The 129174-nt window shown below is 36.4% G+C and overlaps 5 protein-coding genes and 1 non-coding gene across 7 annotated transcripts in view; 4 read left to right on the forward strand and 2 right to left on the reverse strand.

The window, feature by feature from the left end:
* LOC6050541 (Golgi reassembly-stacking protein 2) overlaps positions 1–1161 on the reverse strand; it is a 2436-nt gene extending 1275 nt beyond the window's left edge. Inside the window, exons 1-2 of the mRNA XM_038264256.1 lie at positions 947–1161; positions 1–872 (exon numbers count right to left, since the gene is read on the reverse strand). The exon at positions 1–872 is cut by the window's left edge and continues 83 nt beyond it. Of these exons, the coding sequence (XP_038120184.1) occupies positions 1–872; positions 947–1009 (935 nt within the window). The 5' untranslated portion in view covers positions 1010–1161. The remainder of the gene's footprint in view (positions 873–946) is intronic.
* A 4562-nt stretch (positions 1162–5723) lies between these two features.
* Positions 5724–46113, forward strand: LOC6047306 (protein starmaker). Its single transcript, XM_038260336.1, has 5 exons — positions 5724–6365; positions 33961–34383; positions 39782–40504; positions 45062–45229; positions 45414–46113. Exons 1-5 carry the CDS (start codon positions 6321–6323, stop codon positions 45480–45482), a joined length of 1428 nt encoding a protein of 475 aa, XP_038116264.1. The 5' UTR covers positions 5724–6320; the 3' UTR covers positions 45483–46113.
* Positions 46114–50636: 4523 nt separating this feature from the next.
* Trnastop-uca lies at positions 50637–50723 on the forward strand. The gene has a single exon. It is a non-coding gene; the product is annotated as a tRNA-Sec (tRNA).
* A 171-nt stretch (positions 50724–50894) lies between these two features.
* Positions 50895–73043, reverse strand: LOC6047303 (translocation protein SEC63 homolog). The gene is made up of 7 exons (XM_001864349.2): positions 72593–73043; positions 63578–64516; positions 63090–63510; positions 62761–63022; positions 51960–52120; positions 51819–51903; positions 50895–51760 (listed from the first exon to the last, which is right to left on the reverse strand). The coding sequence occupies exons 1-7, from the start codon at positions 72714–72716 to the stop codon at positions 51413–51415; spliced, it is 2340 nt and encodes a 779-aa protein (XP_001864384.2). The 5' UTR covers positions 72717–73043; the 3' UTR covers positions 50895–51412.
* LOC119769571 lies at positions 64541–65396 on the forward strand. Of its 2 annotated transcripts, none has more exons than XM_038262515.1 (2): positions 64541–65186; positions 65251–65396. In XM_038262515.1, the coding sequence occupies exons 1-2, from the start codon at positions 64579–64581 to the stop codon at positions 65369–65371; spliced, it is 729 nt and encodes a 242-aa protein (XP_038118443.1). In that variant the 5' UTR covers positions 64541–64578; the 3' UTR covers positions 65372–65396. The 2 variants fall into 2 exon arrangements, with proteins under 2 accessions (XP_038118443.1, XP_038118444.1); XM_038262516.1 differs by having other exon boundaries at positions 64541–65190; positions 65251–65351.
* A 22126-nt stretch (positions 73044–95169) lies between the features above and the next one.
* LOC6047304 (trithorax group protein osa) lies at positions 95170–113216 on the forward strand. Its single transcript, XM_038264803.1, has 2 exons — positions 95170–95486; positions 106710–113216. Exons 1-2 carry the CDS (start codon positions 95484–95486, stop codon positions 111030–111032), a joined length of 4326 nt encoding a protein of 1441 aa, XP_038120731.1. The 5' UTR covers positions 95170–95483; the 3' UTR covers positions 111033–113216.
* Positions 113217–129174: the final 15958 nt, after the last annotated feature.

Below are 129174 nucleotides of genomic sequence, written 5' to 3' on the forward strand. Positions count from 1 at the left end.
GCGACCGCGCCACTGTTGTTGTTGACCTGATCCGTGCCGGTGCTCAAGCTGGCAAATTGTCCGGCCAGTGCCGTCGTGTCTGCCTGCGAAACGGTCAACAGATCCGTGTGCGCCGTGGCCGTCGTCGAGGCGAACGTGTTGGCCAACGGGGGGACCATCGGAATGAAGGGCATCTGCCTTTGGGCGGCGTTCGCGTTCGGATCTCCGCTTTGAGGGGATGAAGCTGGCATCGCGGCGGACGTCGGGACCGGCTGCAACGGTTGACTGAGAGCGGTCGCGGTAGGCTTACCGTCGGGCGCGGATCCCGCCGAAGGAAGCACTCGGATTGGTATCCGATGCAGATAACCGTAACCGATTCCGCAGCCAAGACTTCCCTCGCCACCCCACTTGGAGTTTGCAGTGATCGTGACCTCTCGGCAAGAATCAAGATCGATGTTATAAACATACATCTTCAACGGTCGTCCCTCATGGGACTCGATCAACGTGAACAGGTCCTCACTCTCGTGCAGGATCGAATCCGCTCCAATAATATAATCCGTAAACGGAATCAAACCGGCTTCTTCGGCAGGCGACGACGGATGCACCTCCAGAATGTGCCAAACGTTCTCGTTGGCTCCCTCAAACGAGCAAAACCGGATCGACACTCCCAACAATCCCTGACCACCCCATGTCGTACTTGGACTTATATTAACCACCCGAATGTTCTGCGTTTTGCTGCTGAAAACCGTCATCTGAATTTCCTTGTCAATGTTAGCCTTCAACAGCTCCTTCAGCGTATCATTATCCTGATCCAGTCGAGTATTCCCAATCGCCAGGATGAAATCGAAAAACGCCTCCAGTCCAGCCTTCTGCCCCGGAGAATTATCCTGCACCTAAAACCAAGAAAAAAAAACGTAAATAAAAACGCGACACGTCATCTGTCAAGAGAGCAACCTCGGAACCTTACCCGCAGTACGTGATAACCCTCGGTTCCTCCGCCGGGTACACTAATCGAGTGTGACAAACCCATCTCGTCGTAACAGCGCACTTCCCCCTCGTACCAGATGTACCACTTTTGCTTCGAAACACGACCTATTTGCTGGAAATTTGCGGCCCGTAAATTTTCTTCCACTGCAGTTCTTGCGGGGCGACGATTTGATGAAGATGAGCAGCAGCGCGGTGCCGCTGGGAAGAGATTTTTCCCCTTTTATTGACGTGTGAAACGTCAAAACTTGCTGATGATGAAGGAGCCTTATCGACCAAATTTGAAACTTTGTCAAACAAGATTTTGAACTCCGACAGCGAAAAAAAGTTAACATCACGCTCATAACCTTTCGGAAGTCGCGTGTTTTGGCGTTTCATCCAAGTGTCCTTACAAAGTGGGTACAAAGTACACGTATTCCACTGCTGCTCAAATTTCGGCTCGGGCCATCACTCGTCTCGTGGCGCAGGGGTAGCGGCTTCGGCTGCCGATCCCGATGATGCTATGAGACGCGGGTTCGATTCCCGCCTTATCCACTGAGCTTCTATCGGATGGTGAAGTAAAACGTCGGTCCCGGTTTCTCCTGTCTCGTCAGAGGCGCTGGAGCAGAAATCCCACGTTAGAGGAAGGCCATGCCCCGGGGGGCGTAGTGCCAATAGTTTCGTTTTTCATCACAACCGGTGAAAGTTTCGAATCCAGATTCGATTGCTTACACCGAGAATCAGCATTACACTTTTTCAGTTCACTTTTACACGCTTGTATGGAATTTTTCAGTTCTGAGAATTTGGTAATTCGATTTTATTTGTATTTTTTAATTCGGCTGAAACTTTTTCATCATTAGTTTGTCTATATAATTTTCTATACAAATTGAGCAGCAAAATTTCATATGAAAATTAAAAAATCTATATCTCTTGAAGGAATTTTTTGATCGATTTGGTGTCTTCGGCAAAGTTGTACACAGCAAATTTTCGGTTGCAATTTCAGTAAAATAATTAACTGAATGCGATTCAATAATCATCAGATTTACATTTGTGAAATTTTCTGACTTCCCGTTAAAACTTTGTTGATAATGTTCGAATAAAAATTAATTTCAACAAAGTTCATTGACACTATTAAAAAAAATCAAGTAACTGCTCCTTTTTGTAACATCAAACTATAATGGATATCAGATGGATATCGTCAATGTTTTGCAAACCAATGCATTGCAGTGATTGCAAAACAACTGGACTGGTGTAAAATGTTATTAAAACACTATGTTCATCCAAATTTTGAAACCATGGCTTGTAACTTAAATTTTTACTTTTGTTTTTTTTTTAAATTTTAAAAAGACGTTTATGTACAAACCGATTTTTTCACCAGTTTTAACGTTCTATAGCGATCTAACACAAACGTTGCCTTTGCCCTCGTGGAAAATTTTCATACAAAACAAATCTTTTTTGTATGGAGCGTGGATAATCGTTGACCCCCACGTGGTTTCACATCAAATTTTTTTGCTGAAATTCAGTAAGGTTTTACTGAATTTCAGTAAACGATTCAGTAATTTGAATTTTATTGAATTCTCAGCTATGAGACGCGGGTTCGATTCCCGCCTTATCCACTGAGCTTCTATCGGATGGTGAAGTAAAACGTCGGTCCCGGTTTCTCCTGTCTCGTCAGAGGCGCTGGAGCAGAAATCCCACGTTAGAGGAAGGCCATGCCCCGGGGGGCGTAGTGCCAATAGTTTCGTTTCGTGAATTCTCAGTTAACTGATATTTGTCACTGTGACAGATGATTTACAGAAATTTCAGTAAAATGGTTGTCAAAACAACTGAAATTTCAGCAAAAGAAACGTCAAAATATTTTGCTGAAAATTCAGTAATTTTCTTGTGGCAGTTTGACAAATCATTTGCTGAAGATTCAGCAATCATTGCTGGTTTTTCAGTTATCAAAATTTTATTTTGGTTGTCATTAAAATACTGTTATTTATTCATTTATTTCATCAATCGTCCAAACCTGAAAAACAGGTGGTTAGCATCGAGGCATTTGTTATTAACAATTTTCTTACCTTTGTTTCTAAAGATCACAATACACATTTGAAAGAGGATTTTCTCTCGGCAGCATCCAAACAATAAGTCAGAAGTGACGTTTCAGTTTGACAGATAGCCAGTTACTGATTTTTCAGTAATGTTTTTGTTTATTACCGAATTTCAGTAAATGTGATGATTACTGAATCGCATTCAGTTAATTATTTTACTGAAATTGCAACCGAAAATTTGCTGTGTATGGATGGTCCCCAGTCACAGATGCTTAATTTTGCCTAAGGAATCAAGCCAGGGAGTGTCCCTGACCCTGAAAGGTATTCATGAGGGCTATTCACAAAAAAAAAAAAATAGATTTTGCCGCTATGTTAGGTTTTTTTTCTAAGTTAGGGGTTTTTTGGAAAAAAATATGCTTGAAAAATCGTGTTTTCCGGCTATTATTTTTTCCCTATTAATCCACAACAAAACTAACACTTTCCGCCGATAACACTTCGCGAAGATACCAAATCGATCAGATAATTCATTCAACAGATACAGATTGTTTCCTGCCATTCCTTCATTAAGTAGGTTTAATCTGCAATAAATTGGCCATAGAGCTTCATGACGTTTCGCGTACGCACACTAGCGCACCATTTGGTTTTGCTGGCTGACAAATTTTAACCTCACTTTATTTTCGTGTACGTACACGCAATACATACGCAAGTAGAATGCTCTATTTCCGCCAATAACATGAAAAATTACTGTGAATAGGGGAAATATACTCATTTTAACCCTATTAAGCGATCGTGTTTGAATGATACTGGATTGCTGGATAATCTGGAGCTATCTGAAGTGTTCCTTAAAATTTACTAAAACCAAGTACACAAACAGTAATGCAACTTTTTGTGAAGATTTCTATTTATTTTGATTTTTACTAACAGTTAATTCCCTTCTCTCTGGTTAATTATTCCATTACTTCTAAATACAAGCATTTATAAAAAATAATTTCCAAGTGTATTCTAATCTGGCGAGAATGCACAGGGTCACGCCCATTTTTTCAATTTTCAGCTTTGTTCCTTTTTCTTCCAGGGCGATTTTGGATCTGCTTTATGCCATCACGAAAAGTGGCATTTATAGAGAAAGTTTCCTGGCATCACAGGCTCACTCCAACTGGCGCTGATGCCAGATTACGTTTCAGAATTCGGACTGATTTGACTGGGTGGTGGTGTTGGTGGCCACCCTATGTTCTGTATTTGCCTTTGCCTCTCGCTCGGTTTTCTTTAGCCTTGCCTCTAATGTTGGCAGGTCAGAACTTTGACATTCAATTAAAGCTAATTACAAGCATTTTTAATTGAAATCGAGTGATAAATAGCTCAATGAGAAGTGAGCAAGCAAGTTTCTATCAAAAGTTTTGCAAAAATAGTTGTTTAAATAGTGAAAATCAGCAAATTGGATGGAGTTAGGAGCGAGTGCTTAACCTGCCAAACATACGAGAATTTCCCCTATAAACGTCAAGTGACTCGGCGCGTTTGTTTTTTATAGTGCTTGCGAATTAATTAGATGTTTCGGGATTATTTTTCAAGTGAGTGACAAACAGAACAATGTTGCCGGTAGTTAGAAGTAATTTCATATCTTAAGCGCGTTAAAAACGTTACCGCAGGTGAAAAGATATTGATGGCGACTTTCGTTAAGCAGTTAAGCTCTCATCTTGCGTGTGGATGTGTGTAAAGAAAATGATGAGAAATGGTTTCGCAAAATAGAAATTATGATCAAAACTACATTCAATTCGATCTTTTAACCAGTAAATGGCATAATTTTTGCTGGTAAGTTTATAGCCTAAATAATATTTTGGGAGCTTTAATCGAGCATCAAACTCTTCATATGGCGAAGATAGGTGTTTGATTAGAAAGGGTATATTTCCCCTACAAAGAGACGAGTAACTGTTGTTCCTTTTAATTTCGCTATATATTTTTATATCTTGACAGATACGTATTTTCTCTACCATTTGCAGACGAGGTTTATGGATGTCCCCGAGACCCGGTTTCAACAAAAATGTATGCATTACACTTGAGTGCGCATAACTTTTTGTAGGGTCTTTTAAAAAACGTTATTTAATCCACCTTTAAGGCTAGTATGTAGATCGGAAGGAAAGGGGTCAAGAAAACAGCGATTTCTTGGGGCTTTTCTTCACCCTCTCTGACTTGCTTGCGCTGCCGCTGCTGCCCATTTGATTTTTTTCTTGACCGATTTCTTCCAAAGTGCTTACCTTACATTAGGTGGTTGGTGCCTTCCTCTCATTTATAGAGTGATTCCAATGAGGATTCCAACCCCCCTAAAGTGTCCACATGGTTTATGGATCGCCCCTGACGTGATCGCAGCACCAAAGAGGTCCTAATAAATATAAGTGATGTGTTAAAAAAACAGACTACCTACAGACTTTTTTGTCAAGCTTTTATATACACCGCCGTTGGGAAATAGATTGAGGTTATGTAAATTCAGAGCATTTTTTAAACTGCTGGTAATTTTAGATAGATAAGTCAGATCTTGAAAATTCTTAACATTTTTTTTAATTTTCTCTTCTCTCTGCATTAACAGTGGTGCCAGAGGGCTGAATATTTTGGTTTCATAAACATGGCGGCAGTGCCAGGGGAATGATTTCTTTTTATAATTGTGTCGGAGTTCCCGCCTTACCCCACTGTTCAAAGTTCAAAACAAGCAAAACGTCTTGCACTCAAGTCTGTGCCCGTTTAGATCACATTCACGTGAAACGTCAAAGTGCCGAAAGAAAAATCACCGACCGCATCAGCAGCCTCGCACCGTTTTTAGTCAGTCCCGTCTCGTCAGCGCAAAGCCAGAGTTTAGTAGCAGCTTAGTCAGCCAGTTTAAGCGGAGGAGAGAGATAGAGGGTGTGCGGTTCCATCTCACGCGTGTGTGTCTGTGTGTGAAAATTAATTTAGAGGAAAAAAAGAGGAAAGTTTAGTGCCGCCTTTATTTGGAATTAAATCAGCAAGAGCGGGGGGAAAGCTGCTGCCAACAAGGAGGTGAAAGAAGTTTCGCGATTTTCCGAGGGTTTCTTTCAAAGGGTGGTGGCTCCACAGATTCCGATTATCGCGCTGCCAAAGTCCGTGAACCGTGAAACCGGGGAAGAACGTCAAGAGAAAGGAGTGAAAGATATCGCGTTTTTTTTTTTGCTGCTACTTATTTCGTTCAGCTCGCCGAAATTCGAGAGGAGCTGAGCTGAGTTGAGTGGGGGAAAAGGAACCAGCAGGAATAAAAAGAAGCCGAAAGTTCAAGAGAAGGAGGAAAAGGAATCCACAGAACCAGAACCACCAGCAGCAGCAACCCGAAGAGCAGCCGTCAAAATGGTCATCAAAGTTTACATCAGCGGAATGTCCGGAAGTAAGGAGGTAGGAGAATCGTTCCCGGGGAGAATGGGAGGGAAAAGCAGACACCAAAACGCAACGAATTACAGTTATCTCGTTCGTTAGCTTACTAAATATGGCAACGGAGACCGGTCCCTTTCGTCCAAAACCGACCAGCCAAGCTGGAATCGACTCTCTTCAAATATCACCAAAAGCAAAAAAATGGCAAATCAAACCAACCCATCCGTCTTCTCGGTCTCTCTTTCCGGATGATGTCATATCGCGCGCATCAAACGTCGCTCGTTGTCGTCCGCCGCCGGGGTCACACACAAGTGGCCGCTGGCGTTGCGGTTGGGGGTGGCGGCGTGCGCGCGGTCAGACGGAAAATAGTTCTATTTTTGAGACACACACTTTGCAATCAAAAACGAGCGAGAGATTCTCTTGGCTTGGTGTGATTATTCCGGCGCTTGTTTGCGGGGAGGAGCAGATTGCAAACGCCGATAAGCGAACCGTTTTTTTTCGGGGGGAGCGAGATAACGGATTGGAGCAATGAATTGAGTTGGGCGGAAGTTTAAGTAATATTTGTGTTTGGAGATTCATGAGCAAGCAAAAACAGGGTGCGGTCGGGATTTATTGCAAACATTGAATCGGGTACAAGCGTTTAGTAGTCGGTTCTCCAGGTTTGGATCACGAAGCAGAAAGAAGAGTTTGAAGTTTGTTGCAGGAAGGAAAAATAACATTTGCTAATTGGATGATTCATACATGCTTTTATGTTCAGTTTGATCAATGGAAGCAATCGTAAAAGTGTTTAAGTTTTGTTTAGATCTTTTGAAACATATTTAAAGGTTGATTTTTCGGCCGGAAATGTACCTCAAGTATTGGCAGCTGCCAAAATGACAGGATATGTTTTAGGAACGACATTTTTCCAGCAAAGTTTTTTTTTTAAGATGTCCTGTACACACCACTTCAAACAGATTTCGGTTCTTTGAGGAGACACATTCTGGATAATAACATATTCTGGGATTGTTATATTGTTATTATGAATTCGAGTTAGTAGAATATTATGATTTATAGCATAGCAATTTTTTCCTCTAAATTTATAATCAAACCAGGCCAAACGATTCACGCCAATCTAAATCAGCTTAGACAGTTCTTTCCTGTCGTGATGTGATGCTGGTGTGGTTGCGATTCGAACATCTCAGATGGGCACGAGCTCCGATGATCCTCAACCACAGATTTGCAATATTTTTGTTTTCGCTTCTAAGCGTGTGTTAGTTGTCGAAAAGAACGATCTCGTTCAACGAGTTCGCACCAACACTGTGCGATCCACCCGCGCGACAAAAAATGACGACAGTCGTTATGTTTGCAGAAAAGTAAACATTTCGGGTTTTGGCAGAGGTTGAGACATCTAACGAATACACTTTCTCGAATTTTGCACCACCACCACCTCGCATTTCTCGGCGGTGTCGCGAAATTGAATGAAAAATTATCGAACAGCTTCCAACAACGACAACAGCAACAATTGCGAAAAGAAAGACAGCAAACAAGCGCATGATACGTACGAAATGCTGCACGGCGTGGAATGTGCCAAATTGCTAAATTGAAGTCAACAGCGACTAATTTCCAATGTCCGGTGTGGCGCGGTGGTTGATGCCCCTGAAGTTAAGCGAGGGATTGCATTGCCGGTCGGAATAATCCACAGATTTTTCTTCTTTTTATTCTTTAGCCTTCTCGAGCTTGATTTCCAAATTTGTATGCCCATTGGCTGTATTAGGGGAAATTCTCGTATGTTTAGCAGGTTAAGCACTCGCTCCTATTTCCATCCAATTTGCTGATTTTCGCTATTTAATCAACTAATTTTGCAAAACTTTTGAAAGAAACTTGCTTGCTCACTTCTTATTGAGCTATTTCTCACTCGATTTCAGTTGAAAACGCTTTTCAAAAAATCAAATTATTCGCTCTACAGCATTGCCTTGGCGTTCTCGATTACGAGATTCCTACTCGAAACTAGGTGTCCGAAGGCTTGATTGTTGAGGCAATTGCAAACCTCTTTTTACACCTTAGCTTCCATCCACCCCGGGATTCGAACTGACGACCTTTGGATTGTTGGTCCAACTGCCTACCAGCGACTCCACCAGGACAGGACCCAGGGAGACGACTCCTACACCTGGACTGAGCTAACGACCTAACCTTTTGAGGTTAGTCCGGGGCCAACATTTACTTCCCTTTGGATAAGGGATCATCAATAAATCACGTGGCCACTTTTTTGAAATCGGTTGACGGTTAAAAAATGAATAACACCACTGGTGTGGGTGTAAATCTGAAGTTTATGCAAAAATTGAATGTGTGTGTATTTGCCTCAAAAGGAACATCAGTCCAGACTCGATTATCCGAAGTTTCGATTATCTAGAGGTTTGTACATCAAATTCGAGTTCTGCAACCCCATTTAATTAAAATTTTAAATTTTTCAATTTTTCATCATCGCCATTTTGACCGCCATCTGGGACTTATAAATTCTAAATCACTTAAGTGTAGTTTAAGAGGTCACACTAAAGCTCAAAATCAAAAACAAGACAACGATTTTTTTTCGGATAATCGAGTCTGAACTCTGGATTGTACAGATTCACAAACATTTGATTTTTTTCTGACAGCCTGGCAGCTCTGAATGCTCTGAAAAGGTTACATCTGGACAGGGACCATCCATAAACCACGTGGACACTTTTTTGGAAATCCCAAACCCCCCTCCCCCGTCGTGGACAATTTTCATACAAAAAAACCTTTTTTTGTATGGAGCGTGGACAATCGCCAACAACACCCCCTCAAACAGAAACCGAGCAAAATTTTCACCTCGTTTCAAGCTTATTTTTGATTACTTTGTATACAATTAAGTGTTTTTTTTTGCATGCCAAGGATTGATACCTAAGAGCATGCAATGGCACTGACCTTGTTGCGTGCTCTTCGGTTGACGTCCACGTAAGGAACATCCTGGAAGGAGCGTAACTAACTACATCCGTAGTTCTGTTAGATCATCCGAATTATCTTGATCAGAACAGTATAGCTCTGGTTCCTTGCGAGTGTCCTATTTTCTTACCTCCACGTTGGCTTGGTTTTCATGATGACCTAGCTGGTGGCCTGTGGAAACGGATCGTAAACCACCGCGGGTCAGAGTCGAGACGGCTAAAAGAAAGGGGCGCGACAATGTGGGAAAGGGAAGTAATTTGTGATTGTAGACGGTATTGTTTTGATTCGCAGTATGTTGAGTCAACTGCTGTGGATGTACCTGAAACATCGCACATTGGGGTTTCTCTTCTCTTCATCTCAGCTACCACCTATCTCCTATTTTTATTTTGCTCTTCTGATTTCCAATTCTTCACGGATTCTTCTATTTAATATCCAACATTTGATTTTAATTTTACTAACTTTTGATTCTCTTATCTCTCAAAGCTTTTCCACTCCTTTCTATCAATTGATACTGCTGTAACAAACTTTGTTTTGTTTTTCCTTAAAAATATACTTTTCCTTAATGTACTAGTAATATCAAGTCTATTTATCATTCGCCTAATCTTTTTTGATTTTGTTGCGAATTTATTTATTTTAATAATTCTTTATCTGTCCTATAAATTATCATTACTATAATCTAAGCTTGTTTTGTATCTCTATTTATTAACTATTGTTTAATTTTACATCTAATACATCTAGCTTCTCATTTTTATTCTTCAAAATACGCTCATCATTCTCTTACTATTGATACTTGATTTTTATAAAATAAATTCTCTTTTACTGTCTATTGTTTTCAATCTTCACCCTTTTTCAAACAAGTGAGGTTTAAGCCCTTACTCAATTTATGGAATGGTTAAAGGATTAACACAAATATTACTATTGTATTTTTGGTAAACTTTTATAACATGCTTAGGACCAAAAATTGTAACAAAACACCGCGACTAAAGAAATAGCAACAGATAAACACGACTCAACAATAGGGAAGATTTCAGGAGAAAACAATACACAGTAAATAACAATAAGTTTTTGAATTCAAACTAAAAATAAAACAGTTTTTTGCTTAAATTAAAGTTGATAGGCACACTATAAATGGTTAGGCGCTTATACTTACATCAAACCCGTACGTAATGTACCACCCCCGGCCGAGTTAAAATGCGTAACCGGAAAAGAAGGTGTGCATGCCTGGCACGAACACTCAAAGCGTGTTATAGCGTGTTGCTCGTACTGACTCAGAGCAAGGGTGAGATGTAGGTGTAAGGGCAGTGCGTGTTCGTCGGGAACCTAGTGCATAAGATCGGTCAAGGCCCGTTCTTACACTGAAAATTGCGAATTGCGAATTTACTCAAATAGTTGAACATAACAAAACAGTAGATTTGTTTACAGTTGCTGATTAAACCACGCATGTTTATTTTTCAAAAAAAAAAAATTGTTATTGATTTATTGTTGAAAAATATCATTTCAAACATCAATTATGATGCTTCAGTTATGTACAATTAACTAAACTGTTGATGAATTATAAATTCTTACAGTTTCAACAACTTTCGTACTTTTAACATGAAACAACTTTATTTATACTCAGGATTGAAATACAGTCGACTCTCTGGTTGTCAATATCCAAGGGACCGTCGAGGAAGAGAATCATCAGCTTACAGAACTATGCAAAATGAAGACTCGATTGAAAATATTTTTTTCTGAATACCCAGCTATGGGAGAGAATCATTTCAACGTCCATCAAACAAAAACAAACTAATGTCAAACACCCTTCAAAGCTTCGTTTCGCCAAGAAAAATGTCTATGCAAGCCATGAGAAAGTGAAATTATTGACAACCGGAAGAGATTTTTAAAGCAAACAGAATCCAAGGGACCGTCGAGGAAGAGATCCTTCAAGCAAGGGAAAGTATCGAGGAATGAAGATAATTGAAGTATGTAGATTGAAGGGACTGAAGAATTCATCGATAGATGGAGAATTATTGATATCGAGAAGATCGACAGCCAGAGAGTCGACTGTATATACAATTAGGTTGATTAAAACAAGCATTTATTGTATGTTTAAGAAAAACTTTTGCTTAAATACACAGTTTTCTTCATTTTTGTAAGTTAAAATAACAGGGGTCCATTCTTGGAAAAGTTAGGATTTTCGTTGACCTATATTGGACCGCCCTAATTTTGCTCGAAATTGAGCAGTTCTTCGTTTTATTTTAGTGAAGTTCCTTAAACTTACATTATTTCGACTTACTGAAGTGAAATAATCAGTGATAAAATTATTGGATAGTTAATTCAGTCAAGAAATGGAAATGCTGTTTCGTTGTGAAAATGCTAGTGGCCATTGCTGATTTCTAGAGTAAATTTTCAATTTCAGATGTCTAACTCAAAACACTTATTTTGGCGGAAAGGACACGTCAATATCAGTCAACACTGTTTCAAATGGTGCTGAACATGCCTAATAAAAGATTTGTAGACAAAAACACGCTTTAAATTGTGATTTTATTGAATTTTTCATCAAAAAACCTTCAGAGGGTCCACTTTAGGAAAGGGGTCCACTAAAGGATAACGTACCCTACTTACACCAAAGCAAACCTTTTTGCTACAAATAGACATATGAAATGTATTAGTCACTTAGTACGAAATTCTTAATTTCGGCTTTAAACTGAAAAAAGAACGTAAGTAAATATTGCATACATTTAAATGAGGAATGAAGAAATATCAATAATGCTACTTACCAAGGTTTTATTTATTTAACTACTTTTGGCAACACACATTCATTGCATTTGATTCAATCTTAAAGCATCGTACTCCGATTCATGAAAAAAATATTTTGAGTTTAACTTACCAGTTTATTTAACAGTCCTATTTCAACAACATTTTTAAATAGTAATTATCTTCTTTTATATATTTTGTATATTTTTTTATATTTCCATTCATCTCTATATTTTATGATTGATGATTCTGAAAAAAATAATGGTTCATTAAGATTTTATCCGTCGTAAGCACGAAGCTTTTTGATGGTTAAATTTACTAATTGGAACCACAATAGATATAATATTGTTTAAAAATAAACCCATAGTTACTAAGGCTAATCAAGTATTTTCGTGCAAATGTTGGCCCGCCTCTTCCTTCCACTGCTCCTCTCTTCCCTTAAAACATTTTCATTAAGTCCCCTTGTATCAGAAGTCCTTATTGCGAATGTCCTCGTCTTGCTCCTCATAGTTTATCACCTGCAAGAAAATCATCAACAAACCTACACCCAAAACTGGGCAGCAAGGTCCGAGAGTACAATGGCCTCGAGTTGAGAGAATAGTGGTTCCATTCACGGACACAGAGAACACAGCTTGAGATGAGCGAAAGAACTATTCTCTCGAGGTTCATTTGCAAAAAAAGTTCATCCGTCAAACAAAAAACCAAAAGTGTTGACGACGGGAATCGAACCAGAGACCTTTGACATACTAACCCAATGACTTAACTGCCTCGGCCATCACAGCTTGGTGACTAAGGAGTAGTCAGATGTCGATGTATGACACTTGTTGAGATTTATTGTTTCATTCAACGAATGAACACATTTGTTATGATAAAAGCCTATTTAGGCCGTATGAGGGTTTCCAAAACCATGATAAAACCTGTAAGTTTAAAAATGTTACTAGGGGTGAGTTGGTAGCATTATTCTTTCGATTTTGGCACTCAATAAATTTTGAGGGAACGATTCTCACGACTCTGAATTTTGGGTGTACTTACCAATAGAGGAAAAAATCGGGACGTCAGAAATGAACTCAAATTTCATTTTGTAAGTGGCTTTAACAGTGTGGCCTTGTTTGACAGGTACTTTGTCCCCAGTTTTCTGTGGGAAAGAAAAGGAGGCGAATACTTTGTGAAAATCATACCTGTCAAAATTCCTAGCCTCAAAATTTTGTCGCGTGTTGGTTTTCTCCTCTTATAGAGGATACACCCAAAATTAAAGAACGAGGGGATAGTCCTCACGAAAAGAAACGTGAGGAAATTGCTATTGTGCGAGAGTATAGTCACTCTGTGGTATAGTCCTCTCGCGGAATAGTCCTCTCATTGGAATAGTTCATCCTACTGAATGGCTTATATGGACAAATGACCACCACTCAGTCACCGAACCATGGTGTCCCATACGGCAAAGGCACGGTTCAATGTGCCGAAGGTCTTGGGTTCGAGTCTCGGTACCGGTACTTTTTTTTTGATAGATGAACTTTTTTTGAAGATGAACCCATGAGTAAAGTACTCTCGGTAATTTCGGGATTTATCCTCTCAGTCCGCACACAGTATCATTTTACTACCGAATCGTGCTCTTTATTCTCTCGTATGCCGATGCCCAGTTCTGGGTGTACATAGATACAAAGAAAATATGTGCACATCAATCAATTTGAGCTTCAGGAACAAGTTGTGTATCAAAAGGATTGCTTGCAATTGCTTAGCTTTGTGCCATAATTGATTTTTGTCGTGGGCGAAAACTGGTTCCAAGGGTAAGGGCGAAATAGAGGGGTGAATAGAAAAGGGTCGATTAAAAAAATCCTGTTAAATTTCTGTTAAATTTGCTATATTGGGTTGGACAAACTTTTATATATTAAATCCCAACAATAAATTGTGCAATAATTTCAAAACTGGCTCTGGCCATTTGTTTAAATTTGTTTAGTAATTTCAAGCTATCAATTGTAGATGCAATCAAGAAAGTTAACAACTCTTCTTCTGGTGTCGTGTCCCAACTCCCAATCAATAATTTCAACCTCGTAAAATGCGATTAGATAAAGACATTATCGTTGCCATATGATATATATATGTATATACGCGTAACTTACACCACGGCATGAGGCAATACGACGACCAAAAACGCGTTAACAACATCTACTTAAAATCAAATTATCAAATTTTCTGGGGGGTTTACTTTCTTCACCGGGTGTGAAGAACGAGAAAGCATGAAAGTTGAAAACAACAAAAAAATCACTCGCGTGCAAGAAAGTAGCTTCTCAGTTTAAGTGGCATTGTGTGTGTTTTTTTTTACGAAGAATGTAAGAATAGAAAAGAGAAAACAATAAACACGAGTTAGAAGAAGGAGAAGGTGGTAGTTTAGTGCGAGCAATTTACAAGTGACAAGTGAAAATGTCCCGTTTGTCACATTGCATTAGGGTTTCGCGAGATCGTTTTCAAGGACTTTCGAGAGAGGAAACTGACAGACACGGACGCCCAACAAACTGACTGTTTTGAGCGTTTGTCTTTGTGGATATGTGCAATTTTCGTTTAGATGTATTTTTGTTGGGTTAGGTTTAGTGAGATCGACTAATAAAAATTGGTTTTCTTTCATTCGGATCTCACGGTCGATATTGTTTGAAAACGGTTGATTCAACGTAAATTTGAAGGCTCATTCTACTGAATTTCCTTCGCTCCCACACACAACTGGAGCAATGAGTAACTAGTTGATTGTCAAACGAACGTCCGCGATAAGTCATTCTTTGTGTGACCAGCACATATTTCCTCTGAATCATCCACTCAGCTGCAGCTGGACAATCAACCGTCAATGCCCCGACCGACCGACCGACCGACTGAGCCGCAACCAATTTGCGATGATAATCTATTCTGCATTTTGATTGTCCGAGTTTTAATCATCAAGTGCCTTAATACAATATGGAACAATTCCTTTTTAAAATTGGTTTCGTGCGGTGCCCTACCTGGATATGAAGCTCGATAATTAGTCGTTGGCCAGTTCGTTCCGTTCTGGACCATATCTCTTTGGCGGGAATTTATGCACATGAAATTGTTTGCTACCCATTACCAACTAGAATTACACTCATAGCAAAATGAATCAAACTACCTTACCGTGAGTGTACCTAATACGGGCAAGCAATCGCAAATATGTCGTAAATTGGGTGAAGGTTTGAACTTACTGGTGTTCTCATACATGGTCAGCCACAGCCAAATGGCGCACAAAAATTTAATAAATCGCTGCGTATATACGAGCAGCGTAAACCGGTCGTCTTGGAGCAAGTTTCCTTGTTTGGACAACTTCTTGGGGCACGTCTTCAATCGTACTTTGAGCGAGTGAATTGCTGAACGTGCCAACAAAAACATTCAGGATAGTGATTGTTGACAGGCCGAAGAATGAAGAGACGTTTATCATCGTTTGCCATTATTTGAAGAAAAAACAAAATATCTGGTATTTAAATTACACATTTTTGCATTCATAGGAGTAGAATGGCCCGCCTAAGTAAAATGCATCAAAAACCAAAGTTAAACATACAAAAATATTAATTAAGTGCAGTAGGCTTAAGCTTTGGGATGTTTCCTTCAATGCTTTATGCTTTGTTGATGAAAAAATGGACAGAATGGACTGCATTAGAAAACAAGCCATTTCGTCTAACGGACGTATTAGACTACGACAAACAAACAGACTTTTTGACAGTTTTTTTTATTTTTTTTTATTTATTACTTTTGGCATACTTTTGGCTTTGTTTGCGAGTTTGGCAGACTGTCAAAAACATAAAAGTGCGAGTTTGTTTGTTTGCCATAGTCTAATAGCTCCTTAATACAACATTGAAGGGTGACAAGAAATGACCTTTCTAACATAGTTAGACCACTTTATAAAAAAGTCACTTACCAAAGCAAACATTTTTGAAAATAGTGTTGAAATAAGACAATATTTTTACTAATAAGCATGAAAATAAGTAAAAAATCACTAATGTTGCATTAAACGTGTTTTGTGAAGCTACCATGAGTGGAATAATCCATTTAATTCAAATTTAATGAATTTGATTGTTTTTATAAGGCAAGAAATGGCTGGCCCTTTCTGTCCCAAAATGGATTTTAATGTAACACTTCCACCACCAAGCTGCTAAATGATTATTGAAGGTTCCATTCATGTTTGTTCACCTTGAGAATTATTCCCGGTAACATTCTAAGAACCTCAAAATGAACAGAATGTGTGTGGTTATGTACAGAAATTTTCATTTTTGCTCATAATTCGAATATAAAAATGGTAGAACTTCTTACATTTATAACATCGTGCGTTTTTTTAAAATAGAGCAATTCTCTACGAAATCGGTCTGTTTTTTTTTGAATTTTAATTTTTGTGTTTTTTAAACCGATTGAAACTATTTTGGTTTTGGTCGATTTGGTGGCTTTGGCAAAGTTGTAGGTTTGGATAAGGACAACACTGAAAAAAAGTGATACACGGTACATTTTTTGGTGATTTTTAATTTTACTTTTCGTCACTAAAACTTGATTTGCAAAAAAACATTTTTTTTTATATGTTTTAGGGGACATGAAACGCCAACTTTTCAGAAATTTCAAGAAAAACAAAAGAAAATTGATGTTTTCCAAGTCTCACTCAAACAACCCACCATTTTCTAATGTCGATATATCAGCAACGAATGGTCCAATTTTCAATGTTAATACATGAAACATTCGTGAAATTTTCCGATCTTTTTTGTTTATTTTTTTTTTTAATCAAGACTAGAGGGTGACGATCCTCAAGATTTCCAATTTCCCGGGAATCGAGAGTTGAATTTGGATATTTCCCGGGAATTCCCGGGACCCGGGAGTGTTTTTAACTATGCCAATAGTGCCAATAATGTATAAAGAAAAGTTATAAATATGTTTCTTTTCAATGAATTCAGTTACGATTTATTCATACTTATTCTATGAAACGATAATTAGTAGCCTCATTATTTTTGGAAACTAGGTCTGATCTACCTTTTAATTTTTTCCTGAATCTGCAAATACAACTTATTATTAGATTTTTGTGAAGTAAAAAAAATAGCTAATATAATTTCCCAATATCGGGATTTTTGCAATTTGATAAATAGCGTCTCAAAACAACAATTCCAGAGTTTTTTTAAAGGACCAATAAACTGTTGTCTTTCATATGTTTATAGCACCTAATAAAAAAAACTCTAGATTTTAAAATTAATTTTTTTTAAGGTCAACTAAAAATATTCATTGACATGGTGTCGATCCAAATCCCAAAATAAAATTCCCTGACTTTTCCCTGACCTCTCCAGACCACCATTTTTTGTTTATTTTCTATTTTTTTCTAACATATTGTTTGGAGCATTTTTATGGTTTCATGCATTTTCCTTTTTGATTATTGCAAATTGAAGATATTGAAAAAAATCAATAACTTTTTTATTTTATTTTTTAACGCTGGATTCTGCAAAAAACTTATTTTTTTAAAATTTGGTAAATCATTTTTTTCCAATCGAACATCCAAAATGAGCAACCATAAAATTGTCGTATGTTTATTATCAGGTGATGCCATTTTAAATATTGCCCTTTACAAAAAATCTAGAGTTTTTTTTAATGGGTCCTATAACCATATGAAACACAAAAGCTTACAGGACCTTTAAAAAACTCTAGAAATAATTAATAATTACAATTGTTGCAAATTTCAAATTGCGATTAGTGAGTTTCACTTCATTTCCTAAAGAAAATTTAAAGTTAAAAATTTTCAAAAAAATTATTGCCTTTTGTGGAATTTTCAAACGAATTAGGCCGATGCCATTTTGATTGTGTTTTTATTAAAAAAAACTAAAGGTTTTGAAGACAAAAACTTAAAAAAATATGTAATTTTGTAGAACCTTAAGAAAGATTAAAACAAAACTGAAAAACTAAGAAAAATATACAATTAAATGTAGATTTTTCAAGTACATGCTTACGGTTTTAAAAAGATCTAGGTCTTTTTCAACAATGATTGTATTTAAAGTAAACGGTTTTCTGGATATTTGAAGAAAACATCTTCTTAAATAATTTTACAAAAAAAATATTTTAGCTATAAAATTAAAAAAAAATGGTTTCTACCTTGACCAGAGCCTACAGACGATCATTCACACGATTAATACATTTTATAAAAATAAAAACAAAATACAACCTGCTCGAACTTTTCAAAACGTCATTGTTAATCAATCTTAGATATTTGGGTGATTTGGAATAGATTCCAAATTTAAGCTCGATCTGACCACGGGAACTCCGCCTTGTAACCCCTTGAATGTTGTTTGGGGAAAATATGTGAAATGTAGTTGTACAATCCCTATGAAATCTCGGATGCTGGAAACAACTTTTCCGAAGAGACCATATTTTATAAATTCTTGAACTCTCAAATTCCTTTATTCAGAATTGTTACGGAGAAATCGAAAAAAAAGCCGCGCAATCCCAAAACTCAATCCGCACAAAATCCGCGTCATTTAAAGAAAAATAATTTTGTGACAAACATGATACAAAAGAGTTTCATAATAAATTCAATTTTGTAATCTCAGAACGAAGAATCTTGAAACGCTGAAAATGTATTTTTGCTAGGATTAGGTTAACTAGAGGAAAAAGCCAAAACAAACTTTTTGGCAAAAAAAAAAATAAAAAATTTCAACATTTAGAAATTTAGATCTAAAAACTCAATGAAATCTTAATAAAATTTAAAAATTGTAATAAATTCTCGATAAGAGGTTTTAAATTTAAGATACAGTTCATGCTCGATGATCTTACCAAAGCGTCATTTATAAAAATTTAAGTATTTAAGAATTTAAGAATTTAAGAATTTAAGAATTTAAGAATTTAAGAATTTAAGAATTTAAGAATTTAAGAATTTAAGAATTTAAGAATTTAAGAATTTAAGAATTTAAGAATTTAAGAATTTAAGAATTTAAGAATTTAAGAATTTAAGAATTTAAGAATTTAAGAATTTAAGAATTTAAGAATTTAAGAATTTAAGAATTTAAGAATTTAAGAATTTAAGAATTTAAGAATTTAAGAATTTAAGAATTTAAGAATTTAAGAATTTAAGAATTTAAGAATTTAAGAATTTAAGAATTTAAGAATTTAAGAATTTAAGAATTTAAGAATTTAAGAATTTAAGAATTTAAGAATTTAAGAATTTAAGAATTTAAGAATTTAAGAATTTAAGAATTTAAGAATTTAAGAATTTAAGAATTTAAGAATTTAAGAATTTAAGAATTTAAGAATTTAAGAATTTAAGAATTTAAGAATTTAAGAATTTAAGAATTTAAGAATTTAAGAATTTAAGAATTTAAGAATTTAAGAATTTAAGAATTTAAGAATTTAAGAATTTAAGGGGTTACATACATGTAGAAAATCACAAAATTTCATATTACAAAAAATTTATTAAATCCACTTAAAAGATGATTTTCAATCACTCCTGAAAGTTTCATGAAGATATTTCATGATTTAACTGAGTTAGAGCCGATTTAGGCTCAGAATTTTGCCATGCGCATAGCCAACTGTCTAACTTTCTGAGCGTTTTTCTCTGAACACCAAGTTGATTTACGGGTGCCACGATATCTCGAGATGGGACGGACCAAATTGGCTGAAATTTTGGGTGAAGACTCTCAAGACATATCTCGTGAGACCGGCTCCATGGCTTAATGGTTACGGCTTCTGCCTCACAAGCAGAAGGTTCAGGGATCAAATTCCGGTCGGTACCTTTGAAATTTGGAATCAGGAATTTGAACTTTGAATATGAACAAAAACGAAAATGAATCAGGTGGGATTCGAACTCACATCTTTGGATTGGTGGTCTGGAACGCTAAGCAGTCAGCCATCAGCAGGTTTACACTCAAGCAGTGAATTGATCCGTAGTGTTGTTGAAACATGTTATCTTCTCATATTAAATACGCGCTGATCCCTGATTTGCCTGAGGGGATTGGAAGTCTAAATATAGATCGAGTTTCCTTCAGATGCTTGCTTCTATGTTTAGGCGGGGCCGAACAATGCCCAGCGACCTCGGAATTGGACCGCAAGGAGCTCTGTCATTCTGAAACGGGTCGTTGGAAGCAGCGCGAGGGCTATCACCACCTAATACCCGGGGCTGAGATAAGCTGTATCAGCATTCGGCATATACAAAGTCTGATACAAACTATACTTTCCCATAATTTCGCTACCGATTAGCGGGTATTGGATTGGACCACACACACACACACACAGACTCTCAAGACATATCTCGTGTGCATGACGAAGCCCGATTTTGAAATTTAGAATTATCAAAAAATACAAAAATCAAAAACTGGCGATTTTTTATATGTAAAACAGAAATTATTTTTATCTTTTTTAAAAATAAACACCTTTGAAAATCGACCTTCGTCATGCACACGGAACCGGTTTAACGAGTCTTCACCAAAATTTTGAGCCGATTTGGTCGAAGCAATGTTGAGATATCGTGGCACCCGTTTTTTGAAACTGCTAACTTCAAATAGCTATATCTCGGCAACGGTACAACCAAATGGCTTCAAATTTGTTTTGTTAGTAGATGAAAATGTATATTTTAATGCCCTGAAAACAGATTTTGAAAAAAGTTTAAGTGTGTGCTCAAACCAACCTCTGAAATTTAAGCCGATTTACATGTATGTGAATTTAAGAATTCAAAAATAATATTTTTTTTTTGTTCTCTTGATTGTTTTTATTTTATTTTTGATTTTTGAATATTGATATCTTTGATTTTAGTTTTCAGATTTTGTTTAGTTTATATATTTTTTGTTACATCCAAATGTCTGTATCTTCAGGAAAAGTTTGAAATATGATTAAGATTCACAAGATTAAAAATGAATGTATCCAGTATAAAAGAACAATAAATAAGGGTTAAAAACATTACTCAAAACTTTAAAGAAATTAAATATTCAGAGTCAGTAGGTTTAAAAATGAGTTGAGTGTAGTCCGTAACAACCCTGTTTTGCCATAATTTTTTGTATTATTTCTTTAATTCTTGAATTTAACTCTTAAATTTTTAATTCCATTTCACCATCACTATTTTGCTTACATTTTAGATTACACCAAATAAGACTACTTTGGATCATTTTTAAATCATAGTTCAGTTTAATTTTGAGAAAAATAAAAATTTAGATAACGAATACTAAAGTGAAATTATGGAAAATTTTCCAGCCTTACCATTTTTTTAGAATTTTAGAATAAGAATTTAAAAAATTAAGAAATCAACAATTTCAAATATCAGAATTTCAAAATTTTAAAAATTTAGAATCTTCATGCTTAAGAATTTTAGAATTTTTAACTTTTTATTTTTTATAGCATTCAATTTATCTGACAAAATGTATGATTTTCTCTATGGTCCCGATATGCTAAGCAAATTACCAATTTTAGAACAAATCTCTGAGAATGGTGGGGCAACTGCCTCATATTGTCCCACCATGTGTGCGCTAGTAATTTGTAATTTTCAGTTGAACGGAAATCCAAAATATTTGATTTTTAAACCTTAACATATTGCAAACAAGCTACGCGCTTTTCATCGTGACCCTTTTCTTAAGCATTTTTTATATGGAGTTCTGCGTTTCTTCCGGACTGATCAATATAAAAAAATAAATATTATCAATGTTGCAAAGTTTGGCCTGGAAGACAATCAAATACATCATCAAGGGCGAATTTTCAAAAAGAAATTAAATTTTGTAGTAATATTTTTAAGATCATCGAAATTCCCTGACCCAGATTAAAATTCCCTGACTTTCCCTGACTTTTCCAGGTCAAATAAAATTCCCTGACAATTCCAGGTTTTCCCTGACTTTTCCAGAAATCGACACCATGATTGAAGAAATAGTAATCAGGAAACCCCGAATGTGCACATTTGGTGAACCTTAACTTTACAAAGATTGCCAAAGTTTTTTTCTTCCAAAATATAATTTAATATTGGGGTTGAAGCGAAACACAAAATGAATTATTGATATGAAAGAAGGCGAAATTAAATTAATAAGAATTAAAAAAAAACTAGATTATAAGGATTGCTATGCTTGAAAGAGGATATGGAAATTATACTGATCTTGAAAAGGCTTTTCCCTCCTAGAAATAATAAATAAAAAAAAAATATTTAAAAAACATTAGACTTCCTTCCTGGAGTCTAACTGCTAAATATGCTTTAAGGAAAAGTTATTGGAATTTTTGATAAGTTTCTTCTTTCTGAATAAGAAGATAAGAGAAGCATTAATGCCAATATTGGTTCATTCGAACTTGAACATCTTATATTTAACATTCAATGTTCTAAACAATTTCAAATTTCCAAATGTTTTTTTCTGGTTAGCTTCAATTTGCTTCGATATTTATATAATTAAAATTTCCCGGGAGTCTCGACCAAATATCCCGGGAATCGAGAGGTCCAAAAATGGTCGATTTCCCGTGAATTCCCGCTCGTCACCCTCTAATCAAGACCAACATTTCAAAAGGACCAAACATTCAATATTATGCCCTTTTGAAATGTTAGTCTTGATTTAAAATTTTCAAAAAAAATTTTTTCGAAAAGATCGGAAAATTTCACGAATGTTTCATATTTTAACATTGAAAATCGGATCATTAGTTGCTGAGATATCGACATTAGAAAATGGTGGTGGGTTGTTTGGGTGAGACTTAGAAAACATCAATTTTCCTGTTTTAAAACATTTGCATGGCAATATCTCAGCAACTAAGAGTCGTATCAACAAAGTTCAAAAAAGCAAAATATAGAGAATTTTCTCAGCTTTTCAAAAAAAAAAATTCATGAGGGGAGGGGGGGGGGGGCAAACATGTGCACTTATTAAAAAAAATGAAAAAGTGCGACTATTTTCAAAAAAGTCACCTAAAAATTGATTTAACTTGAAAACGGCGATTCAAAAAATCATAGATCGGTCCAAGATTTTTTGCCCATTTTGGAAATTTCTGAAAAGTTGTCATTTTATGTCTTTTAAAACATATAAAAAATAAAAAAAAAAATAAAAATAGTTTTTTTTTCAAATTAAGTTTTAGTGACAAAATAAAAAAACCACGAATTTTTTTTTACTGGTATCATTTTTTCCAGTGTAGTCCGTATCCATACCTACAACTTTGCTGAAGACACCAAATCGATCAAAAAAATCCTTCAAAAGATACAGACTTTTGAATTTCCATACATCATTTTTGTATGGACAGCTGCCAAATTTGTATGGAAAATAATGTGGACAAACTAATGATGCAAAATGGCTTCTTTAGCATACGCATACCGAAGGCACCAAAAAAGTTTCAGCCAGATTAAAAAATACAAAATAATTGAATCACCGAAATCTGAGAGAATTGCTCAATAAGAAAATAGGGAAGCGACGTGACACAAAATTTTGCAAAATTTTACCATACATGAACATCACTCGAATCCTGTTTTCTCAAAATTCAAAGGTTCGAGATAGACAAGTTCTGTCTTTATAAATCAATAGAGCGTCAAAAATCGATACCATTCTTTAGTAAGAAAGGCAAAAACTATGTAAACAAAATTCGGATACTCGAGTCTGTACTGTAGACATTTGAGTGCTGCCACCAATGAGAAATACTATCATTTATTTATTATTATTTTTCATATATTTCCACAGTAACATAACTGTAATATTTCATTTATATTGTGATACTTCTTGTTACTAAAAATAACAGAACAAATGCGTTCTCACATTACTCGGAATAACGACAACTTTTAATGGTGCATCAACCCAAATATCAACAATATTTAAGCACAAGCAAAGTTTCACTGACCATTTTGATATGTTTCAACATATTTCTCCTTCATTCTGCGGGTTTGGTTTACTTACGCGTTGGAATTATTGTCTTTTTTTCCTTTTTCTTTTTTCAATTGAGTGATAAATTTCACTGCACTATGCCACACTTGCTAATTTTCGTCAATTGACTCTCAGACAAGTGTAATTTCTTCCTCCAACACTGACAGTTATTTTTTTTTGCCAGAGTAGCAGATAATTACGCTAAAACAGCAATAAATTTCACAACATTTTCTGGTGGTACATGTTTTTGGCAGAAATTATCGGAACTAGCAGAACTAAATTTCTAGTTGTGTTTTCACGCAACTGCTGGTTTGGCCTAAACAGCGTTCTAACCGTTTACAATGTGAACACTGAACACCGTAACCAGTGTCAATTTTTTAAAGGTCCTATAAGCTATTGTGTTTTATATCTCGGTTGAGTTTTCAAAAGGCCGTAAGAGCCACTGTGACCTCTGACAATAATTTTCGTTTTTCTCGAAATTGAAACAAAATTTCATTTATTTCAAGTATGGGGCACTTGAAGGACGTGTAGATAAACAATCTCGAGCATTTTTGATATTGGTTTTTCGTAAGAAGGTCGAATACCGATGCAAAAAGGACTTTGTTTACCAATGGCTCTTACGGCTTTTTGAAAACTCACCCGAGATATCTAGAGTTTTTTTTTAATAGGTCCTATAAAAATATAAAAGATAATAGCTTATAGGTTCTTTAAAAAAACTCTAGATATGTTTATATGACCTACTCAAAAAAAAGTCTAGATATGTACGAACTGCAACAGTTAATCTGGTAGGTACCTAAAATTGCCTCCTTTTTATACGTTCCCATCATCCTTCACCGGTGATCCCCAAGATCTTTGCCAAGGTCAATGCGGCGAAATGTGCCCCATTCATTCGTCTGTCGTGTGGCCATTCTGGCTGATGCCTGCGGTGAGACCATATGTTTTTTTATTTCTACTACAACCCAACACACCTGAGCTGTACGCGGTTTTTGTAGTCGTCGTATAGTATAGTTTCTCACACTCATCGTGTGAGTAGGTGAGAAAGCATTACTTGCTCTCACACACTAACGATCGTGAGAAAAAGCTACAAGGAAGAAACGGGGTGGGAGGGAGAGTTTAGATTTGTTTATTCTTGCACCCTCCCACCTGTAGCTTGGTTTACTTCTTGTTCTTCTTCTTCTTTCACGTATTTGAAACATTTTTGGCAAATGATTCGACGTGAACCGAAAATTTAGTTTATTGCAGTTTGGGTTCGTTTACATTTTCCCACCTTCGGCCGGTGAGTGATGACATGGGGCGTAATTTAGGTTGGGAGTTTTTTCCCCATGATTTGTTTTGCTTTTAGGACAAACCGTTTAAGGCTCTGCTACACACATGTTTAAATAAAAGTTAATTTTAATATTTACAATAAAAATGTTAGAGAAATAAAATTATTTTTAATTGGCTTTTGTTATTTGTTTTAACATTTTTAAGTTGAAATCTTTTATTAATTTTCTTTTTTTTTGTAAATTTTTGGTTTTTCCATGTCATTTAAAAAATAAATAATTTTTTTTTATCACGACCATCTGTATTGATACAATTTGATTGTTTTTAATTGAAGCTTATTTCAGCGATTCGATACACGAGGTCGATGTACTCGCGCTCGTTCTCAGCCTCAGTTCAAACGTTTTTTTTTGATAATCTCAAGCAAATTTACCCACTTTTCACTCTCTTGTTGTTGTTGTTGTTGTTACTGCGCTTGTACAATTCATTGCCACCCTTTGCCGCTCTCTTTTCAAGAAAATCAGTGAAATTGCAAACGGAATTCCTCTCGTCGTTGTCGTCGTCGTCTTCGAGTTTTATTTATACGATTGTTTTGATTGTCTCTATTTTGGCCATTTTGGCATAAATAAAACGTGTGTGTATTTGTGTAAGCGCGAGGACGCTTGTGTTATAGTTACTGCATTACTTGAAAAGTCAATCTTTTTTAAGTTTTATCTACATCGTTCTTTTGAATATACTGTTTTAATTTAGAATTTAAATAATTTATATTTTTATTTTTATTTTTGCTTTCTGTAAAAAAAAATACAGTCCCTTAGTAGCAACGATGCGAGCATCTTCCAACAGTTTACGTACACACATGTAAACACCAGCACCACGATACATTGTAAATTACAATGAATTGTTGGCTTGTTTATAAATAAATTGTACCGCAGTCGTGCCAGTCTTCGTCGCATGCGTTTTTTGTGAATCTGTATCTTTTTCTTTTACTGTTTTTTTTTTCTGCGGAGGATTTGCGTCAAGCAATTAGTGGACCATTCCTGTCTAATGTATGACGGTGTGTGTTGTGTGTGAGTTTCGTGAAGAAAACGTATGTGGAAAATGATGAATCGAGACAAGTAGATTATGGCTTTGGAATTTCGGTGCGTACCTTTTTGAATCAGGGGTTCTGCGAAATGTTATTGTTTTGCTCGTGACGTAACTTTTTTCTTACGTCAAATGTGGAATCAAGATTTTTTTTTGGTAAAATTATAGACAAAAAAAAATATATTTAATCAAGAAGAGATACAAATTGTGAATTAAGAATTGCTCTTATTGCTGTCGCTTACAAAATATGAGTTAAAATTTTAAGCGTTTTTCCTCATTTTTCAAGAATTCCTAAACTGTTTGTTAGGGCTAAATGTTGAAATTGTTTCAAATTACCTATTTATAAGTGAACTTTTGTGCACAAGAAGCAGTGGATTCGCGCGATAGGCTTTTGTTTACTTTTTTTCGCGGGTCAATGGCCGACATGAGTCAATCGAGAGCAGCGTGGCCACGTTGTTGCTTTGCATGTTTAATCGTGATTTCTGGCGTCCATCTTATTATTTCCCTGGATCATCAGTCGATTGCGAGCAGCGGGTCGCTTGTTTGATTTGCATGTTTCGTAGTGATTTTGAGTTTTTTTGTTGTTCTTTTTATAGAGTTTTCATTAAAATGAGCCAAATTTGTTCGAGACAAGCGTATCGCTTGATTAAGTCCTCCCTATATCCTCGTTGGTCGGAAGGCACGCCGACGAATATGTTTTAGGGTTTATGATATTCAGGGTTGTTACGGATGGCGCGGATTTGGCGCGGATTAGCTGGCTAATTTAGCTTAGGCGCGGATTTCGCGCGAATGTGAAGTTTGATTAGTAAAATAATTGAGAGAGATAGAATTACTTTCAAGTTAAAAAGAAAAGTATTACCAGGAATCAGGGTAATTGTTTTTGAATTTGCGCTTTGATTTCTTAGAAAATGTTACTGAAACAAAATTGAATTTTCTTCCGAAAATGTTTGTTTGTAATCTTATTAAGAGAATACGTCGAAATAATCTTCATGAAGATATTTTTTTAATGTATTGTTGAGGATTTCTTAAAGAAATTTATGGCTACACTCAAATAATTTTTGAACATCTGCTTACCGGCTTTAATATTTTTAATATCTTTTGAGTTTTGAGTAATGTTCTTTTTAACCTTATTTATTGTTTATTTTATAAAGGATCCATTAAAATTTTAATCTTTTGAATCATATTTCAAACTTTTCTCGATGTTTTACATTAGGATGTAACAAAAATGATTATTGGGGCTTTTTTTCGGCGGCCGTACTGTGCTCAAATCACAATTATGAGCTTAATTAGACGTAACTGATGCTGGCTCTTTGCCTTTGAATTTTAGTAAAATTTACCCCGCAGAAAGATTTTTTTTATCTAAATTTCAGCATTCTAAAAAAAATAAAAAATCAAAACATTCAAAAATGAAAGCAACAATATTCAAAACTCGAAGTTTCAGAAATTAAAACATTTTTTTAGATTTTAAAAATTTAAAGAGTCAAAATTTTAAAATTCTAAAAATTGAAAACTAAATACAACCAAGAGCATAACAAATTATACATTCTCAAATGCTCAAATGCTTAAATTCTTGAATTCTTAAATTCTCAAATTTTCAATTCTTAAATTAGAAGATCCCTAAATTTCAAAATTCTTTTTTTCTTAAATTCTTCACCTTTTGAAAAAAGAACTACAAAATTCTTAAATGATATTATTTTTGTCACCATCATAGATTACAGAAAAACTGATAAAATTGGAGTACTTTCGGTGACATATTTTAAATTCGAGAAATTTTGAGAAGAAAACAATACAAATTTCGTGTTTCGATTTTTGTGAGTGGCGAAAATCATAAAGTACGAACTCCCTTTAAAATTTCAAATCCCTAGATTTATGAATTTATCAAGATTTTCAAACTTATAAATCTTATGATTTTTTTTCAATTGTTTTAATTTTAGAATTTAAATTTTATTTGATTTTTTTATATCCAAATTTCTTAATGTTTTAATTTCTATTTAGAATTCCATTTTTTGCCAAAATGATTGTTATGGCTTCTCCCTCTAGTTCACTTCATCCTAGTAAAAAAAATGTCCATAAAATTTTCGGTTTTTCAAGATTCTGCGTTCTGAGATTCGACCTCATGCGGCTATTTTTATTATTGAATACAACTTAATTTTGTGTTTTTTGAAAAAAAAAAAAAATAAACTCTCTTGTATGTTGTCGCGAAATTACTTTTGTTATTTTATATGGCGCGGATTTCGCGCGGATTGGATTTTAGGACGGCGCGGATTTGGCGCGGATTTTTTTCGACTTCTCCGTAACAACCCTGATATTGCACAAATCGTTTTAATAAATGAAGTCCTTTCTACACCATCGCTGAACAGAATTTAAGCCAACGAATAATTTCTGGACACTCGCGATCGAATCATGAGATATTTACAAAAAAGTGTCCACGTGGTGTATGGATGGTTCCTTTACCGCAGACACTCAATCGAACGGAAAATGCCTTGTCCATTTTGAATTACTAGGCCGCAAAATTGTACGGAAAACTAATGATACCAAATGGCTCCTTTTTACGTAGGGAATGTATGGACAAAGTTTCATTCCAATAAAAAAAAACTAGACTGAAAATCTCAGAAAAAATAGCAAAATTCATAAAATTAAAAAAAAAACTAATGTATTTTTCCAGAGCAACTTTTGGGTAAAAAGCAAATTATTCATACTGAAAATTTATCACTGCAAATATTTTAAAAATATCGAATAATGTCTTAAAATGAGTCAAGACATAAACTTTGAACTTCTAATAATAACGAATTGAAAATGATTTAATATATATTTTTTACATTTATTAAATTTTGTGTGTGCTTAAAATCATTTTAAAATATTTGAATCAGGGGCATTGCGCCCACCTGTTCAACCTGTTCATAGGACAGGAGATCATTTTGATTTCTTTCTGAAGAAAGAATTAAAATATGTTCATCAAAATAGTTGAACGAACACGCCAACTCTTCTTGGAATCATGGAACAGCCAAGCGCATTCGTATCATAGAGCGTCAATGAAAATTCTACCAAGCAGCCGCCAACCTGTCCGAATTTCTCCATGCACGAGTTCCCATACAACGCATCCAAAAATACACAGTAAGTCGTAATTGGAAGACGCAACTTTTGGTACCCAGACATGTTTAGGTCATCGCTGAATTTTTCAAGTTATCGCAGTTTTAGTGAAAACAGTTGATTTTTAGCCGTTTTCGTCGTTTTTCTGTTTTTGCGCGCGGCACGTCGAAAAACCCAGTTTTTATGTTAAAAAAAATCATATCTCCAAAACGTGTTAATGGATATTCGCAATTTTTTTATATGTTATGTAAAATATTACAAGGAATCGGGGAAAAATATTTTCAGACATGGGCTCTTTGGTCCCGAGACCTTGAAATCGGCAAATGAAATTTTCATAGGACCTTTCAAAATATTCAGCTAGTTTTTTCGGACCTCAAGATATTTTTCCCTAAAAGCCCAACTAATAACCTTTCTTTTGAATTGTGGCGCTCCATAATTGGTTCAGCCGTTCCGGAGATATGAATATGAATCGACGAAAAACGTATTTTTGGACCACCCTATTTTGGATAGGACCACCCCAATCGACAAACAAAAAAAAACGGGTCTAATTATTTGGGCCAAAAACCTCCACTCCAAATTTGAGCCAAATCGGAGCACTTTTGATTTGGAGACTTCCTGTTTGACGTGGAATGGCTGATATACTTCTTTTATACCCCTTATATACTTTCAAGTATATAAGCCAATTTCACGGAATCTTTTTCAGGGGGGTAGTATTTTTTTAGAAATAGCAAGAAAACTGTCATATACATATGAAAGTGTGGAACATCCCCGTTCATTTGCGGGGCGAACGAAAATCTTTGGTCGGGAAAAATCAAAGTTATCCTCATTTGAAGTTTTTGAACTTTTTTCCTATGAGGCCAAATTTCGTCTATTTCAATTTAGTATTGTTATAAGTCTACATGGGCATGATTTATGGTTCAGATCATATGATTTCTTAAGGGAAATGATGCAAGGAACATTTTTCCTGAAGCACGCAAAGTGATTGAAAATAAGGGAAAAAAGTTATAAAGGTTGTATTGAAAATTTGGGAGATTTTCTGATAAAATTGCACACCCCTTTCCCAAAAACCACAATGTTTTTGATATTCAGATCATTATTTCGATGAATTCTTTTTTGAGAAATGTTTCTGGACCCATTGAGTATATAAATCACTACAGAAAAGTGTAATTGGTTGGGTTTAAGCTCAACTGTATGTCACAGTTATGAATTTTGGATTTCAACCGAATCAACATATTTTTGTGTGTTTTGGTTATAAAATGTACCGTTTACATTAAATTTTCACTTTTTTTTGTGAGTACATGGTCCACATGATATGTTTTGTATCTAATTGAGACATGCAGTGTAAATACAATCACAGAGTTTCTATTTCTATGCCTTTTGTTAATTTGTATTTCCATTTGGGCTATATTATTTGTATTGAAACTACAGAGTTGAACTTGCAATTATTGCTAATAACATAAATATTGCGTAAAAATCATTAAAAAGTTTAAATGTATGTAAATCTATTAATTTAATCTCAAGCTAAACATACTAAACAAGTCTGGCATCTAAATTTGAAACAACGAACAATACAACAATTAAATTGTTTTACTAAAAAACACACAAATAATTGATCACAGTGGCAGTGCGTGGCCGAATGGTTACGCTGTCCGCTTTGTAAGCGGATGATCCTGGGTTCGATTCCCATCTGCTCCAACCTTCCATCGGATGAGGAAGTAAAACGTCGGTCCCGGCCTTGGTTGTTGTTAGGCCGTTAAGTTATTCCAGGTGTAGGAGTCGTCTCCATGCTATAAGTACAAACAACACACCAAACCAAGCCTACTCCGGTGGAATCGCTGGCGGCGGTTGGACTCGCAATCCAAAGGTCGTCAGTTCAAACACTGGGGTAGAAGGTTCCTTGGAGTAAAAGAGGTTTGGGTGCTCTCCCCATTCAAGCTTTCGGACTCCTAGGTTCGAGCAGAAACTTGCAATAGAGACCACAAAAGACCTGGGGTCGTTAATGTGGATGGTTTGATTTGATTTTGATTTACAATATTATCACCTGCCCTCAAAATAAGTACGAGATCTCTTGTGAGGTTTAATAAGACTAATACAAATGTGAAAATCTAATGGAAACGGTACATTTTATAACAAAAACAAACAAAAATATGTTGATTCGGTTGAAATCCAAAATTCATAAAAGTGACTTATAGTTGAGCATAAACCCAACCAATTACACTTTTCTGTAGTGATTTAAATACTCAGTGGGCCCAGAAACATTTCTCAAAAAAGAATTAATCAAAATAATGATCTGAATATCAAAAAACATTGCGGTTTTTGGGAAAGAGGTGTGCAATTTTATCAGAAAATCTCCCAAATTTCCAACAAAACCTTTATAACTTTTTTCCCTTATTTTCAATCACTTTGCGTGCTTCAGGAAAAATGTTCCTTGCATCATTTCCCTTAAGAAATCATATGATCTGAACCATAAATCATGCCCATGTAGACTTATAACAATACTAAATTGAAATAGACGAAATTTGGCCTCATAGGAAAAAAGTTCAAAAACTTCAAATGAGGATAACTTTGATTTTTCCCGACCAAAGATTTTCGTTCGCCCCGCAAATGAACGGGGATGTTCCACACTTTCATATGTATATGACAGTTTTCTTGTTATTTCTAAAAAAATACTACCCCCCTGAAAAAGACGCAGTGATTTCTTTTCATCGCATTGCTAATAACTCATCAGGATCAACTCGGATCTTCTTGCACCCTTCGACAAAGTTGTGGGAAATTAAATTTCCTAGAAGAATCTTACACTTGGGCAATTTTGGGCAATACATGCGTCACCTGTTGCCAAAATCATGAAGCGACCCTTAAACTTTAACCGATTTGGCTCAAAATTGGCTAGGTTACATTTTATTGCCTTAAGAATCGAGCCAAGGAAGTACTCTTTCGATTTTCCAAAATTTTGAACCCTGTTGAACATTCTTATAATAATTACAATTCTGAATGCTCTTCATCTTTGTTGTATTTTTCGTTTTATTATTAACTGATCATATTTCTGGAGCAACATTTGTAAAGGGCGCATAAGCATTTTGACAGCCAGCACTATTTTGCAAATTCCGAACCAATAGGTTACTATTTAATAAAACGCGCAGTGTTAAACGGTACCTAGGAAGGCCAGCTATTGTTTAACATTTCGAGTTTGGTGAAAAAGTTGCCTGTTGGCCCGGAATTTGCAAAATAGTTTCAGCTGTAAAAATGCTTATCCGCCCTTTTTTCGTATTGCTCCAGATTTTTTTTATTATTGCTTGAAATTGTGTTACATTTTTGAATTGAATCGAATACATTCGGGTAAAAAGGGAAAAAGGGCAGCTCCGATTCTTGGTCGAATGGTCGCCGCCGCAATTGAAGCATTTGGCTTCGATGTTCTCGTTGATTGTGTTGCAAGCTTGAGTTTTGTGCTCACCTCCGCAGGTAGCACAATGACTCTTGATGAAACAGTTCCTTCCACCATGTCCAAACTGCAAACAGTTCGAACACTGTGTCACGTCACGGTGCACTGGACGATAACGTTCCCAAGTCACGATGATGTTGAAAATTGCCCGAACTGCCTTCAGCTCAGACGGCGTTGTCGATCCTTTCTCGAGATGAACCAGGTACAGTTGATCACGATACTTGGTATCCTTGTTGTGTCTCGTAATCTTGAAGACTTCGATCACGTTCAACTTCAGAGATTTGAGCTCTTCTTTCAAAAAACTCTCACATCCATGTCGTACAGGCCTCGGAGGACCTGTTTCATGGGGCGTTTACCTGGATCGTCATGGCTGTAGTATTCAATCTTTGTGTTGTTCAGGAAATCCCGAACGTAGTTGTAATCCTTTCTGGTAGGTAGCAGAATTTTGAGTCCATCAGCACACAAGCGAATGGAAGCTCGTAAAGCACCAGATTTGATAAACCCGGTCAGCCACTTTCGCACCGAATCCGATGACGATGTTTTCACAAAAATGGGTGGCAACTTTTCCCGTCGTTCAACTTCTTTTTTCTCGCTCACGTCCACAGGGAGGGTAGCGAACTGGTTTCCAGACCAATTTTGAGCATCCTTGCTCAAACTGCCTGGCTTTGCAGGTAGCGCTTTGGCATTCTTTAGCTTCTTCAAATCTGCCGATCCTGTTGGTGAGGGCTTTCAGAAGTCTCAATTTAAGAAATTGTTCGTTTGAATCTGCCATGCTAATTGTTAATTGGTTCGAATTGAAGAAAATTCTTTGTTAACAGAATCTGTCCAGAAAAGTCAAACAGAGAGATCACCTCTGAACATAAACACCGTTCCGTTCATTCACATGTCCATCTATATTTCTACATTAGACACAAACTCAGCCGTCGTCGTCGCCGTTGAATAGTAAAAAAGCCGAGAAAGACATTATTCCCCCAGCACTTTCAAGTTCAAAGTCAAACCGACCGCACCCACGACACACACACACACACACGGTTCAATGTCGTTCTGGGTTGCGTTGTTGGCTCTCATGGGAGGAAATAAATAGCTACTGACAAGGATCTTTCCGCGGAACAATGTCGTAAATTTTGGCGGAATAATTTTAGCTCAAGATGGGACGAATTCATCACTTTGAGGTCGTTCATTTCTCGCAGATAAATTTGATTCAAATTGTCTTTAACAGAAAAAAATGATTAATGATGGGAATTTCTCATGTTTTTCCTTTCAGGTGAAAAAGCGCCAGCAGCGGGTCTCGATGATCCTCGACAGCAAACACATCCCGTACACCATCATCGACATCACGGAGCCGGGCCAGGAGGGCGAGAAGGACTTTATGCAGAAGAACTCGGAGCACAACGGCAGCACGATCAGCGATCCGACCCCGCGGCATCCGCTGCCCCCGCAGCTGTTCAACGACGCCGACTACTGCGGCGACTACGACGACTTTGATCTGGCCAACGAGATCGACAACCTGGAAGTGTTCCTGAAGCTGGAGGCACCCAAACCGGCCGTCAGCGACGAGGTGAGCCCAGCGGATGAGCAGCAGAAAAATGGCCAGAACGAGCCGGAAGACGGCGGTGACCAGGTGACGGCGACGGAGGAGGACGATGACGAGAACAAAGAAAACAAGACTGAAGAGGGAGCGAATGAGGTTTGAGTTGTTGCCTAGTTCCGAGTTTTTCCCCCGTGTTTTTTTCTTTCTTCTTCTTCTTCTTGCTGGCAATTTTCAGTTGAGTTTTGTTTTTCGTTTTTCCTTGGTTCGAGTTTCTCTCGCTCGCTCTCGTTCTCAAATTCGCGCAGCTTGGGAACAGATCAGCGCGCGCGCGCCCGTCTCCGTCGTCAGAAAGTCGTGTTGTAACTTTAGTAGGATATACTTTGGCACTAATCCGTTAACAGAGATGCAAGCATGTGAGATTTGCATTGTAGAAAGTCAACAAACAGACATCACTACTATTATTACTATTGCTAAATACTAAAACGATTATCTTTATTCGCTCTAATATGCTTAGTTTGTAATACTGATTTTGATTTGTTAACTTAAAAATCAAACGAGAATGTACTAACTGCTAAAACGTTTCCAGTCTAAAGGAAAGGTAGAAATGGTTTTGAAACAATTCAAATGTACGCCAAGATTTCCTTAAATAAAATTGCTTAAAAACAAAAAACACCAGGTCATAGTTGTAGCGCACCATATTAACCTCCTTATTCGACTTTTTTTTAAATTTTAGATGCAAACATAATACACACAACCACAACAAACATTAGACCTTGACTTGGTTTATTTAAGAGTCAAGAAGTTCCAGAGAGGTCCGTTCTTCCGTGCGAATATTTCAGTGCAATCCAAAATATCAAAAACAGTGCAAGTGATCCAAACGGTATCTAAACAAGAAAAGCAAATGTTTTAAGTTCTAGTTTTCTAGCCTAATATCATAAAGTTTGCAGCTCTTTCAAAAGCATTTTTTTTGTGCAAATTTCAGTCAGCAAAAAAAAATAAATAAATTTTACTGAATGTTGAAAAAATACATTTTCATTAGAAATGTTAAACAGAACTGGTCAAAATTGTATCTTTCTAACCTCTTGGCTAGGGCTTGCGAACATTTGACATTTTTAATTAATGGTGACAGAGCTCTCAACCTGACTTTGACATTCTGTTTTCGTTTGTTGTCACGCGAGCAAATGAGCGCAACGCAGTCACTCACACAGTCATTTGACTCTCACCACCTCTCCATTTCGACTGAATTCCGATTGCCTTCCCCATGACTGCATTCAACTGATTGCTGTCACCACGCCGTGTCTCACAAGCAAGAAAGAGAAAAAGCAAGTACCTTCGTGTGGCGCCGCTGCTTGAGTGTCTAGCTCGGCATTCGTTCGTCTCAACTTCGTGTGCGTTCACTGACGTTATCGTCAGCATGACAGGACGCGGCCAGTCAGCATTCAACGTTCGAGTAGGTGATGAAATTTGGCATTACACATTTTGTCAAACTGTTGTTTGTAAGCAAAAGTTTCACAAAAAAATCTCGTTTTTCTATCAAAAATAACTAAAATGTTGTTACAATAATCAAACTTGGATGAAAGCGTTTCATTCGCAGTGTAATTTGTAACTTTTGTAACAATACAAGTTGAATTTTTGGAAAATAATTTTCAGTTTACATCTACATAGTAAAAATGTATGGTAATACTACATCTGGGAGTGGGTAGATTGAACTTGATAGAGAGTGTTGGTAGAGTGTTAAAAATACCTAAAGAAGTAGTATTCAACAATGTTTTTGATCAAATCGTAAAACGGACTGTATTCTTAATGATTCTTTGGACAATTTAAATCCACACCTACGTGGTTGGTGCCTTCCTCACTCCTAACCAAATATATATAGATCTCACAAAAGATCCGGAATTAACTTTCATCTAGATTATAAACATTTTGAAAACAAGGTTTTGGGTATGAAACCAATTGATCTAGTTTAAAAAAATACTGAGTTGCCAGATCTTTGATTTTCTAGACTTGTTTGGCAGGTTTTTGATTACCTATCCAACGATAGACCGGAAGGGGGATCCGGACATACTTTTCGTACAGATAATTGAGATCCGGCTTCAAAAAAGTAAATAAATATCAAATAAGTAGTCTTTTACATCAGACAGACAGACAGACATTTGTTCAGTTTTCGATTCTGATTCGATATGTATACGTGAAGCTTCATGAGAAAATTTCATTTTTAGAGGAGGATTATAGCCTTACCTTTGTTAGGTAGGTCATAATAATACTTAAAAGATTTTTTCATAAATATAGCAGCGTTATTGCCATCAATAAATTTGTTATTTTAAGGAAAAAATTCTATTATTGTACAAAATTGGAACTTCTTTTCAACATAAGCTAAAATTGATATGGATTTTATTAATAGGGGAACTACACTTTTTTTCAGCCTATTTCTATTATCGGCCTATCAGCAATTTGATCATGAATTACAGCTTTCATAAAGTGTTTTTGACTGTTCCAAAGTAATAAATAGCTCAAATAAGAGTGAGCAAGCAACTCTCCATTGATGATACATCTGAAAATGTTGATTTAATAGCGGAAAAGCGGAAAACTGATGAGAATTGGTCGAACGGCTTAGAGTGATTAAAATGGGTATATTTCCCCTAGTTGATGATTTGAAACAATTCATAGTAGTAGTTTATGCAACAAGTTGCAAAAAGAAGATTTTTTCAGCACGTGTCGTACATTTATGGATAAATACAAAAAGTGCTGAAAAAATCAAGGTTTGCAACGAGTTCCATACAACATTTTTTGCATTTCTGAAAACATCTATTGAGTGAAATTATAAGTCGAATGTTCATGTATTTTGTCAATAAATCGTTTAAATCAAAAAAATGTTGAAAGTATTACTTTTCAGCATTTGTTTTGAAATGTGTTTCTATTTGATTCTGTTATTTTTAGTAGATAAAAGTAGGCTGTTTCGTCACGCGAGAATGACAGGAAAGGTAGGAAGTTTCAAGACGGAATTGCAAAAATAATTTTTAAACAATTCCTAACGGTTGAATAAAGTTTGTAAAATAAGATGAAATTCTATCAATGTAGCCCCGATTCATGGCCAAGTAACATTTTAGGCTTTATCAAAGCTGTCACAACCGCTATAAAACCTATCAGCCAAAACCAACATTTAAACCGCTTAGTCGTAACAAACTCCCCAGAACCTTGATAAACCCCACTTAAAACCCAAAAGGACCTCCGCAAAAGGTTGTTACGGCCTATTTATAAGACCTACATAGGCGTTCAAGGCTTTACAACTGAATCCTAACAACATCCTCAAAGCCTTGATAAAACCTAGTCAGGAGTTATGGAAAAATGACATTTCATACGTCTTCAAACGTCTTATGCCAAAAAGGTTTTATTTTGGCAAAAATAAGTCTTCGTCTTGCCAAATGAAATTATGGAGATGGTTGTCAAAAATGGCGATGATAAATAATAGATATTAGAGGTAATCCAAACAATTTGAAAGCTTATTTCTCGCAATTGATGGCTCAAATTCAGCTGCGGTTAAAATTTTATTGATTAATGTAGGGGAGATAGAGCCAAAAAAATCAACTCGCTTCATCAAAAATCAATATTTTGTAATCATAGTGTTGAATGTTAAAAAATATTTGATTGCAATTCTTTGAAAAAACTGTTCAAAATATTTTTAAACATCTATCGATATATTAGTCATACCAGAAATTCAGCATAAATGTGTGTTTTCATCAAATTTAAATCAAATTTTTCAGTTCTCTATTTTTTTTCAATCAAGATGGCGGTCAATCATATTCAATCAGAGCACGCGTTTAGCGCCATATTTATGCACTGCTATTTGGCCGCGATAAATGCTCTTTTAGGAGCTTATGACAGCTACAACACCCTAGGTTTTAACAAAGCATGCGATAAACCCGTTTGGCATGGCATTGCCATCTGGTTTTCAAGCCTCTTTTAAAACTTTCATAAAACCTTATTGAAAGCCAGTCGGCTTTGATTTCCACCCGGTTTTATGTCCGAGGCATAAAACCCTGTTAGAACCTATTAATTAGCTCTTGCTTGTTGGTTGCGGTGAATGTCCAAATAAAACTATTAAGCAATCAAGATGCTACAATAAAACCACAATAAAACTTGGTCGGGCTATTTGGTTTAAAAATGTTACTTGGGGGTAATATTACACCATCAAATTTTACACTTTCCAGAGTCACGTTATTTTTTACTGTGTAGTTCGAATTTACAAATTTTCAACATTCTACCTTGCAAAATTTCTATAAATGCCTTAAAAATGCCGATTTCTTTTAGTACAGCGTTGCCTGATCCTCGGAAAGCTTTTCATAACTGTCTATGAAATCTTTATAGAACTCTTCCTAAGTTGTGAAACCTTATGTAAGTGTTGCCAGATTTCAAAGCTCAATTTCTCATCAGCAATATCATAAAAAACGGTTGGACAAAACAGTTAAATTATTACCAATTTTCCGTATTTATGACTGAAGAACAGTGTCCCGGGATCAGGGATAACTTGTATCATAATACAAGTTAGATACAAACTATACTCTATCATAACTTCACTGCCGGCCTCATCAGATCACTCATTAGAAGAGATTGTACTCTCCTGTACAATAATTTTGAATTTTATTGATAAAATTTTGTTTAAATAACTTTTTTTGATTAAATTTGTGTTAATTCTGAAAAAAAAAAATACAATAATTATTAGTGTTGTAGACATTTGTTTGGATCACTTCCTCAAAAAGCACGGACGAAATTACGCATAATTTATCCAATATTTACCGCTTTCTTCCTTGTATGACAAATATATTATCAGTAACCACGTGCAGAAATATATTATAACGATTACCTAAATATAGTTCCGCAAACCTACGTTATTGCCTTCCATCTATTGACTAGTTTCTAGCGTTAGAACTGACAATGCTATTCGCTTGCAAAAATTAAATTTCAAAAATTCAACAACACTTATCAAGCAAAGATCTTTGGCGAAGAATAGAAGTATATTTCAAGAAATTCAAGAAAAAAAACAAAGACACGTTACAACAGTTGCATAAGCAAGAGCGCAAAAAAAAACAAGCAACAAGTTCACAGAAGAGATCAAATCGACGAGCATTTCAGAGCAAACGAAATAAAAAAACACATACACACACTCACACACACAAACAATCTAACGATAGTGTTGCTAGCTGTTAAGAATATTTACATTTATTGTCGAGAAAATAAAAAAAGTCATGAAATAAAGGCACACCGCGGCGGTTCGTCACCGCCGGCAGTTTAAAAAGAAACCTACAAAATCTAACGCTTAATCGCGGAGTTTTACTTTAATCGTGTGATGTCGTATTTTCACTAACAAAACTACATTGTCGTTGTGAAATAATCCCTCTCTTATTACATTTTTGTAGAATAGTATTAATCATTTCGATTTGATTTTCATTCCATTGATTCGACACATCCATCACCACAACAACAACCACAAAAAAAAAACCGAACAAAATTGGTCTTTTCACAATTGGCAAACAAACAAACGATAAACACAAATCAGACTACTGTCGACGAAACAATCGTGGAAGCAACAGTTGATGAAGAGAAGGTTGAACAATCGGTTGCGTCGTCAGTCGATGCTGGTCAGCAAGATCGGACGGAAGATGTCGCTATGGAAGACGAAACCGATCAGAATCCGACGGTGCCAGCAGAGCTGGAAGGTCAAGCAGTGGATCAAGCCAGTTGCGATCCAAATCCGGATGGGGACATTGCTGATGAAGTTCCTCCCAAAGATACTGTTGAAGAGGTAGAATTGAACGGGCCAGACAGTGAAGACTCACAACAGAAACTCGAGCAAACTGCTGAAATAGCTGAAGAACCTCTGGAAAAGATCGATGAAGATCAAGATGAAAGTTCCCAGCAAAAACGTGAGGAACCTCTTGAAAAAGACGAAGAATCTGTGGAAAAGATCGAGGAAGATCACCATGATGAGGACAGCGAAGAAGTTGTCTCCGCAGAGCGAACTGACGAAGATGAGGCAGAAAAATTGGAAGGAGCGAAAGATCCGCCTGAAGAATCTAGCCCACAGGAAGATATTGTAGACCACGAGATAGAAGAGGCTAGTGAGGACTCGGAAAGTGGTGACGATGACGACGAGGAGATCAACTCGATCAAGGAAGTCCTCAAAGATGATGCCGATCAGGTCGTGGTTGACGAAGAGGATGGACTGGTAGAGGAGATGCTGGAACGGGGTCCGGGATCGGAAGATGCGGTTGAGGAGAAGGTTTGACCAGTGCTGTTGGATGTTGTTCTATACTCTCTCTATCTCGGTGGTGTATCGTTTCCGTTTGTTGGTTTGGTTGATCGGTGGGTTTTATAACTTGATGATTAAAACCGAAACCCATTTTTTTTTTTTTTTTTTTTTTTTTTTTGGGTGCTGAATAGTGGTTCTCGATAATTTTTTTTTTCTGCAAGAAATTTTTTTATGGATTTTGGAACCTGGAGTTAAAGTCAAGAAATCTTAAGAAAGTTGAAGGAGCGATCGTCATTTTTTTTTATAATTATGAATGCAAGTTGTTTATGGAGTCGATGCGGTTTTATCTATCATGAAGCTGCTTTTATTATTTGATTCCGTTTGAAAACTTACCCCAGTTTTTCGTCACCCGTAAAGTAGAAAAAGATCCTCTAACCAATCGAAACTTGATTAAAAACGTTACTTAATCCACCTTAAGGTGGTTGGTGCCTTCCTCGCATTCATGCTGTATTTTAGGTGGTATTTACAAATTAATTTAAGAGTTTTTTTTTTAATTTTTTTGATTTGTTTTTTTTTTTAATTATTGATTTTCTTGAACAGCAATTTTCAATTCTTTTTTTACCAACTCTTCAAAATAAAGGTGAAAAGTCTCATGAGTTATATATTTCAGTAAAAAGTTCGTGTAAATCTTTGTCGAGACAAAATGATGCAGCAACATAATTAATACAGATTTTTTCCAGAAGAGACGCAGACACTGCTTAAGCGATGTGGCAACCGGGCGATACGCATGCAAGGTGATGTGGCTGCCAATCCCCCGCGTGGTCAAAAAGTCAAAAAAGCAAAAAGCAAAAGCCGGCCTTTGAGGTTATGCAAAAATCACCCTTTTTGTAGCTACAAAAAAACTTTTTCTTTGCATAACTTTAAAAGTACTTCACTAAACAGAATAAAATTTAATAGGGTGTAAGGGGACCCCAAAACGAACAGAATAAGGCGGATCCGGGCAAAAACGGTACAGCCAGTTCTGAGATAATCGTGTGGAAAAAAAATCATGTCTACACACATCCCCACAGTCATTTGTTCAGAATAGAGGTGGGCAAAAAAAGAGCGAACCGCTCAAAGAGCCTAGATTTAAGTTTGGATGCAAATCAATTACCCGAATGTTTAGGTCCGAGAAGAAATTTTGACATAGAGACCATAAAGACCTATGGTTTTCAAGGGCATCTTCTCGTTTTGAGTTTTAAGTTTTTTTATCAAATAATTTATAAAAGTCCAATGTGAAATAACTTATAAAATCACGCGATTCTTTAAAAAAACCCTTTTCATCCAAATTTTGAAAAAGAGCGAACTAGCCGTTCAAAAGAGCGGCTCTTTTTAATGAGCGAACGAAAATGAGCGGCTCCTAAAAAAGAGCGGTTTTGCCCACCTCTAGTTCAGATTTTGATTCTGAGTCGATAGGTATACGTGAAGGTATATCTAGGAGTCGTATTTAAGAAGTTCATTTTTCGAGTGATTTTATAGCCTTGCCTCAGTGAGGTGAGGAAGGCAAAAACTCACACACAATTTTCCTGAAAAAAATTTCTAAAGCTAGACAAAATAAAACACATAAGGAGCTTTTTTCTATTACGTAACCCCCCCCCCCCCCCCACCCCAGGGTTTGACCCATCACTAGGCTAAAGCTAAATTCCAAATTTGAGCTCATTCTGACCACGGGAACCCCTCCCTCCAATCGCTTGAAGTTTGTATGGGAAAAATCGTCAAAATGTATGGAGAATAGCAACTTTTGTTACCTGTGGAAGGCGCCATAATTATCCGATTCTCACCATTTCTCAGAACCTTCATTAAATTTAGAACAACTTTCCCGAAGACACCATATTTTTAGGTTTCTTTCCCGCGAAGTTATTAGCGCCCAAAACTGACCATTTTTGCGCGGCCAGCTGTAAGGGGCTACCTAACAACGATGTTTATTTCCAATTCGTACACGCACGTGCTCTCTCTCAGGCGTGTTGTAGGTAAACAGACAGGCAGGCAGGAGAGCAAGAATGAGAGAGTTTGAACCTGAAAGAGAGCACGTGCGTGTACGAATTGGAAATAAACATCGTTGTTAGGTAGCCCCTTACAGCTGGCCGCACAAAAATGGTCAGTTTTGGGCGCTAATAACTTCGCGGGAAAGAAACCTAAAAATATGGTGTCTTCGGGAAAGTTGTTCTAAATTTAATGAAGGTTCTACATCTGAGAAATGGTGAGAATCGGATAATTATGGCGCCTTCCACAAGGAAAAAAGTAAAACAGTTGCTTTTCTCCATTCATTTTGACGATTTTTCCCATACCAACTTTAAGCGATTGGAGGGAGGGGTTCCCGTGGTCAGAATGAGCTCAAATTTGGAATTTAGCCTAGTGATGGGTCAAACTTTGATTTCAGGGGGTAGCCCCAAAAAAGTCCGGATTTGGACCACCCTAGTGCTTATATGAAAATGTTTCGTTAGGAAACAGAACTTTTCGAATCGAACGACAAAAGACAATACACTCAACCCCCGGTGGTTGGTCACTTTTTCGTTTGACGAACTGTCATTTTTTACACGGCGCTCACGCACACTATCAAAACAAAGGTTAGGTAGTGTGTGTGAACTCCGTGTAAAAGGGGTGTCAAACTAAAAAGTGACCCCGTTTGTTTGACAACAGTTGGTGTCAAACCATCGGGGTTTGAGTGTAGACGGGGCTGAATGTTATAATTATACACTCGAACCCCGATGGTTTGACACCAACTGTTGTCAAACAAACGGGGTCACTTAGAAAATTTAATAATTCAAAATCATGAAAAAAATCCAACCATTGAAAACATTTCAATATTTAAAAAGTCAACAATGAAGCCCTTCTATTCAAATTGTTTTTGCTTTTTTTTTTCTGCAATGTATTTCTTATGGGAGAACTGTCATTTCTATCACTTCGTTTTAACATTAAAACTTTGTATATTAAAAAATTCAACAATTGCAAAAAAAATTAACTGGAGCACCGGATTCGAGAGTTAGAAACGACAGTTCTCCCATGAGAAATAAATGGTAGAAAAAAGCAAAAACTGGAAGTTGAACATCATCAGGGGAATAAGGCACTTATTGGGGACCATCCGCAAACCACGTGGACACTTTTTTGGAAATTCCGAGGGTCGTTAAAATGGATTGCTTTGCTTTTCTTACTACTGAGAAATCTCGATCGTGTGTCGATTACGATCGAAATATTCCAATCCAGTGCACGATACACGCCTGTGGGTCCGTTGACGAAACCGCAAGGTTTAAGAGGGCCACATTATAAGGTGTTATGTTGATTCCGTTTTGTTTCCGCATCTTTTCTGAACGTCCCCGATAAGAACGTTGTGGACAATCAGCAAAAACTAAAAATCGTTTAAATCAAAAAAAAATTGAAAAGTGTTACTTTTTGAAACAAGTGCTGAAAAGTTCAACTTTTCAGCACCCATTTGAGTGCTGAAAAGTAGAACTTTTCAGCATTTATTTTGAAAAGTGTTGCTATTCGATTCTGTTATTTTTGGTACAGAAAAGTAGGCTATTTCGTCGTTCAAGAATGACAGGAAAAGTAAACAGTTTCACGACGGAATTGCAAAAACTACTATTAAAGTTTTTGTCTCCCCGCTAAAATTTTTGTTTTCGTCAAATCTTACATTTTTTTGAAAACTAATTATTGAAAACAACTGTACTATTGTGAAATGCATTTTAAAACACTTTTTCCATGCAAATGTTGCCACTATGGCTTGTTATTTCAATATTTATATTTTTCTATTTTTTGCCCACTGAATGTGAATCTGCCCTCAGGATTGAGCCAATTCGTCAATATCGATTTTGGTCATATTTTGGGTTTCTATAGAAAATAACCTCAAAATCCAATAGACATCCAAAATATTACCAACAATCATTTTTCTGAGAAAAAAGTGTCTATGATTTTCGGCGAATTTTTGAAACGGTGATGAAAAGTCACTTTGATGACCAGATATTAAAAATAATAATATGTTTAAAATTCACTACCAACCAAACCAACATCCAGCATGTCGTCGTGAATTATTGTTTTAGAAATGAAGAATATATTTTTTTATTGATCTCTACCTACAATCTATACTTAATTAAACTCACTCTTGCATCAAATGGATTTGATATTCACCCACTCTTCAATGGATCTCTTTAATATGCCTCACTCAACGTTGTTTTCGTCGTCGTCGGTGCTATCTCCAAGTTGTACTTATCTTATCACAATTTTTTACTCTTCGCTAATTCACTCCACTGCCATCAAACTTTACTCTCGTTTCACTTCTTCATCTTTTTTCGACTGACAAAATTTCTTACCACTGCCGATAAAAGTACTTTGCTTTCTCGTTGTTTTCATTTCTCTTAAAACAAAAAAAAACAGGAAGACTGTTTGTTCCTCTTCTCGCGTGCTTTTGATACTAATCTCAGAACGCGCAAGCCGGCTATTACATAATTGTGTGTGATTTAAGTTATGCCATGAACAACAAAAAAAAACAGAAAAGAAAATTTAAACCGGCTGGGGCCACAATTTGACACTCAATTATTCAAAATTTCAAAGGCAAATTTTAGTACCACCGATGCTGACGAGGAAAGCGAAGATGCCGAACAGCGCGAACTTCTAGAAGCGGCCGCGGCCATGGGCAAACGGGAAGACGAGACCGAAGAAACGGCCGTTGGTGGTGCCCAGGCGGAGGAGGAGGAGGACGTGGAAATTGCCGAACAGGAGGTCAGCAGCAGATGTGTCGATGTGTAGAATTGTAGCTGCAAAAGAGGGCTGTTTTAAGGCATGCTTTTAGGGAACATTGCTTTTTTTTGTAACGGATTTAAGGTCGGCGTGCGCCGCCATGCTGTTGTCGCCATGTTGGATTTTTTTTTGTTATCGTAACGGTGTTCGTGCTTTGTACTTGCAGGACGACGTTTCCGGCAAACTGGTGGACACGGATGACCCCATGCTGGCCGAACAGGAGCAGGAGGAGTAAATCTGGTTGTGCCACAATCGACGAATCGAACCAATCCCTCCTTCATCGTTCATTAGACAAAATCCTAACCTTACTCAACCTAACCTCAAAGAATTTAAACCAAAAAGAAAAACTTCGCGCGTCTTTTGAATATAATTTTGTCTCAGAAATCTATCAAACTGTATACTAATCACGTGGTCCTTACATCCATCTAGTTTTGTACTTTTCAAAGAGTTAAGAATTGCATCATTTTAGGGTACGTCTAAGTTAATCACAAGAAATAAAATTTAAAAAAACAAGCATTATTAAGACCCTCTGGCTGGCGACACGAAAGAGACGACTCAAAACAACTTAAGGAAATATTTGGCTGAATTGTGCAACAAGAGAGCACACAAACACACGTTTTAGGTTAAGAAAAACTCCTCGGCTCTGAAGAGAAACAAATAAAAGTGCTATTTGCTCGTTGGTGCGAAGGAGGAATTAGTTATTGCCTGAAGTCTAGAAGAGAGAAAGGGATAAGAATTCATCGCCACGCGTACCTTGGATAGGAAAGTTAATACTTTTATTTTCTGTTGGAAGCCAGGTTTAAATGCACTCCTTAATTAATGCAAAAATGTTGTAACGAATCAATAAAGATCGAGATTTGAAGAGGGTTAACTTTTTTTTATTGTGGGTTTGAAAGAATGCATCGGTTTAGTAAAAAATCATAGTTTAAAAATAAAACAAAACTTTCAACCCCTCACAGAGGTCTTGAAGTTTTGTATGGAGAAAAAGCCAGATTTTGACCATTTTCTTTCAATCCGTCTTGGGGTTCCCTAAGTCCCTATTGAAAATTATGAAGATTAGTAAAGTAAGTCAAAAGCCATGCTAAAAACACAATTTTCACTGATGCCTGAATGCATTTTCAGGTGTTCTCGGATGTACTGCAATTATTAATATTGACAAGAAAAGTGCTTGGGGCGTAATCTTTACAGACTTTCCAGCATGCTTATATGACTGGCTACGTTTGTGTTAGATTAGATAAGATCAGATAAGGTTTAGGGGTCGTTATAGAACAATAAAGCTGGTGAAAAAAATCGGTTTGTACAAAAACGTCTTTTTCAAATTAAAAAAAAATAATAAAGGTAAACATTTAAGTTACAAGCAATGGTTTTAAAATTTGGATGAACAAAGTGTTTTAAACTGCATTTTACACCAGTTCAGGTGTTTTGCAACCATTGGTTTGCAAAACATTGACGATATCCATTATAGTTTGATGTTACAAAAAGGAGCAGTTACTTGATTGTTTTTGAATAGTGTCAATGAACTTTTTTGAAATTAATTTTGATTCGAATATTTTAACGTAGTTTTAGCGGAGTTCAGAAAATTTCACAAATGTTTAATTTTAACATTAAAAATTTGCTGAGATATTTGGCACCATTGTTGGAGTTGGTGGGTATAGAATTTCTAAAAAAGTTTCCACGTGGTAGATCAGGGGTGCTCAAAGTTTTTGGAGGCCGGGCCAAATTTGAAGCTCAAATGAGCTTGCGGGCCAAATTTACAAAAAAAAGGTAATTAAAAAAAATTAATAACGTTATTTTAATTCAAAATATTTAATTTCTGTATAAAAAACTGCCAATTCAAAATAATAAAAACCACGAAAAAACGGTTTTCTATCGGTATTGTTGATTTTATTGTTATTTGATTTTATTTGCACTCGAAAATGACATTTGAGAAGGGCGTAAGTTATTTAGATATTTTTGCATTCTGTAATTTAAAAATGACTGTATCTCAAAGGCGTTGCATTGTACCAAAAAGTGGTCAAAAACAAACTTGTAAGAAATTTGACGGGCTTTCTGAAAAAAATACACTGAAAGAAAAATACACGCCACTTCTATGAGATTTTCAACTTTTATGTTTAAAAGATAAATTTTAAGGTGAAGTCACGTTTTTTTCGCCTAAAATTTTACAAAAAGACTCACGAAAAATGCAGGATGGTATGACTCACCTTAAAAAAAAAATACAAACATCATTTACTAAAACTATTTTTTTAAGTTGTTTAAACGTCAAAATTTTCGAAAACCGATACCGATTTTTCAGTCTCGAAGTCTCCATATTGACCATTGTCCTAAGTCCAATCCTTGTGAAGATACAGCGGTTTTAAAAATAAAAATGTTGAAAAATAGCTTTTTTGGTGGTTTTTGGCATTTTCTATATGACAGACTTGATTTTTCAGTCTCGAAAATATTTTTACCGGAAAGTTCGTCCAATTTCCCATAAGACTTTTCAGCTTTTCAATTTGACTCGATTTAATATTTACGTAAGATGATTTTCTTTCCAGATTTCTACCACACTGAAAAAAATATTCTGTTTTCATTTATGAGCAATGTAATTAAGCTTATATATGTAAGCCCATGCATCCAATTGAAAAGCTGTCAAAGGCAAACAAATGCATATTTAATTTATTTCAGCTGATTGCACTTAAATTTCATTTTTTTGAAGTTTTTTGAAAATTTACAAACTTGATCCTCCGATTTTCACAATTAGTTGGTAGTCAATCAGATTCGTTATCTTACTGTAATGAGTTCGAATCCCGAAGGAAATGCAATGTAAGTTTGAGGGTCAGTCCATAAATGGTTTATTATGACTTACAAATTGATTAAGAAAACGTATTTTTGCACTATTACAGAATTCTATCTAAGTCAAACTTGAACGATTTTTTTAAAATATTTCTAAAAATGTTTGATGAAAGTTTTGACTTTCACTCACATTGAAACGTGTGAAATTAATTTAATTATATTTTTTTTTGAACAAATTATTTGTATCCTTTTTGGCTGATTTTAGCGTGACGTACTTTATGGATGAAGCCTAAGGTAGGAAAAGTGTGGTTCATTCTGCCCCTAAGTGGATTTTAATTTAACACTTCCACCACCAAGCCTCTAAATGATTTAAAGGTTCCGTTGTTGTTTGATTACCTTCCTCGTACCTCCTGGTAACATTGTAAACAAACTTTTTCAAATAATCTAACTTTTGAGAAAGCTTATTTGAGGTGAAGCCGTTGATCATTTTCGAAGAAAATTGATATTGATCATCACTATAAAATATTCTGTATTAAATTCAATTTAACAAATTTCAGCACCAAAATGAATCAGCATGTGCCGGTTGTTGCCTTCTTAAAGCCACTGAATGAATTTTTGATCTTAATCAATTGTGCTTCAAAATTTATAAAAATTTGTGGCACAGTCATTGAAGTCCTAGTTGGTAATCATTAGGGTGACAATAAAAAAAATCGACATCAGAGATACCCTCTGACTCGATTCCTTATGCAAAAATAAGTATCTGTGCCAATTTTGAGCCAAATCGGTTAAGGCTAAGGGGTCGCTTTTCATCGTTGAAGTTTATATGGGGAAAATCACGATTATGTATGGGGAAAAACATCGTTTCAGTAATGTTCTGCTAGGTGACGCAGGTCTCGCCCGAAATTGTCCAAGTGTGAGATTCTTGTAGGAAATTTAATTCCCTACAACTTTGTCCAAATAATTACCAAAAATCACCAAAAATCAGGATCAACTCGGATCGTCTTGCACCCTTCTACAAAGTTGTAAGTAATAAAATTTCCTCCAAGAATCTCATACTTGGACAATTTTGGGCGAGACCTGCGCCACCTGCTGCGAAAATCCTGAAGCGATATTTTTCCCCATACATTTTTGCGATTTTCCCCATACAAAAGGAATCAGCATGTGTAGGGCACTATTCTAAACAACTTGTTGAAAGAATTTTATCAAAATATTGAAAGCGACGCAAAATTTATATCTTTGAACGTAAAATCATGACAATGATGGAAGTCTTCACGTTTGAGAACCTCGGAATAAACAACATATGCGTGGTTTTGTCAATAAATTTACATATTTGCTTATAGTTCGAAAAATACAACGAATTCAATCGTCGTTTTCGGTGTGGTGATGTTATTTGGCGTCTTTTATAAGACCCTTACCTTTTAGTTGGTCTAAATCCATTCTAAAGCTCAAATCCAAGGGTGGCCCATTCTGCCCCCCTGCCCCTAAATCCTGCATTTGCAAGCTTAAACAATCATTATCTCAAGAGATTTCAATTCGCCCAACATTCGAAAAATGTAAAATCAAACGGAACACGATGGTGAAGTTTAATTTAAATTCTAATCGCATGTATATAGAGAAAATTGCGCGTAAATTTTTCAATTGCGCAGAATGCATCTAAGTTTGATTCCAATCGAAAATCTGATGACGCCATTCAATTCAGTGTCCAATTTCCTTAAAAAATATTTGTCTTGTTTTGCTCTATATTTATTTGTTTCCGAGATATAGCAATTTGAAAAAGAGGTTTTTTGATAAAATGACGAAAAAACACCCAAAAATAAGGGTTGGTTCAAAATCGGGATTCTTACATGTTTTGGTAGAATCAATGGCTCCACCAAATTTGAGCTTGATCAGAAAAAGTAGATTTCGATTTCGTACTTTTTTTACAGTTGAGGCGAAATTACCCATATAATTACGAAATTACGATCGAAATATTTCGATCGAGTGCAATAATCACCACGATTATGCTATTTAGCAAAATCAAAATTCTTTAAAAAATGCTACGTCATTTGTGGATGACGCCTCCGGAGAATTTCACTGTTGTAAACAATCTATACTGAAATGTTGTTTTTTGTCATGATTTCAACTTTTTAATAACGTACATGGCTCTCCCCTATACAACTCCAAGTGCGCCTTTTGCTAGGCAACCAGATGTCACTGAACAAGAATGGTATGCACCAAACGCTCGGAAAAGTCGATAAAATATTTTTTATTATTATTATGAATTTCTCGGAATTGCGTCTTTTGCACCTTAAACAACTCAGATGAATGAATTATATGGCAAAAGCTGTTTTTAAAAAAATTTAATACTGCAAAACACGAAACCTTACAAATGTTTTAATTAGCGCAATAGCAGATCATAAGTTGCAAAAAACAATACCGTATCGCTAAACAACCAATTGACCAATCACCACCGACACCACCCTGCCCGCGCAAAAACAATCAATAGAAATGTCTAAAAATAACCTTACCGTGTGCAACATTGCATGCAAGTCGCCACCTCATCACACCGCTCATCCATCGCTAGAACCATTTCGTCACTCGCTCACTATATATACGGGTGCGCCCGCATCTCGTCACTGCCCAGTTGAGCCTCGGTGGTCCGGGGTGCAGGCTTCAAACCTGTAGTCGATTAGCGTCGAAGTGGTTCGATTCCACCTTCTGGGCGACCGTTTGGGGGTTTTTAGTCGTCGTTGATCCTAGCCGCTAGACAATATGGGAATTTTGATGTTCACTTCTCTTGACAGTTTGTGATTGAGAGCAGCTGTTGGAGAAGATTCTCCCCCAACACCTTTTTGTGGTTACAGGGAGTTTCGAAGCAGGTATTCTGCGTTCTATGTTACAATTGTTTTTGTCCTTTTTATTTTCCTAGAATTTTAGTTACCCACAAAAGTGCTTCTTTATATTGCAGGAACGGCAATAAAAATAAACATTTAGTGAAAATGATTTTCAAGCAGTCACATGCATCTACATCACAACTTCTGGTTGTTAATTCTGTAAGAGCTGATCTATTTCATAAAGTGTTGGCGTAGTTTCGTGTGTAGGTGATTGTGTGTTTTTTTTCTGTATCACTGTTTGACTGATTTTGTTGTTGAAATTATGAGTTGCAGAGAACACTAAATAACCATTATGTATAATTAAACTATTTGTGTTGTGTTACCCACTAGCAATCTTTAAAGGTAGATTCTCCAAATGATCTAATGTTTCCCAATAAAAAGAAAGGAAAAATGCTTCAAGAACCTTCAACTGAAGTTTCCGGTTAGCTAGCGGGAACAAAAAAAAAAAAAAGAATAAATTCTCGTCCATTCGCACAATCAACACGCACGCACAAACATAAAGAAACCCATCTCTTTCCCCTTAGTTATCGTCCCCCTCGGCGTCGGACGAGTCCGTAGTGAAGTCACTCTCGTTGATCTCCCGATCCTCGTGGTCCGACTCGGACTCGCTGATGTTCCACTGGGGGTGGGCCGTCGGCACCGCGCACGCCTCCTTCACGTCCAGCTTCAGGTCCACCTGCTGGTCCATTCCGAAGTAGGAGTCCGACCGCAGACACACCGTGAACACGTACACGCCCGGCCACTTGGGCGCGGTGAACTTGAGCTGGACCTCCTCGCGGTGCACCAGGTTCGTGACGTGGTACGGCGCCGTCAGCAGCGTGTGCGACTTCCGGTCGCAGATGTACGTCCACCAGTACTCGTACTTTTCCTGTTTGGGTGGTTCAAAATTAAGCTTAAATCATTCGCACAAGTGAGCTGGCACCTACCTCCGGGAACAGCGGACAGTGCACCGGGTGGGACACCTTCGATTTGCCTTCGAGCTTTTCGCGCTTGTTGATCTTTTGTTGGAATCTAAATAAAATAACCAAAATTAGCCACTAGAAAGATTGTAAGAGCGAGCGACCTACTTTTCCCACTCGACGTCGTCGTCCTCGACCGAGGACTTTTTGCCCTCGTCGGAGCTGCCGTCGTTGTTGTTGTCGTTGCCGTCACTCTCGGCGCCGCTGTTGTCGCCGTCGTAGTCTTCCTTGCTGCGGGACGCCGATGCAGACTTGTCGCCGGATTTGGACTGCGGAAGAGGGAAGGAGAAAGATAGGAGTGTAGTAGGAGTCGTCTCCCTGGAGTTGGTACCGACAAAAAAGCTTAGCTCAACTTTGCACACATGCGTCACCAAGTGGTGACTTGGGGAACTAGCCTTCCCTTTATAAACACGAGTCATTCTCAAGGTTGGCTTCAGTCGGTGGTCTACCACCGAAGCGGAAGGAGCACATGCGCCACCAGATGGTGGCTTGGCTTCTCTATTTCTGAACTGGTTGAAATAAAATTTCTTCGTCAGTTTGGTTATGCCTGTTAGTACCAGTGCATTTTTTTTTACATAAAATCTTGATTTTTTTTATTTATTTTTGTTTATTCCTTCAAAAAGCACTCCAAATTCTGAGTTGTATCGTTGAGTTTACAATTTTGGTGGATTTGTTGGAAACATTTCATCGCGCAAATTTAATGGTTACATGCCAAACTGACGTTTGGCGAAAAAGTGTCAATGCCGACAAACTTTTCACCGACATGACATGTAAAAGTTTATCGATTAAACATGTCAAAACAACTTATCAAAATTGTAAAGGAGCTATTACACTACGGCAAACAAACTCGCACTTTTTACGACAGTTTACCAGTTTGCCTGCGATGTTTGTTTGCCTGGATTTGTTTGTACAAACGTCAGCCTGCATACATTTTGCCTTGTTTGCGAGTTTGCCGCAAACAAGTTTGCGAGTTTGGCAAACTGTCAAACACGTAAAAGTGCGAGTTTGTTTGTTTGCGGCAGTGTAATGGCTCATGTTTTTCAAAATGGCCAAAAATGAACAATATTTAGAGAAAAAAACACATTTTTGATTCAAAAAATTTAAAATGGTTTTTAATTAAAAGAGCAATTCCAGCTCAAATCAGGAATTTTTCTGATACTTTTGTACCCGACCCTCTCCGATTTCAATGAAACTTTGTAGACATGTTATCCTAGGCCTATATAAGCCATTTTTGTGCATATGGAGCAAATAGTACTCGAGAATAACATTTGAGAAGGGCGTAAGGTATTTAAATATTTTTGTATTCTGTAATTTAAAAATTACTGTATCTCGAAGCCGTTGCGTCGTATCAAAAAGTGGTCAAAGACAAACTTGTAGGAAATTGGACAGGCTTTCTGAAAAAAATACACTGAAACAAAAATACACGCCACATCTATGAGATTTTTGATTTTTAAGTCTAAAACTTAAATTTGAAGGTGATGTCATGATTTTTTTTTTCGTTCAAAATTTTTGAGGAAATAGCCTAAAATGTTACTAAAAGACTGACGAAAAATGCAGGATGGTATGTCTCTCCTAAAAAAATACAAAAATTATTTACTAAAACTGTTTTTTTGAAAAGTGGTCTAAACGTCAAAATTTTTAAAAAACCGGTAGTGGGAATCGATTCTCCAGATAATTTTACATAAAAGTCTCCGTATTGACCATTGTCCTATGTCCAATCCTTGGGAAGATACAGCGGTTTTAAAAATAAAAATGTTGAAAAAACGGGATTTTTGGTGGTTTTTGGCATTTTCTATATGATAGACTTGGTTTTTCAGTCTCGTAAATATTTTTACCGGAAAGCTCGTCCAATTTCCCATAAGTTTGCCTTTGACAGCTTTTTGATTTATATCGTTTTTATATTTACGTAATCAAATTTACTGTCCTGGTTTCTACCACACTGAAAAAAAAATTCTATTTTCAGTTATAAGCAATGTAATTAAGCAGTGTATTTTTTTAGTAAATTTTAGTCTAAAAATGGAAGAAACCTTTCAAATACATTCTAATCTGATGTATCTAAGTGATAACAGTTCAATTGTTAGCAAATTAACATGTTTTTTCATGCATTGATCCTCTTGCCCCAACGAGTTGTTAGTCTTGCCCCACTAGTTGAGTAAAACGTACGGAAAATCAAAATTTTTAAAATCATTTTTTTACATAAAAAACAGGATTTTTTTAAAACTTGCTCTGACAAAGTCTTAGTCAAGACCTAGAATAAGATTATTATAATAAAATCCGACAGATTTTTTAACTTTTTAATGGGTCATAACGAGCATTTCCTTAGCTTGTTACACTTGCCCCACTTTCCCCTAATTTTTAAATTGCAAAATACTAAAATATTTAAATACCTTACGCCCTTCTCAAATGTTATTCTCGAGTACTATTGGCTCCATATACACAAAAATGACTTATATAGGCCTAGGATAACATGTCTACAAAGTTTCATTAAAATCGGAGAGGGTCGGGTACAAAAGTACCAGGAAAAATCCTGATTTGAGCTGGAATTGCTCAAAAGCGAAAACAATATCAAGTCACTAATGTTCTATTAATTGCAAACAAATTTTACATCACAATTCTCTACGAAATCAACCGATTTTGCCCATTTTATTTATCCTTATTGTTTATTTCGCATAAATTATTTTAGAGCCTTTTCTATGACCAAAAAATATATATAATTTTTAAAGCTGCCCATACAAAATGGTACGAAAATATTTGAAAATCTGTAGTTTTTGATAGAATTTTTTGATCAATGTGTCTTCGGCAAAGATGTATACGGATTTTTTTTGCCATTTTTAAATTAATTATTTTTTTTTCAGGAAGAAAGAAAGAGAGAAAAGATTCTCGCGAGAGCGTGAGAATTCTAACAATTGGATTCGATTTCAATAATTTGTTTGAGATATTAAAGATATTTAAAACTAGAAATTTTAATAAATCTTGTCTTTTCACCTTTTTTATACATCCTACTACTCAAATTTGGTCCAAATGCCACCTACTTATGTGTAAAAAAATCTGAAGATTTCAGCCATATTGGTGTGCCATAATATTTTGATTTTCCATAATATTTTTAACAGTAATTTGGTTAAAAAACAGTAATATTTATAAACCACTCAAAAACGCTTGCGCTCCAACTTAGTGTCTATGAAAGAAAAATAGGAAATTTTCCGCTCTTTCGAATAAAAATGGTAAAAATGAAATCAAAGGGTGCATTCAGCCTGTTTTTCTAAGAAATATTGATTTTTGACTGTTTTTTGCTTGAAAATGGAAGTATAGGTTTCAAATTGTAGGAAGTTCCTACAATTTGAATGTCACTGTAAATAAGCAAACTGAGTTTACATAAGTTGTTGTTTACAGTTATAGTAACGATCCTGCAAGTTTCATTAAGATCGGAAATGGTCCGGCACAAAATCGTATTTTTGTTGGTTGGTTTATCTTTAGTCTCAAAATTATGTATAAGCTGAGAGTGTTCCATTTTCATAAAAATTGCTAAACTTTATGTTCTAATAACATAAAAAATATCACAATTTATGTTACACCCAAAAAAATATTGCTGTAATGACAAAAGTAACTTTCTCTTGAATTAAAATGTGGCTAAAATTTGCTAAACTAAAAGTTTTTTTTCTTGTTTACAAAACTAAAACTTTTACTGCTGAAGTTTTTAAAAATCTCACTACCGCCTGATTTTAAAGTGTTACCTTTTAACACGACTGGATAATTTCTTTCATTTTGTGGTTCTCGTATAACCGTGTTCCTAAGTCCCAAATGTAAACAAACTGTTTGGTAGTTCCGGTGTTGATTCCACGACGCGAAATCGAACGCGACCGCAGCCAGAACACGGACAAGGATAACTTCGTGAACCAAAGCGGCAGCAGCGGAACGCCTTCGAAGGTGGCTGGTGCCGGTGCAGGACGAGGGGAAAGTTGGTTTTTGAAAAGGACAAGGCTAGCTTCCTACAGAACTTGCAGCTGTTTTACAACAGGAATGAATTAGAGTCCGTGTCCGTGGAAGCTTGCTATCTTGGATTACTTCCAGAACTTGGAATAAGATCTGATGAACCTGATCAACGACTGGAATTTCGAAGAAGTCATCGGTGCAAGGGCCTCATCAGCCTCAAGTACGTACCGGATGGGCTTCCATAACCGGAAACAACCTGTTCAGGCGCTTCACTTCCCACCCGGAAAACGTCGGCTTCCCTTCCCGAATCAACAGCCAATGGCCAGCTCCTCCAAGCCTGTCTTGATGGAAGGCCGGAAACGAGATCACCCTGTTCTTTACATCGTTGTCGCGCTCCAAAATGAAGGCCGCTATGTTGCTGCCCAACGAAACGTCCATCCGTAACCTGCTCAGCCTGGGGTCTTCGGACGTGACGTACCGTAAGAATCGGTACAGCTTGGACGCGGAAGTTAGCCAACCATAAGATGCGTTGAATACAAAAAAGAATCGAAATCATACTGTTTAAATATAACAATATTAAAATAAAATCCATCACATTTTTCGAAAATTATCACTGTAATGTTAAATATTATTTATTCTTGCCATGAAAAGTTTCTTCTTATATTAAAAGTAAAAAACTTTTACTGATACAATGATTTTGTTCCAGAAATGCCTGGTAGTGTCAACAACTTTCCAACTTTTGAATTATAAAGTTTCAACTTTCTACGAATATTCAGCAACATAACTACTTTTAAAATTTGAAATTTATCTAGGTACTTACAACTTTATACCGAGTTGCCAGATCATTTTTGACAAAGAACTTTGTCCTAAAGGCTCTATTCTGGTGAGGTGTCAATCCAGAAAAACGAAAAATGTCGCGCGTTACGAAAATGTTGCATGCTTGGTACTGGGGAAGGGGTCTGCAACGCATCAAGGCACTGTTGCGTGGAATTTTCCACACAGTTGCAACAAAAAGCGAATGATGAGGTTTGGGATAACAGGCACAAAGAGGCGGGGCATCCGTCACCATTCTGAGCCAATATAACCCCGCTCGATCAGCCCAGGGAAATCATTCTATTGCTGGACGCCGAGGAGTAAACTACAACCTGGACCTGGAAGCAGATGGCCTGGAGGCCCAGAAGCAGTTGGCCCAGAAGCAGCTGGCCTGGAGCTAGGAGCAGACCAAGCAGAGGCAGGCCAGCCGGGGTTATTGAGAGCCACCGGAATATTCTGGCCACAAGACCCGGAGTGGCCAGATCCCTCAGGGGTGTTCCGATGGAAGGCCATACGAGCCTGGGCAATATGGGTATCAAACTTCTAGGATTGATGAAAATGGCCATTTTGACAGTATTGGCCACATCCTGGAGTGGCCGGTGCCCTCAGGGAGGTTCTCCCGGGATTAAATTTGCCGAAACATACGATTTTGGGAAATATGGGTACCATAACTCATGGTTTTCAATACTGCATGGTGTCGATTTCTGGAAAAGTCAGGGAAAACCTGGAATTGTCAGGGAATTTTATTTGACCTGGAAAAGTCAGGGAAAGTCAGGGAATTTTAAGCTGGGTCAGGGAATTTCGATGATCTTAAAAATATTACTACAAAATTTCATTTCTTTTTAAAAATTCGCCCTTGATGATGTATTTGAATGTCATCCAGGCCAAACTTTACAACAGTGATAATATTAAATTTTTATATTGGTCAGTCCGGAAGGAACGGTGAACTCCATATGAAAATACTTAAGAAAAGGGTCATGATGAAAACGCGTAGCTTGTTTGCAATATGTTTAGGTTTAAAAATCAAATAATTTGTATTTGATTTGAATTTCCGTTCAACTGAATATTACAAATTATCAACAAATTACTAGCGCACACAGGGTGGGACAATATGAGGCAGTTGCCCCACCATCCTCAGAGATTTGTTCTAAAATTGGTTGTTTGCTTAGCATAAAGGGACCGTAGAGAAAATCATACATTTTGTCAGAAAAATTTAATGATTTAAAAAGTCAAAAGTTAAAAAATTCGAAGATTTGAAAATAAAAAAATAAAAATTAAAATTCTAAATCATAAAGATTTTAAAATTTTGAAATTCTGATATTTTGGAATTGTTGATTTCTTAATTTTTGAATTCTTATTCTTAAATTCTAAAAAAAATATAAGGTTAGAAAATTTTCCAAAATTACGTTAGTATTCGTTATCTAAATTTTTATTTTTCTCAAAATTAACCTGAACTATGATTTTAAAATGATCCAAAGTAGTCTAATTTTGTGTAATCTAAAATGTAAGCAAAAAAGTGATGGTGAAATGGAATTAAAAATTAAAGAAATAAATTCAAGAATTAAAGAAATAAAACAAAAATTTATGGAAAAATAGGGTTGTTACGGACTACACTCAACGCATTTAAAAACATACTGACTCTGAATATTTAATTTTTTTAAGTTTTGAGTAATGTTTTTTACCCTTATTTATTGTTCTTTTATACTGGATACATTCAATTTTAATCTTGGGAATCTTAATCATATTTCAAACTTTTCCTAAAGATACAGACATTTGGAAGCAACAAAAATTATTATTGGGCATGTTCCAGTGGGTTTACTGTGCTTCTATCCCAAATATGAGCTTGATTGGACGTAACAGAAGCTTCCCACTTCTGAATTTTAGATGGGATTCAACCAGTAGATTTTTTTTTATATGAACATTCTTGAAGAAAAATAAAAAAAAAAATCAAAACATTCAAAAATTAAATCACCAACATTCAAAATTAGATTATTCAGAAATTAGGAAATACAATAAGGGAAAATATTATTAAAGCCCCAAAAAAATAAATTCATATAAAAAAAAATAATGATCCGAAATTTTTTAATATTTTTAAAAAATCTGAAAACAAAAATCAAAGGTATCAATATTCAAATATAAAAAATAAAATTAAAAACAATCAAGAGAACAAAAAAAATGTTAAATTCTGAAATTCTGAAATTCTTAAATTCTGAAATTCTGAAATTCTGAAATTCTGAAATTCTGAAATTCTGAAATTCTGAAATTCTGAAATTCTGAAATTCTGAAATTCTGAAATTCTGAAATTCTGAAATTCTGAAATTCTGAAATTCTGAAATTCTGAAATTCTGAAATTCTGAAATTCTGAAATTCTGAAATTCTGAAATTCTGAAATTCTGAAATTCTGAAATTCTGAAATTCTGAAATTCTGAAATTCTGAAATTCTGAAATTCTGAAATTCTGAAATTCTGAAATTCTGAAATTCTGAAATTCTGAAATTCTGAAATTCTTAAATTCTTAAATTCTTAAATTCTTAAATTCTTAAATTCTTAAATTCTTAAATTCTTAAATTCTTAAATTCTTAAATTCTTAAATTCTTAAATTCTTAAATTCTTAAATTCTTAAATTCTTAAATTCTTAAATTCTTAAATTCTTAAATTCTTAAATTCTTAAATTCTTAAATTCTTAAATTCTTAAATTCTTAAATTCTTAAATTCTTAAATTCTTAAATTCTTAAATTCTAAATTCTTAAATTCTTAAATTCTTAAATTCTGAAATTCTTAAATTCTTAAATTCTTAAATTCTTAAATTCTTAAATTCTTAAATTCTTAAATTCTTAAATTCTTAAATTCTTAAATTCTTAAATTCTTAAATTCTTAAATTCTTAAATTCTTAAATTCTTAAATTCTTAAATTCTTAAATTCTTAAATTCTTAAATTCTTAAATTCTTAAATTCTTAAATTCTTAAATTCTTAAATTCTTAAATTCTTAAATTCTTAAATTCTTAAATTCTTAAATTCTTAAATTCTTAAATTCTTAAATTCTTAAATTCTTAAATTCTTAAATTCTTAAATTCTTAAATTCTTAAATTCTTAAATTCTTAAATTCTTAAATTCTTAAATTCTTAAATTCTTAAATTCTTAAATTCTTAAATTTTTAAATTCTTAAATTCTTAAATTCTTAAATTCTTAAATTCTTAAATTCTTAAATTCTTAAATTCTTAAATTCTTAAATTCTTTAATTCTTTAATTCTTAAATTCTTAAATTCTTAAATTCTTAAATTCTTAAATTCTTAAATTCTTAAATTCTTAAATTCTTAAATTCTTAAATTCTTAAATTCTTAAATTCTTAAATTCTTAAATTCTTAAATTCTTAATTCTTAAATTCTTAAATTCTTAAATTCTTAAATTCTTAAATTCTTAAATTCTTAAATTCTTAAATTCTTAAATTCTTAAATTCTTAAATTCTTAAATTCTTAAATTCTTAAATTCTTAAATTCTTAAATTCTTAAATTCTTAAATTCTTAAATTCTTAAATTCTTAAATTCTTAAATTCTTAAATTCTTAAATTCTTAAATTCTTAAATTCTTAAATTCTTAAATTCTTAAATTCTTAAATTCTTAAATTCTTAAATTCTTAAATTCTGAAATTCTGAAATTCGGAAATTCTGAAATTCTTAAATTCTAATATTCTTATATTCTTATATTCTTATATTCTTATATTCTTATATTCTTATATTCTTATATTCTTATATTCTTATATTCTTATATTCTTATATTCTTATATTCTTATATTCTTATATTCTTATATTCTTATATTCTTATATTCTTATATTCTTATATTCTTATATTCTTATATTCTTATATTCTTATATTCTTATATTCTTATATTCTTATATTCTTATATTCTTATATTCTTATATTCTTATATTCTTATATTCTTATATTCTTATATTCTTATATTCTTATATTCTTATATTCTTATATTCTTATATTCTTATATTCTTATATTCTTATATTCTTATATTCTTATATTCTTATATTCTTATATTCTTATATTCTTAAATTCTTAAATTCTGTCATTTTTGTTACCATCTTAGATTGCAGAAAACCTGATAAAATTTGAAGTGTTTTTAGATTTTTTTTCGGTTAAAGAAATTTTGAGAAGAAGATGTAGGAAAATTTGCTTCGATTTTTCTAAGTGACGCTTTGGTAAGATCAAAGAGTATGTATTCTCTCTGGTAAGATCATCGAGTATGAACTGTATCTTAAATTTAAAACCTCAAACATCGAGAATTTATTACAATTTTTAAATTTTATTATTTTTTTATTAAGATTTCACATTTCTAAATGTTGAAATTTTTGTTTTTTTTTAGCAAAAATACATTTTCAGCGTTTCAAGATTTTGTGTTCTGAGATTTCAAAATTGAATTTGTATGTTTGTCGCAAAATTATTTTTCTTAAAATAACGTGGATTTTGCGCGGATTGGGTTTTGGGATGGCGCGGATTTTTTTCGATTTCTTCGTAACAATTCTGAGTAAAGGAATTTGAGAGTTCAAGAATTTATAAAATATGGTCTCCCCGTAAATTTGTCAGCATCAGAGATTTCATAGGGATTGTACAACTACATTTCACATATTTTCCCCAAACAACATTCAAGGGGTTACAAGGAGGAGTTCCTGTGGTCAGATCGAGCTTAAATTTGGAATCTATTCCAAAACACCCAATTATCTAAGTTTGATAAATAATGACTATTTGAAAAGCTCGAGCAGGTTGTATTTTGTTTATATTTTTATAAAATGTATTGATCGTGTGAATGATCGTCTCTAGGCTCTAGTCAAAGTATAAACCATTTTTTTTTAATTTTATAGCAAAAATATTTTTTTTGTAAAATTATTTTAGAAGATGTTTTCTTCAAATATCCAGAAAACCGTTTACTTTAAATACATTGATTGTTGAAACATACCTAGATCTTTTTTAAAACCGTAAACATGTACTTGAAATTTTTTCATTTAGTTGTATATTTTTCTTAGTTTTTCAATTTTGTTTTAAACTTTCTTAAGGTTCTACAAAATTACATATTTTTTCAAGTTTTTGTCTCCAAAACCTTTAGTTTTTTAATAAAAAACGCAATCAAAAATGGCATTGGCCTAATTCGTTTGAAAATTCCGCAAAATGTCAACAATTTTAAAATTAAACATGACTTCTTACTTAAATTCAAATTTTCAATTGTTTTTTTTTTTTGAAAACTTTTAACTTGACATTTTCTTTAGGAAGTGAAGTGAAATTAACTAATCGCAATTTGAAATTTGCAACAATTGTAATTATTAATTATTTCTAGAGTTTTTTTAAAGGTCCTGTAAGCTATTGTGTTTCATATGTTTATAGGACCCACACAAAAAAAAATTGTAGATTTTTTGGTAGAAGGCAACATTTAAAATTGCATCACCAGATAAAAAACATATGACAATTTTATGGTTGCACATTTTGGATGTTCGTTTAGAAAAAAATGATTGACAAAATAAAAAAAAAAGTTGTTAGGTTTTTGCAGAATCCGTCGTTAAAAAAATAAAATAAAAAAGTCTTTATTTTTCTCTATATCTTAAATTTGCAATATTCAAAAAGGAAAATGCATGAAATCATAAAAACGCTCCAAACAATATGTTAGTATAGAAAACAAAAAAATTGGTGGTCTGGAGGGGTCAGGGAAAAGTCAGGGAATTTTATTTTGGGATTTGGATCGACACCATGTACTGGCCATTTCGAAAAAGGTGGCCACAATCTGGAGAGGCCGCTACCTCACGATTGTTTAAATTAGGGGACAAACATCGAACCATGCGTTTTTGATATGGATCATAAAGAGAAATTGAGCGAATATATAAATCCAATTATGTTTTGATTTTATCTGACGCATAATTCAATAAAAAGGCTTTATTTTAAAAGCTTTTCTGCTAAGTTCTTTGTTTTATTGGTCATGTGTAACATGTGTAATTCTTGCCATTGGAGCGGGTTTAGGAAGCCCAAATCTTTCATACCATGATGAAACTGAAACGTTTGCTTGTTAATTTCTAAAATGTCAAGTTGTGTAATAAATACTTTAACTTAAATTTGGAACAAACATGGTAAACGTTTTTTTGAAATACATATTTATCAATTAAATAAAAACTTACCTTTTCCGCCTTGTTCGCCGCCGCCGCCGCAGCGGCCTCTTTCTGTTGCGCTTGAACCGCGGCAGCGGCCGCCGCCGCCGCTTGCTTCTGCTGTTTGCTCTTGTTGGCACCGCCCTTGCTCTTGCTTTTGTGGCCACCCTTGCCTCCCTTCGGCTTCCAGACTGGCTCTTTCACCTTGGCTTCCTCCTTGTCGCCGCCTTCCGCCGTGGCCTCACCAGCAGCACCCTCTTCCTTCTCATCGCCAGCTTCCTCCTTTTCTTCCCTGTTGAGTTAAGAGTAGAGTTTGAAATTCTTTGTCTAGTTTTAAGCCAAAGTCGTTGGGAACCCACGTGATGCTCTGCTTCTCCTTGGCGCTCGTGTCCCCAAACAGGTCACTCATGCTGCGCCGGACCAGCTCGACCGTGACGGTCACGATGGCGCCGGCCGTCACGACGTTCGAGTTTTCATCGTCCACGACCTCGCACTTGACGTCGAAATCGATGAGGGGCATCTTGCCGAGGACCTTCATCACGTTCTCGTACTCAAAGTCGCTGAGGCTGCGCAGAATGGCGCGCCGTTCGTCCGCCGGCAGCTGGGCAAACTGCTGCAGGTTCCGGATGGGGCGCTTCTTCGACACAAAGTACCGCAGGTGGTCCTCGCTGACGTGGGGCAGCTGGAGCAGGGCGTTTTTGTGCTCCCACAAGCCCTGGATGATCATCGGCGACAGCTTCATGCAGTTCTCGATGGTGGAGATGTGGGGGAGTTTGGCGACTGTTTGAGAAGAGAGGGGAACGGGTTATATAGAAGTAATTGGAAGAATGTGTAGTGATGGACTTACTTCGCCGTGCGTACGCCAGCATGATGAGCTGGTTGACGCAGCTGACCATCTCCTGGATCAGGTAGGGACACTTTTTCACAATAAACTGCCGGTCCTTGTCCAGGGTGTTCGGGTTCAGCGGCATCCGGCTGAGGTGAGCGTGCAGGATGGAGCGCGCCTTGATCGAGTACAGCCGGCAGAGCGGATGCTCCTTGCACTTTTCGTTCAAATGGGGCAGCTGCTTGATCAGGGCCGGCACCTCTTCGTTGTCCGATTGCCGCTCCGTGACCTGGGTGTTGTGGCGCTTGTCAAACTCCAAACTGGCCGCAAGAATCATGACGACGCGCTTCAGCTGCATGTTTGGCGTTTTGTGGAAGAAGTAAAAGTACATCTGGGTGGTGTCGAGCAGGACCTTGTCTCCGCTGTAGCGAATCGAACGGTACCACCAGGTTCCAACGACGGTGGGCAGGGCCACCATGAAAACCAGCGCGTACAGTCCGAGCACCCACACGGAGTTTTCCTTCTCGACGATCCACGAGGGCAGCGCAATTCCGAACGAGGTCGCACCCGGGCCGTCCGGATTGCCGTACTTTTCCCAGTTCTTCCGTGCCTCGTCGTCCGTTAACGCCTGGTACGCCTTGGTCAGCTTCATGAAGGCCTTCTCGTCACCGGTTTCCTTGTCCGGATGCAGAATCAGCGACAGCGTGCGGTACGCCTTCTTGATGTCCTTCTGGGAGGTTCCGAGGGGCACTCCCAGAATCTCGTACGGGTCAAAGTTGGACATCTCGTAATCGAACTGGGACACCTTGTAGGTCAGGAAGATGAGCAGTGCCCAACCGCCAATGATGGACAGCTTCACGAAGAACGCCTTCACGCCCTTGTACGGGTCGGAATGTGAGATGAGGACGCGCTTGGCCAGACATTGCTCGCACTGGCACTCGCTTTTGTACCGGTCGGGATCTGCAAAGGAAGATGAAAGAAACACGTTAGAATATTTTTCAAATTAATCATCCAAGCAGCCCATGGATTCAACTGTCAAGTTAAATTTCTATCAAATCAACATGTCCCAAAAATCCTCCACCACCGTCCAAAAACCATCCCGTCCCAAAACAGTCGCGGCCCGCCGCCGCCAGCCATCGCCAGCTCGGAAATCCACCTCGCAAGAATCGCTCCAGCTGCAGCCAGCCCACAAGTTGGGCCACATTCCGGAATACCTCCGAAAAGCGCGAAAGCTCACCGCCGAGGGTGACGACGGTCAAAACGTTTCCCGGGACAAATGCCACCACCTGGAGGAGGAAAACGCTCGCCTGAAGCAGACATGCGACGCCCAGCAGCAGCTGATTCGGTCCCTGCAGGAACGCGTTGCCCAGCTGGATGCCGTTGTGCTGGAAATCAAGCCCGAGCTGGCACGGCTCTGCGGCGAGATTGAAGCACGGGAGCGGAAAATCCAAAGCATGGAACGAACGCTGGTTGATGGGAACGCCACCAGGTTGGATCGCCTCTGTGAGGAGGTGCAAGGGTTGCGACAGCTGGTGCAACAACCGGCGGAGGTTTTCCAACACTATGGACGCCAGCTGAACGGCACCATGGACATGCTGGCACGGAGCTACTACGAGCTGCTATCGATGGTGTAGGTATTATTTTTAAACTAAAAATTGTTGCGAAAATTTCACTTAATCTTTATTCTCTCCCAGTGAAACCCGTCGAATCAATGGCCAGGACGAGTACCCGGACCGGAACTTTGACCGACAAAAGATGCGCCTGGATAAGCGGAGCAAGCACACGCAGATTCGGGTCAAGAAGTATGATGGGTAATTTGATTTTTTTTATTATGGGTGATTCTCGAAATTTTCAATAAATGTTGTAATTCGCAATTCGCAATTTCGACATAAGCTATTGTGTTTCATATGTTTATAGGACAGCAGTTCTCTGCGGAATCGATCTTTTTTCTTTAATTTTTATAATTTTTAATCTGGCTGAAACTTTTTTGGTGGGTTTGGTACGCCCAAAGAAGCCATTTTGCATCATTAGTTTGTCCATATCCATGATATGTGAAAGTTCAAAAATCTGTATCTTTTGAATGAATTTTTTGGTCGATTTGATGTCTTCGGCAAAGTTGTAGGTATGGATATGGACTACACTGAAAAAAATGATACACGGTAATTTTGTTTTGTGATTTTAAATTTTACTTTTTGTCACTTAAACTGGATTTTCAAAAAAAAAAAAACATTTTTATTTTTTTCTATTTTATGATATGTTTTAGAGGACATCAAATGCCAACTTTTCAGAAATTTCCAGAATGGGCAAAAAATCTTTGATCGAGTCATGATTTTTTGTATCAATATTTTTTTTTGAACAAAAAAAACGAAATATTGGTCGCAAAAGTTATTCAATTTCATCATTTGATGTAAAATCGATTTTGCCATCAAAAAGTACTCCAGTGAAATTTTGATAAAGTGCACCGTTTTCAAGTTATAGCCATTTTTTGGTAAATCAAGACTAACATTTAAAAAGGGCATAATTTGGCCCTTTTGAAATGTCTTGATTTAAAAAAAATGAAAATATTGTTTTCGAAAATATCGGAAAATTTTACGAATGTTTCATATTTTAACATTGTAAATCGGACCATTAGTTGCTGAGATATCGACATTAGAAAATGGTGGGTTGTTTGGGTGAAAACATCAATTTTCCTGTTTTTAAAACATTGCGTGGCAATATCTCAGCCACTAAGGGTCATTCAAAAAAGCAAAATATAGAGAGTTTAAAAAAAAATCAAAAGAGGGCAAACATGGGCACTAATTTTATTCGCAATTCGCAATTTTCAGTGTAAGAACGGGCCTTGACCGATCTTATGCACTAGGTTCCCGACGAACACGCACTGCCCTTACACCTACATCTCACCCTTGCTCTGAGTCAGTACGAGCAGCACGCTAGAACACGCTTTGAGTGTTCGTGCCAGGCATGCACACCTTCTTTTCCGGTTACGCATTTTAACTCGGCCGGGGGTGGTACATTACGTAGGGTTTGATGTAAGTATAAGCGCCTAACCATCTATAGTGTGCCTATCAACTTTCATTATAGCAAACACTGTTATATTTTTAGTTTGAATTCAAAAACTTATTGTTATTTTACTGTGTATTGTTTTCTCCTGAATTTTTTCCTAGTGTTGTGTCGTGCTTATGTTGCTATTTCTTTTGTCGCGGTGTTTTGTTACAATATTTTGGTCCTAAGCATTTTAAAAAAGTTTTTCAAAAGTACAATAGTAATATTTGTGTTAATCCTTTAATCATTCCATAAATTGAGTAAGGGCTCAAACCTCACCTGTTTGAAAAAAAGGGTGAAGATTGAAAACAATTGACAGTAAAAGAGAATTTATTTTATAAAAATCAAGTATCAATAGTAAGAGAATGATGAGCGTATTTTGAAGAATAAAAATGAGAAGCTAGATGTATTAGATGTAAAATTAGACAATAGTTAATAAATAGAGATACAAAACAAGCTTAGATTATAGTAATGATAATTTATAGGACAGATAAAGAATTATTCAAATAAATAAATTCGCAATAAAATCAAAAAAGATTAGGCGAATGATAAATAGACTTGATATTACTAGTACATTAAGGAAAAGTATATTTTAAGGAAAAAAAACAAAACAAAGTTTTTTACAGCAGTATCAATTGATAGAAAAGAGTGGATGAGCTTTGAGAGATAAGAGAATCAAAAGTTAGTAAAATTAAAATCAAATGTTGTATATTAAATAGAAGAATCAGTGAAGAATTGGGAATCAGAAGAGCAAAATAAAAATAGGAGATAGGTGGTAGCTGAGAATGAAGAGAAGAGAAACCCCGTTGTGCGATGTTTCAGGTACATCCACAGCAGTTGACTCAACATACTGCGAATCAAAACAATACCGTCTACAGTCACAAATTACTTCCTTTCCCACATTGTTGCGCCCCTTTCTTTTAGCCGTCTCGACTCTGACCCGCGGTGGTCAAAGGTTTACGATCCGTTTCCACAGGCCACCAGCTAGGTCATCATGAAAACCAAGCCAACGTGGAGGTAAGAAAATAGGACACTCGCAAGGAACCAGAGCTATACTGTTCTGATCAAGATAATTCGGATGATCTAACAGAACTACGGATGTAGTTAGTTACGCTCCTTCCAGGATGTTCCTTACGTGGACGTCAACCGAAGAGCACGCAACAAGGTCACTGCCATTGCATGCTCTTAGGTATCAATCCTTGGCCTGCAACATGGGCACTAATTTTATAAAAATGAATTACTGCGACAATTTTGAAAAAAAAAAAAATACCAAAAAAATGGCTATAACTTGAAAATGGTGCACTTTATCAAAATTTCACTGGAGTACTTTTTGATTGCAAATTCGATTGTTCATCAAAAAATTAAATTAAAAACCTTTGGCGACCAATATTTAGATTTTTTGAAAAAAAATAAATAAAAATGAATTGATTCAAAAAATCAAAACTCGGTCAAAGATTTTTTGCCCATTCCGTAAATTTCTGAAAAGTTGGCATTTGATGTCCTTTAAAACATATCAGAAAATAAAAAAAATAAAAATAGTTTTTTCTTTAAATCAAGTTTTAGTAACAAAAAGTGAAATTTAGAATCACCAAAAAAAATTTTACCCTGTGTAATTTTTTTCAGTGTAGTCCATATCCATACCTACAACTTTGCCGAAGACATCAAATCGATCAAAAAATTCCTTCAAAAGATACAGATTTTTGAATTTTCATCATCGTTTTTGTATGGACAGCTGCCAAATTTGTATGGAAAATAATATGGACAAACTAATGATGCAAAATAGCTTCTTTGGGCATACCGAAGGCACCAAAAATGTTTTAGCCGGATTAAAAAAAAAAAAAACAGAAAAAAACTCTAGAATTGTTATATTTGTAGTTTGAATTCAAAATCTAGCCGTGTTTATATGTTGCAATTTCTTATGTTACGGATTTGTTACAAATTTTTTACCTAGGCATGTTATAAAAGTTTAGTAAAAGTACAATAGTAATATTTGTGTTAATCCTTCAATCATTCCATAAATTGAGTAAGGGCTCGAACCTCACTTGTTAGAAGAAAAGGGTGAAGATTGAAAAAAATAGACAGTAAAGGAGAATATAAAATAAAAAGTAGAAGCTTGATGTAGTAGATGTAGAAATAGGCAATAGTAAATAAATAGAGATAAAAAAAAACAAGCTTAGAGTATAGTTGTGCTAACTTATAGGGCAGATAAAAAAAATATTCAAATAAATCAATAAAGTAAATCAACAAAGAATAGGCAAATGATAGACTTGATATTACTAGTACACAAGAGTGACAAGCATTGAGAGATACGCGAATCAAAAGTTAATAAAATCAAAATCAAATGGTGAACAAAAGAATCAGTGAAGAAGTACGAATCTGTAGAGCAAAATAAAAACAGGAGATAGATCAAAAAAATCAAACCATCCACATTAACGACCCCCGGGTCTTTTGTGGTCTCTATTGCAAGTTTCTGCTCGAACCTAGGAGTCCGAAGGCTTGAATGGGGAGAGCACCCAAACCTCTTTCTACTCCAAGGAACCTTCCACCCCAGTGTTTGAACTGACAACCTTCGGATTGCGAGTCCAACCGCCGCTAGCGATTCCACCGGAGTAGGCTTGGTTTGGTGTGTTGTTTGTACTTATGGCATGGAGACGACTCTTACACCTAAACGGCCTAACAACCAAGGCCGGGACCGACATTTTACTTCCTCATACGATGGAAGGTTGCAGCAGATGGGAATCGAACCCAGAATCATCCGCTTACAAAGCGGACAGCGTAACCATTCGGCCACGCACTGCCACAGGAGATAGATGGTAACTGGAAATGGGAAGGAGAGAAACCCCGTATTGCGTTGTTTAGTTACATCCACAGCAGTTGACCCAACATGCTGCGAATCAAAGCAATACCGTCTACAATCACAAATTACTACCCTTTCCCATATTGACGCGCCCCGTTTCTTCTCGCCGTCTCGACTGTGACCCTCGCTGGTCAAAGGTTTACGATCCGTTTCTACAGGCCACCAGCTAGGTTACACCTTGTCATGATGATGACTAAACCCAGCCGACGTGGAGGTTAGAAAATAGGACACTTGCAAGGAACCAGAGCTAAACTGTTTTGACCAACAGCACTACGCATGTAGTTGGGCTCCTTCCGGGATATTCCTCGCCTGGGCGTCAATCGACGAGTATCATCAGTATCTCCCACCCTTGGCCTGCATGAATAAAAAAAAATCCGTATTTTTATTTTTGTTTTTATCATCAAAATTTGAGTTCTATGAAATTTAAAAATCAAATTTAAAAAGTTGATTGCCTTTTGAATAATAAAATGCAATATTTCGATATTTCATCACCGCCATTTTGGCCACTATCTTAAATTTTAAAGTTCTAATTATCTTTAGCGTAGTCGTGCTATATTTTGATTCAAAATTCAGCATTTTTGAATATATTTGTTTTTGCTTTTTGAGTGTTTTTTTTAGTACCCCTGACTCAAGGCGGTTTCAAAAACACCCAAAAAGCAAAAACTGGAAATTTGGTTTATTGGACTCTAAAAAAAAAATCCAGATATACAGACGAAATATACGGGAGCAAATTACCCATAGGGTTAAAGTTCCCCTAATTAAATCAACAACAAAAACAGACGAAATAATACATTTTTTGAAATATTTTTGTCGAAAAATTCGTATAATTTCCAAGATATCTGCAGATGAAAATAACTGGCAAAATCATTTGCATCGATTCGATTTTTTTTTGTGAAGTTGTACCTCAAAAACTAATTGCTCGATTTTCAAATTTTCTAGGAGATTTAAGATTTTTTTCACCTCTTCAGAAAAATTGTTTTCAGTTGCGCAAAAAAAAAAAAAAAAAAACACGAAAAGGAATCGAAAATGTATACCTAAAGGCAGCTAGAACTTTGAAAGATACATTTTATCAAAAAAGTGTAAAGTTCTTTTCGATTGAATATTTGACTTTGCTTTAAAGGGACATGGGACATATGCATGACCCAATTTCACCCCTGCACTTCTCATGACAGTACCTATTTTTTCCAAAAAGTCCTAATCATAACCTACAACTTTGCCGAAGACAACAAATCGATCAGAAAATCTCTTAAGTATTTCATACATTTACATACCGTAAACCGGGGTGACTATGATAGGATTGAAATTTTTCTGCAAAATGAAGAGTACACCTTTAATACGTACGGAATAGTATGGAATCATACTGACCCTGGTAGAGAAGTGTTCAAAGTACACCGAGAAGAAGTTTTCACAAAATTTTGATGATTTCACAAAGTTAGTTCACTTTAATTAAGAAAATGTTGATAAAAAGCATTATTTTAAAAGTCAGTGTCATGATTTTCTCAATGAAAATAAGTTCGTATTGAAAAACGGAAACCATTTCGGATGCTTTGGACAATTTTCCACTAAGAGAAGATAACATTAGTTTGGAAATAATACATTGTATGTTTTTGAAATCTCCAAATTTATAGGCATTTTCAGTAGATCAAATTTCATGTGAAATGTGAAAACTTTTTATTTTTTGCTTCGAATACAGATTGATATGCAATATGAATCGATAGTTTTATAAACAAAACTAGTTTTAAAGCATTTTAGGCAAAATTCTGACGAAAAAAATACCATGAATTTTAACAATTTTTTTTAAACATAGTTAATTGCATTGATGAAAAACATTGATTTGTTTTTCTTCAAAACTGTAGCAGCGACCTAAGTAATGGAACAAAGACTTAAACATAAAATTTTAACAGTTTAAATCTGATTCTAACCAGAAAAAAACAAAAAAACGAATGTTTATAATTTGGTTTTATTTTGTTTATATTTCCACAACAATGTTTTGTTCCAAAAATAGTAAATTTAGTAAATTGCCTTACCAAAATAAATTTAAATCCTATCAATGTCACCCCGGTTTACGGTACCCATTTTGTATGACCAGCTCCCAAAATTGTATTGAGAATTGTATAGGAAAACTAATGATGCAAAATGACTTCTTTTGATATAGGGAATGCATGGACAAAGTTTCATCCAAATGAAACAAATTCAAAGAAAAGCCGATTTGCAAAATCGTATAAAAAAAAAAGATTTTCTGAAAGACATCAAATCTTGGTCAATTTCACCCAAATTGAAACTTTGAGCGTTTTATACCCTCAAACCATTTTAAATATAAGTTCGTACCGATCTTACATATATTTTAAAGGTAGATAAACACTTTTTAGATTAACAATTCAACTACGTTAATGACTGTAGTAACAATATGTCGCACGAGTTGCCCCATGTTTATACACTGTACAATTCTTACTGCATTATCAAAGATCTCGCTTGTGCAACGAACCTTTCCAGGTAATTCAACTTCGTAATGGCAACTTACAGGGAACAGAACAGCAGTTAGGTATGTGTAGGTAGACTTTCGAAGGCCCAGAACATTAAACTGTTCCGCTCTTGCAACGAGCGCAAAAAACCTCCAGCAAAAAGTGCATCATCGATCGTCGCCGCCACTGCACCAGGTCATAAACATCATTGCAAGCAAAGGGGGGTAAAGGTGTGTTTTGCTACATTTCTATTTGGGCAATATGCTATTCTAAGTTTAAGTTGAGAAGGTTCTAACTCTTCGTGACTACCCGGCTAGAACCATATTGTTGGCAGGACAATTTTGCAATTTAGACAATCTGGGACAGAAAAAAGGCTCTGCGCGTCTTCCAAGTGGAACGTCGTCGCGCCCTTTACGTTTCTTCATTCTCCGGTGGCCACTTATTCATGCTACGCAGCGCCAACATAAGCCAGACACGCACGGCAGCATAAGTCTGACGTGGTTCAAAGAAAGTAGCTGAGCTCCAAATCACAAACCCAAAAGAAATGAATGAAATGATGAGAGAGGGAAAGGTGAAAAGATAACTGTTCATTTCGCCTTCTCTTCGCCTGGTCGTGTCCCCCAACCCAACCCCTCCCGAGTGTTCCCGATGATGGGAATCAACAGGACCACCTACCTTCTTTTTTCTTGCGCGGCCAAAAGTAAACCGTGGCCGGAATCAGGATCAGCGCCAGAAAGGACAGGATAAAGTAGAAGAACGTCCCGCCACTCTCGTCGTACTGGAACTTTTGGCCTCCCATTTTGTTCTCTTTCCCGTCAAAGCTTCTTCTTCAAACCACACACACCAGGTGAGCAGCAGCCGGATATGGCCACACTAAATCGGCATCGGCAAAAAAATCCGCCTCGTTCCGTATCGCTCCCCTTCTTGTCTTCTTGGAATGTGTGTAAACTTTTGAAATTTCTCTTGCCCGAATTGCACACGCACTTTCCACACAGCGTTTGGTGCGGAATTCCGGGGACCTGTCCGTCGTCCGTGGACCAGCGAAGAAACTCTTTGGGCCGGAGAGCCCAGCCAGCAGCAGCGAATGACACGACACACACTAAAAAAAGAGAAAGAGGAGAAAAACTGCAACTTTGACACGTCGCGGCGAACGCCCGCGGGAAAGAGAGGCGAATTGACAGCTGGGAAGGGGTGCCAAAAAGAGGGGAAGTTCAGGTGTCGTTTTTAATAACTTTTTTTTATTTTTTTTATTCAAGATCTGATTTTTTTCAAGAATTGAATTGCAAATTAAAAGGATCTTTGAAAAATTCTGTGTAAAAGTCTTTCGTTTTTCTCTATGGTTTTCTCATAAAAACTCAATCTAATAAAGCTTATTTTTTTTCAAAAAAAAAAAAGAATTTATTTTTGATTTAATAATGAAAACTATAAGGCTTTCTAGGCCCAGTGAAAAAAATATAATTTAACCCAAAAATGACGAACTCCTCGTCACAGTGTCCTGATGCAAACAATGATAGAGCTGTATCTGTCACAGCCCTGTGAGGTATGTTGGCTGACATATCGGGCAGCCAGTCAAAAAAAAACAGCTAGAAGTCTCCTGACAAAAAACTTTTGCTAGAAAGAGATAGGTAACCTGATGCAACAAACGTCCAGCTGTCACGTAAACTTACTTTGAATGTGTTGGTAAATTTGTGACTAGAAAGCCTTATATCGGGACCCGTGGTGTAGGGGTAGCGCGGTTGCCTCACACCCAGTCGGCCTGGGTTCGATCCCAGAAGGTCCCGGTGGCACGCCTTCCGTTGGATGGGGAAGTAAATATTGGGCCCGGTCTAACCTAAGAGATCGTAAGCTCAGTCCAGGTGTAGGAGTCGTCTCCCTGGGTCATGTTTCGGAGTCGCTGGTAGGCAGTTGGATTCACTATCCAAAGGTCGTCATTTTGAATCCCGGGGACGATGGAAGCTTATAGGTGTAAAAAGAGGCTTGCATTTGCCTGGACAATCAAGCCTTTTCGGACACCTAATTTCCAGTAGGAATCTCGCAATCGAGAACGCCAAGGCAATGCTGAAGAGCGAATAATTTGATTTGGATTTTTTCAATTTGCACTGTTTTTATTATTCTATCAAAAATATGTGTACACTCGAACTCCGATGGTTTGACACTGTTGTCAAACAAACGGGGTCACTTTTTAGTTTGACACCCCTTTTACACGGAGTTCACACACACTACCTAACCTTTGTTTTGATAGTGTGCGTGAGCGCCGTGTAAAAAGTGACAGTTCGTCACTTTTTAGTTTGACTTTGACCATGGTCCATCGCGATGCAACCACCGGGGGTTGAGTGTATTCAAATTTGTATTTAAAGTTTTTCACAACTTCAGGAAAATAACCCAATCTGAAAGCGGCAACACGGAATCGATGAACGTTGAGAATCGACGAAATAAAGAAAAACAAAGCATAAAACGTCATGCTGCGCTCGACGAACATGCTTCTATTAGATATAGAGAAGTCTTAAAGAGAAGTGCCGTAGCTAACTGAGAGGCTTCCATTACTTGTCAAATTTTGAGTTCCCGAGCAATCCGCTCACACAGGCTCATGCAAGTGCATGACTTTGTTAAACAAAATCGTATAATGTCAATTGCACGGCAAAATGTCACCAACTGTTTTCACCATATGAGACGATTTACGATTGAAACCAAATAAACATAACAAATTCAATAAATTTGGCTAGGGTTTTACATTTTTTGCGAAAATTTGGGATGTTTTCTTGTACAAAACTAGTAACGGAATCGACGTCAAAACCTTCTAATGATACCCTATTAAACCTTGATGTTCCGTCAACGGTTCCACAATCTTGTATCTTTCATTTTGCGACAAGACTCCGCCTCACGAGTCTGCTAAGTATGAAGGTTTTGCACGGGCTGCTTGTAAAACTAGTGACCACAAGAGAAGCAAGATAACAACCGTAGAGAACTCTTAAAGAGAAGCGTCAAGGCACTCAGATCACTCAAAGGAACGCAAGGACTCGGGATAGAGAACTCTTAAAGAGAAGCGTCAAGGCACTCAGATCACTCAAAGGAACGCAAGGACTCGGGAGCATCGCATATTTTCTCTTCTTAAAAAGCAAGAAGTATTGAAATCGTAGGATTAAAATAAGCACACATTTGAACAGTTAATTTTCAGTTATTCAGTCATTTGGGCATCTGCATGGATCGAGAAGCATTTTAGGTCATAGTGGTGTGTTCGGCGTAAAAGGAAAGCACATTAATCGGATGTTACTTGGCCTACGTAGCATTTCTCGGGTTAGATTGCAATTGATCCTAAGCGGCTTTTTAATCAAAGCTTTTTGCCTTCCTCACCTCAATGAGGAAAGGCTATAAAATCACTCGAAAAATGAACTTCTTCATTCGAACTCGTAGACCCACCTTCATGTATACTGAACAAATGTCTGTGCGTGTGTATGTCTGTAAGTCCGTGCAGCGATTGTTCATTAAGTGTTTACTAAGTGCCCTCAACTAAAAAATAATGTGCCCTCAACTAAAGAACAAATGTCTGTGCGTGTGTATGTCTGTAAGTCCGTGCAGCGATTGTTCATTAAGTGTTTACTAAGTGCCCTCAACTAAAAAATAATGAAAATTAGATTTGCTATAAAGTAAAAGGTAAATTAGTGCTGGAGGAGGCTGTTAGGACCTTTTGTTAACTAATTCGAGATTTGTTCCAAACAGCTGCGATCTTGGGCCTTACACCATGCCCAGATTTTGGAAGTTTTCCCTGGCTGATGGGAACGAAAGGACGACAATCGTACCGGTTGTTATCTTGCTTCTCAACTACTTGTGGCCACTAGTTTTACAAGCAGCCCGTGCAAAACCTTCATACTTAGCAGACGCGTGAGGCGGAGTCTTGTCGCAAAATGAACGATACAAGATTGTGGAACCATTGACGGAAAATCAAGGTTCGACATTAGAAGGTTTTGACGGAATCGACGTCAAAACCTTCTAATGATACCCTATTATCATCAGAATGTTTTGACGTCGATTCCGTTACTAGTTTTGTACAAACAAACATCCCAAATTTTCGCAAAAAATGTAAAACCCTAGCCACATTTATTGAAGTTGGTATGTTTGTTTGTTTTGAATCGTAAATCATCTCATACGGTGAAAAACAGTTGGTGACATTTTGCCGTGCAATTGGCATTACACTCAACCCCCGGTGGTTGGTCACTTTTTCGTTTGACACTTTTTTAGTTTGTACCCCGTTGGTTGGTCAAAGTCAAACTAAAAAGTGACGAACTGTCACTTTTTACACGGCGCTCACGCACACTATCAAAACAAACGTTTAGTAGTGTGTGTGAACTCCGTGTAAGAAGGGTGTCAAACTAAAAAGTGACCCCGTTCGTTTGACAACAGTTGGTGTCAAACCAACGGGGTTTGAGTGTATACGATTTTGTTTAACAAAGTCATGCACTTGCCTGAGCCTGCGTGAGCGGATTGCTCGGGAACTCAAAATTTGACAAGTAATGAAAGCCTCTCAGTGAGCTACGGCACTTCTCTTTAAGAGTTCTCTAGTGCTGTTAAATATGACTATGATTTCTGGGCAATCATGCTGAGATGAAGATCTGGAATGATCGGCTAAATAGATTTGATTTGGGCTTTTCTTTGTTACTCTTTTGACTCGTAGTTTTTAGTAATTAGTAGGATTAGATGTCCACGTGGTTTATGGATGGTCTCCACTCAAAATTGGGTACTAAAGCCCTATGTAAATTTTTATGTACAACGGTAAAAAACCATTTCTGATCACTTTTTTTCATTTTAATGCGATTTTTTTTTTGACAAGACAACATTTTTTCGATGGATCAACTATGGTCCCCTTGGAACGAGCTGTCAAGTAGGAGCTTTTCTGTCAAGAAGGACCGCGAGGTTAATTTTTCAAAATTGATTTAAAAATCCATTTAAAACTCTATGTGGTCGTACAAAGGGTCATTGTACTCACAAAAATAAGCTTTATCGCTGTAAACAATAATATCAGAAATCCAAGCTTCATTTTAGGACCCAATTGACTAAAATGGGTCCCGGTTATCATGTTTTTCTAGATTAAATTTTCAATTTGTCCTATCTGCATGGGAAACCCATGAGGGACAGGTTGTTTTGAAAATTTAGTCTAGATTTAATGTATTTTAGTATAAATTTTTATGTATTTCAAATATTTCATGTATTCCATATATTTTAAATACAGTACATGTAATCGAATAACCCAAAGTTTTCCGAAAAAAATCACTTCGGTTAATTGAACTACGAAAAAAAATGTGTTCGTTGTCTTATTTTGGACCAACCCCATAAATACTCTAAAGTGATTTGGAAATTTCAAATCCGGGATGGAATATCGAGAAATAGTAGTTTATGCAACAAGTTGCGAAAACAAGTTTTGTCAGCACGAATCGTACATTTATCCAACGAGGTGGATAAATACGAAGAGTGCTGAAAAAATCAAGTTTTGCCATGAGTTGCTAACAACATTTTTTGCAATTCCGAAACACACTTTTTGAAAATTCATATGTTAAGTAAATTGACCGTTCCAAACAAGACAATATTGAATAATGTTACTTTTTGATACAAATGTTGAAAAGCCTAACTTTTAGCACCCTTTCAGCGCTGAAAAGTATGACTTTCATTTTGGATAGCAAAAATTCATTTTTCAAGGTAGGGACCATCCACAAACCACGTGGACACTTTTTTGGAAATCTCAACCCCCTCCCCCCCCCCCTTCGTGGACAATTGTCCATACAAAAAAAACTTTTTTTGTATGGAGCGTGGTTCTTCTTCAGTTTTAAGTTTTTGGTTTATATTTTTTAAGTTTTTAGTTTTTGTTGTTGTTACTAAGAGCGAGCAAATCATACCCATCTCGCATCGACATCAGCAATCTGCCAGAAATGTTCAGGGGTTGTTTGTACGTATAAAACTAGCATCTGGCCAAAATATGAGCACTCTAGGTAAACGGGAAGTGTAAATCGGGACACAAAGTTTGAATTTTCAAAAACGTCAAAAATCTTAAAAAAGCTATAACTTATGCAAAAATCAATTAAATTTCTAGTTTTTTAGTTTTTAGTTTTTAGTTTTTAATTTTTAGTTTTTAGTTTTTAGTTTTTAGTTTTTAGTTTTTAGTTTTTAGTTTTTAGTTTTTAGTTTTAGTTTTTAGTTTTTAGTTTTTAGTTTTTAGTTTTTAGTTTTTAGTTTTTAGTTTTTAGTTTTTAGTTTTTAGTTTTTAGTTTTTAGTTTTTAGTTTTTAGTTTTTAGTTTTAGTTTTTAGTTTTTAGTTTTTAGTTTTTAGTTTTTAGTTTTTGTTTTTAGTTTTTAGTTTTTAGTTTTTAGTTTTTAGTTTTTAGTTTTTGTTTTTAGTTTTTAGTTTTTAGTTTTTAGTTTTTAGTTTTTAGTTTTTAGTTTTTAGTTTTTAGTTTTTAGTTTTTAGTTTTTAGTTTTTAGTTTTTAGTTTTTGTTTTTAGTTTTTAGTTTTTAGTTTTTAGTTTTAGTTTTTGTTTTTAGTTTTTAGTTTTAGTTTTTAGTTTTTAGTTTTTAGTTTTTAGTTTTTAGTTTTTAGTTTTTAGTTTTTAGTTTTTAGTTTTTAGTTTTTAGTTTTTAGTTTTTAGTTTTTAGTTTTTAGTTTTTAGTTTTTAGTTTTTAGTTTTTAGTTTTTAGTTTTTAGTTTTTAGTTTTTAGTTTTTAGTTTTTAGTTTTTAGTTTTTAGTTTTTAGTTTTTAGTTTTTAGTTTTAGTTTTTAGTTTTTAGTTTTTAGTTTTTAGTTTTTAGTTTTTAGTTTTTAGTTTTTAGTTTTTAGTTTTTAGTTTTTAGTTTTTAGTTTTTAGTTTTTAGTTTTTAGTTTTTAGTTTTAGTTTTTAGTTTTTAGTTTTTAGTTTTAGTTTTTAGTTTTAGTTTTAGTTTTTAGTTTTTAGTTTTTAGTTTTAGTTTTTAGTTTTTAGTTTTTAGTTTTTAGTTTTTAGTTTTTAGTTTTTAGTTTTTGTTTTTAGTTTTTAGTTTTTAGTTTTTAGTTTTTAGTTTTTAGTTTTTAGTTTTTAGTTTTTAGTTTTTAGTTTTTGTTTTTAGTTTTTAGTTTTTAGTTTTTAGTTTTTAGTTTTTAGTTTTTAGTTTTTAGTTTTTAGTTTTTAGTTTTTAGTTTTTAGTTTTTAGTTTTTAGTTTTAGTTTTAGTTTTTAGTTTTTAGTTTTTAGTTTTTAGTTTTTAGTTTTTAGTTTTTAGTTTTTAGTTTTTAGTTTTTAGTTTTTAGTTTTTAGTTTTAGTTTTTAGTTTTTAGTTTTTAGTTTTTAGTTTTTAGTTTTAGTTTTTAGTTTTAGTTTTTAGTTTTTAGTTTTTAGTTTTTAGTTTTTAGTTTTTAGTTTTTAGTTTTTAGTTTTTAGTTTTTAGTTTTAGTTTTTAGTTTTTAGTTTTTAGTTTTTAGTTTTTAGTTTTTAGTTTTTAGTTTTTAGTTTTTAGTTTTTAGTTTTAGTTTTTAGTTTTTAGTTTTTAGTTTTTAGTTTTTAGTTTTTAGTTTTTAGTTTTAGTTTTTAGTTTTTAGTTTTTAGTTTTTAGTTTTTAGTTTTTAGTTTTTAGTTTTTAGTTTTTAGTTTTTAGTTTTAGTTTTTAGTTTTAGTTTTTAGTTTTTAGTTTTAGTTTTTAGTTTTAGTTTTTAGTTTTTAGTTTTTAGTTTTTAGTTTTTAGTTTTTAGTTTTTAGTTTTAGTTTTAGTTTTTAGTTTTTGTTTTTAGTTTTAGTTTTTAGTTTTTAGTTTTTAGTTTTTAGTTTTTAGTTTTTAGTTTTAGTTTTAGTTTTTAGTTTTTAGTTTTTAGTTTTTAGTTTTTAGTTTTTAGTTTTTAGTTTTTAGTTTTTAGTTTTTAGTTTTTAGTTTTTAGTTTTTAGTTTTTAGTTTTTAGTTTTTAGTTTTTAGTTTTTAGTTTTTAGTTTTTAGTTTTGCTTAAAACAAGTTTGAGAACAAAATGTTTTCAAAGCTACACTGATAGTATCGGTCAAAGATCGCACAATACTTCATAACGCACGACACCATTGATGCGCCACGTGGACCCTCGTTCGTGGGTTCTTTGTTTGTGCCTCATCGATCGGTTGGAAATCTCTAGCTTATTCACATCTTTCAGTATTATTAGTCTAACGAGTATATGACAGTTGGCCAATTTTCAAATTAAATGTGCATACGAAGGAGTTTCGCGCGCGTCCGCGTTCACTCCGTTGTTTGGCCAGTTTGGTCAAAACGCAAAAATAACTGCCAAGGAGTCAATGCACATTTCAGCGCAAGCACGGATTAAGCGGTCGATAGTCCTAAAATTAAGTGCTTCTAGTTCTTCCCAGAATAGCTATAGCGGGCAGCTTCCCCTCAATTGAGTCATTAACCGCGAAACCCGTAGTTTTAGAACCCTTATTACTTTCAATAGTGCGGTGCGAGCAGGCAAAACATACTTAAAAATCTACTCTTCTACGCGGCTGGAGTTCCTCTGAGAATGTACTTAACTTAGCAGATGAGATGAACTTTTGGGTTTGTTTTACCCGTACGTGACTAATGTCCGTCTTCGGCGTAGATTCCCATCCTTCGGGGTCACCACCAGCGATCAGCAGCACCGGGGTCTGTTATTACTGGCAGGCCGGTAATATGTGTTTATTTTCCAAAGTCTCTCTCTGCTACACTACCAAGGAATTAAGAAATCCTTACTATTTGGCTGAGCTGCATCGCCTGATGGACCAGCACGGTTCGGCTTGGCAATGACCCTTCGGACTTTGTTTCCACTGTCTCTCTTCGATCATTATGCGGTAAATATGTGTGTACCTCCTAATAGGAGGAAGCAACTAGTGGGTGGATCACCGGATGAGAGAGTTAGTTCTAGATTCGGCAATGACTTTAGTGTCTAAAATCTGCCATTTTAAGTTTACGATCAGGAGTATTTTTTTTTAAATCACAGCAGATTCCCCCTATCCTAACCTTTTGCGGTCGCAAGAAATTTGCAAACTTCAGCATGCCCAAAAGTGTCACTTCTTCCTTCCACGGTGGACACGGCGGCCGCAGCGGTTTACGACGCGAGTCACACGCCGAGGAAACCAACAGTCAACGGAGCCATGCAGAGGTGTCATCGGGTGTCATGTGTTTTGGCGCAATCAGGCGGAGCCACCATCAGAGACTTAGTGACGGTAATTTGTCTGTACAGCCAGATGGACCTCACGGAAAGGTCTCTGGGCCGTGAAAAATTGGGCTTCATTTTTGGTGCTTTTTGGGGACAGGATTGTGTTTCATATGGCATGGTTTATCTTAGCTCTGAGTAAAATATTTTCCCTAATTTTACTCAATTGTATTTCAAAAAAAAAAAAAATGTAAAGTCAGGGGTGCCCAACCTTTCAGCCTTGCGGGCCAGATCTGATTTTTCTAAAACAGTGGCGGGCCGGAACTAATATTTGATAAAAGTTGAAAAAATAAGTTTTTTTTATGATTGGGTTCTTTTAAAGTAAATAAATGGATAAAACGCTAGTTCGTTGCAAATAGGATTCATATATCTTGATTTTAAAGAATGAAAAACAAAGATAACTTTCAGAAATGTGTTTATTTGACTTATTTCAATTTTTGTTTGTTCAAAATTGTATAGTACAATTAAATACCTTGATATAATATTAAAAAAAAAACATTCTAATTTTTATGGTCGTTGCAATTTTTGTTAGTTTAATTTCCTCAACACTACAATAAAAAAAATGAGACGTAGTAAAATTTATTCAAACGAAATTTGGATTCGAATATCCTTTACAAAAAAACTTTTCGCGTTGTTGCACCAAATAAAAAAATTAAATGATTTAAAAAAACACAAATTTAAAAAAGTAAAAAAATAAATGATTTTTTTTTTACTTTTTAAAATTTGTTTTTTTATACATTTTAAATATTTTTTTTTCGGTATTCTTCGAAATTCAAAGCTTATTAAAAATACATTTTTGCTCCCTAATTGCTTGACTCATTTTGAGACATTTTTTAATATTCAGTATGAATAATTTGCATTTTAAAGCTTTTCTCAAACTGAAAAGTTGTTCTGGAAAATACATTAGTTTTTGCCAGGGCTGCGGAGTCGGGTCATATTTCAAACGACTCCGACTCCGACTCCGACTCCGGCTTTCTCAGACTAGCCGACTCCGGCTCCGGCTTTCAACAAATGGTTGGCTCCGACTCCGACTCCGACTCCGGCCTACCAACTTTAGCCGACTCCGACTCCGACTCCGACTCCAGCTTTCAACAAATGGTTGGCTCCGACTCCGACTCCGACTCCACATATTTTTAAATGTTTCAAAAGTTAGTCAACTATTATTAATTAATTATTTTTGAAACATTCATAAATAAGATTATTTAAATTAGAGGTGGGCAAAAAAAGAGCGAACCGCTCAAAGAGCCGGTTCATTGAAAAGAGCGAACGAACCGTGGCTCACAAAAAAAGAACCGCGGTTCTTTTTAAACTCCGGTCTTTTGAAAGAACCGTTTCAATACGGCATGATTTTTGTCATAAATATAATTTATTGAATTTCCAAAAAAATAGTATTAAATTTGTTTTTGAGAATTGAAAATGCAATTTCAAATATTTCAATGCTCATAAAAATTGATTCCAAAAGTAAATGAATTTCTAAGCAAAATGAAGTAAACTTTTCATTGTACAACTGAGTGCACATTAAAATAATACTGGAATACAAATTCGAGCATTTCAAAAAGCATAATTTGTCAAATATTACCAAAAATCAACTGAATATTTGAGAGATTTTGTAAAAAAATAATCATTTTGTCCGATTAAACTTTAGCGTTATAGACTTTATCGATTAAATCATAAGTTCAGTTCTTGTAGAAATATTTTTTGTGAAATTCCGTTGCACAATAAGGCAAAACGTATTTTTTCGACATAAAAAAAAGTTCATCAATACATCGATACTTTGAAAACTAATGATTGCAATACAGCTGAGATGTGTAAAATGCATTTTTAAACGCTTTTATCATTAAAATGTTTATACCATGGCTTGTTTTTTTTTATCAGAGTTGAGGGACATAAAATTCAAAAAATATTTGGTACGGCCCAATTTTTTAAAAGTCCAACGTGAAATAACTTATAAAATCACACGATTCTTGAAAATCCCATTTCATCGAAATTTTTAAAAAGAGCGAAAGAGCCGTTCAAAAGAGCGGCTCTTCTTAAAGAGCGAACGAAAATGAGCGGCTCCTAAAAAAGAGCGGTTTTGCCCACCTCTAATTTAAATATTCTCTAAGCGTCATGTTTTTTACAAGAAAAATAAGTTACAATCTCAAAACGAAAAAAAAGTGTCTAGGTTACAAGTTTTATACGTTATGGAAACGGAAATCGAAACATATCTTCAGTTTTAGAGGCATTTTGAGAAGACAGTTTTGTAAATAAATTTGGAATTATTTGCTTAACCTCAAATTTGCAAATAATGTATTAAAAGCTAATAAATGTGAATATTAAATTGTTACTTTTAAATGAATAATTAAAAAGAAGCCTGGCCTTAATGATCTATTGAACATTAAAATTCAATTTGTTCTTTTTCAGGCTGACATTTATAAGAAGCACAGTGACAGGCACCTTGTTTTTAAATGACAATTTTAAACGAAACATTTTTTTTGTTTTTTTTTTTACATTGACATCCCGCCATGGCTGAAGGAGATTATAATTGCAAATCAATGTATCTGAACAATTTCTTCGTGGAAAGGAGGTTTCTTTTCAAATATCTGTGACATAGAAAAATTTTTACCCTGGAATTTTTTAATTTATTTTAATTTTAAAAATTTATATACATTAAAAAGGAGGCGCACGTTACTTCGTGAATCTTCACCTAAAACGAAGCTTTATGAATGATCTTGCGCATCCATCAAAATATATGGGAAAACTCAAAATATTATAAATACAAATATCCGCAAGTAAAATATTTTCTAGGTCACAAGTATTTCATTTTTTTAAGGTACATTGATTTGCAATGATAATCCCCTTCCGTCATATTGGCGTGGGATATACAGTATGAGAAAATTCTTATGGGTTGATAATATTTTTTGTACTGAAGTCTTGAGATTTGTTCAGCGATAATTTACAACGATATCAAAATAGTTTACCTAAAATCAACATCAACATCAACATTCAATGATTATTTCAAATTTAGTTACAATTTCTTTTGATATTTTTTGTTAGTTTCAATTATTTTAAATGCAACACTTTGATTATCTTGTACTCAGTTATAAACAAAATGCGCATGTTGAGTTCCAAGTAAAAAATTGTTATTATCGTTGATTATTTGTCACAAAAGTCAAACTGTAATTATTATTTGTAATCTTTTTATGCACCTCGTAATTTTTTTCTCAAAAATTATTTAACTTAAAACCTCCAAGACATTCGCTATGGGGGTAATAGATGACTGTGTATGTTCTTTTTTCAGAAAGAATTGGATGAAATTTGGTCAAATTTGAATTGCAAGGGCACATAAATATAGGCATGCCGAGCTTCCGTGGCCATGAGGTTACGGGTTTCGCCTTGTAAGCGGAAGGTGATGGGTTCGATTCCTGTCTGGCTCGGCAAAGTCAGATCCCTTCAAAGAGCAAATCTGCTCACTGGGAATACTGACCGGTAGGGGATGAGTTCCGACTAACGGCGTGCTGGGTTTCCAATCCAGAGGTCGTGAGTTCGATTCTCGTACCGGGATGATGAAGTTTTTAAAAAAGGAAGCAGTCAAGAATCAATTAGATATGTCTGACTACATAACCAATTTTTTTATATATTTTTTAAATTATGATACTAAATATTTGGGTAAGAGGTTATCATTTAGTGATTATAGTGAAATAACACAATTAGAGCTTTCCAATAACAATAAAAAGCTTCAAAAACATAATGGCATCTAATAAATCTCTTTAAAAAAATGAAAAGATGGCGACGCATTGCATGCGACGTAAAAAATAATTAAAAACATAAGAAGTTCTGTAAATCAAGCTGTTGTATAGTAAATAATGAACAATAAAAAAACATATTTTTTGTTGAATTTAAGATAACTCCGACTCCGACTCCGGGTTATCAGAAATCTTCGGCTCCGACTCCAGCTCTTAAAATTTAGCCGACTCCGGCTCCGACTCCGACTCCAGGTCCCCAAAAAGACCCGACTCCACCGACTCCGGCTCCGACTCCGACTCCGACTCCGACTCCACAGCCCTGGTTTTTGCTTACATATTTATTTAAAAATAGAAAATAGATAACAACTTCAATTTGAAAAAAAAAACACAGTTAAAACTGAAAAATATTTAAATTTAGTTTCGTTTTGTACATTTTTAGACAACAATACAAGTTTTTTCATAAATTTCACAATTTTACGAAATAGACAAGTTTTCAGTTTAAAAATATCAATAAAGAAATCATAAGAATTCAATTCAAACATAAAGAATGTTGTATAAATATGTTAAAATTTGATCTCAAGCTTATTTTGTTTATTTCAGACAATCAATTTATTTATTTAATATTTCATGAACAGCCTTAAGGGCCGGTCATAGAACTATTTTGAAAAGCCATCGCGGGCCGGATGAAATGGCTTCACGGGCCGGATTCGGCCCGCGGGCCAGACGTTGGGCAGGCCTGATGTAAAGTGTTGCAATTCGGACACAAAAAAACACAAAAGGTGTAATTGTGTTAAGCTCGCAGAAGCTACCAAAGCTTTCTGATATTATTTTTTTCAATTGAATTTTCCACAGTAAATCTTAATGACAGCCTAAAATTTTGTCGTCATCCCGAGTCGAGAGTGCATCACCATCGCCATGGGTTTGTTTCGTTTCGTTGGAGGTGTTCACTGCCCACTATTTTGGGAATGTGTTTAATAGGCGATTAATATTAATTGGCGTCATCAATCATTTGCGCTTCTATGTTTCCACTCAGCTCCAACAGTGAGCGCGAGCATTATGCTGTTTCAATCGGTCGGTTAGTCGGTTGAAGTACGCATCGCGATGGATGGGAAATAAACATGGATTGAGCCATTTTGGTGACGGTAGACCTGACCTGACGGCATCAACAGCAGCCAGCGCTGACGTCTTCATTCGGTTGGGGGCAAAGTGGCGCTAATTTTTAGTGTGGAAAGACACGGCTGTACCAAAAAAAGTGTTTGGAGAATTGGGCACATAAGTGGCAGATAACAGATTGACAAACAACAAACAACAAACAACAAACAACAAACAACAAACAACAAACAACAAACAACAAACAACAAACAACAAACAACAAACAACAAACAACAAACAACAAACAACAAACAACAAACAACAAACAACAAACAACAAACAACAAACAACAAACAACAAACAACAAACAACAAACAACAAACAACAAACAACAAACAACAAACAACAAACAACAAACAACAAACAACAAACAACAAACAACAAACAACAAACAACAAACAACAAACAACAAACAACAAACAACAAACAACAAACAACAAACAACAAACAACAAACAACAAACAACAAACAACAAACAACAAACAACAAACAACAAACAACAAACAACAAACAACAAACAACAAACAACAAACAACAAACAACAAACAACAAACAACAAACAACAAACAACAAACAACAAACAACAAACAACAAACAACAAACAACAAACAACAAACAACAAACAACAAACAACAAACAACAAACAACAAACAACAAACAACAAACAACAGTACAGTAAACATTCAATAATTTAGATTTTACTGAATTCTCAGTTAACTGATATTTGTCACTTTGACAGAATTCCAGTAAATCAAATTTCAGTTGTCAAACCAACTGAAATTTCAGCAAAAGAATCGTCAAATTATTTTGCTGGAAATTCAGTAACTTTCTTGTGGCAGTTTGACAGATTCAGCAATCATTGCTGGTATTTCAGTTATCACAATTTGATTTTGGTTGTCATTAAAATACTATTATTAATTCATTTATTTCATCAATCGTCCAAACCTAAAAAACTTGTGGTTAGCATCGAGGCATTTGATTTTAACATTTTTATTATTGTGGATTTAGCTCGTAGCTGGATTTTCTGGCATCTTCTCACGGTCATTGGAAACGGTCGTGGATAGACCTAGGGGTTCCCGGTTAAAGCGGAAAAATAAAATTTTTAGAAAAATTATGGATTAAAAATTTGCTTTTTTATCACTCCTCCGACATCAGGAATAATTGTTTGAACATAGGGGAAATATGCCCATTTTAATCACTCTAAGCCGTTCGACCAATTCTCATCACTTTTGGCGTTTTCCCAAATAAAATCAACATTTTCAGATGTATCAACAATGGAGAGTTGCTTGCTCACTTTTGTTTGAGCTATTTATTGCTTTGGAACAGTCAAAAACACTTTATGAAAGCTGTAATTCATGATCAAAGTGCTGATAGGCCGATAATAGAAATAGGCTGAGAAAGGGTATAGTTCCCCTACTCGCAATTTTTTTATTCGGTCGGAAAAATATTATTTTTCTTGAAAAAACTTTCATTTTTAATCACATGATCACCCCTAATTCTGGCTCAATGACGCCATCATGTGACCGCGTGCTCCGTTTGTTTGTCAACAAAGTTGCAGCTTGATGGTGAGACGAAGTGAGGGGGGAAGAGATTTTGACATTTTTATGCCCGCATCTGGCCCGCCGCCTATTTCGTCGGTCGTTGAGTCGCCGGTCGTTTCCAGCGACCGAGTCCAGCTAGGAACTGATCGTACAATTTCTTTGTTTCTAAAGATCACAATACACAATAAAATAAAACAACACAACAACACAAGCTTGCAATTTGAAAGAGGATTTTCTCTCGACAGCATCCAAACAATGAGTCAGAAGTGACATTTCAATTTGACAGATATGCAGTTACTGATTTTTCAGTCATGTTTTGTTTATTACCGAATTTCAGCAAATGTGATGATTACTGAATCGCATTCAGTTATTTATTTTACTGAAATGACAACCCAAAAATTTGCTGTGATCATAAACTGTTTTTGAATATTCCACAGTAATAGATAAATCAAATAAAAGTGAGCAAGCAACATTCTATTGACTAGGCATCTGAAAATGTTGTTTGAAAAGCGGAAAATTGCAATAGTGATGAGAATAGGTTAAAATGCTTAGTGTGACAATAATGGGTATATTTCTCCTATATTCAAACTGTAGTCCCGCTCCTCCTTTATTCCTTGTGTATTTAAGAGCGAGTTTTTCACCAATGTGTAACAGGTCGTATCGAGGTGCTCCGATTTGGATGAAACTTTCAGCGTTTGTTTGTCAATACATGAGATGAACTCATGCCAAATATGAGCCCTCTACGACAAAGGGAAGTGGGGTAAAACGGGCTTCGAAGTTTAAGGTTCAAAAAACCTAAAAAATCTTAAAATTTCTCGCACTTCTAACTTACTTCTAACTAACGTGAAATTTTCCGAGGATTCCAAATATGACAAAATTGAGTGTCGCTATGGAGACCTACAGGGCAAAAACTAACGTTGTAAAATGTTTGTTGTAGAAAAATCGAAAAACTATGAGAAAAACTGCGATTGGCCAAAAAGATAATACCGTAGGCTAATAGTCCATATAATTACCTATTTTTTGACCTATGGAAGTATGGGTGTTGGAAGCTGTTGCAAAAAGATATTAAGGTAAAAAAAAAAAACAATTTTAACAGTAATTTGCAAAAGCTATGAGAAAAAGTCAAACCGATCCTGGACCTTTGAAATGCATCTACGAAAGTTGAAATTGATGAAGTTTTCCGGAAATGCGAGCAATTTTAAGATTTTTTAGGTTTTTTGGACCTCAAACTTCGAAGCCCGTTTTACCCCACTTTCCTTTGTCTGCTGGCTGTCCCGCTGAAAGTTTCATCCAAATCGGAGCACCTCGATACGACCTCTAGAACAAACCGAGCAGAATTTACAAATACTGCCTCTTAATATGACCCAGAAATAAAAAATCCAAAACTATTCTGTGATTACCCTATTGTGCTCCCAACAATCTTCTCATAAATATCAAAAAAGGCATATTTTTTTAATTTTCATAGGCTTCAATCGTTGAAAATGTGAAGAGTCTGTCCCGGACTATTTTCAAAATCGTAGCTAGATGACGTTGGGCTTCTCGCCTGTAAACCTGTGTCTGCGTAGGTCTCATCAGTGTTAAATTGGTTTTGAAATTATTGGAAATGATAGGTATAGAAATAAAAAAGTTTTTTAAAGTTCATTCACAACTATCTGTCAAATTTCGAAAGTTCCATAATGCTTCAAATATTTTTTCATTCGATGTTTTTAACTGTTTGGACCCCTTAAAATCAGCTCAAAAAGAAGAAGTGAGCAAAACAATGATTAAAGATAGCACAGCCTCAGGCCAAGTCGAAGCCTTCACAGTGCAGATGATCCCTCCGAAACACCAGGGGTCATTGGAACTCACCTACGCTGCTCGTCTTCGCGTGCAAAATGAGATGACCATGGGATCATCACGTGCTCATTACATTTTGACGCCACCACTCAAAAGCTGTGCCTCGCCATTAGCATAAAACTAAACTAAACTGCGACTAGTGATTTTTTTCTTCATCGTTTTTTTCCAAAAACCTTTCAGCAACAAGCAAATCTGCCGTTTTGTTTTGCCTCTACCTTTCGCTGACATAATATTGCTGGCGGTTTTTCGGATGGTTCCATATTTTTCGAATTTCGCGATCTTCTGTTGCCGATCTCTCCTCTCGGTGGAGTTTATTGGAATTGTTGGTGGTCAGGAAGCAACATCTGCGTCATAAGGTAAAGTATTGCTAAACCTAGATCTAAAACACTGTCACTTTTGGCGTACTGCTCTGAATTTAAAAGAAAAACAAATTCAAGCCTTCAGAGGAAGTCCAAAATCGATCAACCCCTGGTGAGTTACATCTGAGCAATGTGGGTCATGGACGGTCATGGCTTAGTCTAAAGTTATCGATTTGGGTGAGCAACGTTCAATTTCCAGATATCCGAAAGGAATAGAATTCACAAAATTAGACAAACTGATAAAATACATATCATTCCATTCTATTGCATCACAAAGACAGAAACAGAAAAGCAGCGGATTGTCCCACTAATCAATGCTGACGGTTTGGTGACTTGTACCTTAAGTAGCAGATCTTGGACAATTTATCGCACGCGCCGCCGCACTGACAGCTAATTATCATTTAATTACAATCGATTGATTTATCTTGCCAGCGAGCCTGCGCTTATTGCGGTGACATCAGGACCAAGGCGTTGACATCTGTATATAAGATATCGAGCCCAATGACGACGGAGATGATGCTAATAAAGTTGGCATATCACGAAATAATGCAAAAATCTCACATTGCGGATGATGCACCCTTTCACCCGCGAGTGCGCAATCGAATTGAATTGTTATATAATTGTTCGTTTTATTGAGCTATCGCTTCTGTGCGATTGGCTGCGAGCCGATTGAGAATATGAGCAAGGCTAGAAATAAATCTCTATATTTTGTATAAAGGACGATGTAAACTCATATGGTCACAGTGTGGGCTAGAAGACAAAGTCATGTTTAATTTGTTTTGTTCTTTGACCTTAAACTTGTCAGATTTTTTTATCTTGTGAAACATAAAACCCTGCACATTTTTTTTTATCAAAACAGTGGTCCACTGAATTTCAAAATTTGTTTTTGAGAAATTGTGATATTGGTGATTTTTGAAAATATTGTTAAAAAAATTAAAAAATAATTATCAGATGCAAAATAAAGTTGCAATCGAAAATGACTAATTATTTTTGATAAAATATATTTAAAGATTTGAAGGTATCGTAAACTGGGGTCAATCGGGACACATGGGGCGAATTGGGACAGCAGTTTTAACCATGTTGGAGCACAATATTTTGATTTTTCTGGTTGGTTTCGGTTAGAACAGACTCAGGTCAACAAAAAGTGTACATCCATTTCCAAATTTAAAAGCTTTAAGTGCTCCAAAAACTGATGTCCCTATTCAGACTGTAGTCCCGATTCACCCCAGATTACGGTACAGGCAGTTTTTTTTTCAAGAAAAAGTTTTTTTATTTTTTTACTTTATTTATGAAAAGCAGAAAAAATTTCCCAGATTTTCCATTTTTAACTTTGTTGATTGATCTACTTTTTTTATTGCTTTTGGTTATTTGTTTATCTCTGTGTTACCTGTGTCGATACTGAAGGGACCGTCGAGAGCGGGAGGTATCAAATTGTACAACGAAAAAAATCAAAGCATGCTATTTTCACAGGGCTGCGAAGTCGGGTCATATTTCAAACGACTCCGACTCCGACTCCGACTCCAACTCCGACTCCGACTCCGACTCCGACTCCGACTCCGACTCCGACTCCGACTCCGACTCCGACTCCGACTCCGACTCCAACTCCGACTCCGACTCCAACTCCAACTCCAACTCCAACTCCAACTCCAACTCCAACTCCAACTCCAACTCCAACTCCAACTCCAACTCCAACTCCAACTCCAACTCCAACTCCAACTCCAACTCCAACTCCAACTCCAACTCCAACTCCAACTCCAACTCCAACTCCAACTCCAACTCCAACTCCAACTCCAACTCCAACTCCAACTCCAACTCCAACTCCAACTCAAACCAACTCCAACTCCAACTCCAACTCCAACTCCAACTCCAACTCCAACTCCAACTCCAACTCCAGCTCCAACTCCAGCTCCAACTCCAACTCCAACTCCAACTCCAACTCCAACTCCAACTCCAACTCCAACTCCAACTCCAACTCCAACTCCAACTCCAACTCCAACTCCAACTCCAACTCCAACTCCAACTCCAACTCCAACTCCAACTCCAACTCCAACTCCAACTCCAACTCCAACTCCAACTCCAACTCCAACTCTGATTCCGGCTCAGGCTTTCAGCTCTAACCGACTCCAACTCCGGTCTACCAACTCTACCTTTCAACAAATGGTTGGCTCCGACTCCGACTCCACATATTTTTAAATGTTTCGAAAGTTAGTTAACTATTAACTATTAGGATTGAGCATGAGCATGAGCATGGTTGACTGCCAATGAGCTGCTACTCCGTTATTGACGGATCAGCTGAAGTTAAACAATGAATCAAAAATGATCAGTGGGAGCCAACCATCCGTTCACTGTTTAACCTCTGAAGATCCCTACTTTATTAGTCAATACCGGCGCCCTCCCAAGAAGCCTGCAGTTCAACGAAAGGGAGGAATGTTAGTCCGATAGTTGAAGTTGCAGACTCATCAAGCACATAGTTTTTCGCTACATACTTGTTGATACCGCTTGAGACCGTTGAATCCACAGCATCTCCTTCAAGCATCACGTGATTATTTTTTTTTGGTTAGTAGGATAAGGTATTGGCTTTTCGATGCCTCCCGAGCTACGACGCTATGGGGAGGACTTTCATAACAGACCCGTCGGCGAGCCTTCCGAGCAACGATGCTATGGGAAGGTCTTTCTGGTTAACACACAAAATCACACAGTTATTTTGCTCCACTATTAACTCGACGATCCAAATTGTCAGTGCGTCTTTCGATCATTATATAGAAATAGCTTTTTCACCGCAAAAAAAAAACCTTATTCGAAAAATTTAAACACAGTCCACCCGACGCCGTGCCTTCCGATCAACGATGATATAGGAAGGGCTTTGAAAATCACAAAACATCACTTTTCACTCCGAATATTTTTTACGACCACGCGCTCCCTTTGCCAATTATGCACTCACTCGAACAGCGACACAAAAGAGAGGTAAATAACACGAAAAAACAGGACTGCGCGTCCACACAGGCACCGCACTCTTAACTATTAACTATTAGGATTATTTAAAAACTCTCTTAGTAAAAAAAACAACTGAAAAAAAGTTTCTAGTTTTACAAAATTTATATGTTATTGAAACAGAAATAAAAAATCTCCAGTTTTGAAGGCATTTTCAGAAGAACAGTGTTGTAAGGTAATTTTGAATTATTTACTAAACCTCAAATTTTAATTTCATTTATTAGAAGCTAATGAACTTAAATATTGAATTATTATTTTTTGAATTAATCATTAAAAGAAAGCTGCATTGATTTAACTGATAAATTCAATTTGCTTAATTTTAGGCTGACATTAATAAGAAGCACAGTGTCTATCAAAGTCACCTTGGTTTTTATAATAACAATTTTATTAGCGAATCTATTATTTTAAAGCTCTATTGATTTTTTAAAAGAAATACATGGACATCAAGCCATGGCTGAAGAAGATTATTATGACAAATCAATGTATTTAAATAATTCTTCGTAGAAAGGACGCTTAAGGTGTCATTTTAAAATATCCGTGACTTTGAAAATATTTTAGCTAGGAATTTTTAATTTATTTTAATTTGAAATTTTTTCTTAAATCTTGAGATTTGTTCAGCGATAATTTCCAACAATATCAAAATAGTTTGTATCGTGATAATCGAACATATTCAATGATTATTTCAAAATTAGTTTAATATTTTTTGAATTTTTTTGTCAGTTTCAAATATTTTAAGCGCAACACTTTGATTTTTCGTACCGTCAACTGGGGTGAATCGGGACTACAGTCTGAATAGGGACAGCACGTTTTAGAGCACTTAAAAACTTAAAGTTTTGGAAATGAATGAATACATTTTGTTGCTCTGAATCTGGTCTAACCGAAACCATGTGGGTAATTCTCTACCAAATCACACGAAATCGGGAAAAAATAAACCAAAAATTTTGTTCAAAATGAAAAAAATACCCTTCTTGGTAAATGAAGATTCGAAAAGTCCTACATTAAATTTCACTTAAAATGACATGTTCCGAAATTTTGTACAAACGAGTAACGGAAAATGGCAGAGTTTAAAAAATATGTTGTTTTTTGATGAAAAATATGGGTTTCGGAATTTTAAGTAAACCATCAAATCGGACGTACAATTTTACATAAAAGTCTCTTTGACACAAAATTTCTATCTCATAACCGCTTCAGGCTGCATATTATTGAAAAACACCTCTTTTTTCGCATGTTCAAAAATGAAAGGGGTCGTACCGCCCCTCCGTCAAGAGAAATCAAAAAACGGATCTCGGATTCATGATCAGGGACAAAGTTTCAAGCAAATCGATGAGGGGTCGGGCAACTTTTCCCAACTCGTGTGGGTTGGTAGAGAATATCCCATTAATATTTATTTGAAAAAAAAAACACATTTTTTTCAAAAAGTCATAACTTGACCGAGCCACGTAGTTGAGAATGAAACTGCCACTGAATCCGCTTTGTAAATGCCGGCCCCGATACTCTTCAAGGGTGTTCCCCTCAGGAACTGGGAAAGATTTACTTTTTTTATAACTTGGCGGCATTTTTTCTAAAGTAACGGGTTTTGTCCCCTAAAACATAAAAATAATTCAATAATTAAAACATACGGATTTTGCGAAGTTGTTTTTTTTTGCGAAAAAAAATTAATTCAAAAATCGACCAAAAATCCGTCAAATGCGATGAAAAGTAATTTTTAAAGTTAATTGATATAAATAATCTTAAATTTATTACTCAACAGAAACTTTATAAAACTACTAATTTATGTGAGTTATTTCATTTTATTACGAAATGTTTAGCTTTGTAGCAAATTTAAATCGAATGATCCTTGCTAAAATTTCCTAAAATCTATGTTGACCTCCTCGACAACATGCTTGACACATTACTAGTTAGTGCGTGACTAAATTTACGCAACCACATTTCGTCCTTGCTTCAAGAATCAACTCTTCAGCAACCACTCCAACCATATCTCGAGAAAGGGCTTCGCCAACATTGTTTCCAATCTTCACCCACATCCAGCGTACCTGCAGTGGGTCGCATCCATCCGCCGTTTGCGAAGAGTTCGTCAAATTATGCATGTTCACTGTATTGCGAATTTAGGCGTTTGTTGACAAAAATGGCCGTTGCCAGCACGCGCGCACTCTCAAATGTTACCAACTGACATTTACGTGACCCGCGTCGCGAGACCAAAGAAATTCTTCAGATTATTCTGAAAACCTTTCAGTGACAATCTCACGACAACTCCCGAAATCAAGTTGCGCGCGTTACGCCGCGAAACTTTTCTCGAAATTTTGAAGCGCCCGCCCGCGTCCGACCACGCTCTGAGAAGCACGTGGTGGCACAGAAGATCTTCTCTCAACAGCTCGGCTCAGCTCAGCTGTAGATGCCGGGAGGATGCCCCTTCTTCTGCGGGCACCTTCTATAGTATATAAGTAACGTCGATTGATGGATCCTAAACTTCATTCGCCGTAATTGTTTGATCGAGTTGAGATCGGTCTCTCGCGAAGCTCTCTGAACGGGCTTGCGTACGTATACGCGGTAGAACAATTCTTGGGAAGTTCCTGGACATCACTTTTACTGGAGTAGAACAAGGACTTGGTGTTTTGGAAGTGTGAAGAGTGCGTTATAGTGTTACCGAGGGGTGTTACGGTGAAGATCTTGGATTATCCTCAAGTGACTAAGGACTGTTTGGAGAGGACATTGTGGTGGTGAACCCAAAGGTCGAACCAGTTGACTTGGTGGTGCTTAGTGGTGGCTTCCTTCTTGGCGTGTGAACTCCGCGGCTTGACGCGCAATGGTGAGTGCCGTTGATCCCAATTGATCTGAACTCGTGGGTCCGTGTGAAGGTGGTGAATAATGGAGATCACTTTAGCGCAAAAAAAAAAAAAAAAAACTCTCCTTCGCAAATGTGCATACGATACCGTTATTTTTTGTGACCTGCTGCAGTTATGCTGCAGAGAGCAACTCCACGTTACGTAACGATCATCGGAGACTGACTGATCTCTATGATCTATCTCTCCCAACCTGGTCACAAATGACCCGCGTGCCGCGGAAGAACTGGGGCCTGAGAAAGTCCCACCGAAGCTGTGCGTGAACGACCATGTCGGGGAGGGGACGGCTATGGCCAACCAGCTATGACGTTCCCTGGGACCCCGGAGTCGGGAAGATACCCACCAGACCCATTATGCGGTGGTGATCGTGTGTCGTGTTGTGGTGTTGCCAGAAGTTGGCCACAGATCGGCGCGGGGAGGCCTGCAAATTTTTAGCCACTTTGGAATTATGTCATCGCGCGGTTGAAGACGTCTCGGCCGTTGAGAGGTTGAGGTTTGTCGCGTCGGCGGTGGTGTCTTCTGCCGCAGTGATGACCTTTTGCAGCGTTGCATTATGCTGCGCTGTGCGGTGTGATGTGGTGATAGTGCGGAGGATACCTCCTCCTGTCGTTTATCTGGTTGCAGAGATTGGGCTGTTTGAAGAAGATGCTCGTTACGGGAACACATGGGATGCTGAGTGTTTGTGACATTAGGGTGGTTCGTGGTCGTGTTAATATGGAGAGAACGAACTATTTATTGATTCAAGTGCAACTTTGTATATATTTGGACTCAAAAAACGCAAAGTTTCAAAAAAGGTGAAAAGTATTCTAATTGACAAGGAAAATGAATGTTTGACAAATACTTGACAAATACCTTAATACAACCGTGCAACAAAAACAATTAAAATGATGATCACTTACGATGGAGCAACTGGATATTTATAAATCTGTTGATCATCAGATAGACTGTTTATAAAACTATGTTTATAAAACTTGCAATGTTGGATTTGTGGAAGTTTTTAGGTTTTTAATTATCACTTCGAGTGGAAAACTGTAGGTAGTGTGGTTTTAAAAAACTATGGAAATTAAAATTAAATTCTAGAGTGTTTTTAAAAGTCCAATCAATAATTTATTTATTCTTTTCTTTGTTGTTTTTGAAACCGTCTTGAGTAAGGAGTATTCAAAAACACCCAAAGAAAATAAAAAAATATATAATGGACCTTTAGAAAAACTTCAGAGTTGTTCCGCATTCAATTCAATTTATCTCGTTTTCAACATTTTCGAAATTGTTATCCTTTTTATAAGAATTATTTCACAATTGTGTAGCTTTTATTTCTGAATCGAAATATGCTTGTGAGGGCAAAGGTAACGGTTAAAGCCTAAGTGCCTAAATTAATTTTATTAAAATGTCCGTTTTTTTAGAGTCAGTTTATGTTTTGCTGTATAAAGTATTTAATCTTCAAAAAATTTGATAGTGTTTTTTGGGTCAGAGTCTAAGGAGGTATTTTTTTTGAAAAGCAGAAAATTTCTTGATGGTTTTATTTTTTAACATATCGAACCAATATTTTCCAAAATATCGCGAGTTGAAGATTGGGAGCTTATTAGGTGACACAACATAATTTAATAGGCTGTATCTCAACATCCAGCAGTTCGATCAACAAGGTCAAAACATGACAATAGTAGGACATTGATTTTCAAATTGTTTTTTTTTCAAAGGTTTTTTTGCATGAAGTATTTTTGAATAAAAAAATATTTTTCGAATTACACGCATTTAACTAAAATTCGATTTACTTCACAGAAAAAAAATAAATAGAGTCATATTCTACTTCAAATTTTATTTTGCATTTAAAAAGTATGTTTGAAATTTTTTTCGGCATTTATTTTCCTTTTTTAAATTTCTTTTTTTTCAAAAGTGCATGATTTCGGTACCCGATTCTGCACCACCTTTAACGTAGAGTTGAAAATGCTTTTTTGAGCTCCTTTAAAATATATCAATAAACACTTTAAGTGTTTAAAAGACTTATAGAACATGTGTTTCTCCGTGGGCATGTTTTGCTGAAAAGTCCTAATAAAAACATACAACTTTGCCGAAAAAGCCAAATCGATCAGAAAATCCCTTCTCAAAATACAGATTTTCAAAGGTTCACAAATTGCATAGTGCCCCCGGTGTATTTTTTCGAGACTTCAAAGATAAAAAAATCGATATGTCTGATTTCTGGCACCGTGAAAGAAGGGCTTGCTCCCGACATTTTGCGGGGTATACCGAAATATTTCGTCGAGGGGTCTAGAGCAACTTTTTTTTGAAGATCATTTTTCGATTTTATGGGATATTTGTTCAAAAAACTCACAGAAAATAGGTGCATTCATGTTGATATCACTCAAATTTCTTATTAATATGCCTTGGGGACACTAACGAACTATATTTGACCAATATTTGACCTCCAATAACAAAATTCGAACCAAATTTACCAGATTTCTAGCTTTCTTCGAAATTACCCCAAAATCCAAGCTGGAAACCCCGATACGACCGAAAGTAAATCTTTTCTTTGTACAATTTGTCATGAAATTACAGCAACACATTGCCCAGATACAAATTTGAGCATTAAACAATGCAAAACATAGATTATTTATTTAATAAGCTGTTTATTAGCCAAAAGGTTCCGAAAATTATTTTTTCAATCCTCTGCCACATTACACAATTACATTTTAAAACATTTTAGAATCAATCACATTGTAGAAAACAGTTTTCTGAACAAGTTCCATTAAAAAGGATCAGTTTTGGTTCAATATAAGCAGAGATATGCCCAATTTCCTGAAATAAATAGTGCCTTTCTCCAAAATTTCTTAATTTATTTACCTTTCACTTGATGGGCACTGCCTACTAAGTTTTGTAATGAATGCTATAGAATAATTTTCATGAATTTCATCAAAACTTGTTATAATTTCTATTTTTTAGTAAAATATTATCATCATAAACAATATCTTAGTAGGCAGTGCCCATCATGTGAAAGGTAATTAAATTAAGAAATTTTGGAGAAAGGCACTATTTATTTCAGGAAATTGGGCATATCTCAGCTTATATTGAACCAAAACTGAAACATTTTATGGAACTTGTTCAGAAAACTATTTTCTACAATGTGATTGATTTTAAAATGTTTAAAAATGAAATAGTGTGATGTGGCAGAGGATTGAAAGCTTATTTATTTAATAATCTATATTTTGCATTGTTTAATACTCAAATTCGTATCCGGGCAATATTTTGCTGTATTTTCATTACAAATTGTACAAAGAAAAGATTTATTTTCGGTCGTATCGGGGTTTCAAGCTTGGATTTTAGAGTAATTTCAAAGAATATTAGAAATCTGGTAAATTTGGTTCGATTTTTTTTTATTGGAGGTCAAATATTGGTCAAATGTAGTTGGTTAGAGTTTCCAAGGCATATTAATAAGAAGGTTGAGTGATATCAACATGAATGCACCTATTTTCTGTGACTTATTTGAACAAATATCCCATAAAATCGAAAAATAATCTTCAAAAAAAAAAGTTACTCTAGACCCCCCGATGAAATATTTCGGTATACCCCGCAAAATGTCGGGAAAGAGCCAAGGGTTTTTGTTAATTTGATTTGGCTAACCGCGGTGGATTTTCTTGAAATAATTCGAACTGTCAAAAATTCCCCAAAGCATCTACCGGTGGATATTTTTCTACCACAGATTTTTTTTTGCGATCAATGTGGTAGATGCTTTGGTGGATTTTTGACAGTTCGAATTATTTCAAGAAAATCCACCGCGGTTAACCAAATCAAATTAATAAAAGCCCTCCATTCTTTCACGGTGCCAAATATCAGACATACCGATTTTTTTTATCATTAGCTTGTTCTAAAAAACACACCGTGTGCCTCTTATGCAAAATGCAACTAGGTTTCGTTTTGTTCTGATCGACATTTTTAGCTTTTTTCCCTAAGTAGTCCAATCCACCAGATGAAAATATTCAGTTCATCTTACACCGAATGTTTACATTTGAGAGATTTGCATATTAAATAAAAAAGATAGATTTTGTCATTTCATTGTTCGAAAGTAGAACGTAGATTAATTTTTACATCACGACAAAAATATTACTTTTCTGTGTCTCAAAACTATGACCAAAAGACAATAAAGAGCAATCTTTTGTGATTATGACAAAGTTTGTACCTTTGAAATTTGATGAAAATAACATAATAAATCAAGTGAGTTTTATGTATTATTATTGCTCTTTTTTAATGTTGAAAGCTTTAACTAGAATTAAGTTTGCTAGGTAATTTATGTTACAATACCTGATTAAAATTCAAATAAAGCCATGAACACAAACTGAAACGTGATCCACCCTAATGTCCCTTTGGAACAAAACTTCAGAAAGTGCACACAATTTGCGGTTTTCCCTCCTTCAAACTCGTCGTCATCTACTTAGGAACACCATTTTTGGGCAAAACGCCCCCGCAGTCTCATTTGTCCCTGTGCAGTTTTTGGTGTGAAATGAGGTTAGACTGGGAGAGAGGAGAGCTAGCGGTTCAAAGCTTAATGAACAGTGGACAATAAATCAAAAATTGTTGCAGCGCTGCTTGCAGTCACAGCGCGTGGTAGCTAATTAAGTGTGGAATGTTCGAAACGCTTGATGAAATGTCACGTTTTGTGGTGCGCGGGAGTTTTTTGGTTTGGGATTGACTATCGCATATTTTTTTTTCTGCCTAGCATTGCGAATTCTTGCGCAAAAGTGCGAGATTAAAGCTGGCTTTTTTTTGGTGCGAAATTGACAAGTGAATTTGATGGCGTGACTTGATTGAGCAGGTTATTTTTGGGTCGAGTGATGTTTTGAAAAGTTGAAATTTTGCCTGTGAGAAATTTTTTAGCATGAAAAATTGATTATTTGTACACTATTGCAGCATTTTGAACAAGCATAACAAAGTGAATGATTTTTGGGTTGAAATGTTTTTTACATAATATGTTTTCCACAAGACTGCTATATTCTAATTCTTAACATGGTTTAATGTTGTTTATTCTTTATTTCTGGCAGTTTTGACCTATGCGTTCAATCGTTGCTTAAATAAATGGGTTAATGGATCCAATAATTATTTTCTTGGTCATATTCCAAGAATATACTCTTCTCAACACAACATCAAAAAAAAAAAAAAAAATAGATGAAAGTCTCTAGTCAAATTTTTAGTAAGTCTATATGTGCCATGAATATTCGGAATCCTTTATTTTGATCTCATCTTGACTTGTTTCAAGTAAGTTCAAATGTATGTAGAGCAATTTTTGGAGTTTTAATTGTAATTATTATTCATCATTTTCATAAATTGGTCAATAATAAAATGTGAGTAATTTAATACTGACATTTTATGTAAAATATTTGAACATGCTTAATACTTAAAAAAAATAATTTTCATGTTTTGATAACTGAACATTTAAGATATCTGGAGTTTTTTTTTGAAAAGGACCAATAAACCAAATTTTCAGTTTTTGCTTTTTGGGTGTTTTTCAATACCCCTGACTCAGGGCGGTTCTAAAAACACCCAAAAAGCAAAAACTGGAAATTTGGTTTATTGGACCTTTTAAAAAAAAACTCCAGATATACACGTCAGTTTTCAAATTGGAGTATATTGTTATAAAATGCATGTTTCAAGCAAACTGAAAACCATCAAAGTTTGCTTGTTTTGAAAACTCTTTTAACTTATTATGCTCGTTCGTAGAAAACTAACGGTATAGAGGAGAAAAACAACTCGCGACAAAATTTTGAGGCTAGGAATTTTGACAGGTATGATTTTCATAAAGTATTCGCCTCCTTTTCTCTCCCACAGAAAACCTGGGAACGAGGTAGCTGTCAAACTAGGTCAAAATGTTAAAGTCACTCACAAAATGAACTTTGAGTGATTTGAGTTCATTTCTGACGTCACGATTTTTTCCTCTATAGACGTGACGTCAGAAAGTCACTCACAAAATGAACTTTGAGTGATTTGAGTTCATTTCTGACGTCACGATTTTTTCCTCTATAGAGGAAAAAATCGTGACGTCAGAAATGAACTCTATAGAGGAAAAAATCGTGACGTCAGAAATGAACTCAAATCACTCAAAGTTCATTTTGTGAGTGACTTTAACATTTTGGCCTAGTTTGACAGCTACCTCGTTCCCAGGTTTTCTGTGGGAGAGAAAAGGAGGCGAATACTTTATGAAAATCATACCTGTCAAAATTCCTAGCCTCAAAATTTTGTCGCGAGTTGCTTTTCTCCTCTATAGCAAACATGAGTGAAATGTGTTTGTAAAATATTGTTTTCTTAGTTCTTCAAATTTGAATGAAGATGGCAGGAAAGACATTTCTTTGAAAACAGAAATGCAAAATAAAAGTGACAGACATTTTTTTATGGAAATATTTTTTTTTGTTTTCGCTCTTGAGCATTGTCCTTGTTTGCATCAATGTCTATAAGCGTATTTATTATTTTTGAGTTGATAAAGTTTGCCACAAAATTTGCCTTGCGTTTCTTTTTGCTTGGCATTTTTGTCCATGGGAAATATATGCAAACATCGACACTTTAAACAACACTTTAATACAATTTTGTTTTGAAAATGTGTAATAGAAGTCCTTAGAAAAAGAAATCGAGCACTGTAACATGGGGCTACATATAGCTCACGATTGAATATTTCAACAGCAACTGAGATATGACAATTTGAAGATTACAAATCCAGATTGGCTCATATTGGGGGAAAACAAGTGCATGACCAAAAACTTTTAGAAAAAAATATTTGTAATGGTGAATTTAAACATTATTAGAATGTTTTCTTTAATTAAAATTATACTCTTTACGACGGTCACTTAAATTATTATTTAATGATGTCAACTAGGAAATTGAAATTGATCTAGTTTTACGCAAATGAGAGAAATTTAAAGATTATTTTATTATGTTTTTGGACCTCATTAAAATGCTCGTTTTACACCACTTCATTTTGTCGTAGATCGCTCATATTTGGCATGGGTGCATCTCATTTATAGACGAACAAACGTTGAAAGTTTCGTCCAAATCAAAACACCTCGATGCGACCTCCAGAACAAACGGAGCAAAATCTACAAAAACTGCCTGTTCAATTTACATTTGACTGTAAATATTTCAGTCTGTTTCCATAACTTAACGAGTAAACTGATATTTTTCGGGATTATAACTGCAGTAGGGGAGAGTGGGGAGACTTGATCCCCGGGGACACTTGATCCCAAGCCTGTATCTCGTCAGCATGTGGGTAAAACAATTAGCTTTGTTCTAGAAAGTTGTGCGAAATTGACTAAAACTCATTGTAGAAAACAAAGAAAAAAATAAAAAAATGTTTGGAATGAGTTACACACATTTTTCTAAGAAGTGCTGCTAAAAACTTCCAACAGATCTTTTTTCTTTGTTTTGATATGTATAGAAAACACTCAAAAAAAATTCAAAAAAATATTTTTTATACATGAATTGTTTGATAAACATATCAACTCCAAAACCCTTACGCATTTGACGTTAAATTTATCGTCATACTATTTTTACAATCAATTGTTTAAAAAAGTGCGTTAAGGGAGACTTGATCCCTGCATTTTTACAGTCACTGGAATCAGCCTCAAGATTAAATAATTTGGCTGGGTTTTCGTTCATAGTTTCCTTTGGTATAGTTGTACATAACTAACTGCAGTTTGAACCATTTTTCAAAAGTTTTGTAAACAAAAATTACCAGCTTTTGTAAACATGCTCAATTTTGGTCTAAAAAAGAAAATTTTAAGTTTTTAAATATTTTACATGCTAAACTTGTTATATTTTGAACACAAACGTACAGGTTTAATGTGAAATTGCTGTATCTTATAGAAAATTAAAAGTTTGGATGAATTAGAAACTTTTGCTTAAGATTTTTTCAAAATGTTGAAAGGGGGATCAAATTACCCCCAACATTTTGAAAATGCCGGTTTGAAATATTTTTTTAAAAGGCTTGGCATTATTCGAAGAGTTTATCTGATGAAATACCCTTATCAGCCAAACATAGTTGAATGTTTAAGCTTTCAATTCATGCAAAAAGATCATAGTTTTGTCAGAAATTGACAGAGTTATGTGTGATACAAAAAAGGGGATCAAGTCTCCCCACTCTCCCCTATATTCTATAAAATGCAAATTAACAAATTAACAGTCATTTTTCGCTAATTATTCGGCAGTTGACTCATAATTTGCCGAGACTCGACATTTATTTCTGCCGAGCGATATGTTGTTCTGGTTTTGGGCAGATTTCTGCCGAAGTTCGGCAAAAAAATCTGAGTGTGTAACATTTTATAGGTTACTGACAGACCTTTCTAAAACGAGTTCAAAATATCGATGATAATAATAACTATTCTTTTGACACTAAATCATAGTTGGACTAAGTTTGTTCCATATCAACATTAAGGGGTTCTACTACGTGGGGAAAATGAGAACAGTAAGCACTTTTAGTAATATTTTCAGAAAATGTATCCAGATTTTTAAGCGAAGACGACGTTACGAATGGTGCACGCCCAAAATGGCAAAATCACGCAGTGGTACCAACATTACAAAAAAGTGTGCCATGGCATGACAACCACACACATTTTTTTCTCATGTTAGTACCACTGTGCGATTTTGACATTTTGGGCGTGCACCATTCTTAACGCCATTTTCACTTGAAAATCTGGAACTCTCACGTCAATTATGTATGTAGAGTATATAGAGCAAGGTTCTTGGCGACTTCCTTGATACCTTTCTTTAAGGAAGTCGCCAAGAACCTCGCAGTGAACTCGGCGTTGTCCACAGTTGTTTTGTTTGATGTTTAATTATTTTTAGATTTAATTTCAAAATGTAGATTCCCGGACCTAACTTGGTCTCAGCACCTAAATGAACCTAATAAAAATAAGTTTGTGAGGAAAAAAAAAATAGAGCAAGACTTCAATAAAAATATTGAAAGGACTATATATATTTTCTGTTATTTGTTGTAGTCATCAGCATTTTGCTCCAACAAATTCTAAACCGATCTTATTCGCAACAATTACAGGTTTACGTTTTTTTTATCAAAGCACTCTCTAATGAGAATCTCTTGAGACCTTCTCAGAAAATGTCAATGCGTCGTCTAAAGTACTTTCATGGTGTTGTGCAGAGCCAAAAGTGCAAGATAATAAACTTATTGCTTGAAGGGGTACAGATACTTCAAAATCTGTTTCAAGCCCATTGCATCTCCATCCAGCTGAAGATTCTCGTTCAGAACTAGCAGCAAGTTGTTGACACCAGTTTGAAGTATAGTGCTTCTCCATCACGTCATGAGGGTTGTTGAATCGAACTGCACTTTTGCTACTTTGTGCTAAATCGTTTCAACTGCTTCTGATTAAGGCTCTTCGATTGATTGCGTGACAATCGTGTTCATATCTTCACACTCACCAAATGAGTATAAAGCGAGCTTACACAATCTAAAAGTGGAGGGCTCGAACCGTCACGATTGCCGCCAAAATCTCGCGCGCTGCTTTGACAGCCCCTTTCTCGCTGGGATCATTATCGTGTGGATCGCGCGTGCCATCCGCTAAATTAATTACAATCAAATTTTAAAACCTGGCGGCGGTTCTGACGTTGGTTCGCACAAACCCCGAGCCCACTCCTTCAAACGAGGGCATGCCCTTGCCAAAAGCAGCTGGCCAGATGAGGTGATAACCATCTCCCTCAAATGCCTCGGTCCACTCTCTTAGTTGCTTGCACCACCCCGTGTTTTAGACGAGGGGGGTTCAAAAAACAAAACGATCACTCAAATATCGTCAGCCCAGGTACCTCTGCCTTGAATGTTATGCTGTGCGGTGCATTTCTCTGGGAGCTGTAAAGTTTTGCGCCAAAAATAAATGTCTTTTTTGTCGAAAACATAGATGTTCTGCAAACACTTTCAAATCATCAAAGCCATGGGAAGCCGAATAAATTTATTTTAATTTTCTCTTTTTGGTCTCAAATATTTTTGTTTCATAAATTTGATGATCTGTACATATGTAATTTATTTGATTATTTGCATCTAATTTAAATTCTTAACATTCAATATAGGTATTGATCCCGAAATGCTTACTTATAATCAATCTCATTTATGCAGTTCTTTTAATAATTTATTCAATAACAAAGAATTCATTGAATCAATTGGACTTAAAATCAAGATTCTCAAACCTAGTTGATGTAATAAAAAAGTTGAAATGAATTGTTTGTATACATTAAAATCTGGAAACCTTATGGGACACACCTTTCTCATATTTCAAAAAATATTCAGGCTTGATGAAAACTACCTTCTTATTTTAAACACATGCTGAAACCAGATAAAGTAGCTTAAAAATGTTTGAATTTACAAAAAACAGCAGCTTTCAAATGTTTTTTTTTTGTGTTTTTGAATATCCTTGACTCGAGGCGGTTTAAAAAAATACCCAAAATGAAAAAAAAATCTTTATTAGACCTTTTAAAAAATTACAATGATAAACTCTTAAAATGACTCTCAAAAAAAAAAAAAAAAAGTTTCTCTTTCATATTAAAAGGAGTTGCATGTTTAAGAATTCCTATATTTTGCTTTGGATAAAAATGGATAACGATAAAACCGGAAACGGAAAACATTTCCTGGGGAATTCAGTCAATAATAAAGGATAAGGAAAATAATGTCCACCATGCCAGAGAATCACTTTATGCTGCAAAGTTGCATACCACCGGGTACCTTCTTGCACTTTGGCAGAGTTTTCTTCGCGATTTTTTCGCGACTTTGCCTCGGGAGGGCACCGTCCACCGGTCCGACCACCATCAGCGTCCGTCAATCTTTCTCCCAGGCGAAATGCATAATGGCAATGTTGGCCGTACGACCGTTGTTGGGAGTTTTATGTCTAGTTACTCTTCAGAAGCGCACCTCACAGGGTCTCCGCGGTTGCTCGAATCGAAAATGATCATTAATTGAAGCCCACACTTCACACCGCCCCGGTGGACCGTGGTGGTTGGAAATTACTTCTTGATCGGTGGCCGGTCGGTGAAGGGGAGATCGGTGGCCGAACTATCTCATGGGAAAACCGTTCATCAATTGTACGGTTTGGTGTGACCCAGAAGATGCACATCGGCTTAGTCAAGAGTGGTGGCCACGGGAGTTTAGTTTTAGTTTTATGGCTGAGGTTAAAGTTCTCGCTTGATAATTTGAGCTTTGTTGCTTCTTGGTCTAATTCCAGATGTTGAAACTGCTGATAGCGGCCTGCCTGGTGACGCACGGGTTAGGCCGACCCGACGTTTCACACATTTTGAGGCAGAAGCAAACTCGGCAGCAGAGGAACGACAGATCGTTTCATCCACTGGACTACCTGGCAAAGTTGGGGAACAGCACGGAGATAGAGGCACGAAAGGCTTCCGACAAGGAGTTTGATGTGTTCAATTACCTTACCGCGTTCAACGGAACTGAGATCAATGCCCTTGATGCCAGGTCACCCACGACGCAACGGAAGAAGGACCCAGCGGTAGGAAATCGGGTTGGTAACGGTAATAGAACCTTTAGGAACTCGAAACCATCTCCGTTCAAAAGAAACACAGCAGAACAAGGTTACACTTATGAAAAGCCAGCAGTCCCACTGCCCATTAAACCAGTGGATCCATTCGATTTTCCGTTTAATCCGGATGCCAACTTGATCAAACCAGTATCAACGCAAGCTCCGGAATACCTACCTCCTTTCGAGCAAGGACCTGAATCAGTAACTCCTAGCTCTCAACGCCCATCCAGTACGGAAGCCTCTTACAAATATCCAACTCCTCAAACACAACAAACTGGGATTCCAGTATCAGTCGTCCAAGATTCCCAAACTACCTCAACCCAACGGCCAACTCAACGTCCACAAGAATCAACGCAACGTCCTTCTCAGCAACCGGAAGGTCCTTACGGCTCGAGCGAACCATCTCCAAGTTCATTCGGAACAACCCAACGACCTGCTTCGATCTCTGATGGTCCATACGGTGGATCAACCCTTCGACCATCACAACAACCTGACGGATCAACGCCACAACCAGCCAACGAGCGTGAAGACATCTACGGATCGACGCCAGACAGCTATGCTCCACAAGGTTCTTCAACAATTGCACCATATACTAATGACTCTTACCAACCACAAGGATCAACTCAAAGACCTAGCGATAGCGACAATCAAGAAAAACCACAAGACAGCTACGCCCCTCAAGGATCTACGACCACGGCATCGCCATCTTCTCAGGACTCTTACCAACCACAGGGATCAACTCAGGGACCTATTGACAGTGGGACTGAAGGACGACCTCAAGACAGTTACGGACCACAGAGCTCCACTGCCTCGCCAGTACCATCATCAACCCTAGAAGACTTCAGACCAACCGGAACTACCGACTTTAATGGCTACCCACAAGTGTCCAGCTTGAGCCCAATCAGTCAAGCACAGGACGTTCAGCCAACGACTGAGGACGGAACCAATGGGTACTCTCAAGGACCTTCTAGTACTTCTCAGGGCCCTTCGTCTGCTTCCAGCACTTACAGACCTTCCCCAAGTTCGACAAATGTTCCGGAGGGTCAGTTAACAACAAAGCCGAACATTGACCAGGAAGATCAGAATGCACCGATTCTACCTCCAAATTTGAACGAAGTGATCGGAGAACCCGTTGACATCAATGAGCTTGCAACCACAACTCCAAGCTCCACGACGACTCGGAAACCCAACGGATCTTTCCTTCCACCAAAGCCACTGCCAGAACTAGTCGTTCCCCGTGAACCGAGCACTTCATCGCGCCCTGAACAATATCCAACTACAGCATCATCAACTGCAGCATCCTCTCCCGTCCCAACCAGTGGATTCGTAGCATCAACCTCCGCTCCGGAATATCTGCCACCTGATGAGTCGCCGGATTCTACTACTCCTTTGCAACAACAACCCGACGCACCTTACGGCTCATCGACTCAACAACCCCAAGGACCATCTTCGCAGCAACCCCAGGGCGCCTACGGCTCAACCCAAAAACCGTCTCCAATTTCCCAGCAACCTGAGGGCCCATACGGATCCAGCGAACCACCAGCGAGCTCGGTCGGAACCGAAGAACCATATGGCGGATCAACCCTGCGACCATCTCAACAACCGGAAGACTCGTACGGCTCAACCCAAGGACCTTTCCAAACCACTCCACAGCCGGAGAGTGAACGAGAGAATTCATACGGATCGACTCAAGGTCCATATACATCGCGACCAGAAACGCAGCGTCCATCTCAGGGTTCCGAGGACACCTACGGATCGACTCAGCGACCATACGGTGATCAAACCGTCTCAACGCAATCACCGTTCTCGACCGATGAATCTAGCACACCATACGGAGTCGATGGAACCAGCACCGTTGCGGGTCAGGAAACAACAACCTTCGGTGGGTATACAAACGGAGTTCAAGAAACGACTACTGCATCTTCGTTCAGTACAGGACAGGATTCCACCACAACTGCTGGATATTCAGGATTCAGCCAAGAAACAACTACCGGAGCATACACGAGTGCTAGTCAGCAAACAACAACTGGTGGATATCCAGGATTCAGCGAGCAATCGACTACTTTCAGCGGATATCCTGAAGCATCTTCCACACCAGATTCATCTTCTGCTACCGGATCCCCGACAAATTCAGCTGGGTCTACGTTTGCGCCAGAATCTTCAACCTATGAACCATTCGATAGCCAGCCCGGTCAATCGTCGTCGGTCAGACCAAACAACGAGCCACTGTACTCGACACCTTCTACCACCGGTCAGCAGCCTGCTGGAATGGCTGTTTCCACATCGGCTCCTGAATATCTTCCTCCGGATGCTGGCGACTCTAGCAACCAGTACCGACCATCGGATGCTAGCTCGATAGCTCCTCCGGCACCAACATCGGATTCGTATCAACCAGAACAACCAGGCAGCCGTCCAAGCAACACGACCAGTCAGCAGTATCCGCAATCCGGACCTGGAGGTCAACAAGTTCCGAATTCAGCCAATCAGCAGTATCCGCAGTCTGGACCTGGAGAACAGCAACCGAATCGGCCAAGCGCACCGTCCGACAACGAAGTTGGTCAGCAGTATCCACAGTCTGGTCCAAGTGGTCAACAAGGCGCCGATTATGAACCCGGACAACCACAGGGCAACCAGCAGTACCCACAGTCCGGACCGGGACATCAGCAAAATCAAGACTACAGACCAGAACAACCAAGCCGACCAAGCATACCATCCGACAACCAGGTAAGTCAGCAGTACCCACAGACTGGACCAAATGGTCAACAAGGTTCTGATTATGAGCCTGGACAACCACAATCCGGACCTGGTCAGCAGCCAACCCAGGGTTATCAACCAGAGCAGCCGAGTCGACCAAGTGCGCCCTCGGATAACCAGGTCAATCAGCAGTACCCTCAATCCGGACCAGAGCAACAGCAAAACCAGGACTACCGACCTGAACAACCAAGCCGACCAAGCGCTCCATCCGATAACCAGGTCCATCAACAGTACCCGCAATCTGGACCAACGGGTCAACAAGGCTCGGATTACGAACCTGGACAACCACAGGATAATCAGCAGTACCCACAATCTGGACCTGGACAGCAGTCAAATCAGGGCTACCAACCAGAGCAACCAACTCGACCGAGCGCACCCTCAGATAACCAAGTAAGTCAGCAATACCCTCAATCCGGGCCCGGGCAACAGCAAAATCAAGACTACCCAAGCCGACCAAGCGCACCTTCCGACAACCAGATAGGCCAACAGTACCCTCAGTCCGGACCAACGGGTCAACAAGGTGCAGATTATGAACCTGGACAACCACAGGGTAACCAACAGTACCCACAAACCGGACTTGGACAACAGCAAAACCAGAGTTACCGACCAGAACAACCGAGCAGACCAAGTGCGCCCTCAGATAACCAGGTCAATCAGCAATACCCTCAGTCTGGACCAGGTCAACAGCAAAATCAAGACTACCGACCTGAACAACCCAGTGGACCAAGCGCCCCTTCCAACAACCAGTACCCACAATCCGGACCATCGGGTCAACAGGGTCCAGATTATGAGCCCGGACAACCACAAGACAATCAGCAAAATCCACAATCTGGACCTGGCCAGCAGTCAAGCCGACCAGACGCCGATAACCAAATCAGCCAGCAGTACCCACAATCGGGACCAAACGACAGTCAGAGTTCACAGCCAGGATCGCCATACCCGTCGCAATCCCCACCGGAAGATATGACCATCGCAGCCGACATCAACAACGAGTTCGGACCAAACAACGGATATCTGCCGCCTTATCCAGTAGACAACGCCGGCCTCCGGATCGTCGTGGAAGACAACGCACCGCGGTCCGAGTCGGAAGCGGAGGAGTCCGCGCTGCAGCCACGTGTGGCCTCGGCTGCCCCGGCTGACGGGTACAACTACAAGGTTCCAGAGGACAAACTACCTCCGACGATAGTGGTTCCCTCGCATACGCTCGATGACCAGGGCTACCATTACATGATTCCTAACGTACCTTTCCTCTCGTAGGGGGTCGGTAATACCTTGGGTAGATCTAGGTCGGTAAGCACTAACCACTAACTCAAGACTCGTAGTAGAGACGCAGCATGGTTTTGAAATCTTGTTAAGTTTTCGCACATTGGTTCGTACTTTTGACAGGTCGTGTCCAGTGTTGCCAGTTCTTGGATCCCTTTTGACGAGGGGTGACTCAAACGTTAAATCATATTCCGTGAATCGTCTTTAATGTTAGTCTCCGTCCCAATTTCCATTCATTAGCTTATAAAACGCATTTATACGCAAAATCTTTCATTTTTCTACCAAAGTTTGGATGCCACAGCAAAGAAAAAGGAAAAGAGAACGCGACTTCATCGAGACCGACGGCGACGACGACGACGACCAACTTAGACCGACTGACCAAGTTAGCGCCACATAATTTATTTATTTTGTTTTCATCGCCAATATTTTTCCAGCCATTTTTTCCCATGACTTGATCGCGGCGGGGGTTGCGCGGGTGTAGTGTTGCCAGCGTTGGGGGAGGGTGAATCCACAAAACTATCTCTAAGTACTTCCACTTATGTAACACAACTGCACTTCAACAATCTTGAAACAATCGATTTCGGCGGCAATTTCAGCGCTGGATATTGCAATATCTAGCTTCTGTGGCTAAAGTTGTGGCAGTTTAGTTTGGTTAGGGGCAAGACGATCGAACTGCACGATCGTCAACCCCAGAATGGCACTCTCGACGACGGCTTCCAAGATCTGGTTATTCTGGCTGATCTTTGCGCAACGGGGAATGGGATAAAGAAAGAGTGAGAGCTCCGACGAATCGCGTGAACATTATGGTTATGTTTAAAAGTATTATGAATCCGTTAGGAGCCCGATTAGTGGATGGTCCCGCCTGGGAGGTTAGGTAGAGTGCGGTGTGTTGGATGGAAGATTTTGTGGTGAAAAAGTATTCTTGAATTTCTACTCTTACGCTTTTGGCTTTAAAATCACTTGGTTTATAATGTTTAAATCACTTTCAAAAATCTGCTGTGATAAATGTAACAACGAATTTATTTCAACTTCTTTTAGGTTAGGTATTTAGTTGTTTAATATGGCACCATCAATTACAAAGCTGCACGAACGAAGTTGTAATACAGTGCTGATATTGATCTGCAGTTTTGTATTGTTTAACTCAAATCATGTTCATTTTTTTACTTTCATGCTTCAGCAAACCAAAAAAGTAAGAAACATACTAACAGTGGAATCATTTTTTTGAACATAGTTTAACCATTCATTAGTATCTATTTGGATCAAAATTTCTAAGGTTAACATAGGTAATATAAGAGTTTTACAAAAAATAGATTACCTGATTTTTCTTGGAACAAAATATAAATAAATAATTGCAAATCTTTCCAGTAAAACAAGATTCAAAAATTGTTGTTTTTTGATGATTAAAACCAAACTATTTTTCCATCCTTTCTTTAAATTTATCTTAAATCTCCCAAAACAACATTTTCATCCGACCTGCCGCGTTTTCCGTCCAAGTCGCCACACTAAACCTGCTGGCCAAGAGTTTGCTTTCTTCTACTACACAGGGGCCTCGTGGTACCATCATCTCTCTTCGTGAGAGAGCGACCCCAACCGACCAGCTTGTCTACGAGTCTAACTCCCTAAGACCCTTGATCTGGAGGCCATCAGCACCAACCGCTCCATGCAACAGCTACAAGAAAACACTTTTCACGACTTGGTCCGTGTAGTTATTCGTGTTTACAGGCTTGTAAATAATTATATCGATTAAGTCGTCGTTTATAACACTCATAACAGAGTTTGCCTTTTTTGCCATTTCTGAATGTTTGTTTTTCGTGAGACTACCTTGCGTCATCAAACGAACGCACCATACAAGCCGTTTTCAGCGCGACTGCGACCGTATCTTCATCAGTCCTAAATATGGACCATCACTAAAGTGGCCACTGGTCACCGCCACCCACCCACGCATCACGCCGCGCAGATTGCAACCCAAAAGATGCACTTGGCTTCAAGTGACACGTGAAATGAAGAAGTCATTCCCTAACTTTAAAAACGCGCCATCAAATCATCATCCTAACCTCAAAACAATCCTATAAACGTGTATAAACACGCACGCACACATTTTTAACGAGCGATTATTTAAAAGAAGTGAAGAAGTTAAAATGAAGATGTTAAGTGAAACAGAGGGTAGAAATATACTTCAAAACGTATCATTATGACAAGATTGTGTTTTATTTTCCTAAACCCACCCGCCTTACCCCTCTTTCAGTGTACCTATTTTCGGCCTAGTATCTCCTCCAAGTGCAGTGCTGCAACCCACTGGTTCTCAAGTGTATTATATCAATTCATCATTGCTTTACCAGCCCTCCCCTTCTTGTTCGTTGATTTGCCTTTTGGTTTGGTTACTCCATTCATTGAAGTTGGATGATTGTTTTCGTTTGATTGTCAGCTCTGTTGTGGGAGCTTACCTACCAGTGCGTTCGATTTAGGGGGAGGTTTCGATGGGGGTCCAGCGAAATAGGCAACAATCTACGTTGGGCCCCTTAATTGGGGGCTCGTTGATTGGAGAGGTGACCGGAGAAGGTAGGTATCTGTTACTGAAAAGGTTGCGGGAGTCGAGCACTTGAGTAGAAGATTAATAAAGTGAGAAGTGATTATGGATGATAACAGTGATTAGGAAAGAATTGGATCCAGGTTATCATTAGATGATAATATAAATATGAACGGGTGTTTCAAGCTATATAATAAATAAAAAAAAATGACAAAATATAATCATTCTTGGATCATTTATTAAATATCACAAGCAAAACCCAAGCCAAGGTCATACTAGTACTAAGAAATTGTGATTGATTTAGTTGTATGTTAAGAAAAGCTGTCCTACAATATAAGCACATATAAGTTTTTTTTTAAATTTTTCTCATGTGTAATTCTATGATACTTCAAACATCTTTTTTAAAACTTTTGATTGGACCTTGTGAGTACTTTTTGAACTAATTGTAAAATTTACGACTGATTTCAAATACTTACTCCTTACCAGAGCAATTCTGTGAGATTTCGGTCATTCAATTTTTTCTGTATTTTTTAATCCGGCTGAAACCTTTTTGGTGCCTTCGGTATGCCCAAAGAAGCCATTTTGCATCATTAGTTTGTCCATATAATTTTCCATACAAATTTGGCAGCTGTCCATACAAAAATGATGTATGAAAATTCAAAATCTTTTGAATCTTTTGAAGGTATTTTTTGATCGAAACGGCCTAATATTGAATCTTTGATCTTTTTGAAATGTTAGTCTTGATTTAAAATTTTTGAAAATATTTTTTCAAAAGGATCGGAAAATTTCACAAATGTTTCATGTTTTAACATTGCAAATCGGACCATTAGTTGCTGAGATATCGACATTAGAAAATGGTGGGTTGTTTGGGTGAGACTTAGAAAACATAAATTTTCTTGTTTTTAAACCTTTGCATGGCAACATCTCAGCAATTAAGGGTCGTGTCAACAAAGTTCGAAAAAGCTTAATGTAGAGAATTTTCTCAGCTTCTCGAATTTTTTTTTCAACAGTAAGCAAACATGGGCACTATTTTTAAAAATCATTAACTGCGACTATTTTGAAAAAAAGTCACCTAAAAATGGTTATAACTTGAAAACGGTGCTTTTTATCAAAATTTCACTGGAGTACTGGAGTACACTTTTTGATTGCAATTTCAATTTTACATCGAAAAATCAAATTGAAAATTTTTTGCGACCAATATTTTGATTTTTTGAAAAAAGTTGTATTGATTCAAAAAATCATAACTCGGTAAAAGATTTTTCGCCCATTCTGGAAATTTCTGAAAAGTTGGCATTTGATGTCCTCTAAAACATATCAAAAAATAAAAAAAATTAAAAATAGTGTTTTCTTGCAAATCAAGTTTTAGTGACAAAAAGTGAAATAAAAAAAGGAACAGGTGGTTATGTCTCTACATGACCAATTAGACAAAGAACTTTGTACAAAACTCTGAAAAAATATTCTATTTTTATTTATATTTTTTTAATTCTTTGTAAATTAATTATTCAGGATTAAATACTGAATAATTAATTTAATTTAAAGTTTTCAATTATTGGCACCTCTGTAGAAATAAATTGCCAACACATGAAAATATTGACTAAAAAGTATGGTTCGGAAAATGTCCCCTTCCCCTCCACAAAAAAAAAAAACGGCAGCGATAGAGCTGCATCCGGAAAATCATGTACCAGGTCCATGTTTACTCCGGGTGTGGCCAGTCTCGTCAAAATTGCAATTTTCATTACTAGTATCAAAAATCATGAATTTTGATACCCATATTGCCCCAATTTATCAAAATCAAATCAAAAATCAAATTATTCGCTCTACAGCATTGCCTTGGCGTTCTCGATTGCGAGATTCCTACTCGAAACTAGGTGTCCGAAGGCTTGATTGTTGAGGCAATTGCAAACCTCTTTTTACACCTTAGCTTCCATCCACCCCGGGATTCGAACTGACGACCTTTGGATTGTGAGTCCAACTGCTTACCAGCGACTCCACCAGGACAGGACCCAGGGAGACGACTCCTACACCTGGACTGAGCTAAGGACCTAACCTTTTTTAGGTTAGTCCGGGGCCAACATTTACTTCCCGTCCGACGGAAGGCGTGATCAGACAAATCTCGTCTCAAAATTTGCCACCGGAACCTTCTGGGATCGAACCCAGGCCGACTGGGTGAGAGGCAATCACGCTTACCCCTACACCACGGTCCCGGCCCCAATTTATATGATTCGATAAATGTCCCCGGTAGAACCTTCCCCAGGGCTATGGCCACTCCGGGTGTGGCCAATATCCAACCAGTTTGGTCCTAACCCCAAATCATTCTGGTTTTCCGGTGACCGTCCTAACAATCTTCATTAGAACAGAATTCCTCCCAATTTGGTGCACAACCTGTGTCTATCAATGTGTGCATGTGTGTGTCTGAGCAATAAAATTACCAACGTGGATCCGTCTTTGACGAAACCGCGTTAGGTACTGAAATTTTCTGAGGCTATCTGTTAGCTTAAATAGTTCGCATGAAATGTGGCAACCATGGTGCAACATTCTCGCGTGACAGTCCCACGAAAGCAAGAGACAAGGCAAAAATTGTTAAGAGCTCTCAGCCAATCAACAGCCGGGATTTTTCCTGCATTCATTTTTTTTATCATTTTAACTTTTAAATACTTTAACAAAGTTTTATCAACTATGTGAGGTAGTCTACTTGCAATTTAAGACTTCCCCTTTCGTTTGGTGGATAAAGCATACAGATTGCTTGAATGGGGTGGAAGATATAAGCGTTTAAACAATTACAAAAATCGTTACACTTTCGCTTCGCGAAATTTTGGATTGACACCCGTAGACAGTGCCCTTAGGACAAAATTCTTTGTCAAAAATCACCAAATTTTTTTTACCGTGTATATTTTTTTTTCAGTGTAGTCCATATTCATACCTACAACTTTGCCGAAGACACCAAATCGATCAGAAAATTCCTTCAAAAGATACAGATTTTTGAATTTTCACATATCACTTTTGTATGGACAGCTGCCAAATTTGTATGGAAAATTATATGGACAAACTAATGATGAAAAATGGCTTCTTTGGGCATACCAAAGGCACCAAAAAAGTTTCAGCCGGATTAAAAAATACAAAAATTTACACTGATACACAGACCAATTTACAGTCAAGTGAGCCGACTTTATAAATCTTATTTTTGAGCCTTTTTCATAGGTTAGCTTGTTATTTTTTTATGTCTCTCTTATAAAATATTTTCATTTTAAATCTATGAATTATTGACTAGTATAGGAAAGGGATCAAAATTTAAATCAATGCCTTTCGTATACACTCAACCCCCGGTGGTTGGTCACTTTTTCGTTTGACACTTTTTTAGTTTGTACCCCGTTGGTTGGTCAAAGTCAAACTAAAAAGTGACGAACTGTCGTTTTTTACACGGCGCTCACGCACACTATCAAAACAAACGTATAGTAGTGTGTGTGAACTCCGTGTAAAAGGGATGTCAAACTAAAATGTGACCCCGTTCGTTTGACAACAGTTGGTGACAACAGTTGGTGTAAGTTTCAAGTAGTACATTTTCAAATTAATTTTCTGGTTTCAATAATATGGATATTTTTGTGAGACAATTTGAGTCTGTTTAGTTCGTAATACCTTCAATTTTCTGAGGATAATCTCAAATATTTAATTTTATTCCTACCATTGTTGTGTGAACAGCTTTCAATATTGATCAAGGACATGTGTAAACTCTATTGTCAAATTTGTGAACATTTAAACGTTTCCAATGTCGTCAATATTTTTCTCTATATCGTTGTAAATATTGTCAAAAACGATAACGTCGTTTTCAAAATTGAAAAAATGTGGCAATATTTTGATAAAATCAATTGTTACAAATTCTACAACAGATTTACCGGATTTGATTACAGGATTTCTATTAAGGGTTTACATACAAGTCTGTCCTATGTGCATGATGCAGGCCAAGGGTGCATGATACTGATGATACTCGTCGGTTGACACACCTAGGCGAGGAACATCCCGGAAGGAGCCCCAATGCTGATTGGACAAAACAGCATGGCTCTGGTTCCTTGCAAGTGTCCTATTTTCTTACCTCCACGTTGGCTTGGTTTAGTCATCATGATGACAAGGTGTAACCTAGCTGGTGGCCTGTGGAAACGACTCGTAAACCTTTGACCAGCGAGGGTCAGAGTAGAGACGGCTAGAAGAAAGGGGCGCGTCAATGTGGGAAAGGGAAGTAATTTGTGATTGTAGACGGTATTGTTTTGATTCGCAGTATGTTGAGTCAACTGCTGTGGATGTACCTGAGCATCGCAGAACGGGGTTTCTCTACTTTCCATTTCAGCTAAAAGCTATCTTCTGTTTATTTCGTTTCACTGATTTTATAAAACGGCTTCGGTTTACTATCCTCCATTTGATTTCGATTTTACTTATTCGATTCTCTTATTTCTCAAAGCTTTTCCACTCTATTTTACCAATTGATGCTGCTGTAACAAACTATCTGCTTTCCCTTAATTTGGCAGCGATGTCAATTTTGTTTATCATGACCATTTTCTTTGTTTATCTATTTGAATAATTTATCATCTTCCCTGTAATTGCCCTCAATACAATCTAAGCTTGTTTCTTACCTCTATTAACTGTTGTTTATTTCTTTATCTACTTCATAAATTACTATCTTTCTTTTACTATTGATTCTTTACATAGTATATTTCCTTCACTGTTCATTGTTTTGAAACTGTACCTTTTTCTTAAGCAAGTGAGGTTCGAGCCCTTACTCAATTTATGGAATGATAAAAGGATTAACACAAATATTACTATTGTATTTTTGCCAAAAATATTTTAATTTTTTGTTAAACTTTTATAACATGTTAGGACCAAAAATTGTAACAAAACACCGCGACAAAAGAAATAGCAACAGATAAACAGACTCAACAATAGGGAAGATTTCAGGAGAAAACAATACATAGTAAATAACAATAAGTTTTTGAATTCAAAGTAAAAATAAAACAGTTTTTGCTTTAATGGAAGTTGATAGGCACACTATAGATGGTTAGGCGCTTATACTTACATCAAACCCTACGTAATGTACCGCCCCGGCCGAGTTAAAATGCGTAACCGGAAAAGAAGGTGTGCATGCCTGGCACGAACACTCAAAGCGTGTTCTAGCGTGTTGCTCGTACTGACTCAGAGCAAGGGTGAGATGTAGGTGTAAGGGCAGTGCGTGTTCGTCGGGAACCTGGTGCATAAGATCGGTCAAGGCCCGTTCTTACACTGAAAATTGCGAAATTGCGAATTGCGAAGTCTGTCCTATGTGCATGACGAAGCCCGATTTTCAAAAAAGTTACTTTTAAAGAAGATAAAATTATTTTTCATATAAAAAAGCGTCAGTTTTTGATTTTTGTATTTTTTAAACTGCCGCTCTAATCTAGTCCGTCTCATATGTAAAAACAGCAAGCTGAAAAAACGCAAAACAAATTTGTCCCACCCTTAAGGCTACGTGTTAAGATTTCACGAAAAAGTGAAATTTACGAAGGTTTTCTGGAATAAACTACTAAATTTTATTTGTTTTTCTGATAGTTTACAAGATTTCGAACCAAACTCGTTATTAACTCAAAATTGACGAAATAACATATAGGACGGACTTGATTTGAGCGGCAGTAAAGCAAACAAAAAAATCGGGCTTCGTCATGCACACGGGGTATGTCTTGAAAGTTTACATCCCGAATTTCAGCCAATTTGGTCCATGGGTAATTCTCTACCAACTCACACGAAATCGGGAAAAGTTGCCCCGACCCCTCTTCGATTTGCGTGAAACTTAGTCCTAAGGGGTAACTTTTGTCCCTGATCACGAATCCGAGGTCCGTTTTTTGATATCTCGTGACGGAGGGGCGGTTTTTGAACATGCGAAAAAAGATGTGTTTTTCAATATTTTGCAGTCTGAAACGGTGATGAGATAGAAATTTGGTGTCAAAGGGACTTTTATGTAAAATTAGACGCCCGATTTGATGGCGTACTCAGAATTCCGAAAAAACGTATTTTTCATCGAAAAAAACACTAAAAAAGATTTAAAAATTCTCCCATTTTCCGTTACTCGACTGTAAAAATTTTTGGAACATGTCATTTTATGTGAAATTTAATGTACTTTTCGAATCTACATTGTCCCAGAAGGGTCATTTTTTCATTTAGAACAAAATTTTTCATTTTAAAATTTCGTGTTTTTTCTAACTTTGCAGGGTTATTTTTTAGAGTGTTTTAATGTTCTACAAAGTTGTAAAGCAGACAATTACAAAAATTTTGATATATAGACATAAAGAGTTTGCTTATAAACATCACGAGTTATCGAGATTTTACGAAAAAAAGTTCTGAAAAAGTTACTTTTTGCGTTTCTCTTTATTTCGTCGTCCGGGTCTGTCGCGGGTGACCATGAACGGCCATGATCGATGACGACCAACTTTTTCAAAACTTTTTTTTCGTAAAATAACGATAACTCGTGTTTATAAGCAAACCCCTTATGTCTATATATCAAAATTTTTGTAATTGTCTGCTTTACAACTTTGTAGAACATTATTGCACTCTAAAAATAACCCTGCAAAGTTAGAAAAAACACGAAATTTTAAAATGATTTTTTTTGTTCTAAATGAAAAAATGACCCTTCTGGGTCAATGTAGATTCGAAAATTTCATTTAATTTCCCATAAAATGACATGTTCCAAAAATTTTTACAGTCAAGTAACGGAAAATAGGAGAATTTTTAAAACTTTTTTAGTGTTTTTTTCGATGAAAAATACGTTTTTTTCGGAATTCTGAGTACGCCATCAAATCGGGCGTCTAATTTTACATAAAAGTCCCTTTGACACCACATTTCTATCTCATCACCGTTTCAGACTGCAAAATATTGAAAAACACCTCTTTTTTCGCATGTTCAAAAATGGAAGGGGTCGTACCGCCCCTCCGTCACGAGATATCAAAAAACGAACCTCGGATTCATGATCAGGGACAAAAGTTACCCCTTAGGACAAAGTTTCACGCAAATCGAAGAGGGGTCGGGGCAACTGCTGTGTGAGTTGGCGGAGAATTACCCCCATCCCATATCGAGATATCGTGGCACCCGTAAATCAACTTGGTGTTTCGCAAAGAACGCTCACAAAGTTTGACAGTTCGCTTTGCCCATGGCAAAGTTTCAAACTTAAATCGTCTGTCACTAGTTTAAATTCTGGAGTTTTTTTTAAAGGTCCAATAAACCAAATTTTCAGTTTTTGCTTTTTCGGTGTTTTTAATAACCCTGACTCAACACGGTTTCAAAAATACCCAAAAAGCAAAAACTGGAAATCGAGTTTTCGTTTTTTCGTTTCGTTTCGTGTCCCTTTCACACCTTATGTAAACTGTCATTTGAGTGAAAGGGATACACTATTGTTTACAAAAGTTATGTGCCCTTTTGAAATGTTAGGCTCCAAATTTGGTTTAGTTTTTGTTTTTAAAAATAACTCCAGAAATATAAAATATCTTCATGAAACTTTTAGAAGTGATTGTAAATCATCTTTTAAGTGGATTTCATAAATTTGATGTAATTGGATTTTTTTTGATTTTCTACATGTATGTAATCCCTTAATTCATGTGTAAATAATATTTAAATTGCTTACCATATGTGGAATTAGCGAACAGCGCTGATAATTTCAAAAAAGTTTTTACTGTCCATGTTTGCCTAAATGTCCCAAATGCACTTTTCAGTTATTTATGCAGTTTGGTTCAAAATGGTGAGCTCTTTCAGAAAAAAACCAAAAATATCCAGTACTTTGTTCTAGAAATCAGGAGAAATCTCAGTTGCATATGGAACATTTATGTGAACATGGGCAGATTAGGAAACTCGTTTTTTTTCAGCACTCGTCATATTATTACAAATCGGCAGAGTTTCGTTGGATAAATGTACATGCTGAAAAACATCAGCCATGTCTTGTATCCCTCTGGCAAGTGCTATGAATTGTTAACAATTTAAATAATTGAAAACTGATAAATTTCGTTGGAAATGTCGAAAGTGAGGAACTTTAAATTATGATTTCTGTTTCTTTCTGTTATTTTGCTTTTCATAGAAGACACCTGCCCGATGCAGGTTTGTCACACTTCTTAGTGCTAAAACCATGCCTTTGTGATGCTTGCAAAACACGAAAACAGGTTGAATAACGATGACTGGGGTTGGAGTGTTGATCTCCTCCCGCGGGTGCAGTCGTTAAAATAAACACCGAAAACATTCCACCTGTGATGAGCTAAACGAGCCTCGAGCTCTGATTGCCACCAGGTTGAAGGTTCGAGTTAACAATTCCCGGCTGGCTGGCTGGCTGGCTGGCAATAACCGGGGAGTTCTTTTGGTGGAAAGATTCGCAGATCGCGCGCGTGGGTGTTTAAGGTTAATTAGATTTGCGCGCGGTGATCAATCGCAGATTCGTGGCGGGATTTGGGCTCAGTCATCGTTATTATATAATTACCTCGAATCATCGATCGTTGCCTGATGGGATGTATCACCAACAACATCAAAATACGCTCGATCAGCTGAAGATCAGTGGCTCATTGGCGGCCTAAACATATGCGAATCAAGTGGCGATTATGAAGTTGTTATATCGTTAGATGACGCTTCGATGTTTGTACAAGAGGTTGACCTGCCTGCCTGAACAGACAAGAAAACGCATGGCTTATTATGGACTAACGCCGACGCGACGCGCGCCGCCAGCTTGTCTATAGACCGTGGTGTCAATGTTCCATGCGCAGATCTGCGACTTCTTGGGATCATCGGGATCCATATCTAATCGGCAAACGGGGTCGATTTGGTGACGGGTCTTATGCAAAGTAAACGGAGTTGTTGTCTTGTAAGTGAACCTAAATTTGCTTTTAAGGTTTTTGTCCTTAAAAGCAAAATATGAGAAAAACTTATTTCATGATTACATTATCCGGCCTTTCATTGAAATTTTCGGATAATCAAAACTTCGGATGATCGAAGCTACGGACAGTCGAGCATAGAGTAACTTTATGGAAGAAAATATCTTAATAAAAAATAGGATGTACTTTTTTGAAAATTAATTTGAAAATTGAACGAAGAGTTATACTGTCCAGACTCGATTATCCGAAGTTCGATTTTCCGAAGGTTAATATGGAACTTTGAATATTCGAATCACGGACAATTTTTTTTTTGTCGTTTTTTTCTTTTTCTTGCTTTAAACATCAAATTCGAGTTCTGCGACCCCGTTTTAGTCAAATTTTAATAGTTGATTGCTTATTAAATAATGTGGGTCTCGTGGCGCAGGGGTAGCGGCTTCGGCTGCCGATCCCGATGATGCTATGAGACGCGGGTTCGATTCCCGCCTTATCCACTGAGCTTCTATCGGATGGTGAAGTAAAACGTCGGTCCCGGTTTCTCCTGTCTCGTCAGAGGCGCTGGAGCAGAAATCCCACGTTAGAGGAAGGCCATGCCCCGGGGGGCGTAGTGCCAATAGTTTCGTTGCTTATTAAATAATGAAATACATTTTTTCAATATTTTGTCACCGCCATATTGGCCGCCATCTTGGATTAACAAAATGTAAATCACTTTAGCGTAGTTTAGGGGTCATACTCGACAATCAAAAATAACACGTCGAAAAAATTTGTTTTTGTGATTCGATTTTCCGAAGTGATTTTTTTCCGAGTCCTTCGGATAATCGAGTCTGGACTGTATAGACATACGGAATCTACAAATCTGAAATAATTGCGATATACCAAAGATCCGTGTTTGGTCATTCAGAACTTCAAAATTTCAATCGAAACATTTAATACTACAGTTCAAGCACCCCTTATTAAACTCATAGTTCAAAACCCTTCGCTAAGTCCAGTCAATTAGTGCTTCAATTTGCTTTGTTTCTCACCAAACATTAGCAAGCGCACCTATTGGCCTGCCTCAGCAATTAAACTGTTTTAGGATAATTGCCAAATTTGGCCGACAAGTTGTTTATAATTCGTTTGCTACCCTAATTGTTCATTTCCCAACAAGGCACCGACCGTTTTGGGAGTGCAATATGCTGCCGCATCATTTCCATTAGCCCTTTTTAATAATATGTATATGATCCACCAGCCAATGTGTGGAGGGGTTCACTTATGTTGTACCGTTTTATTATCCAGCGACCAAAAAAAAAAAAAAAATGCAACGAAAGATGATTTGTAATTCGATGAGCGCCCTTAATGGATACTGCTTAGATTAATTGAGGTTTCGTTAGAAGGAAATAAAACAGTGTTTTTTTTTGCATAAGTATTATTTTTGTTTGCAAATCTATTATACAGGATACATCGATGTAATAGTCAATGAACTAGCTTGAAACAAAGGGATACTTAGTTATGCCGCACTTGTGTATAGGAAATATTGGCATTAAATTGTAAGAACATTCACTTTCTTGGTAATGCAAATCATCAAATTGATCCTTTAAATCCCGAGCATGGGTAAATAACAAGGGAAATGCGTAATAATACCTTTTTCTGGTATCAATACCAAATTTTGGTATTCCTGGACCCTTTAAAATTTGTCTTAAGGATTATGCAAGAGCAAAATGTGCTATCATACCAATTTAAGGTATTGTTTTGATATTGCAAAATTGCAGAATTTGTCAATGGTCGAACACCATATTTTGGTATTCTTTTGGTATTACAGTGTATTATCAAATTCCTCTGAAACTATGAGAAAATTTTGACCAATTTAGACAAAATAATTAATTTTGCGCTAAAATGATGTCTCAAAGCGAATGCTTTCATTGAAAACCGGAAATTTCAAACTTGATTTTAAACATTTTTGATATACCCCCTAAAGAAATAGCTTGAAGCCCGTGGGAGTCGCTCAACCTGCATTCCTGTCACACATGAGGTCTGCACAGCTGATTCCACGTAGATTTTTCCCACCAGTAATGACAGGAAACGTTGACAAATGGAATATGTGCCAAAATCATAAGTGGTTTTTAACATATGAAGGGAAATCATCGTGAACTGGAACTGCCGGTCGTTAGCCCGGGTAAAGTGGAAACGTTGAGATGATTGTTGTCCTCTGCTCTCATCTCGCAAAAAGCCATACAGAGAACCACGTCCCATTCAACCGGCTCCGTGGCTTAATGGTTACGGCTTCTGTTTCCCAAGCAGAAGGTTCAGGGATCAAATCCCGGTCGGTACCTTTGAAATTTGGAATCAGGAATTTGAATATGAATAAAAACTTAAATGAATCAGGTGGGATTCGAACTCACACCTTTGGATTGGTGGTGGTCTGGGACGCTAAGCAGTCGGCCATCAGAAGGTTTACAATCTAGCAGTGTATTGATCCGTAGTGTTGAAACATGTTATTTCTGCTTCTTATATTATTAAATACGCGCTGATCCCTGATTTGCCTGAAGGGATTGGAAGTCTAAATATAGATCGAGTTTCCTTCAGATGCTTGCTTCTATGTTTAGGCGGGGCCGAACAATGCCCAGCGACCTCGGAATTGGACCGCAAGGAGCTCTGTCATTCTGAAACGGGTCGTTGGAAGCAGCGCGAGGGCTATCACCACCTAATACCCGGGACTGAGATAAGCTGTATCAGCATTCGGCATGTACACAGTCTGATACAAATTATACTTTCCCATAATTTCGCTACCGGTTAGCGGGTATTGGATTGAACCACACACACCACACACACACACACACCCCCTAAAGAAATAACTTGAAATTGTGGAAAATTTTCTAAGTCAGGATGGCACATTTTGGTATTATATTGGTATTGAAAGGTTTCATTAAATTCCTCTGAAACTATGGGAATTTTTTTAATTAATTTTGATAAGATAATAAATTTTGCGCTAAAATGACTTAAAACCCAAAAATGTTAAAGCTGATTTTCATTTTTTTTAAATATACCCACTAAGATTAAAAAAAAACGTTGAAATTTCTCTAAGTTTGGATAACCAAATACTTCGAAAAACGAGTTAATCAACAGATTATTGAATTTTGGTGAATTTCAATCCAGTTTCATTTTAATAACACTTATTTTTCAATCTTGTTAATTTTTAGAATCTTCAAGAACTTCAAGCACAGGCCAATGAAAAAAGCATTTGATGTGGTGAAGAATATTACTAAGAACAATATGGAATCATCAGGTGAGCAGATTTGGCTGTTGCATATGGATCATTTCCGTTTTTTTCACTAACTGCAACTGTTGCACTAAAAATGGTATGAAAATACCAAATTTTGGTATTTCTTGTGCAAATACAAGCGACCAAAATGTGCTCTTGGTTGCCCAGTAATAGATGGTAAAATACCATGAACTCCAAAATCATGTATGTGGAAGATCACTGGAATACCAAAATCTGATTTTCTAAAGGCGCGGGAATACCTAAAAATAAAACCATGGCAATACCAAGTTTTGGTATAAAAGCAATGTTCAAAAATACAGAAGACCTCAACTTGGTATTGAAATGGTTTTATTTTGAGGTATTATTTTACCCTTGGAATAACATGGTTTGGTATTGTTGTGCCCTTCCACATACAAGACTTTGGTATGATTTCATGGTATCTTACCATCTATTACTGGGCAACCAAGGGCACATTTTGGTCCCTGTTATTTGCCCAAGTAATACCAAAATTTGGTATTCCCGTGTTATTTACCCCTTCTCGGGATAAGGGGTTAAATGAGCCCAAACATTCTAAATATAAATTGAAAATTTTGGAAAATCCTGAGAGATACCCGCTGGTTCGATTCTTTAGGCAAAAATAAGTATGGTTTAGGTTTAAGCGTCGCCTTTTACATGGGAATTTTCTCAAAAATGTATGAGAAAAACAAAAAAAAAAAACATAATTCCACCAGAAGGTGGGGTTGAATGTGTCGGATCATTGTCAAACGTGAGTGTTCTTTTGTAAAATGTTATGACTTACAACTTTGTCAAAGACCGCAAAACGATCCAAGTTAACCCTGACGATTTATTAGCGATTTGAAGAAGAAGTTTTTGTATAAATAGATTTTGTTCATCAACCTTAAAGATCTATAGCGATGCCCAAACCTAAACAGATTTTGCTTAACATTTTCACATTGCCTTATTTTTGCCTAAAGAATCAAATCAGGGGTCATCCCCGAGGTCGATTTTTTTGTTGTCACCCTAATAAACAGTCAGTTTAGCCAATTCACCACGAATAAAACTGATGTTGCATATACGTAGGCAATTTCCAATGCTGTTTGAGGTGAGCATCGAGCGAATTATGGTTGAGTGTCATGTCATGCTGAGCTAAAACTACAAAAGCTATGTTGCTAATATCAAAGCAATTTTACGGTTTATTTCTTTATTTAAAAAAATGCCGGAAAACACTAAACATATTTTTGATTTCTCCGGAACGGTTGAACCAATTTTAGCTTGCTGCATTGCAAAACAAAAGTTATACTAAGATTTTTCAAAAATATAGTTAAATAAATCTATAGGTAAAAAAACATTAGTAAATTATTTGAATTGAACAATTTGAAGGTCTCGTGACCAAAGAGCCCCTAGAGCTGTATTTTTTTTAAATGATTTATTTAACATATCCAAAAATACTTAAAGTACCATGCTTTTTCATAGTAATAATTTCCAACTATTTTTTTAGATTTCCAGAAGGTGTCTACGTGGTTTATGAATGATCTCAAAAGAAAATCCTTTTTAATCGTTTTTAGTTGTTCAAATCGTCTGATGTGTGCTATCTTGTGACAACGACCATTTTGATCCAAAATTAGTTAAGGATGACGTTTTCCTATACTTAACAAACACTACAAGATGCTTTATTCCGATTTTGGAAATTCGCTTCCGTTTCCCGGATATCGCAAAACACACTGGTGACATAGACCATTTTATCATCAAAATGATCGTGCACACTTGTGACACGTCATACATGTTTTCGGAAAATGTGGAATTTTTTTCTTATTTTTCACAAATTTGTGTTGATACTTATTTTTCAAAAGCAATTCCATCTTATGTTATTGAAAATACATTGATTAAGTCGATTCAACCATTGATTTGAGCTTATTTTAGTTTGTATGGGAATTTTGTGCACACTTGTGACACGTAGTACAATTTCACTTTCAAAACACACTTGTGACACGTGCTTTTCAGATTTTTGTTTACATAATTTGCTGTATCTTTTAACTGGTATAACCAAATTAGTTGAAACTTGGAGCATTTGTTTAGCGATAGGACACGCCAATTTTTTTTTGAAATTTTGCCTTTCCATGTTATTTTTAATGAAAATAACTGATTATCATATAACTTCCGGTTCAGCCGAGACCTTTCTCGATGCAGGGACTGTACAAAAATACCTCAAGGTCGGCACGCTTATCCACACTAGACTAATCGGACACAGGAAAAACACTTGAGCTACCAAACGAAACACCACTTTTATTATCTTTTGTGCACACTTTTATTCTCGCACTTCTTCCAACTAACTTACTTCACCTTTCCTAACCTCAATTTTTCCACTTTCTTATTGTCTATCTGACAGTCATGCTTTTGAACGGGTTCTCCGTTCGTTCAAGTTCACACAGCAGCACGAAAAACAACAGCTCTGAGAACGAACGCTCGTCTCTTAGAAACGTTCGTTCAGTAGGCTTTTTTGAAACGAACGGAGAACTCAGTTCAGAACTTCAACATTTGCACCATGAAAGTGAACAGTTTTCTTCCTGGTTCCCGTTGGCATGAACGCTGTGCACGTTTACGCGAACTAATTTTTTTGAGTGTAACCGTTTAATTTAGTCTCCTTAGCCTCCCAGCTGGAGTGTTCCTTGATGTGTATAAAATGTAATTTCAGTCGTCGTCATAAAAGTTTGTAACTAGAGGGTGACGATTCTCGAGATTTTCAATTTCCCGGGAATCGAGAGTTGAATTTGGCCATTTCCCGGGAATTCCCGGGACCCGGGAGTTTTTTTTTGACTATGCCAATAGTGCCAAAAATGTAAAATGAAAAGTAATAAATGTGTTATTTTCAAAGAATTCAGTTACAATTATTTCATACTAATTCTATGAAACGTACGTTAATGAGACCTTGTGATTTTTTTTCTGAATCTGCAAATACAAAATCGTTATTAGAGCTTTTTAAGACTTAAAATTGTAGTTTAAAATATTTACGAATCTTAATTCGCACTTAGTGATTTTACAAAAAGTTTCACAAACTTGTTAATAGATGTGCGTAAAAAAATAAAATTAGTATAGCTTATATATATATTATTTTTCAGTATCGGAAATTTGGCAATATGATAAATAACGACTTAAAACAACAAATTAAACTGTATTTTTTTAATTTTTAAGGTCAACTGTAAATATTCATTGAAGATATATTTAGTAATCAGGAAACCCCAAGTTTTCAAAAAAAAAAAAAAAAACTAGGTTATGAGGATTGCTATGCTCTAGAGAAGATAAAGAAATTGAATTCAACTTGAAAAAGCTTTCACTCTTAGAAATAATTTAGAAAAATATTTGTAATTAAAACATTTGATTTCATTTCTGAGGTGAAACTGCTTAATATTTTTAAAGGAAATTTTGGGGTCCAATTTTTTTTTTGCTTCTTTCAATAATAGTTATTGGAATTTGTGACAAGCTAAAATTTACACTTTCTGAATAAGAAGATAAGAG

The sequence above is a fragment of the Culex quinquefasciatus genome, chromosome 3 (genome assembly GCF_015732765.1).
Source record: "Culex quinquefasciatus strain JHB chromosome 3, VPISU_Cqui_1.0_pri_paternal, whole genome shotgun sequence".
In the NCBI taxonomy this organism is placed as follows: Eukaryota; Metazoa; Arthropoda; class Insecta; order Diptera; family Culicidae; genus Culex; species Culex quinquefasciatus.

Coding starts and splice junctions, on each gene's coding strand:
- LOC6047306 (XM_038260336.1), top strand. CDS start 6,321: ATGGTCATCAAAGTTTACATCAGCGGAATGTCCGGAAGTAAGGAG. Junction 6,366..33,960: donor GAATGTCCGGAAGTAAGGAG/GTAGGAGAATCG, acceptor TTTTCCTTTCAG/GTGAAAAAGCGCCAGCAGCG. Junction 40,505..45,061: donor AAGATGCGGTTGAGGAGAAG/GTTTGACCAGTG, acceptor AAAATTTCAAAG/GCAAATTTTAGTACCACCGA.
- LOC119769571 (XM_038262515.1), top strand. CDS start 64,579: ATGGATTCAACTGTCAAGTTAAATTTCTATCAAATCAACATGTCCCAA. Junction 65,187..65,250: donor TACGAGCTGCTATCGATGGT/GTAGGTATTATT, acceptor ATTCTCTCCCAG/TGAAACCCGTCGAATCAATG.
- LOC6047303 (XM_001864349.2), bottom strand. CDS start 72,716: ATGGGAGGCCAAAAGTTCCAGTACGACGAGAGTGGCGGGACGTTCTTC. Junction 64,517..72,592: donor GCCGCGCAAGAAAAAAGAAG/GTAGGTGGTCCT, acceptor CTTCCTTTGCAG/ATCCCGACCGGTACAAAAGC. Junction 51,904..51,959: donor GACGACGTCGAGTGGGAAAA/GTAGGTCGCTCG, acceptor TATTTTATTTAG/ATTCCAACAAAAGATCAACA.